We start from the raw sequence: 129,350 nt of genomic DNA, 5'->3' as shown, positions 1-129,350 counted from the left end.
CTGTGAGATCATGAATTCTTGTTTTAAGCCTCTAAATTGTGGAATATTGCAAAAGTGATGTCCAATAGATAAAAAGTGATGCAGTAATAGATAACCGTGTGTGATGGTAATGCAGCATGTCATTCCATTTATGTGACATTACAAGGAAGTCAAAATTACTTAATGATTGAAAGCAGAATGTGGTTGCCTCAGCATGGGGATAGGTATTGACTTGGGTTAAAACATTTTTCTTTTTAATTTTTTTTATTGTTGTTTTTAATTTTGAGAGAGAGAGAGAAAGAGAGAGCATGCAGGAGGAGCAGAGAGAGAAGGACAGAGACAGAGAGAGAGGGAGAGAGAGAGAATCCCAGGCAGGCAGTGCAGAACCTGATGTGGGGCTCTAACCCAGGAACTGTGAGATCATGACCTGAGCTGAAACCAAGAGGTGGACACCCAACTGACAGAGACACCCAGGCACCCCCCAAAAAAATGTTCTATATCTTGATTTGAGTGATGGTAACACCAGTATATATATACATTTGTCAAGACTTATGGAAGTGTCCATTTGAGGTCTATGAATTGTACTCTATGTAAATTGTACCCCAAAAAAGAAAAATAAAAGGTTCCAGAAGCATCATGTTTGACCATTTGGGTGAGGTAAATTGGGACCTACTCAGGTATATAGATCAATCACATAGTTGGATCAAATGGGAAGGAAAAAACTTTCGTAGAATTGTATGTTTTCACAAGATGGAAAAGCCAGAGATTCTAAAACCAAATAGGCTTACCCCAGGACAATTATGTTCAAAACAAACAATTTATAACTTTACTTAGAATCTCTAAACAAATGGAGCTAGAATACCCAGGTCATGCTGACTTAAATTTTCGTCTTTTGTTTCCTTTTTATTTGTTTATTTTTTAAAGTCATCTCTATACCCAACATGGGACTTGACCTTACGGCCTTGAGATCAAGAGTCACATGTTCTACTGACTGAAAGAACCAGTCACCCCTTGAATTCTTGTTATTTTTGAAGTGTTCTTCTTCATTTTATTAATATAATACTGTTGTCAAAACAGTCTCTTTCATTTTGCCTCAACAATAGCCAAGTACAAAGATCTACTGTGACCTAAAGACCACTGTTCCCATTTGTTCAAAATTAAAAGAGGGAATGAAGGGGAGGAAAAAACTCGAGGCCTTTGAACAAACTTGGGGAGAGGGGGACCTGGCATAATCCTGGCCAACTGCCATAACACAGTACTTCCTTCTATAAACAGATGAATTTTGAAGACTGTCATGGGAGAGCCTGGTGCAGCAAGGCTCAGGCCACCTTATTCTCAGGGAATCATCTATATGTTTCTGCTATGGCAGAAAACAATATATCCTTTGTCTTTCGTTTTGTCATAAGAACTTGTGTGTGCTTATCAATTACCAGTATCTCTGGAGAGAGAAAGCCTGAATCTCATTGTACCAAATGAGAAAGGAACACGTGAGATTGGGTGACACTGGTGTCAATTATCTTAGAAATATCACAGAAAGGCAGGTCATCGTAAAGGAGAAAAGATGTCCAAGCCATATCCATAGTGCTTGTTCCTCCCCAATTTCTTTTTGTCTACCCATTCTGGATGAGAGGAGTGTGGGAGACAGCGGTCTCCAGGCTCTGCCTAGACTTCGGAACAGTACAGCAGCTGAGGTCAGATAACTCGTCATTAGATGTTGAAAAGCTGTTCCAGATAATATCTGATTGCTACCTAAATGTTCTCTTGAATAGGAAATAAATAAAGTTCTTATGGATGCCTCTGAGTTTGGAATCATTTATTCTGAGACTTGTAAAAAATACTTATTACTTTGAGGGCCTAGCAGGGAGATTTTCGCCAAAGATTCTTGTTTAAAAGGGATATATTATAGTTCAGATTAGACCTTTCTCCAACCACCATATGAATAGAACTTGTAATCTGGCAGAGAGACAGCCAGTTTTATTGAACATGTAAAGAATACTGCAGGGGCACCTGGGTGGCTCAGTGTGCTGACAGCTCAGAGCCTGGAGCCTGCTTTGGATTCTGTATCTCCATCTCTCTCTATCCCTCCTCCTCTCACTCTTTAGCTCTCCCTCTCTCTCAAAAATAAATAGAAAACATTAAGAAAAATTTAAATAAATAAAAATATTAAAAAAATAAGGAACACTGGCAAAGTTAGTAGAAAGTAGGGGGTGCCTGGATGGCTTAGTTGGAAAAGCCTGCGACTCTTGATCTCAGAGTCATGAGCATGAGCCCCACATTGGATGTAGAGATTATATAAACAAACAAACAAACTTAAAAAAAACAAAGTTAGTGGAAAGTGACAACAAAATAGCTTTCCTGATACACGCTCACATACCTACTAGGAATATTACTAGCTCTTCAGTCTTTTTGTTTACATCTTTGTAAATATTCAGGAAAGACCATTGCATTAGAGTTGTTTAGAGGAGTAAGATTCTGGTATAATCTTACATAGATACATGCACGTTAAGACTACAGCTTAGCAGGGGCGCCTGGGTGGCTCAGCTGGCTAAGGGTCCGATGCTTGATCTCAGCTCAGGTCTTGATCTCAGGGTCATGAGTTTGAGGCCCCATGTTGGGCTTCACGCGGAGTGTGGAGCCAACTTAAAAAAACAAAGAAACAAAAACTACGGCTTACCGTTTAGGAAATTGTGCAGCTTATAACATTGAAAGGCAAACAAATAGGACGCTTGAAAGGAACGCAAAGAAAGAACGGGGGCACTGGCTGAACAATTTAGCAAACACTGAATAGCTCATTGGTGGAAAACCTCATCTAGTGACAGAGGGCTTGAGAAACCGGGCAGGCTGAAAAGAAGAGACAAATCAAGAATAATAAATCTTGAGCAAATAAAAATAATGAATGGATCATTGATGATCAATAAAATGAATTAATAACAATAAATCAATACATGTTGAAGAAATAATTTACTGTCCATATAGGGAACTGGTGGGAAAAGCAGTTTTCTAGTTGTGAGCTAGATGATAGGCACTTGAGCTGGGGGATATGCTGCTTCCCCGAGCTGTGGTTGAGGAACCGTCCTCTCAAACGTGTGGGAGAAAAGAAGGCTGATGGGGCAGTGAATCAGAGGATGACGTGGAGATAAATGACACAGGAGATCTGGATGTCAGCCCACTCACACCTGTAAACCTTCGTGCTTGAGCAATGTCCTTTGAACAGACAGATGCGCACAATGAGCTCTTAGGAACATGAGAATGTCCAGGAGAGATGACAGCCTCACCCGCTGGGTGGAGAGTTCCACTCTGAAGTAAAGGGAAGTGAAGAATCATGGGATGATTCCACGATGGATGAGAGGGACTAAAATTTCACCTTGTACCAGCGCTTTGTTACATTGCTTTTATCCGGTTCCTGGAGGGAGTTATTACCCATACAATGGAGTTTTGTTTTCTCAGGGGAAATCACCATTCCTTTCAGCCCAGTGAGAAGTCACTAGAAGACCACTTCCCTGCCTTAAAAAGGCCCATGCGCAGAAGATGTTTGTAAGGGTGTCTCAAGATTTTACTGGGAAAAGATTTGCTGAAACTCTTATAATAGTTCTTGAATCATTAATTAAAAGGAGAGACTGAAAGGACACTTTCTTTCTTTAAATTTTTTTAATGTTTACTTATTTATTTTGAGAGAGAGTGCGAGTGGGGGAGGGGCAGAGAAAGAGGGTGAGGGGGGAGAGAATCCCAAGCAGACCCCACCCTATCAGCATGGTGGAGGTTGACGAAGGGCTCACGCCCTGGAACCGTGAGATTCGACCTGGGCCCAAACCTAGAGTCGGTCATTCAACGGCCTGAGCCACCCAGGCGCTCCTAAAAGGAGCCTCTCTGAGCCTGGCACATTCTGTCTGGATTGGATGATCGTCATGGTGTTACTTATATTGGACAATTCTGAATTTGGGAAATGTACAAAGGTCCAATTTTTGTACGATTGCTGCCAAGGATATAGTGAAAAGCTACACCCCTGTGGATGGGAGTAAGTTTTCTCCTCAAGGGCATGTATAGTCCCTCTGCCAACCACTCTGGGTAGAAATGAATTCTAGAGTGACCTGACACTGACAGACCCAGCATAGAAAAGGTGAAGGGGAAACTTCTCTGCCTGGTGGGCCAGGGTCATTCTGGTCTAGACTTGAGGTTCTCTTAGCTGCTTGGAGAATTTCCATGGGGGAAATGTACTTGCCATGGAAAGACAGGAGAAGAAGGAGGCAGACAGGGATTCTGGGATGGCTCTTTTTCTGGGCAGCAATGCAGTATCATAGTTTTTTGTTTTTGTTTTTGTTTTGTTTTTGTTTTTTTTATGTTATTCTTGACTTCAATTGTCTAGTATCCCCAAGTCTCCAGCAGTCTTTTTAAATGACCAAAAAGTCAAGGCTGTTCTCAGTGGTGTTCTGGGAAATTAGTGGAGAGCCTCTAGACACACATTGGAAAGGTGATACAGGAAAAGCAGTGTCCTCTTCTGGAACCTGAGTAGCAATAGCAGGAGGTGGTTACTCTTGAAGGAAAATGACCACTTGGTTCCCAAGTATGAGGAAGGAGTCTCTCCGAAAGAGCAAGTGGGTATACTAAGGAGAGCTAACTCCCAAAAATAAAGTCTGCAAGGGCTCCCAGCATGTGAGGACACATTTGTACGGTATTCCTCACTGTTGATTCAACAAGTAATTTGCTCAATTACTGTTTATTACTGTGACCATTTATCCTAAGCAGTATTCTAAAAGTGCTTCTGAGCTACTATTCTAAAAGTGCCACATGAACTTGAGTTCATGGCAGAACTCATGTTACGTCTTCAGAAGGACTATTCAAACCAATCTTTCACTTGACTTTAATTCAAGCTTCTTTTCATACACTTCTCTTTCCTTACTAGCAAGTTTGTTCCAAAAATCATACAGTTGCCCTGGTTGTATTTTATAGGCGTGGTTTGAGGAGACCCACATTTGCCATGTCATCGCCCATGCAAGCCACAGAGGTGAGTAGGTGTGTGAGACCAGAGCCTGTTGGCGTTGAGTTGTGCAAGGCAGCCTTGTCAGTGGGCCGGGAGTTAGCTTCCACCTCTCTTCCACTCTTTCTGTGGCCAGAGATCCCTCCTAAGTACAGAGAACTCTTAATAATCTTAGGTTTGCTTTCTACTGAACATTTTCGAATTCACCTGGATTCCTGAAGTTTTGTACTTCAGCCTAAAATCATTTCCCATATTGATCCTTTATTATTGCTGCCCTTACCTTTATTATAGCTACTCAGACTAAGAAAGTAACAAGGGGAAATAATGCTTCTTTCCCATTTTTGTACATTATCCTTTTAGGAGTGACTTCCAACTGATTTGGCAGCTTGGGAAATGAGTATTAAAATAAAGACATTTCAGAATAACTCTTTACGCTTTATGACGTCTCATGGTGATTTAAAGTTGACTTGATTACAGAAGGATCCAGTTCTCACAATGCTCAAACTGAGGTTCATATTGTAAATAGATTTTTAACAAACTCATTTTATATTATAATTTACACAGGAAAAATAAAAGTAATTTTAATTTATCCTCAAGTCACATTTATAATTATAACTGCGTAGGAAGATTCTTCTAAGCTATAAAAATGCATTTTCATTAGAGCGTAGACCAATCTACTCATGATGGGCAAGTACATGCTATAGCAAAACAGGAAATGTCAACACGGTAATTAAAAGTACGTCTGTTATTCGGAATTTGCAATTTAAATCGAAAATATCCCCAATATGCTTTCTTATCATATTTCTGGAAGAGATTCCTATAACTTTTATTTTGTAGGAGCTAAACATGGAAGCTCAGAGTAACTGTTACATAGTCGGTAGGCTTAACAATCGCCTCAATTACCCAGTATGGCTGAAACAAGCAGATAATAGCTATTTTATAGTTTTAGTCATTTGGATGACAGTAATAAATAGGTCAGACTCGCTCTAGTAGATAAAACCGAAATCACTGAAAAGTAAGACTACTTAGAATACAGGAAAACATTTCAAGCCTTTTATTCCCTAGGAAAGCTATATGAAGACATAAACAGGTTATGAAGGAAGGTAATGACTTCATTAACTCACCCAAAGTGATAATTCTGTAACTGTAGTTAGCAACTGTTTTTACAGATTGAGTAGATGATTCTTCCATCTTTTCCAGGATGAAATTCAGCTCCTCAACCTGGTTTCTTATAAGCCTAGCTTTCTAACCTAATTCCCAGTCATTGGACTTCTTCTGAACTCCAGTGGTTCTGAAGAATCTCCCTTCCTGTATTCCTGATGTAGGAAGGTGCTCTTCAGTGCTACACCAGTATTGTTGCCTTTGTCTGGAACATGGTCCTGCCCTCTCCTTTTCTCTGTTGGTTCTTATATCAAGCATTTGTTCTCAGTTCTGAGGGTTGAGGGTTCAAAATTAAGGTGCTGGCCTATTTGACCTCTGATGAGGACTCTCTTTCTGGTTTGTAAACACCCACCTTCTCACTGTGTCCACACACGGAGCAGGGAGAGACAGACAGAGACACAGAAAGACAGAGGAGGGGAGCTCTCTCTGGTGTCTCTTCTCATAAGGACACTAATTCCATCAAATCAGGGCCCCACCATCATAGTGTCATTGATGTCAATTCCTTCCTCATCGGCCCTATCTCCAAATGCAGTCATAGGCAGGTTAGGTCTTCACCATATGAATTTTGAGGGGACACAGTTCAGTCTATGGCATCACCTATGATACAGGAAAGCCATGATTCACTTGTGTTTCTAAAGGCTGTCTAGGGCCAGAGGAATCTTGGAGAGCCTTTTCCTGAGGTCTTGGGTAACATGAAAATGATTGGGGCGGAGAAAAGTTTGGAGAACTTTCTCTGAGACTGGAAGGCTTCTTTCATCCAGAGGCCTCCAGAGGTGAGACAGGATTTCTGATGGGTGCCTTGGATGCCTCAGAGCTGGACTGGAAGTGAATTTAGTGTCTGAATCCTCAGAGCCTGTGAGTTTCAGGGAAGCCCCAGACTTCAGTTAACAAGCCTACTGGATGGGCAGGGTGGCATGAATGAAGGCCACAGCACCTTCCCTGATTAATCTAGACTATCGGAGGGTTCTGACATTGGAACTTGTACATGGACTTTGAGGAACAGCAACGCACCTAAGAAGGAGTGCCTCCTGAATCCGACAAGTGGGGGCTTTGGGGATACAAAATTCCATCGAGAGGGAAATAAAGGAATGTGTCCAGGTGTTGTTAGCTACCTCTCCATTAAAACATTTACCCTGCTGGGCTAGGATGCTAACCTTTATGCCCTCCTAGACTTTGGATTGCTTTGGGCTGCAACTGGGTTTTGAACATTCTCTTTCCTCCAGCCCCTCGCACAATGCCTTGGTGACCTGGGTGACATTTATTGAGTAATATTGAATTTGCAAGCTTCATTTTAGAGTAGAAGCTTTTGGGTGGTAGATTTACTTTCCTTTTACCACAGACTGAAAAATGGCACCTTAGCACACTTACCATGTAATTACTAAATCAATACTTCACATAGAAGAACAAATTCTTTCTTAGAAGGTTCATATAAGGTCACAAAATTGGCGGTAAAGAAGACTTCATGTAATCACTCATATTTTGGACACTTCAAACGGTCAGATATCGGAGTTTCTTCTACTTGGTTTTAATTTCTGGTATACCGAATGCCAGTTTATTCAAGCCACTTGGGATGATCTTCCCTCGGTCGTTTATCTTACCATGTTAGTCAAATTTGTAAAGAATACATAAATGGTTTATTACCCGGGAGACATTGGCCGGCATTCGATCAGGAGCGGAATGAAGGGAGGATGCGCTGATGCAATGACGGAGGTGTTCCTGGCACCCCGGAGCGCCCGTGTTGGGACAGGGATCCCTGCAGGCGGATTTGGGTCCTGCAGCGGGAGCGCGCAGGCGGCGTCCGCCAGGGGGTTCGCTCCGGGAAGGTCTGGGCGGCCCCGGCCACGCGGAGGGAAGGCGGGGCGGACGAGGGGCGTGGGGCGTGGGAAAGGCGGCAGAGGGTGGGCCTGGGACCGCTTTCCCGCGAGAGCCAGCGCCCAGCGCGGCCGCGGGGGAGCGGAGGGGCAGGCTCGGGCAGCTCCCCGGCTGCCCGTGTGATTCGACTTGAGAAATAACCAGGAGGGGCGGCCCGGCGTCTGCCGCGTCCAATCCCGTCTCAGGAGCGAACACGCTCCCGGGCAGGCAAGCCTGACAGATCCAAGGGGACTTGGAGAGGAGCGGCAGCGAGGCACGCCCGCACCGCGCGCGCCGCTGCACCTCCTCCTGCTCCGGTCTCTGGCCTCCCGCCCGGCGCCCGCGGCCCCCTTCCTGCCTCGCGGCCCCTTTCCCGCCCCCCGATGGCCGCCGCCGAGCGTCCGATCCCCCTGCGCGGAGCCCTCTGCGGGCTGCTGCTGACCCTCGTGGTGAGTGGGAGCCGGGATCGGGAAGGGCTGGACCCGCCCTGTCCCGCGGGGAGAGCGGAGCCCGGGCCAAGCGGACCGAGGGCGGACCGCCGCGCCTCCGCTCAGTCCTGCGGGGCAGGACCAGCCAAGTTTGGGCCTGGACGGGTGAGGGCAGAAAACGAGTCTTGGAGGGACGACTCGGGACGGGGTTTTGTGTTTGGGACATCACGGTCGCGCCCCGGCGTGTCTGCGCTCTCCCGGGCGGTCGACGGTGCCTGGGGCTCACGTCCTCCCCCTGGCTCCCCAGGCTAGGGACGAAGGTGGGGGTGTGTGTGTGTGGCACGTCTGTGTGGAGAGCGACGAACTGTACTTGGGCAGGTGTTTCAGGATCCCTGAGTGAGCGAAACACAGGTGTGAGATGGGGTTCAGGAGGCTGCCCCACCCCAGGCTTACCTGGGATGGGGACGTTAGTGACTGGAGGGGCTGGAACGGTGCCTCTGGGTCCCGGCGTGGAGTGAACTCTGAAAACCGGCTTCCAGATTCTGCCTCCGCTAAATGTTATTCGGAGCTCACCCCGGAGTCTCCTGGCCCGAGGCGAAGTGTGCCTGAGGCACGGGGGGCGTGGGAAGGCTGGATCCTGGCTGCAGTTGGGGTCGCGGTTGGTGATGCGGGGGAGGGGGGACTGTCGGGGTGGGCAGAGAGCGTAGAGTCCGGGTGGGTGGAGTGGGGGGATAGGCGTGGGCTTGGGTGGTCCAGTGTCCAGCTCCGGGAAGGACTGCGCAAACCCAGAGTCCACCTTCGGGCCGTACGTGCCCCGGAAACCTGCCACCCAGGACCAGATTCACCTGGATAGGAAGTTAGGGACAATTCTCTGAGAATTCAGGAGACACACGGCGAAGAAGCCGGAACTCTGTCGGCGCGATTACGTGCGGAGATTCAGACTAGACCAGGGTCGCGCTCAGGATGTGCTGTGGAAAGGAGCCGCGCGCGACCCAGCAAACCCGAATCTAAGGATGGGCCTGGGGTCGGATTCGGAGAGAACCTACCTAGCTGGGGAGTAGGTTGGCTGTGGCTACACGGATTCTTGCTGCTCTTCTGCCGTTGGGGCTAGTGGATCAAAGCTTTGTCTTCTCTTTGAATCAGCGAGTTATGAATATTGGGTTGGTATTTAAGATCTAAGTTAATTTATGGACAATGACTTGTACAGATGAGCGCGTCGCCCTGCAAGGCAGCTGTTCCAACAAAATGAGCTGATGAAATGACTCTTTACAAATAGGAACTGGTCTCAAAGTGTGATCTTTTGTAATAAATTTGAGTTTCCCAGTTTTGATGTTTAAAAGCGTGGGTTTAGTGTTGTGTGATTTTTCTGCGAAAGGGACTAGAGAATGGGGAGAGGAAACTGCAAAGGTGCTGTGTTGCCAAGATTTGCCCTGTATTCCCCCAGGGGAGGGTGTGGAATTCAAGGAACTGTTGCCCAGAACGGGAGCGGGGTGGGGGGTGTGCGGGTGTTGGGGTGTGGCAAGGCAAACGAGTGTGCCTTACTCTAAATGGAGATAGCATCAGCTCTAGTATATGACATATTCGTTTAGGATTGCTTTAAAGAAGAATTTCCTAAAGTTTAGACTAAATGAGGAGACTTGAATACTGGAGAGTGTATATAGAATAATTTATTTCATCCAAAATCCCCAGTATACAGATACCTTGGATTTCTTCCCTGATGGGTAAATTAAGGTCTCTACTGACCATCTTCTGTTGTATTTCCTTTTGATTCATCGGACCGTCAACTTTTCAGTATAATATTAAAATCACAACACTTTTCCTTTTATAGATACCTTAACGGATCTCAAAAACAATTCCCTGCTTGAAGGGAGAGCGCTTCAAAGCAAGTCTTTAACACAAAACTGAGACTTTTAACAGGTTAGCCTTTCCACTGAGCTGGCCCATAGGCTGAGGAGTCTTCCCATTTGCACCCTTCTCCATCTTTCACAGCCCTCTGTCCTCAGTACTCTGTAAACTGCCACAAAATACAACTCGGAATGGCCACCTCCACTCCCTCCCCCAGACACAAAGAAAAAGAAAACAAGAAAAAGAAAAAAGGATCAGGGGTGGGGATTGGGGGCTAGAAAATAAATGTATCAGACCATCACTGGACTGTTGAAAGTGTAGTACCGAATGTCTCTTAAAATGTTTCTCCTCTGACTGTAACAAAAATTGAAAATGAGTTTGCATGAGCTCAGCTCTCCTTCTGTCCCATTACAAATAACGGGATCCTTTCAAATATGCGTTTAATATTGTTCATCGCATCAAATCCACTTGGGGAATCGTTACTATTATATATTTTAAATAGTATGGACTTGGGCACAGTTAATCTATCATTTTCCTTCAAAAGGAATTAAAATAGTTTTTTTGTTCTAGCATAGAATACTTTTTCCCCTTGGAATATATGAATTCTGCCTGTAATCTATGCTGACAAATGGGCATTCTAGCTTTTCCGATTTTATAGCGTTAATTAACAAGAATAACGTGACTGCTTTAGTAGACTTTTTGTTGTTCTTCTTGTTGATAACATTTGATGTAGTAATCTTTTAAAAATAAGAGTACAATAATTTCTATTAGCTTTTGCATTAGTGACAAAAAGCCTTAGGCAAATAAAGGAAGTAAATGAAAACTAGTCTATTTTAAAATCATAATCCTAAGAAAGTCAAGTTTTGGTATATATTTAGTGGGTTCATTATCAGGTATCTTTTTTTTTTTTTTTTTAGAGAAAGAGAGCAAGCAGGGGAGGGGCAGAGAGAGGGAGAGTGAGAATACTAAGCAGACTCCAGGCCCAGAGCCCAGAGCGGGAGTCCTACACGGGGCTCAATCTCAAGACCATGAGTGAGATCATGACCTGAGCAGGAGTCCGTCACTTCACCAGGTGGGCCACCCAGGCACCCCTCAGCTACCTTTTTGAAAGTAGGTTGTTGATGTTCATATTGAGATACAGCTAGATTCTGAAACACCTGCTGAATCACTAAATACATGTAAGCCTATGCACATTTTTTGGTCCTATTGTAATCCCCTTGGCAGTTTCCATTTCATATATGGAGCCTGTGGTTACCTGTCGTTCATCATGCTTTTTATTTAACTAGAACTCTTGTCTTACAAAGAGTTTGGTTAGAAAGAAATTTAATGGCATGACCTAAGTACCGAGAGTTAGTTACAGAGAGGTCAGTCTTAACGATTTACCTTTGAGCTGGTGAGAATTTGAAAGTAGTATTTCCATTTTGCAGAAGGTAAATGCCTAGAGGAGAAATAACAGATGTAAAATTTCATAACTATTATGCTCAACTAAGAAGATCCCATTTACTTTTTGGACTTTCCATAAATTTCCATTCTTTGGCTTCTTTTTCCTCTGTTGAAAAATGATGTCATTTTAGAAAGCCTCCCTGTGAATTCACGGTAAAACTGTCCACAGGAAAAGTAAAACAATCTCAGATAACCCCTCTCATTTTCACTCTCCTTTTGGCGTTAATTTTCTTATCAAGATTTATTATTAGTATGATAGCTTTCTATCATAAAATTAATAAAATTTGGATGATACTGTAAAATGAAACAAAGTAATTATTTTTCCCAGACTACATAGAGGATACTTTATATTATCTTTTTTAAAAACTCCATTTGCTACATTTTAATTTAAAGTTGTGCAGCTCTCAGCTTTATAAATGAGATATTTAAAGTTGATCTGGAGAATTTTCCATTAAAAGAGATTTTTTTGAACTCAAATAGTCAATCCATAATTTGTTAATCTTTTTTTTAAAGCTATTTATTTTGAGAGAGACTGACAGAGTGTGAGGGGAGAGGGACAGAGAGAGAGGAAAGAGAGAATCCCTCTGCGAGGTCAGTGCGTAGAGCCCAAAGCAGGGCTGGAACTCACAAAACCATGAGATCATGACCTGAGCCAATTCAAGTGTCCGACACTTAACTGACTGAGCCACCTAAGCACCCCAATAACTCATTAATCTTAAAATTATTTTTGGATGTTGCATTTTGTAATTGGGCATTCTTCCATACAAAATTTATTTTTAAATTAACTTTAAAGGTCATTAATTCATCATTGAAAATCCAATGGTGCCTTTACATTTTTAATTTTACATTTAATAATATGTCCAATCTCCACAAATATAGTATCAAATTATTTTATAGTTTTAAGAAGCATGACATAACTTAAATTTATATATGAATATTATCCCTTTCAAAAATTATATTAATGAATTAATTGTGCATTATTTCTAATGATGTCCTATATAGCAATGAAAATGAATGAACCTCTCTGTATGTTCAGCATGGATAAATTTCACAAACATAATTTGAGCAATGAAATCAAGTAGCATATAATTAGCATATGGCTGCATATACGTAAAAGCTAAAAATTGGCAAAATAAAACTGTATCTTCTTTAAAGACACATATACATAGAGGCGCCTGGGTGGCTCAGTCGGTTGAGCGGTCGACTTCGGCTCAGGTCATGATCTGGCGGTTTGTGAATTCAAAGCCCCGCCCGGCTCTGTGCTGACAGCTCGGAGCCCAGGGCCTGCTTCAGATTCTGTGTCTCCCTCTCTCTGACCCTCCCCCATTCATGCTCTGTCTCTTTCTGTCTCAAAAATAAATAAACTTTAAAAAAAAATTTTAAAAAAAGACACATATACATGGGATAAAATTAAGCAGAGGCAGGAAAGTAAATGATTAACACAAAAATCATCCATTAGTGATGACCTGAGTTTTAGGGGGTGTGGGAGGGAAGAAAATGCTACTGAGGAGCGATATATAGAAACATTGAAAATAATAGTAATATTTTATTTCTTAACTTTGAAGGTGAGTGCCCTAGTGTTCATCTTATTGTTTCTTAAAACACACATGTATGCTATATGTGTATGTAAGTGTGTGTGTGTGTGTGTGTGTGTGTGTGTGTGTGTATAGTCTTTTGTATGTATACTCTGTCTTACAAAGAACATTAAAAAAAGAAACCAGCAATAGAAATCAACAAAACCAAAAGCTATTCTTTGAAAGTAAACACAAATGCTACTATGATTGGGCAAGTAAACAATAGAGAAGACACAGATAAAGCAATATTAGGAATAAAAGGAGGTACAGTCATGGAGAAGACAGATGTTTTAGACAAACAGTAATATTAATGTATTATTTCAATTAATTTGAAAATACAGACAAAATGAGCAATTTCCTACAAAATACAAATTACCAACATTGGCTCAAAGAGGTATACAAAACTTAAATAGACTTAAAACCATTAAAGATATTGAATTAAAAGCTAAATGTCTTCACACACAGACACCTTCACATATTCATCAAGTCCAGGCTTGTGGTAGGTGAATTCTTCCATAATTATATGGAATGGATAATCTCCATCTTATGTAAATTGTTTCAAAGGACAGAAAAAAGTGGAACTGTCTTTAACGCATTTAGTAAGGATTTATGATATTGAAAAATAGTAGCCTGATCTCACTTGTGAACACATATTTGAAGTACTAAAATAGATACCAACAAACCAAACCAATAACATATTTAAAAAGTTAGCATGTCCATGCAAGATTTGTCTCAGGAATGGAAAAATGGTTTCACATTAGAAAATCTATTATTGTATTTTAAGATAGTAATATATTCAGAGAGAAAAATTATTATGTTTCAAACTAAGTAAGAAATTATTTTTATTGCTATAAAATATTCTTAGTAGACTAGGAGTGTAGGGGAATGTATTTTTTTAACATACTGAAGCATACCTAACAATACTTAATGATTGAAAAAAAGAGAAAGGAAGAAAGAAAAAATGGAAAAGAGAACAGGATAGGAAAGGAAAGGAAAGGACAGGAAAGGAGGAAGGAGGAGGGAGGGAGGGAGGAAGGCAGGAAGGAAGGAAACTCATAATGAATGGTGAAATGGTAAATGTGTTATCTTTAAAGTTAGAAACAAATCCACAATGGTCACTATAGCTGTCCCTATTCAGCAGCTACGGGAGGTCCTAACGAGGACATACATGAGATAAAATATGTAACAGCAATAGGAAAAGAGGTTAAGGATTTAAGGAAAAGAAATCTGCCATTTTGCCAGCTATAGGATTAGCTACATGTGAAATCCTACACTTCTTCAACAAACTACTGAGAAGTAGTAAAAGTAAGCAAGGACTAGTAAAAGCAAGCAAGCAAACCCTAGAAAGGGTTTTCATGGACTTGGTCAGCTGGTCATAAGAATTTTTTGAAAGAGTAGAAGGCTAAAAAAAACAAACAAACAACAAACATAATTTAAAGGAAGATAATAAGGATTGGGTCACCAAAACAAATACTGCAATCTATAATAAAGCTATGTTAATTAAAACTATATAGTGTTGGTGTAGAGATAAACTCTGATGAAATAATGCGGAGTCCTGAAATAGATTCTATAATTGGGGTCCATGCATATGATATATGCAGCAGTATCATTATTAGTTAAGAAGGAAAGAACTACTCAATGATGGTTCTAGATAGTTGGCTATCCATATGGCAAAGGACAAGATTAGATATCTACAGTGCATCACACACAAAATAATTCCAGATGAGTAAAAGATTTAAAAGTTGGAAGTAACTTTAAAATTTTTGTAAAGAAGTATCAGATAGTGTGTTTATGACAGGGCAGAGGGGAGATATTAATATACAAAAGTATAAACTGGAGGAAAGTTTTAATGAAACTACTTTAAAAAACTAAAGGAAACACTTAATAAATTTGACTACTTTCAAAGTAAAGCACTGATTATCAAAAGATACCACTAAAAGATTACAAAAGCAAACCACCTAAGCCTACAAGTAAAATATGATTTAAAAAAGACAAGCAATACAAAAATGACTAAATGAGAGCAACGGACAATTTACAGGAGGTAAATGACAAATTAACACAAGAAGTGATGTTCAATCTCACTAGAAATTAAGAAAATGCACATTAAAGCATCAGCTGTAAGATTGGCAAGTTAGAAAAGTCAAGTATAATGAACTGGGGTAGAGGATATGAGAAATAGAGGGATCTAATACTCTGGGGGACATGAAATAAATTTATGTTCACTCTGGACAACAAGTTGGCAGTAATTATTGGAATTGGAGATCCTCATATGTCTCCATCGCAGGTATGCATCTTAATATCTTGCACCTGTAAGGCTTTACTGTAGTGTCATTTGTAATAGAGAAAGTAGGAAACAAGAATATAATCTAAATGACCATCATAGGAGAATGAGAAAAATAAACTGTGGTATATTCACAGAAAAATCTTAAATGTATTGTTGAGTGAAAAATACAAGTTGTAAAAGGACGCATGAAGACACAAGCTGTGCACAGTATCAGCTTATACTTTATAGGCACATGCGTATATAATAAAAGTACAAAAGCCTACAAGGGAAGTATAAATGCCAACTTAGAAGAAACTATTCCTTGAAGAAGAGGAAGGAAATGGAATAGAGCATAGCCACATCTGTACATTTTAATTAAAAAAATGAAATGAAGGAGGGCCTGGCTGGCTCAGTTAGAAGAACATGAGACTCTTGACCTTGGATTGTGAGTTTAAGCCCCATGTTGGGCGTAGAGGTTATTAAAACAAAATAAATAAACTTATAAAAAGTGAAGCAAAAATTGCAAAATATTAATTTAAAAATCTGAAAATGTACATGCATATTTATTTTAGTATGTTCTATTTGATTTAAACATTTCATATTTAAATTCAAATATTTTTTTTAAACAGTTGTGATTAAAATGTATTGAACATGGCTTTCTATTGATATTCAGAAATACCAACTATAGAGCTAAAACTTATTTGGACCAATGGGCGCATTATTAAATAAAACCATTTTTCACCCATGGCGACAACTATATTCTTAGAGACAATTCAGTTGAGCATATATAATACGGTTGAATTGTTTTTAAGAACAAGTAACTGATTATTGTAACAGCAATATGATTATGACTTTCTGAAAATGACTTTTTTGATTACTATATTTAAAATAAACAATACTATTACATATTGACTCTATTTTTGAGTTGTTTTCCTCAAGTAGATAAATGTAGATAGATCTATCATTGATAGATCTTACATTGCAGTAATATTTAGAGCACATATTAGCATAAGATTTGATTATGCATATATGTATATGTGTATACAGTTTGTTACCACCGTGTTTTAAAATCTTTTAATTTTATGAAGGAACTTGTTTTATATTTGATTATATCAGAAATGCAATACATTTTTGTGGTTATTATCCAGTTTTGTTTTGCTGAAGTTACATGAATTTGTAAATTTGGGACACTGCTCACTGCCGATTTGTAGAGGTGGGCGTGGAAAGAGTGATTTTTATGGTTTTTCAAAACTGCTTTTTCAAGATAATAATGTATATTCCATAAAACTCACCTTTGCTGTGTGCAGCTCAGTACAATTTAGCAAACTTAAAGAATGCACAATCATTACCACAATCTAATTTTAGAACATTTCTATCATCTCAAAAAGAAGTCTCATACTCATTTATAGCCACTCCCCAATCCTACCCCCAGTCCTAGGCAACTAACTAGTCTGTTTCTGTATATTTGCCTCTTTTGGACGTTTTTATAAGTGAAATCATACAGTATGTGCTCCTTTGTGTCATTTCTTTCACTGAGCATAATGTTTTTTTAGGTTTATCCATGTTGGTATTGTAGCATTACACCAGCTCCTTGTCTCTTTTTATGGCTGAATGGTATTCCATTTGAATGTATCACATTTTGTCTATTCATTCATAACCTAATGGACATGTGGGTTGTTTCCACTTTTTTTTTTGTTATTGTAAGTGATGTTGCTGTGAATATTCATGTACAAGTTTTTCCATGGGCATAGGTTTTTATTTCTTAAGGGTAGGAGTGAAATTGCTGGATTATATGTTGTATATGATTAACTTTTTAAGAAACTGCCAAACTGTGTTCCAAATTTGCCACACCATTTTATGTTTCCACCAGCAATGCATGAGGGTTCCGGTTTTTCTACATCCTTGGCAACACTTGTAATTTTCTGTCTTGTTTATTTTAGCCATCCTCATGGGTATCTCACTGTGGTTTGCATGACTGTAGTGCCTAAGGATGTTGGGCATCTTTTCATTCGCTCATTGGCTGTTTATACATCTTTGGATAAGATCTGTTCAAATCCTTTGCCCATTTTTCGTGTTGTTTGCCTTTTTATTATTGAGTTGTAAAAGTTTTTTTTTTTTATATTTTTTGATATAAGTCCTTTATTGCTATGTGATTAGAAAATATTTTCTCCCATTCTCTAGGTTGTAATTTCACTTTCTATATGGTATCTTTTGAGAAGCAAAAGTTTTACATTTGATTAAGTCCTATTAATTGCTCTTTTATCATTTGTGCTTTTGGTGTTATAAGACATCATTGCCTAACCTAAGATCATTAAGATTTGTTTTTTAGTTTTCTTCAACAGTTTTAGTTCTTTAGGTCTGTGATCCACTTTGAATTAATTTTACACATGGTATGAGGTAGGGGTTCAAATTCATTTTTTTAATGAGGATATTTAATGATCTCAACACCATTTGTTGAAAAGACTGCTTCTTTCCCTTGAACTTACTGAAACCTTTGCCAAAAATTGGCTAACCACAAAGGTACAGGCTAAGTTATGGGATTTCAGTTGTGTCCTATTTGTCTCTACACTTACCTTTATGCCAGTACCACTCTGTCTTGATGATTGTATCTTTGTAGTAAATTTTGAAAATGAGAAATGTGAGTCCTACAACTTTGTTGTTTTCAAATTTATTTGGGTCTTTGGGTCCCTTGCGTTTCTACAGGGATTAATTTTTAATTTTTGGAGAAATACTTTTGAGATTTTAATAAGGATTGCATTGAATCTGTTTGGTGAATTGTGGAAATATATCTTCTGATCCATGAAGATGGAACACCTGTTGTGAAAGGAAGTGGTTGCTTACTTCTGTTTCCGGAGTTTTATATTGCTGGTGTATAGGAATGTAATTGACTTCTGTATGTTGATCTTGTATCTTGCAATCTTACTGAGCTCATTTATGATTTTTGATAGTTTTTTTTAGTGGATTCTTTGGGATTTTCTATGTACAAGATCACATCATCTGCAAATAGAGACTATTTTTCTTCTTCCTTCCCAATCGAGATGCCTTTAATTTATGTGTGCATGTGCACATGTGCAATTACCCTGTCTAGAAGTTTCCATATAATGTTGAATAGCAGTGGTGAGAAAGGACATCATTGTCTTGTTCCTGATGTCAACGGAAAGCATCCAGTCTTTTTTATTAAGTATGATATTGGTTCTAAGTTTTCCATAGACGCCCTTTATCATGCTGAGCAAATTTCTTTTTAGTCCTAGTTTGTTGAGGACTCTTAATGGTAAACAGAAGTTGGGTTTTGTCAGTTGCTTGCATCTATTGAGATAATCATGTGCTTTTATTCTTTTTTTGTACACAACTTTATTGAGTTAAGATTGACATACAAAAAGCTGTACAGATTTACATATACAATTTGATGAGTTTGGAGATAAGTATACATCTGTCACATCATCACCACAGCCTTTGGCATAAATATATCCATCATTTCTAAAAGTTTCCTCTCACCCTCTTTATTTCTATTATTTTTTTATGACAGAGCTCTGAACATAAAACCTATTCTTTTAGCAAAAATTTTAAGTACATAATATGATACAGTTAACTATGATACAGTTACAGTTAACAGTGGATCTCTAGGACTTATTTTTCTTGTTTGTTTGAAAGCTTATTCTTTATTCTACACTGTATTAATGTGACTTTTTTTTTTTAATTCTAGGTCTTCAGTTTTGCCTGTGAAGCCTGCAAAAAGGTGACATTTAATATACCGTCCAAACTAGAGGCAGACAAAATAGTTGGCAGAGGTGAGACATTTCAAAACAGGTGGTTTTAAAACAGAAATTTAGTTTCCTTATGCTGAAAAGAGCATGTTATCCAACCTTTGCCTTTTGGATTTAGCCTGAATCTATTTATATTTAGATACAATTCAAGATGGTGTGAAATATATATTCTGTTTTTTATAATTCCATGGAATTCTGTGGTTGATTCTAGTGCAAATGTTCTAATCCATGTTTTTGTAGTAATTTATGTTTTAACAGTTTAGAGATTACACGAAGAGTTAAATGTAGAATGTAGCCCTTTCATTACCCTAGGATTCTAAGCACTGGAGAAGTATTGATAAGTAGCTGAGAAAATCAGAGCAGTATTTTTATCAATGCTAGAGCTGCCTGGAGGCACACCCCAAGATGAGCCACTCCTTTCAAAACTGAACTTCATCAGCCATTTTCACATGGAGAATTTGGGGAACCTCAAACTTTCCCAACAGCTGGGAAGCTCTGCCCAGGTGGGCTTGCCATGTGGTATAGGAATATTAGAAGAAAGCATCATGGTTGTTGTTTTGTTTGTTTTTGTTTTTGTTTTTGTGGTTTTTTTAGAGCTATAGCTTGTCCCAAAGATACCAAATTTACTTTTCCAGCAAAGTGTCTCATTTATGGTTAAGTGCCTCATTTAATTTTTATTAAGCAAATGTCACTTTCATTCCTAAGAAAAGGAAGAAGAAAAAGGATGTATAAGAGAGGTCAGGGGTGTTCCTTTGAGGGGATAGACCAGAAGTTACTTTGCCAAAAATGTGAAGAGAGAAATATGTCATCATTACTAAAGATGTTCACTTCTTTTTGATTACGTGTTTCCATCTGTGACAGATTTGGATTAAAGTGAAAACACTTTACATGAGTAACATAGGAATCCTATGAGAAGTTATTCCTTAAGTGAACATTAATGTATCAGTTTGGTTGTTGTTAAACCGGATAGTTGAAGAATGAGATGGATTTGATATTTCTGACCGAAGTTTTAAACCACTTACATTGATATTTATATTTTATTACTTTTTTACCTGGGAAAACTCCCAGGGAGAGGAGACTTGCATGCGGGGTTTCAGTGGGGAGCCCTGGAAAGCTCGGAATAGGAACACGAAGAGAACTAAGGGCGGAAGGGGAGCTGATGGCTTGGGGGAGGCATGTAACAAAAAAGTGCCGGTGGGAAGAATTCAAAGAGACTTTTCTGGGGCTCCTGGCTAGCTCAGTTGGTGAAGCATGCGACTCTTGATCTTGGGGTGGGGGTTCGAGCTCCATGTTGGGTGTAGAGATTACTTAAAAATAAAATCTTAAAAAAAACAAAGATAGACTTTTCTTACTTGACTATTTGCTAAATTCATACTGTCTATTACTCTTTGGGCTCATGTGCACAACTTCTGGCTGAAGACAGGTGTATCTTAAAAGACTCAGACTGTGGTGTTGAGGAAAACTTTTCTGTTTGTTTATTCAGCTGTGTGTGTTGATTCAGCTGTGTGTGGGGGCATTATATCTCGGCTTCTTCATGATTGCCACACACACTCCTCTTTAATAGATCATTTTTATAAGTCTTTTAGAAGCACATAAAGGTTGAAAAACACTTTCATGCCTGTATACAATTGAGTTATTTTTTAATTAAAATTTTTTTCCTAACTTTTAATTATTTTTGGGAGACAGAGAGAGACAAAGCATGAATGAGGGAGGAGCAGAGAGGGGGGAGACATAGAATCCAAACAGGCTCCAGGCTCTAAGCTGTCGGCACAGAGCCTGCTGCAGGGCTTGAACCCCTGAACTGTGAGATCATGACCTGAGCTGAAGTCGGATGCCCAACCAACTGAGCCACCCAGGTGCCCAAGAATTCCTTTTTAACTGAAAGAAAAGTATCATTTTTTATACATGTGAAGAAAACTAGTTAAGATATTTGGTAAATGCAGAGTGATTGATTTATTTCATTCTACTTCATGATTTTGAAGAAAATGTATACATTATCTTAACATGTCTTTTTTTTTTTTCTTTTGGATGTGTTTCTACTTTACAACTTGGAAACTTTTGCTTGCAGTTAATTTGAAAGAGTGCCTCAGGTCTGCAGACCTCATCCGGTCAGGTGACCCTGATTTCAGAGTTCTAGATGATGGATCAGTATACACAACTAGCACCGTGGTGTTGTCTGATGAGAAAAGATCATTCACCATATGGCTTTCTGACTCCAGGACACAGGCACAGAAAGAGATTAAGGTGCTCCTGGAACATCAGAAGAAGGTATTCAAAACACGTTGATATTTTCAGGCATGCTTTTCTTTTCATTTAAATATTTCATTAAAAATTGCAAAGAGGACAAAAAGATAGTTGGGTTTTTAAGCCTCCTCTTCTCCTTTCCCTTCAGTTTGCTTTCTCTCCCTCCCTCTCTTTCTTCCCCCCTTTTCCCCACCAACACAGGCTGGACATTGGCTTTGGGTTTGGCCTTGTGAAATCTACATGGCATCATCTCCATTGGGAAGGCTTCTTCCACTTCTAACGTCCAACTAATTGCTTTCATGTGTCCATGTCTGTCAGTTTGGTTGCCCCTCTTTTATAAGCATTTGGAATTTTTTATTTGTGTAAACAATTTGTCTGTAGTTGTTGAGGGCACAAACTGATTCTTTTTCTGCTTATGGTCTCAGTAATACCTAATTCCCGAGTCAGTAGGTGTATGTTAAATTCATGTTAGGCGCAGAGGTTCCCCGTGAATCAGAGGTTGATTTCAAGTGTCACAGTGATTCTGGTGTTAAAATAGGATGGAAATCCTGAAGTGTGTAGGTATGAATAAAAGTATACGTGGCATGGTATTGGCAGTTCTAGATTCGACATCATGAGAAACGCCATTGTGAAAGCAGTCACAAAAAAGATTAAAGGTGTAGAGTGGATTACAATGAATCCGTCTTAAGTATATTAATGATAAAATTAATTTAAATGACTCTAGCACATCAATAAATGTTTAACAAAATTATTTATGTATTAATTCTCAGGAAATAAATTTCTTCCTCGCAACACCATGAAATGAAATAGAAATCACTAAAAAGTCCCATCCAACTTTTTGCAGTGATGGAAATGTTCCGTGATCGGCATGGCCTGATATAGTAGCCCAATATTAATGGCTCCTGAGCACTCGGCATGTGGCTAGTGCCACTGAAGGATGGGATTTTACATTTTATTTAATTATAATCAATTTAAATTTAAATACAGTAAAACCGTGGTTTGTGAATATAATTCGTTCCAGAAACACGCTTGTAATCCAAAGCATTTGTATATCAAAGGAAATTTCAAGAACCATTGGCTCAGTTATGATCATGTGACGTTCGATGTCACATACTACTTGTATTGCGAGACATCGCTCATTTATCAAATTAAAATTTATTAGAAATGTGTGCTCGTCTTGCAACCCTCTCGGAACAAGTTACTTACTTGCAATCCAAGGTCTTGCTGTAGTCAGCGTATGGCTACAGCTACCATATTGGAGAGTGCAGATGGGAGTGATAAGGCAACGAAGAGCATGCATTTTCGTGCTCTGGTTCTTCTGAGACTGTGAGGTTTTAGCAGAAAGAACAGGTAAGGGCCATCTATAGATTGTTATAAAGAGAATGTGTTCACTATGTGTATTTGGGAAAGAAGGAAAACTAAGAGTGCACTGATGATTTTCCTAACCTTGAAAGTATGGTCAGTGTTAGAAAGATAGACAAAATGAAATTCTTCAGTTTATGAAACCTTTAAAATGTGGATGCATTCTTTCTTGCCCACCTAATGCAAAAAAGCCTTAAAAAATACTTTAAAAAACTCCTGAGACTGAGCCTCCAGGGAGGCATTAGGTTTAGGGACCGGCTACTCATTTGTAACAACGTCGTCATTGGCTGTGGTACTTTTATTTATCTAATTTCCTTTCTCTAAATTCAGGTGCTGAGGAAAAGACATGCTAAAGAAGCCGTTCTCAGGCGTTCCAAGAGGAGATGGGCCCCTATTCCCTGTTCAATGCAAGAGAATTCACTGGGCCCCTTCCCTTTGTTTCTTCAACAAGTAGGTTTTACATTCTTTCTGATTGGGAAGGTTTTGATTCCAGAGCCTGTTTTGTTCAGGCTTCACAACTCTTTAAACATTTAAATAAGCAGATTTGATTGAAGATTTTCATGAAGTATAATAAAAGTGAGTAAAATGAGAAAATCACTAAAAAACTGAGAATAATATGAGAGAGAATGCAGCCAGTAAAAGATCTTTATTAGTTTTTTCATTCGTTTAGCAGCTACTTATTGAGCACCTACTATGTCCCATGGAAGGTACTGCTGTAAGTACGACACTAGAAATAAATTTAGTCATACCCTTGCTCTCCTGTAGGCTATTCTAGTGAGGAAGAAGGGTAGGCAGGTGGTTACGATACTGAGTGATAGGTGCTGTGGTAAAGATGGTTTGGGTGATCTGAGGATTCATGGGGTCAGCACCGAGTCCTGAGATGAAATGTGGTACAAATCAAGGAAAGACTTAGAGGAGGAGACAGCAGAGGGTGGACCTGAAGGATGAAGACATTGTGCAAGTAAGTAATTGTGGAGAAGGCGAGCCTGTTGGAGGAGTCCTCCTACTTATGATGGGGCTGGAGCAGGGAGATGAGGCAGAGGACGCAGGTAGACATTAAACCATAATGGACCATGTGTGTCCTGTTAGGGAGTTCAACTTTTTCCTAAAAACAAGGAGAAGTTTTTAATCAGGTCAAGTTTACTTTTCATAAAGATCTACATGGAACACATACAACGAAAGCCGTTGCTGAAGTAGGGCTGTGGCCTGGTGCTTGCTTTTTTCTATTATTGTGGCTGATGTTTCATTCCAGCGGTGGGACCTGTGTCCTATTTGTTGATGTTTTTAACTGTCTTTCCAGTGTCTTTCGCACTTTTTCAAAAATTCTGTTCATCGCTAGACCTTATTTTTCCTTTTCAAAAAAAAAATATATGTATATTTAATATTTATTTATTTTTGAGTGAGAAAGAGCACAAGAGGGGTAGAGGGGCAGAGGGAGAGAGAGAATCCCAGGCAGGCTCTGTGCTGTCAGCACAGAGCCCAATGCAGCGCTCAATCCCACGAACCATGAGATCATTATCTGAGCCAAAATCAAGAGTCAGACATTTAACTGATTGAACCACCCAGCCACCCCTCAAATTTTGTATTTTAAGCACTGATGAAGCATATTAAGACATGATTTCTGATTACCAAAGTTATACTTATCATAGCTAATTTTAGCCTTTGCATTGCTAATCTTGTCACCACTTCTCAGTCCTCATTTCCTTGACATGTGTACATTTGCCATAGCTGACCCTTCCCTCTTCCTCCAAATACTTTATTCACTTGGCTTCTAGAACACCACTCATCTGGTTGTCCATTTACCTCCCTGGCCACTCTTTCATACTATGTTTTGCTAGTTTTTCCTCATTCCCATGTTTCCTCTTCTGTAAACTTTGGAGAGCTCCAGGCTCGACCCACGAACCTTGTCTCTTGTTTCTTTATATTCACTGCCTTGATAATCTCATCCAGTCTTGTAGCTTTGAGTACTGTTATCTATTGGAGACTTAAGACTTCATATTTCTAGGACAGACTGCCTAATTGCTATTTCTACTTGAAAGCTTAACGGATATTTCAAACTTAACATATGCAGAAAACAAAAAAATTGTGTTTTCTCCTAAAAACATCCAACCGTCTCAGTTAATGACATCTCATTCTTTCAGTTGTTAGGGCATCAGAGTCGGTTTGGTAAGGTTTTAGTTGTAGAGAACATACGTCCCTCTAAGTAGTTAACAGAGAGTGATTTATTACAGCACATAAGCCATTTATAGAATTGTGGCGGGGACTGAAGAAACAAACTTTAGGTTGAACTTTCAGGAATGAGTCTCCAAGCTACACTGAAGAATCCACAACCAAGGGACATGCTGTTTCCTCCATGATGGGGTAGCAAATAATTCAGGAACCAAAATGTCACTAAGTGGCTTATGCATGACAGATTTATTTATTTTATGTGAAAGTATGATCTGGTAGAGATATTTAATATAAAAAAATCACCAGGGACCTAGACTTTTTTTTTTTTTTTTTTTTTAGTTTGACCATCTCTGCAGGTTCAAGAGAGAGCATCATTCTGTGTCCACATGGGGGGACCCATTCCTTCACTTTCTAGGCACAGTCTAGATCTTGCATATATAATTTTTGGTTATATCTCATTGACATGATCTTTTCATGTGGCCATACCTAATTGTAAGGGAGCCTGGGAAGTGTCTTTCTTTTGGGCAATCTTGCACTCAGCTATAAATTCTCATACAAAGGAACATGGGCAGAATAGATATTAGGGGATGTCAGCACCCTCTGACATAGTGTCATCTTCACGCTACACGTCCAACCCATCGACAAATCCTGTTGGCTGTACCTTCAAATTATATACAGAATCTAAGCACTTCTCACCATCTCTGCTGCTACATGCTGTCTAACAAACCATCATTACTCCCATGAATTCTTACAGTAACCAAGTGGTCTTCCTGCTTCTTTGCTTACCTACCCACCCACCCCCATTTAGTCCTAAAAAAACACCAAGTATTATCTTTTTAAAATATAACTTACACAATATCACTCTTGTCTAAAGTCTCCAATGGCTTTCCACCTGTTTGTAGGGAAGAGTCAACAGCATTGAAATCCCTGATATGATGTGGCCTTATCTCTTACTTCTTGCTGACTACTGGCTTTCCCTGCTGCAATCACAGTGGCCTCTTTGCTGCACCTTGAACATTCCAGACACAACCCTCACCTTTGTTATTCATGTTTCCTCTGCCAGGAAGAGTCTTCCTTGTATAGGTTATGGTTTATTGTTTTTAATTAGATTTTCTTTGGTTACTCTTTATGTTGAACATTATTTTCATTAAATTGAGCAGTTTAAAAAATCTTTTACCAAATGCTTACTGTTTTGTGCATTGATGAAATGATAAATGTGATTATTATTTTCCCAAAGTGTATTTAATATAAAAAGATATAAATGCATAAGCTACATAAAAAAGATAGCATTTTAACAGATTTTGATTTAAAATTTTTACATCTGTGTTTTTTTCCTCTTAGGTTCAATCTGATGCAGCACAGAACTATACCATTTTCTACTCAATAAGTGGGCATGGAGTTGACCAAGAACCTTTAAATTTGTTTTTCATAGAAAGAGACACTGGAAATCTGTATTGTACCCGGCCTGTGGATCGTGAAGAATATGAAGTTTTTGATGTAGGAGTTTTATTGATATGCATGACTTTAAATGATTAAACTGTGTTTCTTCTGATACCCTATAGACTCTTTTCTGTCTTCTTTCATTCTCTTCTTAGAGTCAAAAGAAATAAGTTGTGCAGTGTTTTGGAACATTTGATTTGCTCTTTATCTTAACTTCTGGTAGGTAAGCCTAAAATGAGCAAAGAGGTTTAGTTGTATTTGGATGTATATTCCAGTATATTTCCAAGAGTTGGTTTTGTTTATGAGGTGCTTTCTCTCTCTGGTCATGCTACATTTTCCTCTCTCCAGGACGTGGCCACAGTACATTAGAAGGGTCTTCTTCTCTCCTCCCTCCTCCTCCTCCTCTTCCTCCTCCTCCTCCTTCTTCCTCTTCTTCTTCTTCTTTTTCTTCTTTTAGTTTTCTTTTTTTTCCCTCCTTCCACTTGTGTGATTCTCTGACCGTGTCTGGGAACTAGATAAGGGAGCAAAAGTGGGAGACCAAATCCAAACAAGGTTAATAAGCCAGTCTTCTGATATTGATGAGCTTACAATCAATGGAGAATAACTCAGACAATTTTCAGTGTAATATGGTAAATTCTATGAGGTCATGTGGTTATCCCTGTGGTGCAGGGGGGAATGTTCCTCCACAGGAAAGAGGGATTCTCTTCCTAGAAGAAGGAAGAGATGCTAGTAAGCAAATGTGACTGATGTCCACCACATGACATTTCTTTGCTTTTGGTTAGAAAATTTTTAACTCGGTGTTATAATCACATGCTGAATAGAAATACATTCTATTTGATATTACATTGCCCTTTGATTACTTAGCAATGTGGAAACTGGTAAATGCATTTTGTCAGAAAAACTCTTATAAATATGTGATTTATGAAGTAAAACAATAAAAGGGCTTTGCTAGTTACAAATGGAAAAATCATGGTATTATTTAGATGATGTAGAGTAGGGATTTTTCTGTTTGCAGTGAGTTTAATTGTTGTCCCCAGTATAACTTTCTGATTATGGATAGAATATGGATTATGGATAGAATAAGACTATAATCTGAGTCTAATGGACAGAATTATCTCTGACTTGGCTATACTATGGGGTTTTATTCAACATGTAGCCCTTTCTACTAAATATTGGATGCTTTTTACTGTACTTAAAGTGTTTTTCCATTCGATGCTTGGGTGATTAAAAAAGAATTGAGTAGAAATTTTTAGTGGTTTGTTATCGAAAAGATTTGCAAAGAAGGTAGCAGGTAAATCATAGTGTTCTCTCTTGCTAGAATCTTGTATTAATGGACCATTGATATTGTTTTTTCCTGTTTTACAGTTGATTGCCTATGCCTCAACTGCAGATGGGTATTCAGCAGACATGCCTCTTCCACTGCCCATCAGAGTGGAGGATGAAAATGACAACCACCCTATTTTCACAGAAGCTATTTATAATTTTGAAGTTCCAGAAAGTAGCAGACTTGGTAAGATAACTTTTTTAAATTGAACTTTCTTGCATATGGCTTTTTTTTTGCCATTTGTATTTTTTTCTTTTAGGAACTGTATGTGCATTTCCTTTGCTGTTATGTTCCTTGGTGTTTATCTTGCTCTTAACTGTTTCTTTTTTTAAATCTACCTAAAAATGCTCTTTACATATTAAGGTTATTAACCTATTGTTGCACTGCAAATATTTCCCCATTGTATTGCTGCTTTTCAGTTTTATTAAGTCTGCTTTTTGAGGTACACAGGTTCAGGACTTGCATTTAGTTAAATCAATCCTTATTCCTTTTGGACTTTATGGCAAGAGAACTTTTAAAAGTAAAATGTATTATGCTAAATATCTTTGTGCACATTTTTTTGAGACATTGGGTTTTTTTATACTCAAGACCAGATTATCCCGAGATGATATTGAACCAGTATCTACTTTCCAGAATACATTTAATCCTATCACATCCAAACAGAGTGTAACCTATAGGATATTAGAAGAGTTTGGTGTGGTCTATATGGTACCAATTAATTATAAAAGCGGATAACAGTTATTTAATCTTGGAATCATATTCAATTTATATACTTTATTACACTTGATCATTTTGTGGGTTTATCATCATTCTCTCCTCTAAGACAGGACATATAGGATAGAATTACAATAAAATTAAAATTAATATCAATATTTATATTAGGTTTTATTTAAAGAGGTGTTAAATGACATCTACTGAGAACACAATTTTTTAAAGCTCTAATTTATATTACCTCTTTTCTTAAAACTGCTACTTTACTACTTCCAATTTAGAATGAATATGGGGATAACTCTAGAGAAGCTTACATCACATCACATATTCTAAACACTTGCTCAGACATGGAAAGCCAAAATGTTCAGGTTAGTTGGCCCTGATGTCTTCTGAGACTTGCAACATGGAAAGTAGCCATTCACAATAAAGTTGACAGAATGTGGACTCATTCATAAAGGATGACTTTGCTAAATTGCCTGTTAAAGTTTCTAGTAGTTACTTAGGTCTTCAGTATATTTTTATATCTGCTATACCCCTTTATATTTTACTTGGATAATTTGATGTCATAGATGTTAGCCTCCCTATTACTCATATGGTACAATTAAAAAAATAAAAATTGTTGGTTTGGAATTTAAAAAAACCTAGTTTTTGATTTGGGGTCTGTGATTAATTCACTGTGGGAAATGGTGGAAGTCCCTTTGAGTTCCCTGACCTGTAAAAGGAGTTAATTACATTAGATGACCTATAATATTTTCAGCTTCAGAGTGACTGTGACTCTGGTACAATTTACTTTTCTTTCAAAGAGAGATTATTAGTTTCAAAGTCTTTCTTGAGAATTCTCTTCTTTATGATAGTGATAGATGAGAACCAAGGGCAAGTACTTTGATTCCCAGATGAACCCAGGGTACTTAAAGCAACCCGCACGAGAAGGTTCAGAGCAGTTTGGGCTGTGATACTCTGAACTGCTGGGTGTTCTTTGAGTTTGCCTTAATTCACACACAGATTTTGGGACATGGGGTGCTCAACTAATATTTAAGTATACTGCTCATAAAAAGGGGTTTTGAAGATTTTCGGAGGATTTTCTGTGATAAGTAAAACAGTTTTTAATCCAGAGAATTAACATAGTGTTTGTGTCCTGTCAGTAAAATCTCAGGAAGAAAATATTCTGCCTTAAAAAGATTAGGAACTTTTTTTCTATGCAAACATAGATGAATACCATTTGTTTTCTCATAATAAGATAATTAATTCATGTCTTCATATTGATCCGCTGCAAAAGTCTTGTCACTATTTGTGAATATGTAACTGGACATTCTCTATAATGTTTATCTATCTGTGTGTATGTGTGTGTGTGTATGTATCTGTTCATGTACACACACATATATACAAATTTTAAAGACATATTACAGTGAAAAATATTTAAAACTAATATTTCTGGCATTAATTGGTTTTTATTTCCTTCAAATACTGTATTTCAGCAAACGTGTGTGTGTGTGTGTGTGCGTGTGTGTGTGTGTGTGTGTGTGTGTGTGTGAATATCTGTGTGACTGTATATGTCTGTGTATTTGTTCTTCAGGCCAGCCCTTACTGGGCTATAGGCAAAGTAGATCTATGTATTACATTTCCATGGGCATTGGAACACTGACCTTACACTGGACAATACCACCTGTTTGTACTCTTTGATATGTATAATCCTTTACCTGAGCAATATTCTTACATTCCATACAGATGACAAATATTAATAGCTCCAAATGAAGAAACAATTGACCTAAATTCTCCCTGAAGGATGAATAGTATGAAATCCCTTACCGAGGATTAAGTGGGGCTGAGGGCAGTGCGGTGTGGATGCTAAGCGGGTGAAAGATAATGAAACACGTTAAAGACTGGCACAAAAAAGAAAAAATACTGGAATAGAGACTAGACTGTGAAAGGTCAAGTTGACCACTTATACAGTTATACCCCAAGTCAGTCTTGATTTATCTATTAATCAGAAATTCAATTAAAAAATCTGATTTACTTAGGAAACATGATTTCTCTCTCCAGTTTGGTTTGTTATTGCAGTATGTGGGAATATGTGTTGAAATTATTCTTGATTGCCATTTAAATAAGTTTTTAGTAATTTCTTATCAAATTTTTTTTAACTGTGAGCAAAGTAGAAGTGTGCCTTGATATAGAGTCTCATAGTATTTATATTGTAAATTTGAAGCCCTCTTCATTGGTGCTATTGAAAGATGGAACATGTCTCATAAGAAACCCATTTAAAATTAGATTTCCACTACCATTGTCAAAATTTGAAAAGTGTAGATATTCATAAATATGTTTTGCAGTTCTGCAAATTAAAGACTCTTCTTTTTTCTTTTCTTTTCTTTTCTTTTCTTTTCTTTTCTTTTCCTTTCTTTTCTTTTCTTTCTTTCTTTCTTTTCTTTATTTCTTTTTTTTTTTTTTTTTTTTGTAAAACATGTAGGTACTACAGTGGGAGTGGTTTGTGCCACAGACAAAGATGAACCGGATACGATGCACACACGCCTGAAGTATAGCATTTTGGAGCAGACCCCGAAGTCCCCAGGGATCTTCTCTGTGCATCCGACCACAGGTGTCATCACCACAGTCGCTCATTATTTGGACAGAGAGGTAGCTTTCCACTCCTTAGAATATAATTTTACCAGGGGCTTAGATCCCTACCCCATTTACTGTAGTTTGCTCTTTCGTGAACTTAGGAGTTTCTATTTTCTTTTATTTAGGTGTAAGACAATAAGAATTTCCAGCCATGTTATATGCTTTTTTTAAAAATATGACTTCTGTTTCCTTATGTAAGGAAAGCCATTGGAATAGAAATACAGATCAATTGGTGTTTAGAAGGAGTAGGAAGAAAATACATTTCTTATGAAAGTTGCTGCTGTGGAATATTATTCTGTTCTTATGTGTGACTAATTGGTTTCACCTCAGGAAAGCCTTCAATTCTCATGTAGGACAATTAATTTTGCATGCTGCATGGGTTTAGATCACATGCTGATTCCTATCCAGTTATTGTGGATATGTACTTTTTATTAGGAAGGAATTAGTTGATGTCTTATTATGAAATCTGTAACACTTTTTGGATCATAGTACTAGCACACTATCAGGTATATAGCATTTTATGTTCAAATTCTTTATGCATAATTATATTCGATCTTTATAATTTCGTTTGACTAGATAGGTTGTTACATCCAGTCTATAGAGGACAAACGTGACAGTCAGAAAGATTGATTGACTCACCAGAATCAAGTCATTAAACTCAATCTTCTAATTTTTGTTACTCTTGCTCTATTTTGTCAGCCTGTGTTTAACTCACAGACCTAAATTCCTGACTGAGGCAGATTAATCAATTTCATGTGTACAAAATAGCTCTATTAAAACACTCAGTGGTTCCCACTGCACCCTGAATAACACAAATAGAAGGATCGATATGACTTGGGCAGATAATGTACAGAAGTAATCAGTGGAATTGGTTGCCAAAGAAAAAGGAAGGGATGATGAGAAGCCACGGAAAGGAATCAAAAATAGTACAAAGGTTTTATTTGTCATTATTTTTATTTTTGGGTGGGGTCAGTACATTTTATGTGATAAAGCACGTGATGATAATAACAAATGGGAAGGTTTGAAGGAGAAAGATGAATGTGTTTTTTGTATATGTGGAAGAGGTAGAGCTGATGTAGTGACCAAGTGAAAACAAGCATTTTCCCTCAGTTTTTACACATTGACAGTGAGGCTTAGAAAAATTAAATAATTTAAGGGCACACAGCCTGTAAGATACAGATTTGTGGTCACACCCAGGTCTGCTTTCCTGATCAAAAAAAGTCAACAGAGGGGCGCCTGGGTGGCTCAGTGGGTTGAACATCCTACTTTTGATTTCAGCTCAGATCGTGATCTCACGGGTTTGTGAGTTCAAGCCCCACGTTGGGCTCTATGCTGATAGTGTGGAGCCTGCTTGGGATTCTATGTCCCTATCTCTCTGTCCTTGCCCTGCTTGCTCTCTATCTCCCTCTCAAAATAAATACAAATAAACTTAATTTTTTTTAAAAGTCAACAGGATTTTGGGGGGAACTGCCACAGTGTGTTGTGGGGAACAACACAGGAAATAAAGAAATGAACAAGGGAGATATAAAAACAAAACCAGTGCATTTAGAGGAAGAAGAAGCAGGGTATCAGAGAGTGGAGCCAAAGGAGGAGCATCTCAGGGTGAGAATGTTGGTTTCCAGAAAATGGAGAAAAGTAAAAAAACAAAATGAAACAAAACCAAAAGGAATAGCTAATGAATAGTAAGAGAGAAGAGAAAGTTAACAGGATTGTGTCACAAAGTAATCAATTCATCATCCATCACCACCCCACCATTTGCAAAACTCTGTTCACAGAAAGTTAACAGTGACCTCCCGGTTGCCAAATCCACCTGTTACCTAAAGCCCCTGTCCATTGTTGGCACTTGCTAAAACTCTCTCTTCTCTTGGATTTCTGGTTCTTTTCCTGTTTCTCTGATCTTTCCTTTTTATTGTCCATCGCTTAGTTTTCTTACTTCCCCCATGCTTGACATGCCACTGTTACTTCTATCCTTAGCTCTTCTTATCCTTTAACCTCTTTTCGATAAATCTGATGCCTGCTACAATTTCAGCCACCATCTACATACTAATGGCTCCCAGAGTGGTATTTCTGGCTATGAACTCTCCTGTAAGTAGGGGGCCACACATCTAAGTATCTTCTGAACATTTCTCCTTAGATTTCCCATAGGCACATAAAATTCAGTATATGCCAGGCACAACTCATTCTTTTTGGCCATTTTTACTCACCCTGCTAGTGCTCACTTCCTCAGAGCACAGGCTGTCCTTCTGCATTTGCTATATTGGTTGGTGATACCCCTCTGCTTTATCCAAATAGGACACCTGAGCATAATTCTCAACTCTCTCTTCTCTGAAATTTTATATAGACTCTACCATCACATCCTACTAAATGCTAACTCCCAAGAAGCTTTCCTGTCACCCTTACTCTCTGTCCTCATTGCCACTGCCTCAGATGTGGATCACCTATCTTAGACTATTTCAGGAGCTTTGTAACTGGTTTCCTTTTTTTTTTTAACTTTTAAAAATTTATTTATTTATTTTGAGAGAGAGAGAGACAGCGAGCAGGGGAGGGACAGAGCGAGAGGGAGAGAGAGAGAATCCCTAGCAGGATCTGCACTGTCAACATAGCCTGATGCGGCTCAGTCTCACCAACCGTGGGATCATAACCGGAGCTGAAACCAAGAGTGTCATGCTTAACTGACTCAGCCACTTAGGAGCCTCTAACTGATTTCTTTGACTTTCAGCTCAGTTTACTTCAAATTATGCTGAATCTACATTAAGAATATTCTTTCTGAAACTCCAGTGTTCTTATTTTGTGCTCCCCCTATGACTCCTATAAAACTTTTCCCTATTAGCCAATTAAAATATGTCTAAATTCTTCATATGGCTCTTTGTAATTTAACCTCTGTCTCCCTTTCCAGCTTATCCCTGTCTACCCAATTCTTAAAGTGTCTGCAAATATGGAATCAAATAAAAGCGTGGATTCACACGAATGGAAGACTACACAACTGAAGTTTCATTTATAAGTTGGAGCAAATGTTTTCAAAACTAATTAAGTATTTGCTTTGTTTCCAGACTGTAGATAAGTACTCACTGATAATGAAAGTACAAGACATGGATGGTCAATTATTTGGATTGATGAGTACATCAACTTGCATCATAACAGTTAAAGATTCAAATGACAATGCACCCACTTTCAAACAAAATACTGTAAGTATATAATATCAAAATCTATGTCTACTTGTCAATTGTTATTTGTTATTTAATATAAATTAATAACATGTGTCATGCTTTGAAGTATGTATGTTTATTTTATGAATAAAATTGAAGTTTGAACAGCTGACATATAAATCTCCTTTATTTACTCATAGTAGTATTTTATCCTCTTGTAACATTTGTCTTCATTTATAATGAATTTCTTTCATTTCAAAGATAATCCTTTGAGAGATTCATGGCTTTAAAATACACTAGCTAAAAACTATAAGAACCAATACTTTTGGAGTGGAAGAAATACTTTACTGTCTTTGTAAAACTTCTCTTTATAAAGTAAGTTTTTAATGAGTTCTTTCTGTTTCAGTATGAAGCATCAGTAGAGGAAAATGCATACAATGTGGAGATCTTACGCATACCTATAGAAGATAAGGATTTAATTAACACTGCCAACTGGAGAGCCAATTTTACCATTTTGAAGGGGAATGAGAATGGACATTTCAAAATCAGCACAGACAAAGAGACTAATGAAGGTGTTTTGTACGTTGTAAAGGTACAGTAATAATGGACACTTGACAACTTGGCAAGTTAACAAGTTCTCTTCAACTATTGGTTTAATCAACCAAACAGTTTCAGATCAAAGAATCCACAACATGGAATAGAGCTTCGTCTGTTTAGTCCAACTGTTCCCATTGAATGCTGTCTTTCTTCCATAATTTTGTTTCCAGTCATTAGTCACCTAGCTTATGCTTGAACATTCTCAGTTCTGAGGATCTCCATTGGCAGCTTATTCTGTTTTTGGAGAGCTCTGATTCTCAGAAGTCCTTACAATTACTGTGCTCGAATTATTGTCCTTCTAGCCCATGTCTAGGTTCTGTCTTTAATGGTCTGGCTCTAATCCTATACAGAAGTGTAATTGTTTTGAAAAGGTTGCTATGTCCATTTGAAACGTACTTTCTCTAGGATAAATATTCCTAATTCCTTTAACTATTCCTTACATGATATAATTCAGAAGCCCATAGTCTTCTCACTTACTCTCTTTCTGGAATATATGCCTGGTTGTATCTGATCCTTTAATAGGTGATTTTTTTTTTTTTTTTTAATGTTGTTCCAATGTATTTGAAAATTGTAACAATTTTGCCTAACTTCCTAGAAAATTTTTTTTTTTTAATATGAAATTTATTGACAAATTAGTTTCCATACAACACCCAGTGCTCATCCCAAAAGGTGCCCTCCTCAATACCCATCACCCACCCTCTCCTCCCTCCCACCCCCCATCAACCCTCAGTTTGTTCTCAGTTTTTAAGAGTCTCTTATACTTTGGCTTCTCCCACTCTAACCTGTTTTTTTTTTTTTTTTTCCTTCCCCTCCCCCATGGGTTCCTGTTAAATTCTCAGGGTCCACATAAGAGTGAAACCATATGGTATCTGTCTTTCTCTGTATGGCTTATTTCACTTAGCATCACACTCTCCAGTTCCATCCACGTTGCTACAAAAGGCCATATTTCATTTTTTCTCATTGCCACGTAATATTCCATTGTGTATATAAACCACAATTTCTTTATCCATTCATCAGTTGATGGACATTTAGGCTCTTTCCATAATTTGGCTATTGTTGAGAGTGCTGCTATGAACATTGGGGTACAAGTGGCCCTATGCATCAGTACTCCTGTATCCCTTGGATAAATTCCTAGCAGTGCTATTGCTGGGTCATAGGGTAGGTCTATTTTTAATTTTCTGAGGAACCTCCACACTGCTTTCCAGAGCGGCTGCACCAATTTGCATTCCCACCAACAGTGCAAGAGGGTTCCCGTTTCTCCACATCCTCTCCAGCATCTAGAGTCTCCTGATTTGTTCATTTTGGCCACTCTGACTGGCGTGAGGTGATACCTGAGTGTGGTTTTGATTTGTATTTCCCTGATAAGGAGCGACGCTGAACATCTTTTCATGTGCCTGTTGGCCATCCGGATGTCTTCTTTAGAGAAGTGTCTATTCATGTTTTCTGCCCATTTCTTCACTGGGTTATTTGTTTTTCGGGTGTGGAGTTTGGTGAGCTCTTTATAGATTTTGGATACTAGCCCTTTGTCCGATATGTCATTTGCGAATATCTTTTCCCATTCCGTTGGTTGCCTTTTAGTTTTGTTGGTTGTTTCCTTTGCTGTGCAGAAGCTTTTTATCTTCATAAGGTCCCAGTAATTCACTTTTGCTTTTAATTCCCTTGCCTTTGGGGATGTGTCGAGTAAGAGATTGCTACGGCTGAGGTCAGAGAGGTCTTTTCCTGCTTTCTCCTCTAAGGTTTTGATGGTTTCCTGTCTCACATTTAGGTCCTTTATCCATTTTGAGTTTATTTTTGTGAATGGTGTGAGAAAGTGGTCTAGTTTCAACCTTCTGCATGTTGCTGTCCAGTTCTCCCAGCACCATTTGTTAAAGAGGCTGTCTTTTTTCCATTGGATGTTCTTTCCTGCTTTGTCAAAGATGAGTTGGCCATACGTTTGTGGGTCTAGTTCTGGGGTTTCTATTCTATTCCATTGGTCTATGTGTCTGTTTCTGTGCCAATACCATGCTGTCTTGATGATGACAGCTTTGTAGTAGAGGCTAAAGTCTGGGATTGTGATGCCTCCTGCTTTGGTCTTCTTCTTCAAAATTCCTTTGGCTATTCGGGGCCTTTTGTGGTTCCATATGAATTTTAGGATTGCTTGTTCTAGTTTCAAGAAGAATGCTGGTGCAATTTTGATTGGGATTGCATTGAATGTGTAGATAGCTTTGGGTAGTATTGACATTTTGACAATATTTATTTTTCCAATCCATGAGCAGGGAATGTCTTTCCATTTCTTTAAATCTTCTTCAATTTCCTTCATAAGCTTTCTATAGTTTTCAGCATACAGATCCTTTACATCTTTGGTTAGATTTATTCCTAGGTATTTTATGCTTCTTGGTGCAATTGTGAATGGGATCAGTTTCTTTATTTGTCTTTCTGTTGCTTCATTGTTAGTGTATAAGAATGCAACTGATTTCTGTACATTGATTTTGTATCCTGCAACTTTGCTGAATTCCTGTATCAGTTCTAGTAGACTTTTGGTGGAGTCTATCGGATTTTCCATGTATAATATCATGTCATCTGCAAAAAGCGAAAGCTTGACTTCGTCTTTGCCAATTTTGATGCCTTTGATTTCCTTTTGTTGTCTGATTGCTGATGCTAGAACTTCCAGCACTATGTTAAACAGCAGCGGTGAGAGTGGGCATCCTTGTCGTGTTCCTGATCTCAGGGAAAAAGCTCTCAGTTTTTCCCCGTTGAGGATGATGTTAGCTGTGGGCTTTTCATAGATGGCTTTTATGATCTTTAAGTATGTTCCTTCTATCCCGACTTTCTCAAGGGTTTTTATTAAGAAAGGGTGCTGGATTTTGTCAAAGGCCTTTTCTGCATCGATTGACAGGATCATATGGTTCTTCTCTTTTTTTTTGTTAATGTGATGTATCACGTTGATTGATTTGCGAATGTTGAACCAGCCCTGCATCCCAGGAATGAATCCCACTTGATCATGGTGAATAATTCTTTTTATATGCCGTTGAATTCGATTTGCTAGTATCTTATTGAGAATTTTTGCATCCATATTCATCAGGGATATTGGCCTGTAGTTCTCTTTTTTTACTGGGTCTCTGTCAGGTTTAGGAATCAAAGTAATACTGGCTTCATAGAATGAGTCTGGAAGTTTTCCTTCCCTTTCTATTTCTTGGAATAGCTTGAGAAGGATAGGTATTATCTCTGCTTTAAACGTCTGGTAGAACTCCCCTGGGAAGCCATCTGGTCCTGGACTCTTATTTGTTGGGAGATTTTTGATAACCGATTCAATTTCTTCACTGGTTATGGGTCTGTTCAAGCTTTCTATTTCCTCCTGATTGAGTTTTGGAAGAGTGTGGGTGTTCAGGAATTTGTCCATTTCTTCCAGGTTGTCCAGTTTATTGGCATATAATTTTTCATAGTATTCCCTGATAATTGTTTGTATCTCTGAGGGATTGGTTGTAATAATTCCATTTTCATTCATGATTTTATCTATTTGGGTCATCTCCCTTTTCTTTTTGAGAAGCCTGGCTAGAGGTTTGTCAATTTTGTTTATTTTTTCAAAAAACCAACTCTTGGTTTCGTTGATCTGCTCTACAGTTTTTTTAGATTCTATATTGTTTATTTCTGCTCTGATCTTTATTATTTCTCTTCTTCTGCTGGGTTTAGGCTGCCTTTGCTGTTCTGCTTCTAGTTCCTTTAGGTGTGCTGTTAGATTTTGTATTTGGGATTTTTCTTGTTTCTTGAGATAGGCCTGGATTGCAATGTATTTTCCTCTCAGGACTGCCTTCGCTGCGTCCCAAAGCGTTTGGATTGTTGTATTTTCATTTTCGTTTGTTTCCATATATTTTTTAATTTCTTCTCTAATTGCCTGGTTGACCCACTCATTCGTTAGTAGGGTGTTCTTTAACCTCCATGCCTTTGGAGGTTTTCCAGACTTTTTCCTGTGGTTGATTTCAAGCTTCATAGCATTGTGGTCTGAAAGTATGCATGGTATAATTTCAATTCTTGTAAACTTATGAAGGGCTGTTTTGTGACCCAGTATGTGATCTATCTTGGAGAATGTTCCATGTGCACTCGAGAAGAAAGTATATTCTGTTGCTTTGGGATGCAGCGTTCTAAATATATCTGTCAAGTCCATCTGATCCAATGTCTCATTCAGGGCCCTTGTTTCTTTATTGACCGTGTGTCTAGATGATCTGTCCATTTCTGTAAGTGGGGTGTTAAAGTCCCCTGCAATTACCACATTCTTATCAATAAGATTGCTTATGTTTATGAGTAATTGTTTTATATATTTGGGGGCTCCGGTATTCGGCGCATAGACATTTATAATTGTTAGCTCTTCCTGATGGATAGACCCTGTAACTATTATATAATGTCCTTCTTCATCTCTTGTTACAGCCTTTAATTTAAAGTCTAGTTTGTCTGATATAAGTATGGCTACTCCAGCTTTCTTTTGGCTTCCAGTCGCATGATAAATAGTTCTCCATCCCCTCACTCTCAATCTAAAGGTGTCCTCAGGTCTAAAATGAGTCTCTTGTAGACAGCAAATAGATGGGTCTTGTTTTTTTATCCATTCTGATACCCTGTGTCTTTTGGTTGGTGCATTTAATCCATTTACATTCAGTGTTATTATAGAAAGATACGGGTTGAGAGTCATTGTGATGTCTGTATGATTTATGCTTGTAGTGATGTCTCTGGGACTTTGTCTCACAGGGTCCCCCTTAGGATCTCTTGTAGGGCTGGTTTAGTGGTGACAAATTCCTTCAGTTTTTGTTTGTTTGGGAAAACCTTTATCTCTCCTTCTATTCTAAATGACAGACTTGCTGGGTAAAGGATTCTCGGCTGCATATTTTTTCTGTCTAGCACCCTGAAAATCTCGTGCCAATTCTTTCTGGCCTGCCAAGTTTCAAAAGAGAGATCAGTCACGAGTCTTATAGGTCTCCCTTTATATGTGAGGGCACGTTTACCCCTTGCTGCTTTCAGAATTTTCTCTTTATCCTTGTATTTTGCCAGTTTCACTATGATATGTCGTGCAGAAGATCGATTCAAGTTACGTCTGAAGGGAGTTCTCTGTGCCTCTTGGATTTCAATGCCTTTTTCCTTCCCCAGTTCAGGGAAGTTCTCAGCTATTATTTCTTCAAGTACCCCTTCAGCACCTTTCCCTCTCTCTTCCTCCTCTGGGATACCAATTATGCGTATATTATTTCTTTTTAGTGTATCACTTAGTTCTCTAATTTTCCCCTCATACTCCTGGATTTTTTTATCTCTCTTTTTCTCAGCTTCCTCTTTTTCCATAACTTTATCCTCTAGTTCACCTATTCTCTCCTCTGCCTCTTCAAGCCGAGCTGTGGTGGTTTCCATTTTGTTATGCATTTCGTTTAAAGCGTTTTTCAGCTCCTCGTGACTGTTCCTTAGTCCCTTGATCTCTGTAGCAAGAGATTCTCTGTTGTCCTGTATACTGTTTTCAAGCCCAGCGATTAATTTTATGACTATTATTCTAAATTCACTTTCTGTTAAATTATTTAAATCCTTTTTGATCAGTTCATTAGCTGTTGTTATTTCCTGGAGATTTTTCTGAGGGGAATTCTTCCGCTTGGTCATTTTGGATAGTCCCTGGCGTGGTGAGGACCTGCAGGGCCCTTCCCCTGTGTTGTGGTGTATAACTGGAGTTGGTGGGCGGGGCCGCAGTCAGACCTGATGTCTGCCCCCAGCCCACCGCTGGGGCCACAGTCAGACTGGTGTGTGCCTTCTCTTCCCCTCTCCTAGGGGCGGGATTCACTGTGGGGTGGTGTGGCCCGTCTGGGCTACTTGCACACTGCCAGGCTTGTGATGCTGGGGATCTGGCGTATTAGCTGGGGTGGGTAGGCAAGGTGCACGGGGGTAGGAGGGGCAGGCTTAGATCGCTTCTCCTTAGGTGATCCTCTTCAGGAGGGGCCCTGTGGCAGCGGGAGGGAGTCAGATCCGCTGCCGGAGGTTTGGCTCCGCAGAAGCACAGAGTTGGGTGTTTGCGCGGAGCGAGCAAGTTCCCTGGCAGGAACTGGTTCTCTTTGGGATTTTGGCTGGGGGATGGGCGGGGGAGATGGCGCTGGCGAGCGCCTTTGTTCCCCACCAAGCTGAGCTCTGTCGTCAGGGGGCTCAGCAGCTCTCCCTCCCTTTGTCCTCCAGCCTTCCCGCTTTCCGAGCAGAGCTGTTAACTTATGACCTCCCAGACGCTAAGTCGCGCTTGTTGTGGGAACACAGTCCGTCAGGCCCCTCCACTTTTGCAAGCCAGACTCGGGGGCTCTGCTTGGCCGGCGAGCCGCCCCTCCGCCCCGGCTCCCTCCCGCCAGTCCGTGGAGCGCGCACCGCCACGCCGCCCTTCCTACCCTCTTCCGTGGGCCTCTCGTCTGCGTTTGGCTCCGGCGACTCCGTTCTGCTAATCCTCTGGCGGTTTTCTGGGTTATTTAGGCAGGTGTAGGTGGAATCTAAGTGATCAGCAGGACGCGCGGTGAGCCCAGCGTCCTCCTAAGCCGCCATCTTGCCGCTTCTCTCTAATAGGTGATTTTGAGGGTGAAATACAGTGTTATATCAGACAGCATATATCTTTATTCTATATATTGTGTTTTTGGTTGCCCTGTTTCATTCTAGGGTCCAGGTTATGGGGGCAGAGAAGGCCCTATTTGGGAAGGACCCTTGGTTTTATATTTGTAGCCCCGAACAAGAAAGAAAATTGTCCGATGGGCAGGTAAAGGAGTCATCCATTGAATAAAGCAAACTTTCCTGCCAACAACAATATGGTGTAGACTTTGATACAACAGTATCTATTTGAAGTTATTTCCTCACTAAAAATTTCCACAGATTATGTAATCAACTTTGGCAAGTTCTATCCAGATGTGAATAGTCAAATATATTTGTTCCAGATGACTCTCAGCATCAAACCTCCCTCTATTTCAGTTTTCTATAATATGATCCACTCAAATTGAATACTAAAAGCAGCCACTTAAGAAAAATGAAGTTTTATAATTGATAGTAGTAGGAAAGGAAATAAGCAGGTGGTACTGGTCATATTTTCTTTGTATTGGCCCACCTCAGTCAGTCTTCCTTTGGACTCTCCAGAAAGCAGAACACGAGGCAAGGACCTCAGTGAAGGAAACTATTTAGGAAGTGGATCTTAGAAAGCCAGAGTAAAAATGGAAAATTAAGACAGAAAAGAACGAAAAGCCAATCAAGTCTGCATTATTGACTTAGTCACCTCTGGTGTTCAGTCATGCAATGAACCATGTAGAATGTACTTCAGAATTATCTCCTCAAAAAGTGGTACCCAGGGCATTTGTCCATCAACTCCCATTGTTGATACCCATGCCTCACTGGTTGAAGGTTGCTTCCAGGGAACCTCAGCTCTCCTGCACTTCTGGGCGTGGCTGTGCCTGCCTGAGAGAGAGCTCCTTAGCTTTGGACCAAACTTTGAATCTGAAGAGCTGAATCTTTGTGCACTTGAGGTGTGAATCTATCAGTATAAATGGTGGAGGTGTTCACCAGAGCTGCAGCTTAAGTCAGGTAGGCTGAGGGTCTGTGGTGTGTAATTCTTTTGAAAAAGGCTGCTATGCATCAGTTTCCAAAGCTGGACAAGCATTTGCCTCAAAATTGATGTGATTGGCAACAGATGTTTTGTTAGAGTTTTCTCCCGTACACCTTCCTCTGCATACCCCTCAACCCCACCTTTCCTTCTTTCTAGAAATAAGTCAAAGGAATAGTTTGAGATCCAAGATGGGTAGATTATGCCAACTGCGGTAGCTCAGGTCAAAGACCCATGCTCAGGCCTTTTAGAGTGTTTTGTATCTACTGCTTGGTTAGAAGGCTACTTCTCAGTTCTCTCTATTCAAGGCCATTATTAAAGACCTGTTATTATTATTTTTTAAATCGCAATAATTTTATCTTGGTTCGGGAGGCCAAATCAAGTAATGCTAGGAATTAAATTTTTATTATGAGTTTTTTGACCAATACAAAATGAATTTTAGGAAGCTTTAAAAACAATCATAGTATGTTGGCATATTTGATTTTTTTCATATTCAGAGTGGATTTTTTCTCCTCAAGGAATGTTTATCACAGAGACGTTAAGAAAGATATTTGCACATATTTTCAGAAATAATAGACTGTATTCTAGAATATCTCTTACTCCATGTGACTAATAAACATCTGGTGAAATATTTTATTTCTAGTGAACAGCTTCTGGGTACCATCCCAGGATTCTTTAGGAGAGAGAGCAATTACATGGTGATACTTTACTTTTTTTCACTGGTTCAGTTTAAATTAATTGGACATATGAAGAATATAGAAAATCCACACACCCCTCCCTCTGCAATAAAATTTATATGCATTTAATCCCGTTATCTTTAAACATAAGATAGTTGCACTGATAATTATATCCTAGTTATTTTTTTACATTTTTTAAATGTTTTTATTTATTTTTGAGAGAGAGAGAGAGACAGAGCATGAACAGGGGAGGGGCAGAAAGAGAGGAAGACACAGAATCTGAAGCAGGCTCCAGGCTCTGAGGGGTCAGCCCAGAGCCCGATGCGGGGCTCGAACTCACAGACTGTGAGATCATGACCTGGGCTGAAGTCGGACACTTAACCAACTGAGCCAACCAGTCGCCCTATCCTAGTTCTTATGTCTAGGAAATTCTTTTAGAATTTTAAAAGTAGTTACCAAGTACTGATCACCTTTCATGTCAAGGGAATGATACTAAACACCTTACGTAGGTTTTAACTAGTTGTCATATCCCCTTTAGGATACGATACTATTATTATCCCCGTTTTACAATAAAAAATATAGTTTTCTTAATTTGCACAGTTTCTGTTTAAATCAATATTAGGTATGCTTTATAAAATTAATTTATTTTGCTGCTTTTCCCATGTTTTGAAATTGTAAAGGAAAAAAAAAAAAACCTCCAAAAATATACAGGACTCCAAAGATTTATTTTTAACTTTCATAACAACCCAGTGGTTGTTCCTATCATTCTTCCCATTTTCAGATGAAGAGGCTGAGTCAAAAGAAGTAAAGTCACTTGCCCCCATTCATAGAGATAGAAGGTGACAGATCCAGGATGCAAACTGAGACATTCCTGATGCAGAGCCCTTCGTCAGAGCTACAGTGCTATTCTTCCTGCGTGCTACCCTTGGGGTCATGTTCCCCTTAGCTCTCCTCTTTCCCATACTTGGGTTACATGGCTTGATAAAATCATGACTTCAGTTGCACAAGGAGGTCTTCTCTTTTTGTATCTTCAATAAATTTCTACTTCTATGAGTTTACTCTTTTTTTTTTAATGTTTTTTTATTTATTTTTGAAGGAGAGAGAGAGAGACAGAGCATGAGCAGGGTAGGAGCAGAGAGAGAGGGAGACACAGAATTTGAAGCAGGCTCCAGGCTCTGAGCCATCAGTACAGAGTCTGATGTGGGGCTCGAACCCACAAACTGTGAGATCATGACCCGAGCCGAAGCTGGACGCTCAACCGACTGAGCCACCCAGGCGCCCCATCTGAGTTTCCTCTTTAAATTATCTCTGTCCTCTGTTATTATTAGCTCCTTTGGTAATTTTACCTTCCTTCTTTCTTTAAGCCATTCATAATATTCTCTAACATTTTGGGCAACAAAATTTGCATTCTCTCTGGTATATCTTCCTTTCTATATTTTACGCAACCCCTTAGAAAATCTGAATTCATTACAGAGATCCTTTGGTAACTGCACTGGTCTTTAAAGTTATTGTATCCTTGGAGAGCCTGTGTGGCTCAGTCGGTTAAGTGTCTGACTCTTGATATCAGCTCAGGTCATGATTTTTTGGTCTGTTAGATTGAGCCCTGCGTCAGGCTCTGCATTGATAGCGTGGAGTCTGCTTGGGATTCTCTCTCTCCCTCTCTCTCTGCCTCTCCACCACTTGCTTTCTCTCTGTCTCAAAATAAGTAAACAAATATTTAAAAAATGTAAACGTACCTTATCTTTTACCTTGCTAGAGATTTGTGTTCGTGTACTTAAGTTATATATGTAAGTACTTTGTAACATTGATGAGGTATCTTCTATTTTAAAATCAAACACTGTATAACCAAGGCATTTTGAAATCCATCTTTCTTTCACATAGGCTGTGTACTTAATAATGGATAGGAAGGAACTTTATTCATTCCTCTATACCAAAAAAGAATTAAATAATCAGTAATTCAAGCCAAAGATTGCTCAAATATACTTCGTTATCTGAACAAAGCTTCCAAACATTGTCTTGTTAGTTTGTGTCTCCTATTATGCATCATATTGGATGTTAACAAAAAATACGTCACCTTTTTCTTTCGACTGGCTGCGTGACAGCCGGAGAGATTACTAAAACCTATAGTGTAAAGCACTCGCTGTGGGCTTACAATGTTAAATAAATGTTATTCTTACAACAGTTGTGCAGAGGACGAAACTTAGTGTCAGAGAGATTAAGAAATTTACCCAAAGTGACACAGCTAGGATGCAGTAGGACAGTATTTGAGTGAAGGTCTCTTTGATTCCAAGTACATGCTCTTAAGCCCCATGTTCAATTGTTTTGCATAGCTATGTGATCTTTGAAATTAGCCTCTGTATTATCTATAGAATATAAATAATACTTATCTCTGCCTCCCTAGTAGCTATTCAATTATAATAATGAAAGTGAAAACACTTGGTAAACTGTAGGATATTATTATTCTATTTTTAGAAGCCTTACATGTTCTTGGGTCTTGTGTTATAATTGTCCATGTCGGAGAACTTTCTGGAACTGTAGACCCTGAGCTGATGCAGTCTTCAGCTCAGTCCTGGGTAATCTTTCCATCTCAGCATTTCCTTTCTATTTGAACAGCAGCAGTTGCACATGGGCTTGATGAAGAAGATACTCTACTTGGTCATTCTCAACATAGAGAGTCCGCCATAAAACAGCACTTCATTTTCTAGCGAGATACTAGCATCTCAGTGCAGATATAAGATATTTTTGAACATTTTTTTAGTTGATGAAACAGGTGCCTGGGTGGCTCAGTCGGTTGAGTGTCCAACTTTATTTACTGCAGGTCACGATCTCACGGTTTGTGAGTTCGCGCCCCACGTTGGGCTCACAGCTGCTAGCCTGTCAGTGCAGAGCCCACTTTGGATCCTCTGTCCTCTTCTCTCGGCCCTTCCTCCGCTTGCACTCTCCCCGAAAGAAATAAATATTAAAAATATAAAATAAATTGATGAAACATTAAAGCTACCGTGTGGTGGAAGAGAATTCCTGGTTTTTCATTAATCGCTGATTTCATCCTACTAGATTTCCAATCTTGCAGAGTTTTAAGCCTCTAAACCAATATGCAGTGCAAACCTCGAAAAATTACATAAAGAAATTCTAAGGCTTTAGTAAGTGGCCCTGATCAAATCACTGCACCTCCCCCAGAGCAGCAGCTGTTTCCTGACTTTCTATCCATGCCTCATCTCCAATGAATGCTTTCATTCTCTGCATGATCATATATCCACACATGTAATTTGTGAGAGTGTTCATTAGCAATAGATAAACATATTAATTCTTTTTCCCTTCTTGCCTCTCTGTTTTCTAGAATGTTCATAAAAAATTTTAAAAAAGTTTCACCCATATTTTGTGGTTTCTAAGATTCAGAAATTTTCTTGACTTCTTAGCGGACTTATGATATTAGTATCTCAGCTTGAAAATAGCTAGGTATGGGGAAAGGTTTAAAATAAAAATGTTACTCCTCATTTTTTATTTTGTTCAATGGTCAGCCAGTGATGGTTTTGATAAGCAGAAAGAGAATCAAATAAAAAAAATACTTCAAATTTGCAGTACAATGTAAAATAATGTTATTATGGGTTTGCTTGATTCGCTGTCTAAAAATCAATTATAATCAAAGGATTCACTTAAATATTTTTAGAGGCTGGTGAACCAATTAAGCAGCATAGTGTAGCAGAGGGATTATAGTGTGGTGGTTAAGGAAATGGACATAGTCAATAGGAAGTAGTGAGTCAAACAAAATTGCATTCTCCTGGAGTTAGATGCCCCTTTGGCTGGTCTGTTAGCACTCTAAAGCAGGGTCATAAAAACACTGTCATCTCTCTGCATTGTCTCCAGGTTCAGAGTAATCTTCCTTAGTAAGAATGAACTATGAGAGTATAACTGGAATTGTTTTTCCACAACTCCATAAAACCATCTGTTAGAAACTTTTGGACCACTCTTGCTAAAGGCTTAGTGAAGAATCGCCTCTCTCTTTAGCAAAGGGTAAAAGTCCATATTGATTGAATGGGAGCATAGAATTTATGCACCACTGTTCATATTTGCAGATGTTCACTTGTTATTTGAAATTCCGAAGGTATTTTACACTGATGCTGATATGCATGTGCTTTTTTAAAAAGCCGCTGAATTATGAAGAAAACCACCAAGTGACCCTGGAAATTGGAGTAAGCAATGAAGCTCCATTTACTCGAGATTTTGCACTCAGAACAACCATGAACAGAGCCTTGGTCACAGTTCACGTGAGGGATCAGGATGAAGGACCCGAATGTAGCCCTGCAGCCCAGTATGTACGGATTCAAGAACACTCAGCAGTGGGGTCAAAGGTCAATGGTTATAAGGCATATGACCCTGAAACTAGAAGTGCCAGCGGCATAAGGTAGGAAGAAGTCTGTAACCACATACTAATAATGTATTTGTAATAATTGAGACAGTAATTTATTTTAATATGTTTTATATTGCTGAAGACTTTTTATTTTACATTAATAGGTACAAAAAATTGCATGATCCTAAAGGATGGATCACCATTGATGAGATTTCAGGGTCAATCACAACTTCCAAAATCCTGGACCGGGAGGCCATGACTCCCAGAAATGACTTATATAATATAACAGTCCTGGCAATAGACCAAGGTAAAAAAAAAAGTTAATTTTATTTAATATGGTATCTTAGGAGGAATTGGACAATAAGCTGCAATTATTATTGTGCAGAATTGTTGTGATAGGTATTTTTGAATTGTCAGAAATTACTTTGAAGACGGTTCCTATTTCCCTTAATCATTTAACGAGGTGAACCTTCATAGCAACAAGAAGCCATTTATTTATCTTTATATCCCCAGCATGGTGGGACCTCACATGCTTATAGATCTCTTTGTTGGAGGGCAAAGAGGAAACTTAAGTCTTGGATCGGATGAGACGATCTCACCAGAATCTTCTAAATCTTTTCATGCCATTTTAAATCGAATCTTTGAGTAACTTAGCTGATTATTAGGTGACCCTTTGCTTGAATTCTGTTGCTTAAAACAACTCAGAGTTTCTTAACCCTGGCTTCATATTACAATAACTTGGGGCACTTAAAAAATCATTTTGTAGGGGCACCTGGGTGCCTCAGTCAGTTAAGTATCCCACGTCGGCTCAGGTCATGATCTCACCGTGAGTTCAAGCCCTGCATGGGGCTCTGTGCTGACAGCTCAGAGCCTGAAACCTGCTTCAGATTCTGTGTCTCCCACTCTCTCTGTCCCTCCCATGCTCATGTTCTGTCTCTCTCTCAAAAATAAATAAACATTTAAAAAATTAAAAAAATCATTTTGTAGCATTGACTTAGATGAAATGAATCAGAATATTTGGGGAACCCAAGCATCATATATTTTCAAAATCTTGCTAAGTGGATTAAATGTGTACCAAGATTAGAATAACTTTTTGTAGCCTTTCTAGTGCTCATTAACATCTGTACCAGAGGGTGCCCCTGCGAATACAGAGTTCACACATTGATTTTTCTTGTTTGGTAGTGATCCTGGCAAAAAGTTTATTGGCAGTTGTAACTGATATTATCAATGGCAGTACTCGTTTTAGATGATCTACAGGTTTAATTTATCCTTCTACATTCTTATTTACCATTTTTTCTAATATCAGCTTATTTGAGGAAACATATATCATATATAGAAGGTAATTTATTTTATTAAGAAAATGTTAACGCATAAAACTACACTAAATCTTTTACCTTTCTTCCTAGATGGTAGATCATGTACTGGAACACTTGCAGTTAACATTGAAGATATGAATGATAACCCACCAGAAATACTTCAAAGTTATGTAACAATTTGCAAACCAAAGATGAGGTATACTGACATTTCGGCTGTCGATCCCGATGAACCTATCCATGGCCCTCCATTTTATTTCAGCTTGGCAGACACTTCTCCAGAAATGAACAGAATGTGGACCCTCACCAAAGTTAATGGTATTTAATAAACAGTAACGATTTATATGCTCTAAAATAACTGAGGGTGAATTTGCTTGTTTGCTAAAATATTCTTATTAACATATTTTAGAAGCCTAATTCGACCATTTACAAATATTATGATGGGATCTTTATATTGTATATAAAATGAAAGAAATTATCATTTTTTATGAAGGCAAAATTTACATTTACAACAAAGACAAAAAAGCTTTGCTGAAAATATTGGGCAACTTATCATTAAGACGAATTGTTTCCGGTGTGGTTTTAAAGTGGCTCCAGGGAGGTGAAGAGAGAACAGAGATGGGGCGTTTAAATTTTAGTGTAAGCAAACTCTGGAAATGAGACTGTGGGTATAGGAGGCAAGCACTCTATGGTGTTCTGGAAAGATGTTGGATGGGAGCTGTCAGGACAGCATCCTGTGATAGTGATTTCTGGGGGAGTGTAGTTCTATATTTCAGCCACCATTCACTGCTGTTTTCTTACTATACATTCTCTTCCATACAATTGAATTTTTGTGTGTGCTATCCTTTCTTCCTAGAATACTACCCTTCCCATTTCATAGCTTGGTATTAATTCATGAGGTTCTTACGGAGCCCCTACCATCTACTATGCACCGTTCTGACCCTGGTGATACACGTAGAGATTAACAAGACAGACATGATGGCAATTCAGATGCTCACATCTACGAAGTCTTTCTTGAAGTAGAAGGAGTAGCACCATGACCTTTTGTACCTTTATTATACCTCCTTTTGTGTTGTGTTATCACCTGTTTACCTTTCTTTTCCAATACATGAGTTTCTCAGGATAATTGTGATTCATTTGTGTTTCGCCAGCACCTAGCCCAGTGGTTAGTAGATACTAACTGCTTAATAAGTGATTGTTTAATAAATAATTGGTTAATAAATATGCATAAAGAAGAAAAATGCTAAGGGGATAAATAAACCAGTGTTAGAGTTTAGGTTTTAGCAGGAATGCCCAGAGAGTTGGGGTGGGGGGGAGTGGCGATGGAATCTGGTGATGAAGCACCTTATGTAGTAAGCTGAGGAAACTGACTTTTGTACAGTCAGTGACAGCAGGAATGCACTGGGAGTGTGCCAGTAAGGAATGCTGTGCCCAGATTTGTCTTAACAAGGTGACATTGGTGACAGGACAGTTTGAAGAGGACAGAGTTGAGTGACAAGGACAGCAGAGGTGACTATGGTACAGCTTGTGGTCTTGAGGGAGGAGAGGAATTTGGAGGATTTTACCTTAGCCACAATAGGAGATGGGAAGGTTCCATCTAAACCTTAGCAGTAATTCACTCTCCTCTGGGGAGCTCTACATTTGAGATGCAGGCAGAAATCTTTGAAGTTCTTAACAGCTGCAACAGTGCGTTTAAGAAAGGCTTAGACATTACAGATGACTTCCAGGATGTGCATGGTGCTACTTCTTCATTTCACTTAACTGCAAAACTCAGAAGGTTGTGATTGGCATTGAAAATGCATGGAGCTTTTGATCAGTTGATAATAAAGTCATTACAGTAGGTATCAAGACTATTGGGGAAATATCATAGTTGATAAGAACATATTGTTATGATACAGATAAATCTGTTTTTATGTAAGCCTTATACCCAGCCTGGGTGGCATTAACTAGCTTTGTGGTATTGAGATTACTTCTAGAGGGAAGGCATAATAACAAAGCGTCTATTGTACTTTGAAAAGTTACCTTGCACATAAAGATAATGGACAGATACCAGAAAATAAATGGATAAGAGAATGTTGACTTCGGACATGCTTTGTGTGTAACAATTGTTAATTCTTTATAAGTACCATAAACTGGTACTATAGAAAAATGGTTGAAGTGTGTGTCAAGAGCCAATTAGCATCATTGGTTTGTAAATAAGGATATAGATAAGTAATATTAAATACTGCAGACATGCTACTGGGTCACTCCAATGCCAAGTTATTTCTCTAAGCCTGTCTTCTAGAAAGTTACGATGGGCAACACATACATGGTAATATTAGTGCTGATAAAGGTAGCACTAAGAACAGAATAGAAGATAGAATAATAGAAGGTAGTTGTCTATTTTTATTCCTTTTCATGTGGCAGGTGGTTCCTTGAGAATAGCATGTTTAGAAACAAGTGTGATGAAACAAATGCTAGAAGTAAATGTCCATTAAAAATATAATTCTTTCATTTTCTTTCAGATACAGCTGCCCGTCTTTCATATCAGAAAAATGCTGAATTTCAGGAATACAGTGTTCCTATTACTGTAAAAGATAGAGAAGGTCAATCTGCAACAAAAACCGTGAGAGTTAATCTGTGTGATTGTACTCATCCAAGTCAATGTCTGCTGACCCGAAGGAGCGCAGGAGTAATACTCGGAAAATGGGCGATCCTGGCCATACTGCTGGGCATAGCATTACTATTTTGTAAGTCCTTTTGCCTACTTAAAGTTAAAATATATCACAAAAAGGGGCCCTGGGTGGCTTAGTCGGTTGAGCGTCTGATTTCGGCTCCGGTCATGGTCTTGCAGTCCCTGAGTTCTAGCCCTACATCAAGCTCTGTGCTGACAGCGCAGAGCCTGGAGCCTGCTTCCGATTCTGTGTTTCCCTCACTCTCTGCCCCTCCCCCGCTGGTGCTCTGTCTCTCTGTTTCAAAAATAAACATTAAAAAAGAAACTAAAAAAAATCTCTATCTCTATCTATCTATCTATCTATCTATCTATCTATCTATCTATCTCACAAATGTCTGAGTGCAGGAAAAGGTCTTTAAAAAGTAATCCTGTCCAACTGTCCAGCCGGGGTGAGTCCTCATTACAAATTGCTTTCGTGTTATTATCAGATTTCTGATGGAATATTTTCGGGAAGAAGGAGCAAGATCCTTTTTGTGCTACAAAATTTCATATTTGGACAGGGCTGCTTAAAGTTCCTTAGATTTTTTCCAAATCTGGCAACGTATAGTTTCCATTTCTTGGTCCTAGTACTACCCCTTTTAGGGCAAAATCAACACTCTAAGACTACTGCCGTATGAAAGTCCACTATAAGCCACTGTGATCTCTTGTCATCATTCAGCCACGGACTTAGGGCACTTACTCGGATCACAGCAATACCTCTTCTTCGGTGTATCTTGCCAGTTTTGGATTTTTTTTAACCTCTTGCTTGTCAGTTGTGTCATTCCCAATGGTACCATATTTTATCCTCTTTTTTTTTTTTATTTCCATCCACTCTTCCAGCCTAGATTAGCTGTTGTTCCTTTGTTCTGTGATAGGACTAGTGGTTAAGAGCAAGACCCAGGCACCAAACCATTGAGTTCGTAACCCAGCTCTATCATTTGCAAGCCATGAGACCGGAGGCGAGTTACTTAACTGTGCTTCAGTTTCCTCATCTGTGAAAGGGGGTATTTGTAGCCTCCTTTATGGGGCAGCACTGAGCATTAATTGGGTAACTCATGTGAAAAGCTTCCAACAGTACAATGCTCATTATTTTTCAACAACTCAACAAAATAAATATACATTGAGCACCTACTATAGTCCAGAAATTGTCCAGCTGCTTGGGAGTCATCAGTGAACAAAACAGACAAAACCAAATGCAAACAGTGTGCCTTGTGACAGTAAACTAATAAATAAGTGAAATGCTGTGGAGGAAAAAATAGAGCAAAATAATTAGGAGCTGTAGTGCTGTGGAGTGTGTGTGTGTGTGTGTGTGTGTGTGTGTGTGTGTGGTGTTGGGGGAGGATTAGGGCTAGTGACTCCGGTTTTCAGTGGATGGTTTGGCAGGCCTGACAAGGTTATCTTCAATGATTTTTGTGAAAGGTCAAAGAATCAGCTAAGTACAGTACTTGGGGGAAAGAGTTTTTCAGTCAGAGGTCAGCACAAAGGCCCTGAGGTGAGAGGGTGGCTGGAGAAGTCAAGGCATGACAGGGACACTGGTGTGGCTGGAGTGGAGTGGATCAAGAGAGTGGGGTAGGACACGGAACCAGAAAGTTTAACAAGTGACCACATAGAACAGGCAGAGATTGGTAGCCTTTTTCTGTAAAGGGCTGGATAGTATATATTTTACATTTTGCAGGCCATGGGGTTTCACGTATAACCAGGGAAATCTACCCTGCTAGTAGGAAAGCAGCCATAGGAAATATTTAAGTGATGGGCATGCTTGCGTTCCAAAAGAACTTTATTAATGGATGCTAAACTTTGACTTTCATATAACTTTCACATGTAATGAACTACTATTCTTTTGATTTTAAAAAAACATTTAAAAATGTAAAAACCATAGTTCATGGGCCATTCAAAAACATGTGGTCATCCAAAAAATTCACGGGAAGGGGTTTGGGGCTGCAGTTTGGCCATCCTTGGTGGAGGCGCCTGTGGAACATTGTAAGGAACTGTGATTATTAACCGTTATTATTATTACTGCTAATCTTATTGACACATATTTCAACCTTCCACAGGTATGACATAGAATGAAAATTTGGAATAGACAAAATACGGAGTAGTTTTAATTAAGATACTTGGAGATAAGATATTCTAGAAAAAAAGTATGTTTGTCACACTTTTCATACAGGCAAACCGTTTTTTTGGGAATGAGTAAATCTCTTAAAGTCACTGTCTTAATGTCATTGAATTTTTTGAAAATTTACTATTTAATCCACGATTGTGAATACTTTAACATGCATGATAGATAGAATTTGAACCCTTAAAAGAACTATTATCAAAATATACATATAATTAATGGGGCTGCTGGATGGCCCAGTCGGTTATGTGCCTGACTCTGAGTTTAGGCTCAGGTCACAATATCACGGTTTCATGAGTTTGAGCCCTGCAATGGGGCCTGCTTGGGATTCTCTCTCTCTTCTCTGTCTCTCCCCCTCTCTCTACCCCTTCCCCACTTGTGCTGTCTCTGTGTCTCTCAAAAGAAATAAACTTAAATATATATATATATATATATATATATATATCCACACATATAATTAATTCACATTTTTAAAATCCAAGCTAAATCATGGCCTATTAATTTAGAAAGGCCAAGGTAATTCATGGGACCGTGGTTAGTGGTTTTCCTCCTGTGCACTTGAGGTAATAAAAAATAAAAGATGAGTATTTTATTCTATGTATGTTAAACTTTTTTTTTTTTTTTTTTAAATGCAGCTGTATTGCTAACTTTGGTATGTGGAGTTTTTGGTGCCAAAAAAAGAAAAGGTTTTCCTGAAGATTTAGCACAGCAAAACTTAATCATATCAAACACAGAAGCACCTGGAGATGATAAGGTGGTAAGTGTTTTAAATGAGTATCTCTGAATATCTCCCATAATTTCTTTTACTGATTCTCCTGAAGTTATTTTGAAATTTAGGGGTTAACTTATATTTTTAATTTGGTCAGATTTTGTAGGCATAAGTATTTTATCTGCTGATATTCAGATATTTATGTAGTGGCATTTATTAGAATTCTTAAAACATGTGTTGTTTTGGGGCGCCTGGGTGGCTCAGTCAGTTGTGTCTGACTTCGGTTCAGGTCATGATCCCATGGCTTGTGAGTTCAAGCCCCGCATCGGGCTCTGTGCTGACAGCTCGGAGCCTGGAGCCTGCTTTGGATTCTGTGTTTCTCTCTCATTCTGCCCCTCATTCATTCATGCTCTGTTTCTGTCTCTCTTAAGAATAAATAAAACATTGAAAAAAAATTACAAAAAGATGTGTTGTTTTAATTATCATTTTTCCATCCTCTAGTGCTATGATTTAAAACTTTTTGATGTGGATTTATTATAATAACAGTGTTTCAGCTGCTCTGTACCATGTACATTTCCAGATATCATTTGTTTCTCTCTTTGATCATATATAATGGGGGAAAAACCTACTAAAAGTTCTGATGATAAATTAAGAAAATACCAAAGAGATATATATTTTTATATGGCGGAGGGTAGATTACTTGGAAGATTATTGCCACTTTCTTTCCTTATGTATTTCTTGGGACTGCTGAGGTGCTTAGTACTAGGCTTCTTCTTTGGGGGGGGGGTGCATATATTTCAAGAGTTCTTACAAGGCATATTTTTCCCTCAAAAAGATTTCAATGTACTTGTGAGCAGTTGAATCTACTTCTATGGGAAAAATAAGTAGGAACATTTCAGTAAACATTAGCACCATGACAGAGCACTGTTAGTTCAAAGACACTTGTGATACATAAGTGCATTCGTGTTGTCTGGATCAACCTGAAGGGCCTGGTGAAAGACGTACAGATCACTCTGTAGCTGAAAGAGTAAGAAGGGGTTGAAAGTGGAGAGATTGTGGGAATAGTTAAAGAGGAGGAAAACAGCCTTAAGAATAAAACAGGAGGGGCGCCCGGGTGCCTCAGTTGGTTGAGTCTTGATTTCAGCTCAGGTCATGATCTTGCAGTTAATGAGTTTGAGCCCCGCCTTGGGCTCTGTGCAGCGCAAAGCCTGCTTGGGATTCTCTGTCTCCCCCACTTTCTACCCCTTCCCCCTCACTCTCTCTCTCTCTCAAAAGAAATAAATAAACATGAAATTAAAAAATAAAGAATGAAAAGGGGGATGACAAAGTTTAGGGATTATTCAACAAATAGTAAAGAAGTTGTTTTGAGATGGAAGAAATGGTGTTTTAAGAATAGAAGCTTGAAACTTAGGGTTTTGGGGGAGAGGATGTAAGAGATGGGGCTGTCATATGCCACACTAAGGATTTGGGGTTTATCTTCTTGGAAAGGAAGGGCCAGTGAACGTTTTCCTGCATAGATTGGCATAATGGGAACAGCATGATGCTGAGTCAGTAGGGTGATCAGTGGGAACAGGAAGACACTAAGGATGGGGAAGTTCAAGGATTAGAATCTTGCTATAGTTTAAGCAGGAGATAACTCTAGTAGTCTAATGATAACTGGAAAATTAAAATAAGGATAATCAGTATTTCAAATATGTAAATGATAGCTTATTAACTTTAGAGTAACACAATAAAAAGTGAAGCCAAAGTGACAGAGGCCATAGCCAGGGACAGTGACTTCATATCAAGCCTTTGATATGTCAAAGATACCTTTCTTACTGACTTTCTCTCTTTAACCTCCTCCTACCATCATGCAAAGTCATAGCCCTCCTGTGCTTGACATGCCTCCATGTGGAGCCCTGTAATTATTTTTCCATTCAGAAAACCCATTTAGTCCCTGATAGTCCTTGGCTCAAAGTAAGATCTTATTTTATATCTGAGAATGGAATGATTGAGATGTTCTTCATATTTGTTCTTTACCATTTGATGCTGGAGCTGATGGTATTAATTGGCCATTTCACCATAACATACTCACACCTATTTACCTGTTCTCTGTTAGGAGCACTTCTCAGAAGGACTTGGGATTATTAATTTATACCAGAACATAATTTTAGGCATATTTTTGCAAAATGTAACAGGGGCGCCTGGGTGGCTCAGTCGGTTAAGCATCTGACTTCAGCTCAGGTCAGGATCTCGCAGTTTGTGAGTTCGAGCCCCGTGTCGGACTCTGTGCTGACCGCTTAGAGCCCAGAGCCTGCTTCAGATTCTGTGTCTCCCCCTCTCTCTCTCTGCCCCTCCCCACTCACGCTCTGTCTCTTTCAAAAATAAATAAAACATTAAAAAAAATTTTTTTTTAAAAATGTAACAAAACTTTGTAGTGAATGGGTAAGCTCATTTTAGTACAATGAGCAAAGATGATGACGTTACTTTTAGAGCTAAGTTTAAGTCAGAGGCAGTTCAGATGGGGTTAGGAGCTGGTTGAAAAGTCAGGACTGGAGAAGTTAAATCTGGAAATCATTGACGTGGAAAAGGAGCTGTTGATACCATGTGAGAATAAACTTTGGGCAGAGCACCTGGAGATGGTCAGGAAGGAACAGAGAATAGAATGTGAAACAAGAACTGTGGACTCAGCTTTGGTTTTAGTTTATCTTCAAGTCTCCCGGTATTAGCTTGCGTGATCTCTGAACATGTATTTATAATGACAAAAACTATACCATCAAGGAGATTTGATAATCAGGTTTGTTTGTTTTTTTTTAATAGAATTTCAAGGTAGCAGCAACCTAAGCAAAAAATATAGGGCAGCAGCGCCACCAAATGGCTACTTTTTAGTTCTCCTTTCTGGTATAATTTTCTAAGGCAATGAGATACTATGTATGACATTTATAGATACATTTCAGACTCTGAAATATCTGAAACTCCAAATCATCTGAACTTGAAAATCTTCCAGTTTAGTTAGAGACTCTGCATATTCAATAGAAGAAAAACAAATTGGCAAGAAGATGGCACAACGGAGCCTGATTTTAATGGAGGTCTTGTCTGAAAGTAACGGTTTATAATTAGAACTGACACCCTGAGGTTGCCACAGTAACTCGACTTCTCACCCATGGCCCAGACTTCCAACTGAGGTTCCAGCATTAAGTTACTGTTGAATCAAGTCTTTTTCATCTTCAAACATTCCCTCAACTCTGTCTGCTCTAGTTCCCTCCATGTCTCTTTTTCTTTGAAACTGAACTCTTTGAGAGATTTAATACTCGATTTCTCCATGACATTCGTTCCTGTTCATTCAGCACTTCGTGGAAATTCTTTTGACACAGATCACCAGTGGCCACTCTTTTACTTGAATCTGAGAGGTGATTACTTTACTCGGACCAGTTCTTAAACAGCTTTGATGTTTTCTCCTTACCATAATCCTCTCTGCATGGCTTCAGAGTTTGTCTTTTGGATTCCTTCATTCTCTCAGTTGCTATTTCAGATCAGTTCTGTCTTCTAATTCCTTTACCAACCCCTTAAAACATTTGTTCTTGTGTTCTGTTATTAGCCTTCTTTTTGTTTAGTCTGCCATTTTCCCTGGGTGTTATAATTTATCCCTGTGACTTCAACTACCACCTATATGGTGGTGACTTCTGGAATTATAGCGTCAGCTCAGCTCCCCTACCTGAGCTCCAGACCCCATATTCATATATGCATTGTGACATCCACAGGTTTCTTAAACTTGCCATGCCCCAAATTGAATTGTTCCCCCTCCTCTCACCCACAAGCACATCCTTAATCCCAACTTCAGGGAATTATGCCATCTGGAGTTGCACAAGCAGAGCACATAGGAATAATTCCTTCCATTTGCTGCTTCATCCATCTAACTGCCAGTAAACTTTGTATGGGGTCCAGCCACTGTGAGTCATCTTTGCTTCTACTTTGGCTTAGATCCTTATCATGGTTCACCTAGAATGGTTCAGATGATATCTGTGATATCTCTCTGATATCTGTGACACTCAACTTATTGTCTCCTTATTTGTCTTTTACATTATTTGCCTAGAATGACTTTTTAAAAATATGTGCCTTGCCTGTCTATTAAAACCCTTCTTTGAGTCTCCGTAATCTTCATGATAGTCTATATTTTTTAGCATGGCATATGGATCTTTATATTCTCTGGCCTTTTATAACCTCTCCACTTCCTCTCTTACCCTGAACCTTATGTGGCCGCCACTCTCAACAGGCTGAAGCTGAAGACCCCCAAAGCACCCCGTTGCCTTTCCCTGTAGACCTTCCTGCAGGTGGTGGTTTTTTCCTCCCATTTCTCAGTCGGAGCCCCTACTCTCAGACTTCTCCACTTACTCTCTCTGGATGTGGATTTTAATGTGTTCCTCAGTGTTTCTATAGCATTCTGCATTCACCTGCGTATACATTCTTAAAGTAATCATCTGATTTTTCTGCCTCAACTGGAATAAGAGCTTCTTAGAGCTGGTGAGGGATCATGCCCATCTTTGTATCCCTAGACCGGGCACACAATTAGAAAATACAAATGTCTGTTAATGAACGATGAATCAATAAAACGTTGAATAAACATTCTCTCTCCCTTGCCTTCTTATCACTTGGGATCCATTTCCTCCTGATACAAATGGTCTTATTTTATTTTATTTTATTTTATTTCAGTGTTCTGCCAATGGGTTTATGACCCAGACAGTCAATAACTCTGGCCAAGGCTTTTGCGGTACCATGGGATCAGGAATGAAGAATGGAGGGCAGGAGACCATTGAAATGGTGAAAGGCGGACACCAGACCCTGGAATCGTGCCGGGGGACGGGGCATCATCACACCCTGGATTCCTGCAGGGGAGGACACGTGGAGACGGACAACTGCAGACACACCTACTCCGAGTGGCATAATTTCACCCAGCCCCGCCTTGGTGAGGTGAGTTTCCCTCAGCGTTTCCATTCTAGGGTTTAAATATCCAAGTGTAGAACAAGAGGAAATTGAAATTAGCACACAGTTGCAGAAGTTGCTTTTCCCTATGTATCTTTTCAATGTATCTTTTCTCTTTCATTCTCTGGTCCTTCCCAGCACTGCCCTCCTCCACGCCTCCCCACCCCCATGCCCTTTGATTTTGTTACATTATTTAACATAAAAGAGATTTTATTCCATCTGTCATATTTCTTTTAATTTCTAAAATCTCATGAGATCTGGAAGTTTCTAATATCCAACCTAAAGCCACATGCCACTTCTAGATGTAGTTTACCTCACGAATTATTTTCATATAGAAGAATGTGAAAAAAAAAATCTTACTCCCTACAATCACAAAACTCCCCCAATCAAATCTACATCTCTCTCTGAAAACAAAACATCTGCACACAATTCTAGGATGAACATTAAATAAGATGAGCTGTATAAACTATATTTAATGTAAAAAGCACCATTCATATATAAAACATTTTTTAAAAAATTTTTTTTTTCAACGTTTATTTATTTTTGGGACAGAGAGAGACAGAGCATGAACGGGGGAGGGGCAGAGAGAGAGGGAGACACAGAATCGGAAACAGGCTCCAGGCTCTGAGCCATCAGCCCAGAGCCTGACTCGGGGCTCGAACTCCCGGGCCGCGAGATCGTGACCTGGCTGAAGTCGGACGCTTAACCGACTGCGCCACCCAGGCGCCCCTATAAAACATTTTTATTCAGGGGACAGCAAGGATGTAAAACAAAGGAGGGATTAAATCATGATTTTTGAGTCCGGGACCACATCAAAATCCCCCTGGAGCCTTTACAAGATATTAATGCCTGTGCTCTACCTTGAAGGATTTGGATTTAATTGGTTTGGCTTATTATTATTATTATTATTTTAAATTTGTATTTATTTTTGAGGGTGGGGGAGGGGCAGAGAGAGAGGGAGACACAGAATCTGAAGCAGGCTCCAGGCTCTGAGCTGTCAGCACAGAGTCCAATGTGGGACTGGAACCCATGAGATGGGAGATCATGACCTGAGCCCAAGTCACACACTTAACTGACTAAGCCACCCAGGCGGCCCTAGTATTATTATTTTTAAAACTCCTCAGGCAATTCACATGTGCCACCTGGGTAGAGAACCACTGGATTGAATATTCTTCCTGGTACTAAGTTTTCTTTTTATCAGAGTGTGCCAGTACCATTGTAACACCAACAGTGGACCAGAAGCCCTTAATCCTTTAATGGATTGCAACTAGACACCTTTCTGTGACGCGGCTATAGCTTATCGCATGTCCATAGCATATTTTTTCCCGTCAAATTCAAGTGTTAATCTCTTTTCTGTTTCTAGACAGCCAGTATTCATGTAAGATCAGGCAGGGGAAGGAGTAAAGCTTAAGAAGCACTCCTAGGGGTGTTCTTTAATGTGCACATCACATAATGGGATATGAGGCTGAAGCGGTCATGAAGAAAGACACTTGATAACATAAGCCAAGGAAATAAGCTCTGGGTTAGAGAGGCAGGGGGCACACAGGTGAGGAGGAGGAGCCGGGGGGTTAGACAAGCTGGCCAGTAACAGACTGTGAGGGTGGATGTGGCTGAATGCATAGCCTCTCCAGTGCAAAGGGCTGGTCTTTGCAATCCGGGTTATGTTGAGTATTTTTAATTTCACTAAAATGTCTTCCGCATCTCTCTATTTTGTCATGTTTTGGCTATCTCGGAAAACGTCATTCTGAAACCAATGTGATAATTCTTGCCTACTTTAAAACTGCACGTAGTAGTGGTTTTAGTTAATGTTTTTTGAATATTTACTATGTGCTGGGCGAAGGAAGAGTATTTTTCATGCGCTATTATTTTATCATTATCGTGAGATAGTCACTGTGTATATTCCCATATACACATTCCCACTGTGTATATTCCCATTCTCCATTAAAATTTTTTTTTCAACGTTTTTTATTTATTTTTGGGACAGGGAGAGACAGAGCATGAACGGGGGAGGGGCAGAGAGAGAGGGAGACACAGAATCGGAAACAGGCTCCAGGCTCCGAGCCATCAGCCCAGAGCCTGTCGCGGGGCTCGAACTCACAGACCGTGTGATCGTGACCTGGCTGAAGTCGGACGCTTAACCGACTGCGCCACCCAGGCGCCCCATCCCATTCTCCATTTAAAGAGAGTGAGAAGTGAGACTGAGAGATGTTTAGTGACCTGCTTAAAGTCACATACGTAGCTGGTACAGCCAGAGCTGGGACTCAAAACCCGGACTGTTCCGACATCCAACGTCAAATTCTAGGCCACCACGCATAGTGTCACCGTTTTGTGGACTAGCCTGAACTCCAGATAGAAAGTTTAGAGTTAAGCATTTAATGATAATTTAAATATACATAAATATAACATTTGTATATGTATAATTTTTTTTTGTTTGTATGGATTACTAGAAATGTAAGATATACTGACTTTATGGTATGGTTGTGATATCGACCAATCATGTGCATTTTTTGTATGTAGGACTCCATTAGAGGACACACTGGTTAAAAATTAGACATAAAAGGTAAATAAAATAATAAATTTTATGTTCCTATGTTTAAGAATACTTAAAATAATACAACAATACAATCTTTTTTTTTTGTTTGTTTATTTTACAGAAATTGCATCTGTGTAATCAGAATGAAAACCATGTGCCATCTCAAGATTATGTCCTTACGTATAACTATGAAGGAAAGGGATCTCCAGCTGGTTCTGTAGGGTGCTGCAGCGAAAAACAGGAAGAAGATGGCCTCGACTTTTTAAATAATTTGGGAGCCAAATTTACTACATTAGCAGAAACATGCACAAAGAGATAATGTTAATGTGCTACAATGAGATGTGTTTTTGCCAGACATTCTGGAAGTTTCCAAAAGGGATATTTAAAGTTCAATTTCAATTGCTAATATATACATATATGTATATATATACATACATATATGTATATATTTAGCTAAATATATATTAGAATTTCAATTTCTAATATATATAGATATGTTTTTAACATATATATTAGAAAAATAGATATGAAGTTTTCTAAATTTTTAATTGTACTATTTACCAATTTGTAGTTTTATAGCAATTTGTTGCTTATCTTTTCCAAGAAGTTTGAAATGTTAAAACGTATTTTGCCTTCTTTATTGCAAAATAAATAGACAGCTAGCAAAATCAGGCTGTAACATTGGATTTAAGGTCTATAAAGGATCTGCTATTCTTTATAGATAGCTTTCCAACAAATGTGTTTAGTTAATATCAGTCCAATGATAACTATGCTGTACTTGATTGAATATAGAACAGCTACTGGGCTAGAAATTCTGTTCTTATTCCAGATTTAAGTTAATAGGATTATATCAAACATTATGGTAAACTGTACTGCAATTTTTAGCTCTTTAAAAATTTTGTACCACTGAGTTAGTAGCTCCAAAGACCACTAGAATTCCATTTTCCTTCCGGTTGGCAACTAGATCATGAAGGGCAGTTAGTTCTGTCTGCTTGGTTACCCTAATAAGGTCTTAAAAAATACATAGCCACCATGTTAAACTACAACAGGAAATTGTAGACTGAAAAATTGTGTTGTTTTTATGCTTTTGAGTGTGTGCTTTATGGGTTGGAGAAGGATTATTATGAGGAATATATCTAAGTTTCCTTATTCTCAAGAAAGAGAACTATGTTCACTATACAGAGTTATTGTCAGTATTTGAACAAAAAACACCAAAGATCTTCTGTTGAGATTGTAATCCTAAGTATTAACATCTTTTTCCCTGAGATTCAGGACTACTGAAGATATAGAGAGAGTAGAGAGATAGATAGATACATAGATAGATAGGAGAGAGAGAGAGAGAGAGAGAGAGTGATATCCCCCACTTTTCAAAAGTCCATGTTACGCCACTTCACTTGCATGAAAACCTTGCATTACTACCTGTTTTTGCTCACCTAAAGGTACCTGAAGAGGAATTTTGCTTATATGCAAAAAGAGAGGATAGCATTTAGCGTTTACCTTGCAGTGAGCCTTATAGAGGCAGCGTGTACCCAGAGCAGAGAAGGGGGGCCCGCCAAGCTCCTTCCCCCGGGGAACTTCACTCAGCATCTCAGTATCAAGCTGCCTCAGCTTTGAACTGTGTCTGTGAGCATCTCTGCTTTATCTCCATTTATTTTGTACATCACTTAGTAAGATGTGTCCTAAGGTATCAGAGAAGCCTAAGAGAGGTTAAATTTTGGGACTGGGAACGCTAAAAAAATTTTCCATGTGGATGAATGGTAATTGCTTCTTTGCTTTATGCCATTTCGGTTTATGAAAGTTTTCATAGGAATGCTCTACTTTTGGATAAGGATAAACACACACACACACACACACACACACACACACACACACACACACACTAGTTAATGCAACATTTAAAATAAAATGAAAACCAAAAGGGAAGATGATGATATAAAGCTGAATGTATCTGACAATAGGAACCTAAAGTTCTAAAAAGAGAGAGCCTCTTATACTTAGTTCTTATGTGCTGCATTAACTAAGCATATTAGGAAATTGTTCATGTACATTTGGGTAATTTCTTTAAAATTGTATACAGTTAGGGGCGCCTGGGTGGCTCAGTTGGTTAAGCGTCCAACTCTTGATTTCAGCTCGGGTCATGATCTCATGGTTGGTGAGTTTGAGCCCTGCATCGGGCTCTGGGCTGATAGTGTGGAGCCTGCTTCACATTCTCCATCTGCTTCTCTCTCTGTCCCTTTCCCATGCTCACTCGCTCTCTCTCTCAAAAATAAACTTAAGAACAATTTTTTAAATTGTATACAGCTAATTAAACTTCTCTGGTTTCAGTGGGAAGGGAAGAGGGAACTAGGTGGAACAGTAGCCTTGCTTCACAGTTTCTTTCTGCATGCACAAATGTGGAGCCAGCTGGCAAATGGCTGTTCCAGCTCAGGCTCCCTAACTCCCACCAGCAAGGCTCCAGAGATGAAATGCTTTTCTTGGAGCTAATACTGAACGCTTTTAAAAACCTAATTCTGGTAAAAAGATTCCATCACCGTTTCCTTCCCTTTTCTATTAATCAACGTTTGTAAAATTTAGAGCCGATAAACCCTGCTGTGTTGGTCAGATTTTAAAGGATAAAGGGAGCTGGGAGAGGGGCACAAATCTTACTGAAGGGACTGAGTGGAGCATGACCATCCTAAGATTCAAGACCTCAAACCCATCACCATCTGCTGTGTTCTAATTCAAGCCTGGGAATTGTAAAATGCCACTTCCCCACTCACTCCCCTGTTTTTTTGTTTTGTTTTGTTTGTTTTTGTTTAAAAAATTTTTCTTAAATATTTTATTTATTTTTGAGACAGAGACAGAGCATGAGCAAGGGAAGAGCAGAGAGAGAGGGAGACACACAATCTGAAGCAGGCTCCAGGCTGAGCTGTCAGCACAGAGCCTGACACGGGGCTCAAACCCACAAACCGTGAGATCACCACCTGAGCCGAAGTTGGACGCTTAACTGACTGAGCCACCAGGTGCCCCTCACTGCCCTGTTTTAAACTGATGTTGGTGTGACTCAAAAGAAATCCAGCTCTCCCGTCCATCCCCTTTCTTTAATCTCTCTCCCAATGCGATCAATAACACTTAGGTGGTGAATACTCCAGGCTGTCAATCACCCTGTAGTATGAATTAATTTCTGTGAGCTTGCTTTCTTACAAGGATGTTTTAAGTAATAAAAGAAATAGAAATTTTGAATACAGGAAAGAAAAAGACCCAGTGGTCATTTGGGAACACAGGGAACTTAGGGGGAGTGCAAGTCCACGTGGGGTTTTTGGACAGTCAGCAACATGAAAACCCAGGCCTTCGAGGGCAAGGAGAGAGACCAATAAAGAGACACCGAGTGGTAGTAGAGACAAAATTAGTTGCTACTTAAAGTTTTCTAGGCCAGGCTCCCCCTTTGCCTTCTTTTCTCAGGCCAGTGGTGGCTCCCATTTAAGTTTGGTGAAATATCACCAACCCTTTTTCTATGCCTCACCTTATTTGGAGTGTGGAATCAAGGGAAAAGCCGGCTGCATGTCAAGTCTTCAGGCATTTACAGAACGGGCCCAAACTGGCTGCGCAGAACAAACGGGGCATTCATGAGGAATACATTCTTCCTGATGTAGCCCTCTGGGCCCTGAGGTACAATGTCTTCAATTTCAATTAAATGTGTGTCCGATTCTCAATTTTTATTTGTTGCCACTTTTCCCATTTTCTAATTTCCCCCCCAAATCTAGATTTTACAGACCTAGACTTTGAAAAGGGTACTTTTCTTTCTTCCTTATAAGGGTCTTCTTATGTCTAATGTAAACATTTTTAACATGAGGCATTCTTCTTTCCATATATATGTAAGGGGGAAATTATGCTAGTTTAGTGTAAAAATAACTTTCATTTTTTTCCAGTGAATGTTCTTGAATTTTTAATGTCAATGTACAGATTGTTTTTTCATATTTTTATAAGGAAGCAGTTAACTGTCTAAAATGCAGTGAGGTTTGGTTTGTAGCATTTTTAACAGAATTTTGAAGTTTGCTATTAAAAGGAATTGCTTTGCTTTTAAAGGAACATGGCAGGTTAAAATAAGCAAAAATTGAATGTATAAAGTAATAGTTGCAGATATAGAACGTAATGAAACTGTTAACTTGATAATCTTGTCTTTGCCGTATTTAGAGATAAGATGATTCCAAGGTGATCACGTTGTAAAATTGTGCTTAAGACTGGCATGAAAATAGATCCTCAAGACTGTCTTCATTGTGTTCATTGTATTCATTACTGCGATAATGTTTTAGGGAATGGGTCATTATCAAATTGTCCATATATTTACATATTAAGCTATTTGGGGGGAGAGCACTATTTGGGGCATAGCTTTACAGATGATATCTATCTGTATCTCTCTAGCTGATTTTTCTTGGGTAAAGAAGTATTGGAAGGTGGTTGTAATTGTAGGGTGTTCCAGAAATAAGATGCTGATATAGCATTCTTACCTGGAGCTGTGTAGTCAAGGGGAAGCATCATGAGTTCAAAAAAAAAAAAAAAAAAAAAAGCAAGCAATATTCCGATCTTTGTTCTGTCACTTACAGAGTATATGACCTTCAAGCTTTGTTCACAACCAGATTATGGTGCTGTGTACCTCACAGCAAATCTTTTCCCTAGCCGTGTATGTGTCTGCTTTCCCACAAAGGTAAGACTGACCATTTCAAAAATGGTTGTATCAAAAGCTTTAAATTGTAGTGTAAACTCGAGCCATGATTTCAATTTCAGGAACTTTTATTGCGATTATTATTTTTGTGTCTAAGTATTTGTCTTTAAGAATGCTCATTGAATTTTTTGTTTCTTTTCTTTTCTTTTCTTTTCTTTTTTAAGTTTATTTGTTTATCTTGAGAGAGACAGAGACAGAATGAGCGGGGAAGAGGCAGAGAGAGAGGAGACAGAGAATCCCAAGCAGACTCCATGCTGCCAGCACACAGCCCAACATGGCACTTGAACCCACGAAACCATGAGTCAAAACCAAAAGTCAGTTGCTTAATGCACTGAGCCACCCAGGTGCCCTGAATTTTTGTTTCTGATATCCAAACATTTGGTAAATGCCAAGCATCCAGCAGAATTGATATGGTCAGAGTGGTTGAGAATGGATGCCTCTAGAGTCAGACATTTTGCAGTCTCAGTCTTAGTCTGAGTTTTCTCACCTTTTTAAAAAAATTTTTTTATGTTTATATATTTCTGAGACAGAGAGAGACAGAGCATTAGTGGGGGAGGGGCAGAGAGAGAGGGAGATACAGAATCAGAAGGAGGCTCCAGGCCCTGAGCTGTCAGCACAGAGCCCAACAATCCATGAGATCATGACCTGAGCCGAAGTCGGTCGCTCAACCGACTGAGCCACCCAGGCGCCCCGAGTTTTCTCATCTTTAAAAGCAAGATAACAATACCAACCTCAAGGGGTTAATGGGACGATTGAATGAGTTACTATATTCATAGCATGTAGAACTGAGAAGGGAAGTGGGCAAAAGTGAGAAGGAAATCTGGCAAGGGCAGATAAAAAAAGGAGGTCAACCAGATGTCCGAGACCAGATGCTCCCCTTGAATGGTTTTGATTTTGGTAATCTTGCTTACCTCCTGCACTCCTGATTCTACCAACTGCCCGAGTAGCACCACTGATAAGTGCCCCCTCCCCTTTTTCATTTTTTCCCCTTGAGCCCCTACAATCCCAGCCATAAAAAGAGGCTGATGCCAAGGTTCGGGGCTCAGCCTTTGGAGATGACTCCGCTGGGTCAGCACCGGTGCAGAAGAAACAGTCTTTTCTGATTCCCTGAGTGCGTGTCACTCGTCTCCTCCTGGGCACCGAGTATTTGTGGTAACAGAGCACTGCCTGTACATAGTGAAAGATGTGCAAGTGTTAGGTATACAGGCAATGAATTCATGTTGTTGAATTTACTAAAATATTTAATCTCTTTTTAAGGAAAAGTTTATGCTTCTATGTATAAAAAAAGATCTGAATAGATTCTTTCCAGACAATGGAATTACGGTTGATTTGTATTTTGTGTTCATCTTCTACAACGAACATTGATAATATTTTATTTATTTATTTATTTATTTATTTATTTATTTATTTATTTAAAAGAGTTAATCCCAGCTCTAGACAGCTTCGTTATGACTCTTGCGTTAGTCAGGATTAGGGTTGGCTTGTGGACAGAAAACATGGTGGCAGCGACTTAAGCAAACACTATCCAGATTAAGTTTGTAGGTTTAGCTGTTCTTTTTTTTTTTTTTTTTAAGTTTATTTATTTTGGGAGAGAGTGCATGAGCAGGGGAGGGGTACAGAGAGAAAGGGAGGGAGAGAATCCCAACCAGGCTTCACACTGTCAGTGCAGAGCCTGATGCGGGGCTTGAACTCACCAACCAGGAGATCATGACCTGAGGGGAAACCAAGAGTGGGACGCTTAACCACTGAGCCACACAGGTGCCCTGCAGGTCTAGCTGTTCTGTTTGCTTATTTTGATTTCATTTAATTTGAGCCTCAGAACTTTTGTTTTCCCCGTATTGTTTTTTTTTCTTTTAATTATGGTAAAATTCACATAACATAAAATTCACCTACTTAAGGCATTTTAATGATTTTGTTTTAAAGTAATGCCCCTACTTGAACCATTTTGAAGTGTAGAGTTCAGTGTCATTCGTTCAGAATCTGGTGCAGCCATCGACACTAACGAGTTCCAGAACATGTTCATCCTTCAGTTCCCAGAAAGGAAACCCTTTAAGCTGCCAGTCCCGTTTCCCCATTCTCTCAGCTCCTCGAAGCCACTAATCACCAAGCCCAGTGGTGGTTGCTCTGGGCTGGTGGAGGTGGGGAGGAAATGGGGAGTTGCTGTTTAATGGGGATAGAATTTCAGTCGTGCAAGATGAAAACGCAACCTCGTGCTTATAGTTAACAATGCTATACTGTGCAGGTAAACCTTTGAAGGTAGGTCTCAGCTTGAGTGTTTTTCACCACGTTGGAAAACAACAATGACCACCATAAAAGAAACATACTTCCTTTCAGGATAAACTGGTTTTGCAGTGTTCTTTGGGCGAGGTCGTTTCCATGAATCCTCAAGGTAGGAGAGGCTGGGTGTTCTGCCTTTGCCTCCAGCTCTCAAGGTGTCAAGGCTCCTTTTCAATGATCTGTGAGAGCAGAGGACACACCCTTCAGTCACACCTACCTACCTCAGCTGTGCTCCAGTACAGACCGGAAAGATACCTGGGGCTGCTCAAACCTGTGGGCAGTGCCTGAAAGCACTGTTGTTACTCTACGGGGACCTCAAGAACAGAAGGGTCTTTGGAAGCCAATTGAAAAATGCAAACATGGGCAGAAATACCGGCAATCTATCTGTCTTGTAATTGTTCTTTGTCTCCTGAGTACATTGCAACCATAGCGGGAGGTAAATATGCACCGCGGATATTATAAGCCAGCAGTTTACGTCCGGGGAAAGCTAATAGGTCCAATATGATGCCAGAATAAACTTGAGTATTTGTTACTAACTTCCCACATGATTTGTATTGATTTCACTTTCTTTTCAAAGTACATTAAGCTAAAGATACACTGTGTGAGATTAGTGTATTTACATTTATTTCATTAAAAGATTTACATTCTGACCTTAATAGATTCACTTCCTGTATAGAAGTAAATCTGAGTCTATGGAGTTAAACCGCATTGCTGGTTACAGAGTTCTGCCGAGACTGGCCTTCTGGCTTCATACACTATGCAAGTTTCTCTGACAGGATGCGGCAGGTTCCAAGCTAAAGGGCAATTTCACAGAAAGTCCCAATTTCAATTTCTAATTGAAATTTCTGTGGTTTCTTCCCCCTTAATATGGATCATCACAGACAAGTTAAAGCAAATACGTAATAATATAAGGTTACTTGGGGAAAGGCAGGAAAATGGCTTAAGTATATTAGACATAGGGAGAGAAAAAGAGAGGAAAAAAATGATGTGAATTTTACTGGAATCAAGCTGGGTGGGTTAGTCAACATTTCTGTTTTGTGATTCTAACTTGGTGAAGCTGGATGTATCTGATCGACAAGGAGAATGTGTCCCAGGGCGAAACAGGAATACCTTTTCCAATCCAATTCTCAACACACTGTGTTCTTTACAAGGGACCCTCCCTCCCTCCCACCCTCGTGCTTCAGAAAGATCATACATCATTTTGAAGGAATTCTGTTATATATCTGTTTCCTTGGGCTACAGATAATATCCATGATCACAAATTCAGATGTCCAAAATGTCAGTATTTTGTCATAATTTGTCTTTGTCTTGACACCCCCACCCAACAACCCCTATTAGGGTTCGCCCTCACTCTCGTGTATTCGCAAGTCGTGTCTGAGTTTCAGAGAGTTGATGCTACTTGCAGCAATTGGGAATCAGAGTGAAGGATTTCTGGTCCTGAGATCTTAAGAACCAGAATATCCCCCCACGTTTTTCACTATATTTACTAACTCTCAAAAAACTTGTATGCTCTTATAACCCATCTTTCTGACTGGATTTGCTAAGTAATCTAAGAATCTGAATCCATTCAAATTATTGAATCAAAGTATTAGCTCAGCCAGCCAATTAGTCTAATTTCCTATCTTCAATCTACACACCAACACACATACCAGATATGTAACAATAGAATAAGATTATTATCTTGACAGATGAGGCTAAGACAACATAAGAACAATGCTCAAGGGGCACCTAGGTGGCTTAGTTCGTTAAGCATTCGACTTCAGCTCAGATCATGATTTCATGGTTCATGAGTTCAAGCCGCACCCACGTCAGGCTCTGTGCTGACAACTCGGAACCTGGAGCCTGCTTCGAATTCTGTGTCTCCCTCTCTCTCTGCCCCTCCCTGACTCACGTTCTGTCTCTCTCTCTCTCAAAAAATAAATAAACATTAAAAAAAATTAAAGAAAAACAATACTGTAAGGAGAAGAACAACAAAACAAACCAACACACACACACACACACACACACACACACACGTATACACAAACAAAATAGAACTTTTAAATTTGAATGCAATTTCTGTTGTTCTTTTAAATGGTACAAAAATTGCTGGGCCCAGCTTGGGAAAAGACTTACCATGTAACTTGGATAAGCTTGCTAATCTCTCTGTGCTTCAGTTTATTGTCTAAAGCAAGGCTCTTCATTCATTCATTCATTCAGTCAGTCAATCATTCAATCAGTCAGTCATTGGCAATTATTTCTTGGTCACCTACCATATGCTAAGTCTAAGTCTAGATGCTAAAGGTACAGCAGTGAACAAAATAGCCAAAGTCCGCGTTCTCACAACTGCATCCCAAGAAGATAATAAACAAATATACAAATATGTGCTTAATGTCATGCTGTAATAAATGGTACAAAGAAAAATTAAACAATAAGGAGCAGAGAATAATGGGAGATTTTTATTTTATTAAGAGTTATAGAAAGTCCTTGTGTAGGTGACATTTGAGCAAAAACCTGAAGGGAGAGATTAAGCAAGTCATGTTGTTATAAGGGCAGGGGGTGGGAGAGAACATTCTGAGGAAAGGAAACCACTAACACAAAGGCCCTGAGGTAGGATTCTGCTTGGCATGTTCCACAAAGCTAGTACAGTGGAACTTGAGCGGAAGAGTTGGAAGAGGTGGGATGAGGAGGGCAGTGAGAAACCCAATCATCCAGGGTTCTGTGATTATAATAGTGGTTTGGGATCTTTGACTAGGCGAGAGCCTATCGGGGGCTTGAGTTATAACAATGCCTACACCGTATGTAAAATGAGTTAGCATGTACACGAGATTTTCTTCTTTCTCTTCCTCTTCTTCACCACCTTATTTTCTTTTCTAAATATTCTTTTCCTCCTCAGTTTCTTTCTTCCCTTCTTTTCCTTCTCTTCCTGCTTGACCTCCTCCTCCTCCTTGTCCTCCCCCCCCCCCTTTCCTTTTTGTCTTAGATGCTGCCTGCCAGAATTAGAACTGGGTTTGCATCCTAACTTTGCCACTTGCCAGATCCTCGCATTTGCACATATGGTGGAGGCACCCATGTGAATGACTTGGGAATATCACAGGGAATGCATAAATAGGCATAAACCAGCTGGTCTTTTTGAGAACCTAAGTTGCTAATGTCAGCATTTGGCCTCTTGTTCCTCTTCTAACAATGAGAATCTGACTTGTCTTCTGACATGTCTTTATAGCTATGAGCCTGATCTGATTTCAGATCTGATGTTTGCCTTCTGGCTGGTTTATATGACCCTTGACGCTTTGTCTCCACCCCAAGTCAATCCATTCTGGCTACAATGCTTGAAAAATATCCCTTTTAGGCAGAGCCTGCTTGTCCTCTCTAATCTTTCATCATGACTTGGGCCTTCTATATTCCACTGTCTAGGTTTCTATTCATCTCTGCACCAGCAGCCCTATAATTTTATGTGCTGGTAGGAAGGGTAAAAGACATAAATATTCATGTTCCCAGGAGCCTACCAAATAAATATACTGAACCATCTCCTTGATGAGTAAGCAGATTTTAAACTGCAAAGATCTCAAGGAGATAAAATTTGGCAATATAGCTACATTTATTAAAGATTAAAAATCATCTCCATTGTGTTTACTGACTTTCACTATAAAAAGAGATGACACTTGTGAAATTATTTTGCTAGAGAGCTAATTTTCTCTTTGGGTTTATTTATGTGTCCAAATAATATGTTTTGGATATTTTAGGAAGACATCAATATGACTAGTGTATGATACAATGATTATTAATGCATTTTATCTATTCCTAATTATGTCAGCTGTACCCAAACTCACAGTTAATTCGGTTTTCTTTTTTTTTTTCTTTTCCCTTCTCTATTTAAAACCAAACGCTTTATTTCACACACCATAAAAGCTCAGTGCAATTCATGGGTGGTGGATAGATATTTATAAGTGCTTTCTTCCTGCTGCTGCTGCTTGTACCAAACATGAATCAAATAAATGTACTTGAGATGGTTTCTATGAGAAAATTAATTTATTTTTCATACCTTGCCACCATTAGGTGACAATCCCAGTTTGGGGCTACGGGCTATTTTTCAAAACTTATATTTTAAAATTAATGAGGTTAAGAATTCAGGATGGAGACCAAATATATAAGTGTCTTTTTTCCACTTCTCTTTAATTTCCTACTTAAAATAATACTTGCTAAACCTGCAGCTATCCACGCTTATACCTCTGTTGGCGGGGTGACTTTTTTTTTCTTCCCCAAATCAGGGCAGTTTCAAAAAAATGGGAATTTTTTTCCAGGCAGAGTTGTAGATTTTAGTAATTTCACTATGACCCTTGAGACAGAAATAATGGGCAATGGTACCCAGTGTATTCGTTTATTCTTAATTCAAGGCAGTTTTAACAGACAGATCTCTTTCCATTCTTTAAGAGCACCATTGCATGGCAAGTTGGCATAATTTCTGGACTCTGAAATTTCTCAGAAGAATTTTACAAAGTACTTTTTTGGAAGTGGCATAGACTCATAAATCTCTTGTCAGAGATTTCACTCTGAATAAAGTAAGAGTCCACTGGTGACTTTTAATCAGACGAGAGACGTGAGTTACAATACCAGTCCCCACCTCATTGGATCGCTCTGATTACCTTGGCCAGGACAGTACTTAGAATATTGCCTGGCCCGGAGTGAGCATTCAGCAAATGTGAGCATTTGTTTGGTTGCTCAGTTTTACTAGATCTAGAATCAGAACTGGGTTTGAAGTCCCAGCTTCATCACTTCCTAGAATCCTTCACCTATGATATTGTGGAGGCTCTCACAGTGACTTGAATGACCGTAATATCATGACCCAATGAAAAATACAGTGAGGGTCATATACTAGCGGGTTACATTTAGAACCTTCACCCTCAGCAATTATTTGGCATCTTATCCCTAGTGATCCAAGAACCTAAACAGACAAAAAAACCTATTGGATGCTTAATCACCTGAATGTCTTGGCACAAGGGTTAAGATGCTATGCGTTAAGTAACAATGTTATACCTTACAGTGATCCTTGATCAAATTCTTTCTGTTAACCTAAAACATCCCTGCCCCTTTCAATGCAATTCATACTTCTTCTCTCTGGGAAGAGTAAATCCCATTAACATGAAATAAAATGTAATTTATTAAGTTAGCTTATTGAGGAGTTTCCTGGGAAAGAGAGGGCACAATCACATCCCCACCTGAAGATCCCCTCCCTCTCTTCAGCTTCTTACAATTAGGGTGCATCCATGCTATGCTTTCTATAATCCTGCATGGTTTGCAAATATCTATAAACTAACCTGAGTCCTTGATGGTAACTAGTCACCCCACATCCCATACAATATTTGAAAACAAGTTCTAAAGCTTTGGCACGTTAGCATGAGCTCTTTCAAAGAATGTGTTTTTATTGATACTTTCTGAGATTTTTCTCCACTCACTTTTCAACTCACTGCTTCTTTATTCCTCAGAAGGTTTCTGATTTCAGCTGATTTTACTTGTCCTTGCATGCATTTTGTTGCCTGAGAATTACTTTTGTACATTCATTTTCTATTGTTGTGCAACAAATTAGCATGCATTGAGTGGCTTCAAACAGCACACATTTGTTCTCTCCACCCCATGGGGCAAGAGCTTGAGCACCGCTTAGTTACGCCCTGTGCGCAGGGTCTCATGAGGTTGTAACTAAGATGTTTGCTGGGCTATGGGCTCATCTGGAGGCTTGCTATGGAAGAATCGCTTCCAAGCTCTTTTAGGTTTTTGGCAGAACTCATTTCCTTGCAGCTGTAGAATTGAAGGTCCCCCACTTTGGGGCTGACTATTGTCCTTATCGGTTGCAGGTCCTTCAGGACGAGCAAGTGTTCAAAGCCACTCTATTTCCTTGTCCTGTGGATTTCCTCAACACATCTTCTTGCTTGTCTCTCCCTCCAGTCTGCTAAGCCACCTATTTACATAATGCAACCTAATCATGGCAGTGACATCCATGATCTTTGCCATATTCTATTGACCAGATGCAAACGACAAGTCTAATCTGCGTGCAGAGGGAAGGATGACACAAAGGCATGGACACCAGCAAACCATAGGAGGTCACTTCTGGGTCTGTTACCACAGCCTGTCTCCTGGTCTCACTGAAAATGGAACTTCAGGGTTTTATGTCTATTCTGCTCTCTCTCTCTCTCTCTCTCTCTCTTTTTTTTTTTTAAGCTTATTCACTAATTTTGAGAGAGACAGAGACACTGTGAATCGGGGAAAGACAGAGAGAGAGAGGAGAGAGAAAGAATCCCAAGCAGGCTCTGCACTGTCAGCAGGGCTCAAACTGAGGAAACTGTGAGATCATGACCTGAGCTGAAACCAAGGGTCCAGACGCTCAACCAATTGCGCCCCTATTCTGCTTTGCTTTTAATGTTTCTTACTGCTGTCTTATGAATTCCCATAGGAAAGGTAGAAAAACACTGACTTGGAGCTCTTTGTTAATTCTGAAAGCCCACTGATAGAAATTTTAATGATTGATTGAGGGCTCCCATTTCTTTAGGCCATATTATAGTTTTGGATATGTAATGTCTTGTATCTGTGTCGTAAACCCATCGCATTTTCTGTGGTAGCTGTTCTATCTAGATGCAATTAAGATTATAATGTGCATCTGTAACGTTTAGGATGATTGGGAAGAGGAAAGGAAGAAAGAAAACTAGTATCACTGAGTACATGTTGGATGTAGAATTTAATTCTGACATGTTACTGTACTTACCTAGGGTGTATTACCATTTTAACAATATTATGCCTTCTGATCCACAAAGATGAATTTTTCATTTATTATGATATTTCTTTCAACAGTATTTTTCAGTTTTCACAGTACAAGTTTTACATTTCTTTTGTTCAATTTATTCCTGGTATTTTTTTTTTTTATGTTATTGTGAATGGAATTGTCTTCTTAAAGTCATTTCTGGATTTGTTGCAACAATAGAATTGTTTTGTGTATACTGATTTTGTATTTTCTGTTTGTGTCGCTTTGTTTTAGGTTCATCTCTCATATACTTACATATTCTCAAAGTGGAGAATTTTGTTTTGTCTCTTTTTTTCCAATCTAGAGCTGTTTTTCTTTTGGTAAGCGTATTAAGGCTTGTTACGCTTGTGTATATTGAAGGAATATTTAGTGGTAATAACATTGGCATGTTACCTCTTCTCTCTTCCCTTACATTTTTTGTACCGCAAAGTTTCAGTCAATAGTATTATCTTCCATCGTGCTTACTTTCGTACTTTTAAATGTGCTGAGATTTCTGTTATTTGAGTCGTCCTGTTCACACAATGTATTTTAAGTGTCAGCTAATGCAGGTAAAGTGACGAGTATACATATTCTAATTCCTTCTTTCTTTCTCTTTTTCACTTACAATTTTTAGCAGATTTATGGTTTTTACATTGTCAGGTCAGGTCATTCCTTTATTACATACTGCTCTGTTACTTTAATTCTCATATCTGCTTCCTCTTAGTTCTTAGTTAATACGTTTGCATATTTAATACATATACATTATAAATGTAAAATGCTTGTTGACGGTCCTTTTTAGCCATAGTTTTTAGCAAGCAACTCTTGGATGATGGAAGTTTGAAACCTATTAGTTTCTAGGTTTGAAATCCAGTACTTTCCTGGCTATTGCTTATTATTGTATATTGAAATAAAATGTCTTACTATTTTTACTTTCATTGATACTTAGTTAGGTTGTTGCAGCTCAACCATTAGGCCTGAGACAAATAGAACAACTGAAGGCATCATTACTGTTTTTTTAAAAATCTTTTATTTTAAGGGCATCAAGTCAGAGAATATTTGAGGGCTCACAGAGAAGGTAAGTGGAAGGTAGTGATCTCAACATTTTGGCATCACTTTTTCCCATAAGCTACTTACCAATTTGCAAATAATTCATATTTAAGACTGTCTTAAATTCTTGGTTTTAACGAAGCTTGATGTCTGGGCTTCCTCAGGGACAGTTTCTGCTGAGTTATTTTGCTTCCCTGAATAATCAATAGTTTCCCATTTCTTTGTCTGCCTCGTGATTTTTTTGTTGAATATTGGGCATTTGATTTTTATAATGTGGCAACTCTGGAAATCAGGTATTTCCCTTCTCCAGGGTTTGCTGGATTTTTAAAAAAGCTATAGCTGTATTTGTTTTGAGACTTTTCCAAACTATGCGGCATGTATTCCTTGTTATGTATGCTCATTGAAGTCTCTGTTCCTTTAGCTCATGTTCAGAAAATGCTTTGATAGAGTTTTTCTCGAATGCCAGCAGCTAAAACTGATAAAAATACACGATCAATCACTCAATAGAAAGAAACAAGGAAGGAAAGAAAGAAGAAAAAGAAAGAGAGAAAAGAGAAACGATGATTCCCAGTCTTTGTGGAGTAGTTTTTTGCCGTGTGTGTTAAGTGGGAATCCTTCGTTGATTTAGCTAGGTTTGCTCCAAGCCTAGGATCAAACCAAAGTTAAGGTTTATGATTTTCTCAGGACTTTTTTGAGCATGCATCTTGCCCAGGCATGCGCATGTGACTTTCTAAAATCCTCTGTATAAGCAGTTGGTTTTGAATGTCCTGATATCACAGTCTCACCCCTAGATTTTCCCCCAGGCCTTAGATGGTCTATTGTATGTCTCTACCCATAATCTTTTACTCCATGTGTTGTGGGTTGTAGCTTTTATGAGGCGTGTTTACCACTGTTTCATGCCTGCATTCCAAGTTATGGGAGACAGAAACTAACAAGTCAGGCCCACAGATATCCTGCAGCTTTATTAGAACAGACAGGCGCAGTCAGGTCCAAGGATTAGGGCAACTTGGTACTGGGTTGTTGCCGCTCAAGACCAGGGAAGAGGTGGGGTGAGGGCAAAGAAAAACACAAACTTCCATGCCATTTTGGAGTCAGCTTTCTTTTGACTGGGCATTTGCTAGGTATGGTTTACTAGCTTCTGGTTGTTTTGTTAAAGTTTTATGTGGGAAGGAGAGTTAGGACCTTCCTAGGTTGCCATTTTGCCGATGTTGGATTCTGTAAGAATTTTTAGCTACCCAAAGATTTCCAATTTTTTTCATGTTTCTCCCTACCTTCTGGCATTTTATATGTGGAAAGATGAGCTAGGGAATAAAAACAAAATCAAAAGATGCATTGTTTACCATGCAACAGATTAGCTTTATTTCTCATTGTGCCACAAGTAAATACTAAGTTCTAATGATTCAGGTTCAATGATAGCATTTGACCATAGAAATTATTTATAAAATGTTTTCTGATTTGTGTAATATTTATGGAAAACATCTTATGATCCTGCCTTTGATTTTCTTGTAGAGTCTGTAAATATCTTTATATTTCAAATGTTTCAATATGCACTTCGAATATCACTTATGTTTTATTTCAAGTCATAAAATTATTTGCTTTCAATTTAAAAGAAGGAATTGCGATTTCTCTTTTATTTTTTAATTTTTTAAAATGTTTATTTATTTTTGAGAGAAAAAGAGACAGAGTGTGAGCAGGGGAGGGGCAGAGAGGGAAGGAGACACAGAATCAGAAGCAGGCTCCAGGCTCTGAGCTGTCAGCAGAGAGCCCAACCCCGGGCTCAAACCCACGAACCATGAGATCATGACCTGAGCCAAAGTTGGACACTTAACCAACTGAGCCACCCAGGAGCCCCACTATTTCTCTTTTTAAAAATACAATTTAAAATATCTAGTAGTATTTCCTTCATGTTTAAAATCCCTTTTCCCCCTTGTTTTTGGAGATTTCTTGTATTTCTCTTTTTAAAGAACAATGTTTCTTTAAAAGTGAAACTATAGTATGTGGACATAGGAATTGTCTTTGTGAAAGTAATTTTCAAAATCGCGTTGATTTAATGAACCCAATCAGTGTTGTAATTATAAGATGTCTTCACAAGTAGTCTTCAAAGTTGGTTTTTGCTTTCAATTACCTTTTCAATTAACTAACTAGTGCTTCATGGATAAAAATTTGTCCAAATAAGACTTTTGAGAATAAAGGGGTCATTTTGACAGAATGACCAACCAAAAACAAAGGATTAAATAAAGAAGCAAGGATAAACATTAGAGAGGGGTGAGTTGTTTTATTATTTTGATGGCCTAGAAGAGTGTGCCAACATGTTTATGCCCCAATGAGTCAATCGCCACTTACTATCATGATAAATATTCTTGTGCATATGCTTGGTAAATATCTCCAATTATCTCCTTATATTTTTTATGCATTGTTATAAATAAAAACAATAACAATTGGTTTATTATTAATGCATTTAAATTTAAATAATGCACTGTTTTAATAAGATAATGCATTGTTTTAAATAATGCATTTAAATAATGCATTGTTATAATAAAATTGATACGTGCTCATTATTAAGAAATGTAAACATTTGGGGCGCCTGGGTGGCGCAGTCGGTTAAGCATCTGACTTCAGCCAGGTCACGATCTCGCGATCCGTGAGTTCGAGCCCCGCGTCAGGCTCTGGGCTGATGGCTTGGAGCCTGGAGCCTGTTTCCGATTCTGTGTCTCCCTCTCTCTCTGCCCCTCGCCCGTTCATGCTCTGTCTCTCTCTGTCCCAAAAATAAATAAACGTTGAAAAAAAAATTTAAGAAATATAAACATTTAAAGAAAAGCATAAATCATAAAATACATACCATCTCCAAATTGTATGAGTCTAAACTATCCTGGTAGGGATCTTTTGTATTGTCATGGCACCAAAATTTCACCCTCTATTCAGCCTAGTGCCCTGATAGATGAAAAGATGTGTGTGACCTTCCTGCCCAAGCTAAGGTCTCAAAGTGAACATGAACTTCCACTTCTGGCAGTTTTCTGCTCTCTGTGGCTTTTCCTTTGTAATTTCTAGGTCTGCTCACTCAAAGTGTTACCCAGTTCATCTCAGAATTGAAGGAGGTTGGTTGGGATACTAAAAAAAAAATTAAAATAACTTCCTTTTATTCCCTTCGTAGTCTGTTTGGGGTAGGGTGGGGTCAGAGGATCTGCTACATTGTAAAACCCACAAATCTTTATTTATTTTGGTGTTACTTTTCAAAGTTTTGGGCATATGATTAAGCTTCATTCCTTGTTTCTCTGCAACTGATGAATTTATTTTAACTGGTTTTATCGTACATGTTAACCCTGTTTGAGAAGAAATCATTATAAATTTATCTAGATGTCATACAGTGTATCAGAATCTTATATCCGAGCTTTGTTTACCAACATCAAAAGTATTTTATCCACAGGGGTGCCTGACTAGCTCAGTTGGTAGAGCATGGGATTCTTGATCTTGGGGTTGTAAGTTTGAGTACCATGTTGGGTATAGAGATTTCTTAAAAATAAAATCTTAAATAAAATTTTATCCACAAACATTCTATTCATATCATGTCAAGAATCCAAGTATTTTCAATAATAGATGTTATAAACTATATTTAGCTTGTGAAAACAATGGTAGTGTTTGAACAAACTGTTGCTTTAGTCAATTTTTAAAATATATCAAAGAAGAATTTACACCAAAACACTTATTTGAGTAAGTCAGCATGTATTTAATTTTTTTTTTTAATTCTTACTTGCTATCTTGCTACAGATGTGCTAGCTGGAAAAAATGCTGAAAATCTTGATATTTCAATAACGGTTCCATATTACAAATGGTTTCTTCCAAAATGGATTGCAAATTTCCATTAGAGAGGTGCCATATGAAATATTTCTAAAATATATTTATAAATATTTAAAGACTGTATTTTAAGATACCTCCTGTACTGTGGGAGTTTTCCTTTCCACAAAGGTATGGATCTTTAATCTCTGTGTGAGATTAGTGAGGAGGGTAAGAATGTTCAAACTGAGAAGAAGAATAATCCTACAAGGGCACAGTTATTTTTCTGATGCTTGGAAGTAAGTGGGATACCAGAATTGCCAGAGTGGAAGGGTGTTTGATGAATAAGATAAATCTACACAAGGTGATAAAGGCAACATTTGAGTATGGGACCAAGAGCTGCAGAAGAAAATAATAGGCTGCTAACAGGAGAAATAATAGACAGATATCCTAAATTGTGACTCTGAAAACCAAAACCAGAGTCAGGAATTTATTAAACAAGCCAGTAAAGGCAGATGTAAAAACAAAATAGCCAAGATCCTTATCCAGAAGAATAGCCTCTGTGCCAGAGTTTCAAGAAAGTAAAAGAAAACTAGAATTCTGGAAGCAAAAGCATTCAAAGAGATAGCATTCACACTGAGGGTTTAAATTATTTTATATTACAGTAGAATCTATAAGAACTAAGGAGAGTTTTACAGAGGCTCGATGGGAAAGAAATTTTCATTAAGAGAGGCAAAAAGAAAAAAAAAATAGGGGAGGGAGGTGGAAATTCCCAGCTATAATTAAAAAAAAAAATGATTTCAGGTAGCTCAACCAGATAACTTAAAACCATGAGTTTGTACTCACGTGTTGATGTGGTTATGTACTCAAAATAGCTGTGTGTGTAGAACCCCAGTGAAAAAAAGTGGGAAGAAGGTGCAGTTGTCATAAAATCAAAGCATGGAAAAAATCTAAAATCCAGTGGCGAGATATTAGAAATTGCTTCTGGTTAAAAAGAGGAAACCGAAATTAATCTAGCCAACAAATCGGATCAGGGTGGGCACTCTGGACTTTATCAGGTAATGCCGATTGATTGTGAATGCTTCTTCAGTTTGTGTCTCAGCTGCTAAAGGACAAATTCTCTATCTTTATATGTGACTACGATCTCTTCTCCAGATCATATGGGTTTTCTCTTTCTTCTTGTAAGCTTGCTAAAAGCAACCACCTTTAACTTAAACAAAACGTGAAAGCTTAAAAACTATTAACCGAAAGCTTACTTGTTACAGCTGAAGGACTGTGTACATTAAGCAGAGATGGATCTCAGTTCGTGTGGTGTCACAATCCCATTTTATACTCCTTTTTCTTACAATCTGCTTTGTAGACATTGATGATCTGGCATCTGCTCCTGGAATGCAAGCAGGAAAGGGATGCCAGAAACTGGTACAATGATGGTGAAGAGACATGTGGCTACAGTCTTTCGTCTGATGGTGCCAAGAATTCCTTTGAGTCATATTCAAAGGCCTGACAAGCTGTCGCTCATATTGACCCAGAACCACTCAAAACATCCTTTCTCTCTGCCTTCTGCTGTACCTTCCTGTAGTGCACAAGCTAGGAAAACAAAAGCTACATTTCTCAGACTTCATCGTATTTTGGGTTTTGGCTACAACTTAGGTTCCATCCATCAGATGGTTTTGCACAGGTGTTGGAAGGTAGAAGATAGGCAGAGGCCTGGTTTTTGTTTCTTCCATGCCTTTCTTCTGAAAATGTCTTTGGAGGTGTCTTATTTTCCTCTGACGGCCTCCTGGTAATTGATGCTTCTTGACTGTGGCTTTTACCTGACAATGGTAATTTCATGAATGTGGCAGTGGTGGCTTACTCCTGGAACTAGCCATTGTAGAAACAGCTCCTATGGTACCTGGGTGGCCCTGTATTATTTCCTACATGTTCAATGTGTTCAGTTAAGTTCAATTCCATTCCATCTGTTTCCTCAGTCTTCACAAGTCTGTAAGAACTTAATTCCCTTATATCTGTTGCTAAAGCTACCTTGAATATATTCTGTTTTCCCTAAACCCTGACCCATACAGTGCCATATCTAATGATGAGTCCAAATATTTAATATTACTGCTGGCTGAATCAGTGTGATTAAATATGGATGAAGTTAAATATTGCCTAGACTTTAGGCGGCTCTGAAACTTCTGGGGCTGGGTGCTGAAATGTGTACCCTGCAGATATCACTAGTGTGCATGGATTGTACATTATCCACTGTATTATCCAATGATGAGACACTTCCTTACTCTTCTTTTGGAATGGAAAACTTAAGAGACGTTTTCTCAGGTCTCGAAGATATGGTTGATGTGTCATGTGGGTCAGAAGGGCAGACTCCAGTCTCTTGTATGATAAATGTGTATAGTAAGCGCTCTTCACGATGACCACTAACTTTATCAAGAAGTTTCATCCCATCTGTGGCAGGAAGACTTCTAGAATGTTTCCCAGTTTCTTAGTATCCACACAGTTGGTTATGAGCGGGACATAGTGACTTGGTTCTAACCAATAGAGTAGAACAATGTTGATGAACTATAACTTCTGTAAGTTGGTTACAAAATGTTGTAGCATCCATCTTGCTTGAAGATTCTGTTGCCTTCTTGCACTTTTTGTAGTTTTTGATGAAGCAAGCCTCCATGTTGGGGATGCCCATACCCAGAAAGGAACGAAGACCCTCATTTCAATTGCCCAGGAGGAACTGAGTCCTGCCTACAACCAGGTGAACTTGGGGGCATATCTTTGCCCACCTGAGCTTTGTGTTGATTAGAACAGAGCTGGCACCATGACGGCAACATATGAGAGATTTGAACACATAGCCAGTTAAGCTGAGCTGGATTTGTTAAGCAAAGAAACTGTGAAAAGATAGTAAATATGTGTTTTTTAAGCCACTGACTTTTGCGATAAGTTTTATTCAGTGATAGATTTTTTTAACTTACTTTTATTTAGTTATGCTGAGTTTTTAGTAGATATGTTGAAAAAGCACCTAACTTTTCTGTTGTCAAGCTGGGACTTCCAAACAGTTTTAAATTCCAAAGATTCACAGCAGAGGGAAAAAAAAATCAATGAAGTAAAAAGGCAACCTACAGAATGGGAGAAAATATTTGGAAACTATATATCTGATCAGGACTTTATCCCGCAAATATATGAGAAATTCCTGCAACTCAGTAAAAACAACAACAACAACAACAACAATAGATAACTAATGACCTGGTATAAAAATGGGCAAAGGACTTGAAGAGACACCTCTTTAAAGAAACCACACAAATGGCCAATAAGTATATGGAAAAAATGCTCAATGTCATTAAACATCAGGGAAATGCAGGCGAAAATCTCAGGGAATATTACTTCACACTTGTCAGGATGATTATTATAAAAAAAAATAATAAGCTGGGATATAGAGAAATTAGAACCCCTTTACACTGTTAGTAAGAATGCAAAAATGGTGCAGCCACTATGGAAAACAGTGTGAAGGCGCCTTAATAAATTAAAAATAGAACTACCATATGATCTAGCAATTCTGCTTGTGGGTATTTATTAAAAAATGAAATCAGGATCTCAAAGGGATATTAACACTCTCATGTTTATTGTAGCACTGTTCATAATAGCTAAGCTGTGGAAACAACCCAAGATTCCATTGACAGATGGATACAGAAAATATAGCATATACATTCAGTGAAATATTTTTGTTTGGACTTAAAAAAAGAAGGAAATTCTGCACTGTGCAACAATATGGATGAACAATGAGGACATTATGCTAAGTGAAATAAGCCAGTCACAGAAAGACAAATCCTGCATAATTCTCCCTATATGAAAGGTCTAAAATAGTCCAATTTAGAGACTCAAAGAGTGTAATGGTGATTGCCAGGGGCTGAGGAAGGGAGAAATGAGGAGTTGCTGTTCAGTGGGTGTAGCATTTCAGTCATGCAAGTTGAAAAAGTTCTAGAGCTCTGCAGTACAACATTGACCCTACAATCAACAATACTGTACTGAACACTTGGAAATTTAAGAGGGCATGTTTCATGTTAAGTGTTCTTACCACAATAAAATCAAATTTTTTTTATTATTAATAACAATAATAGTAACAATATATTGTTACTGAAATATATAATACATTTCTTTTTATTTTTTTTTTTTATGAAATTTATTGACAAATTGGTTTCCATACAACACCCAGTGCTCATCCCAAAAGGTGCCCTCCTCAATACCCATCACCCACCCTCTCCTCCCTCCCACCCCCCATCAACCCTCAGTTTGTTCTCAGTTTTTAAGAGTCTCTTATGCTTTGGCTCTCTCCCACTCTAACATGTTTTTTTTTTTTCCTTCCCCTCCCCCATGGGTTCCTGTTAAGTTTCTCAGGGTCCACATAAGAGTGAAACCATATGGTATCTGTCTTTCTCTGTATGGCTTATTTCACTTAGCATCACACTCTCCAGTTCCATCCACGTTGCTACAAAAGGCCATATTTCATTTTTTCTCATTGCCACGTAATATTCCATTGTGTATATAAACCACAATTTCTTTATTCATTCATCAGTTGATGGACATTTAGGCTCTTTCCATAATTTGGCTATTGTTGAGAGTGCTGCTATGAACATTGGGGTACAAGTGGCTCTATGCATCAGTACTCCTGTATCCCTTGGATAAATTCCTAGCAGTGCTATTGCTGGGTCATAGGGTAGGTCTATTTTTAATTTTCTGAGGAACCTCCACACTGCTTTCCAGAGCGGCTGCACCAATTTGCATTCCCACCAACAGTGCAAGAGGGTTCCCGTTTCTCCACATCCTCTCCAGCATCTATAGTCTCCTGATTTGTTCATTTTGGCCACTCTGACTGGCGTGAGGTGATACCTGAGTGTGGTTTTGATTTGTATTTCCCTGATAAGGAGCGACGCTGAACATCTTTTCATGTGCCTGTTGGCCATGTGGATGTCTTCTTTAGAGAAGTGTCTATTCATGTTTTCTGCCCATTTCTTCACTGGGTTATTTGTTTTTCGGGTGTGGAGTTTGGTGAGCTCTTTATAGATTTTGGATACTAGCCCTTTGTCCGATATGTCATTTGCAATAAAATCAAATTTGAAAAATTCTGAAGACTAAAACTATTTGAAACAAATGGGGACACTTGTATTATTTTACCCATGTTTTGAAAATTGAAACTCTGTCGAGAAGGGACTGGTTAAAAATAATCACTTTGAAAATAAGAGTCTCTTTCTCTCTCTCTTCCATTCGCTCTCTCATTGCACTGCTTCATAGGCCAACTGGCTTAAACTTCAGTTAGTGGTCATATTACCATTGTTTTCTATCATAATTTTATTATGTACCTAACCTTTTTTCCTTTCTTACTTGCTGATTGATGCTTACTTTCCCCCAAGTACTTTTGAACTTCTTTCCAAGTGAAGAAGCTATGAAAACTCTCCTCTTTCTCGCTCTTTTCCTCTACTTTTTCCTACACTCTGGATGTAGTGAAGGAAGATAGTCTATTTTTGAAGGGAGGGTAACTCCCTAGGACAGGATGAATCCATCCAGAGTGGGTCAGCAGCATTTTGAGTGAAACCACTGTCAGCCTTGGGAGATGACCTCAGCCCTTTGTTGTTTATGGGGGGAGACTCCCAGGTGCTAGCTCTGAATAGTGTGAGTGGAGAGGTCGTATAATTATATCCAGAGACCTCAACTGTCAACAGTCCTGTTTCCACGTAACTACAAACATTGCTTGCCCCAAGAAGACTTGCACTCCACATCCAACAGCTGAGTGGGATGACCAGCCCGCCAATGTCTTGGACCAGCCTCACCACAATCCTTGTCATATGAGGATATCTGCTTCATGATGTCCCCATGCCCTCAATTTCCAAGCTGACTTCTGCACACTTGGTACAGTAGGGATGTGGTTGTAAGTGGACTCTCATTTCTGTCCTTTAGGTGTTGGATTGGGTGGTTTAGAATACTTAGGAAAATTGGGGGTAGATACCACTGGAGTGTAACCAAGGCCAAAATTTAATAACATAAAGGGACATAACATAGTTAACACAACTCACTGGAAGAAATACATATTCCAAAAAAGCTGACTTGAAGTAGTCATAATTGACTGCTAAGGAATGGTGATGTGCATTCATTACTAACTGATACTCCTTTTTACACTGAGGCTTTTGAATATGACTTTTGGTCTACTTAGAATTCTCATTCCTTACAAGTCTGATCCCCTTTATTCAAGCTAATTTCTTTTTTTTTATTAAAATTTTTAATGTTTATTTGTGAGAGAGAGAGGAAGAGAGAGAGAGAGAGAGCATGAGCGGGGGGAGGGCAGAGAGAGAGGGAGACACAGTATCCGAAGCAGGATCCAGGCTCCAGGCTCCCAGCTGTCAGCACAGAGCCCACTGTGGGGCTGGAGCTCACAAACTGTGAGATCATGACCTGAGCTGAAGTCCCGGACACTCAACCAACTGAGACGCCCAGGTGCTCCAAGCTAATTTCTATTAATTTTTCAAGAATCATTCTAAATGTTATGGTCTTCCAAACCTTTATTTATTTATTTACTTAAATATTTTATTTATTTTTGAGAGAGACAAAGACAGCATGAGCAGGGGAAGGGCAGTGCGAGAGGGAGACACAGAATCCCAAGCAGGCTCCAGGTTCTGAGCTGTCAGCACAGAGCCCCATGAGGGTATCGAACCCTTGAACTGTGAGATCATGATATGAGCCGAAGTTGGATGCTTAACCGACTGAGCCACCCAGGCGCCCCTTGTCATGGTATTTTGAGAGATCCAGGAGGAAACCAGTAAAGGAAAGGGGGCTATTTCACATTGACTGAGTCCTGTGGTTGACAGTAACACCGTGTTGGGTGGCGGTGGGTGATACACGCTGTGACCAGTAGGGAATATAGGTGGAGAAGAAGCTCCTGGGTACATAAATGGGTGGACGTGTGAAAACCCTTTCTTCCCCAATACACTAAGGAATGGATGGAACTGATTATTAGGTTAAATTCCAATTAAGTACTTTCCATGTATTATCATTCAAAGCTTGTTTCCTCCTGTACATGCCCCATGAGCCAGAGATTGGATATATCCTGGTTACGATTTACTTCTACTTACTAGCATATATTGCACTAGGTAGGTATTTAAAAAGTATTGGCTAAGTAAATGAAATTGTAACTATTTTTAAGGCTGACATTAGGCACATTCCATCACTTGGGGAACCGAACACAAGTTTAATTTTCATTATTTGCAATTAGCTGATATATTATGATTATCATTTCTTCTGAAAGGCAATGTGACAATCACTAACTTGACATGATTGGTAAATTTGTAATTTAAATGTATATGAACAACCATATAGAAATATACGTGAATAGGCAGATCAAAATCAGCCTAATATCCAACCCCTTTGAAACAGTAAACTTCTTTACCCTTAGAGGCATTCAGTATATTTAGAAAGTTGATAAATGAAATAACTTAATAGATTTTTGGAATTAAATTCTCTTAACAATTAAAGAGAATTCTAAGTTCATCCAAGTTCAGTGATGATCTACTCTAAAATTCTATTTCTGGATGTAATTACTGTTACGACACCTTTAAGCCAAATGTCCACTCCATTTCAGTCCAAACTGTGATTTAAGAAATGGCCACAAGATGGCAACATATATTGATAAGTTATTTTTCAAGGTTATGTCCGAGTTATAGTTACACAGTGCACACATTTTACATAAAAATTCATTTTATTTTATTTTTAAAATTTTATTTTAGATAAACTGAATTATTTACATTATTTAAGATATGTAAGAATTTTTATTTCTTTCTTTTTCTTTTTCTTTTTAACTTTTTAAATGTTTATTTGTTTTTTGAGGTGGGGGGGAGGGGCAGAGCGAGAGGGAGACACAGAATCCGAAGCAAGCTCCAGGCTCTGAGCTGTCAGCACAGAGCTCGACGCAGGGCTCGAACTCATGAGCTGCAAGATCACGACCTGAGCTGAAGTCGGACACTCAAAAGACTAAGTCACCCAGACACCCCTGTAAGAATTTTTAAAAACAGGGTTCAAATTGTTGTCTCAGGAATTTTGAAATTTTCAGGGTTAAATATTTTGGGTTGATAACTAAGTGGATTGGATAGGTAGTATTTGTGATGTCACATGCCAGTTTTGAATGTAAGACATATTATGGAACTTGAAATGTAATCTTAATGTTTTGACTTATATATTTTAAATTAGCATTTGTTGGTGCACTTTAATGGCAGGATTTAAAAGCTGGATTTTTAAAAGATAAAATAGTTCTTCTTTGTAGGACTTTTCAGAGATCAAATGTTAGTGTGTATTCCTTTTCTTCAAAAAAGAGGGTATATGTAGAATTCCTTAAATGGAACATCTTCTATGAAGCATTTCCTTACAGAATAATATTTAACACCCGAGGGAAAATGCTGTCCTAAGTGAGGATTTCTAACATGACAACTAACATCATCTGAAGTGATCGTAGGCATGTGCAGAAATAGGAAATACATCTAAAGTAATAAAATATGGAATGTGGGAGTACTAAAAAAATCTAAACTAATTTTTAAAAAGATTACAATTTTTAAACTTTAAAAAGTACCTAAAATTCATGGGCTAATTCATCCAGCTTGAAGATAAATTATATCCAGTTCTGCAGAAAGATAAGGGGAGTGAAAATCCTGTGTTAATGAGCCGAAAGAACGTGATATAATCAGAATGGTTTTTGTACCGTTTAGTTTCTTTTTTATGAGAGGGAAATGGCACCAGAGACGGGAAACTGAGTACTGATTCCTAAAAAGCAAACTGTAAGACTGTCATGGACGGATATTTTACATTTCTTGAAGCTCTGCTATTTCTCACTGCAAATTCGTGTTCACACTGGTGACACCGTGACCCTACAAGATACTACAGCATGAAAGATAGATGCTGTTATGTTTTCCACTGTACTCAATTGAGAAATTACTTGGTGAGGTGTCATTGCAACCACACACGGGTGGACTAAATATCACACACATTTTCTCCGTGAATGAATTTGTTACCAGTTCCATGTGTTAGGCACCAAAAGGAATCCAGTCTGATTAATAACCTCTGGTGGAGGATTTTGAATTAAGTGATCAATTTTGATTTATCGTCCTATGCTGCCATCCGGTGGTTACTTGAGAAATGAATGAAGTGGGGGAAATCTCATGTTTAGAAAAAGGTTTGAGCTATTTGCTTCAGTGGAATCATAGAAATAAGGGACTCAGGCAGACCTGTGCGTCTGTCTCCAGAAGGGATGATATTCAGTGGCTGTCCTTCATTTATTTTCTCTATCTTTCACCCCTCTGAGATAAGACGAGTTTAAAATAGTTGCTGCATAATGTATGAAGGAGAAAAATCCTGAGAGGACTTAACAGTTCTGAGAAATAATTGTCTCTTATTCTTAAATATTTCCATGGAGGGAGGGAGGAAGAACATCTATTTTCACCTTAATTTTCATTTGATCTGGAGAACTCATTCCTTTCTGAACAGTTTGTCTAAACTAGGTTTTGAAAAATATCCATCATATCCATACAGTAATGAAAAAAGCAAAGCCGATCAGCAGAGAGCCGGGCTGATTTATTTTGGAATGCGACTACTTCAGGTTTTATCTTTTTTTATCTTAATGAAACATGGTGCCATTATGCAAGTGGTCTTGCTATTACCTGCAAAATAATCTACCCTGTGATGGAATGAAAGTCTCTTTGAGGCAATTCAAGGTGGAAACGCTTTCATTTATTCACAGCAGATAATGAATTATCTTCTAAAAGAAGGGTAGCCTTTGATCAGCTGTTTCCAATTTAAAACAAATCACTTGCTCTTTCCTTGTTGGATCTAATGAAAAAATAACTTAATAAACATTATATTGAGGATTGATTTTAATAATATTAATTCTTATTATTGTACTAATTGTCAAACCAATGAAAGTCATTAGTCAGTCAGTCTGTACTTACCAAGAACTTTTCTGTTAATTTCTATTTTGCATCAATAGCTATGATGAGGTTTAGGATGTAGATCAAAGCCATAGAAGAAGACAGAAGTGAAAGAAAATTAGAATTCTAAACTATTGATTTAGCTTTATGTTTAATTATTCATTCATATGGCCTTGATATTGCATTTCAGAAAACATTAAGTATTGCAATTTTCTTATTAAATATTTAGTTCTGGCACTTGCGTGTTACAATATTAACAAGCCATGACTTTGCCTAGTCAGAAAAAGAGCCATCATGCTAACTTGCTAAAGTTTATTTTATCCCATTTCTGCCTTCTAGTTGCCTACTAAATAAGGGCATAATTTGTCAGATATCACTGTTGAAAATCTGTTTGTGTAGAATATCACCATCTTTGTAATGCATGCTGAGTTTAGTAAACCTATTACAATGCAGTCACCTTATCAATTATAAGAACATGGTTACATCATCATTTTAAATGGACTTAATTTCCTTCTGTAGGGGAAAAAAACTATATGCATAACAAATCAATATAAAATGGAAAAGGTAAACAACAGCTTGCTAAATAAATAACATAAAGCAATTCTCCATCAAAGCCTCCGTAATTACTGTGTGGAACAGGCTGCCCTTAATACAACAATTAATTAATTTTTCCAAATGAATTATGCAAGCCAACATTTTCTCTTCATTAATGTTTTGTTGAAGTCATTAAGTTTCATTAATGAATAACAAAGAAGCAATTGGGTCTTTATCCTAACTGATATATATTAATGCACTTAACTTGAACTAAATGTGTTTCTCGTATGTAATCAGATTTGAATCAATCAAGTCAATTTACCAGTCAAATGTCCTTTTGGAGCTCCAGCTGCTTCATGTGGATGGCTGTTCACAGAGAACGTGCAGAAAGTGACCCAGAAAGCTCCGCGGTTCCGCCAAATACCTCATCAATTCCTAATTACAATCCACTTGGTTTTCTAGAGGCGGCTACTAGGGCCTCACGTAGAATTCTGATTCTAATTATGATGAATGTGAATAAAAACTTAAAATTAATCAGTGCAAAACAATGACTGTTAGCTAAGATGTCAGTTCCTTTTCCAAAGAAGAGAACAAATTCATCCTAATCTTAGCTCTGCAAGAGTATAAACATAAGCAGGTATTACTGTTCCCTTTTCACAAGATGTATGTCCGAAAAGCAGCAAAGCTCATCTTGTGTTTATGCCATCGCTGTCTATACGAAAATAAAAAAAAAAAATTGATTACTGAATTACCTGATATATGGCATCGTGACCAATAATCTTACTACTGGAACAGAGCCTGACCATATCCCCTAATGCAATCTGTGGAACATCTGAACAAGAGACATTCATCAAGATAGCTGCATTTGGCCATGAGTCTGTCGTTTTTAAAAACCAGGTTTTAGGGGCGCCTGGGTGACTCAGTCAGTTAAGTGTCCAACTTCAGCTCAGGTCATGATCTCGCAGTCTGTGGGTTCGAGCCCTGCATCGGGCTCTGTGCTGACAGCTCAGTCTGGAGCTTGCTTCAGATTCTGTGTCTCCCTCTTTTTCTACCCTTCCCTTGCACTCTGTCTCTCTGTCTCTCTCTCTGTCTCTCAAAAATAAGTAATTGTTAAAAAATTTAAAAACCAGTTTTTAGTAGTAATTAAAATAGCTCCTTACCTTGTATTTTATTTTATTCTAATTTTTTTAACATTTTATTTATTTTTAAGACAGAGAGAGACAGAGCATGAGTGGGGGAAGGGCAGAAATAGAGGGAGACACAGAATCGGAAGCAGGCTCCAGGCTCTGAGCCATCAGCCCAGAACCCTATGCGGGGCTCGAACTCACGGACCGCGAGATCGTGACCTGAGCTGAAGTCGGATGGTTAAATGACTGAGCCACCCAGGCGCCCCTTTACCTAGTATTTTAAAAATAAAATCAAGCAAATCATATAAAAAATTCTAGAAAGGTTCTTTTTGAAGGGGCAGGCATACTTACTCTAAAATTTCTTTGGCAAGGCACAAGCCCAACAATCTCGACAAAGAAAAATAAAGTGGGGAGAATTACTCTACTTGGTGTGGGTATTAAGCCTTACCATACAGTTACAGTAAGACAATGTGGTGTTGGTGGAAGAACAGGCATATAGGTTAATGGACCAGAATAAAAGAGCAGAGATCCATCCACACAAATATACCTGGCTTATTTTTGACAAAGGTATAAAAACCAATTCAATAAAGGAAAAATAGCCTTTTCAATAAATGCTGCCTAAACAATTGAATATGCATGGCAAAAACATTAACAAAAACAAAACAAAAAGACCCTTGACCTAAAATATAAATCTCATATAAAAATTAACTAAAAATAAATCACGGAGTTAAATGTAAGATGTAGAACTATAAAACTTAATTTTTTTTAATGTTCATTCATTTTTGAGACAGAGAGAGAGAGAGAAAGAGAGAGTGTGGACAGGGGAGGGGCAGAGAGAGGGAGACTCAGAGTCCGAAGCAGGCTCCAGGCTCCTAGCTGCCAGCACAGAGCCTGACATGAGGCTGGAACCCACAGACGTGAGATCATGACCTGAGCTGAAGTCGGATGTTTAACTGATTGGGCCACCCAGGTGCCCCTATAAAACATTTTCTTTTAGAAAAAACATAGTAGAAATCTTTGGGAACTAGGGCCAGCAAAAAATTCTAAAATCACAATCTAAATTGATAAATCGGTATTCACTAAAATGTAAACCTTTTCTCTGTGAAAACCCATGTGAGTTGGATGAAAGGAGAAGCAAGACTGGGAGAAAACATGTCCAAATCTCATCTTCAACAAAGGACTAGCATTTAGAGTATATAAAGAACACTCACAGCTCAACAGTATTAAACCAAACAATTGTAATCAGAAAATGAGCAAAAGACATTAATAGACCTTTTAACAAAGAAGATATACAGATGACAAAGAGACATATAAAAGATGTTCAAAATCATTATACACCAAGAGAATGCAAATTAAAACCACAAGATATCACTACACACCTATTAGATTGGTTAAAATAAAAAATGGGATAAAACCATGAAAAATAGTTTGGTACTTTCTCATAAAACCAAACATGCAACTACTGTATGTCTCAGCAATTGTACTCCTGAGCATTTATTCCAGAGAAAATAAAAGAGTGTACAAGGGATCTCTCTGTATCATTTCTTATAACTACTTGTGAATCTATAATTATCTCATTAAAAATTTCAGTAATAATAAAAAAACAGAAGAAGTAATTGAGAGTAAATGGAAGCATATGGTTGAATTTGATATATTTTATTTTAGTCAAAGTAGTAGTTTAGTCAAAAGTTAACATCAAAGTGCACAACAACTTATAATTAAGATAGATATCTCTCACACTTCCAGAGTTCAAGTTATATCACAAAGCTGTAATAATTAAAAAAGCATGGTCCTGGCACAAAAATGGACACATACATCAATAGAACAGAATAGAAACTCCAGAAATAATCCCACAATTATATAGTCAATTAATCTTTGACAAAGCAGGAAAAAATATCCAATGGAAAAAAGACAGTCTCTTCAACAAATGATATTGGAAAAACCGGTCAGCTACATGCAAAAAAATGAAACTGGACCAGTATCTTACACCATGCACAAAATCAAATTCAAAGTGGATAAAGACCTAAAGATGAGACCTGAAACCATAAAAATCTTAGAAAAGAACACAGGCAGTAAGTTTTCTGACATAGGCTGTAGCAATATTTTTCTAGATATGTCTCCTGAAGCAAGGGATACAAGCAAAAGTAAACTATTGGGACTACATCAAAATGAAAAGCTTCTGTATGGTGAAGGGAACAATCAACAAAACTAAAAGGCAACATACTGAATGGGAGAAGATATTTGTAAAGGACATATCTGATAAAGGGTTAGTATTTAAAATAGATAAAGAAGGGGCGCCTGGGTGGCTCAGTCGGTTAAGCGTCCGACTTCAGCTCGGGTCACGATCTCGCGGTCCGTGGGTTCGAGACCCATGTCAGGCTCTGGGCTGATGGCTCGGATCCTGGAGCCTGCTTCTGATTCTGTGTCTCCCTCTCTTTCTGCCCCTCCCCCGTTCATGCTCTGTCTCTCTCTGTCCCAAAAATAAATAAACTTAAAAAAAAATAAAATAGATAAAGAACTTCTACAACTCAACATCCAGGAAACAAATAATCCAATTAAAACAGTGGGCAGAAGACTTGAATAAACATTTCTCCAAAGAAGATATTCAGATGGCCAACAGACGTATGAAAGGATGTTCAACGTTGCTCATCATCAGGGAAATGCAAATCAAAACCACAGTGAGAAATCACCTTATGCATGCCAGAAATAGTACAATCAGTGACACAAGAAACAATAAATATGGGAAGAAATGTGGAGAAAAAGGAACCCTCTCACACTGTTGGTGGGAATGCAAACCGATGTGGCCACTGTAGAAAACAGTGTGGAAGTTCCTCAAAAATTTAAAAATAGAAATACCTTACAATACAGTAATCATGCTACTGGATATTTACCCCCAAAATACAAAACATTAATTTAAAGGTATGCAAGAACTCCTATGTTTAAAGCAGCATTATTTACAATAGCCAACTATAGAAGCAGCCCAAGTGTCCACTGAGAAATGAGTGGATAAATAAGAAGACTAGTATGTGTGTGTGTACATTATATATGTTATATATATATATATATATTATATTATATATATTACAGATGTAATATTATATTTATATATATACAGATGTAATATTATATTACAGATGAGACTAGAGAGTACAATGCTAAGTGAAATAAGTTAGTCAGAGAAAAAATATCATGTGGTTTCACTCATGTGGAATTTAAGAAGCAAAACAAATGGGGAAAAAAAGAGGGAAAAGGAAAAAAACACACACACACAGAGAGAGAGAGAGAGAGAGAGAGAGAGAGAGAGAGAGAGACAAACCAAGAAAGAGACTCTTAACTGTAGAGAACAAACTGATGGTTAGCAGAGGGGAGGTGGGTGGGGGATGGGTGAAACAGGCTATGGGGATTTAGGAGAGCACTTGTTCTGATGAGCCCAGGGTGACGTATGGACTTTTGAATCAGTATACTGTACACTTGAAACTAATATAACATTATATGCCAACTATACTGGAATTAAAGTAAAATAAAAAAGATACATATCTAAGGACATAGACCATTTAATGTTAGTTCCAATATCTGTACTCTAAGTAATTGCTGAAAGCTTTCTTTACATGTAACTAAAGAATATATTTCTATGCTCATCCTCTTTGAACCTTCATCTTTCACCTGACTCTGCACTGCCATGAGTTCTCACTGCTTTCTTGATAACTTACTTTAAAAATTAAAAAAAACAAACAAACTTTTTTTAATGTTTATTCTTTTGAGAGAGAGACAGATAGAACATGAGCTGGGGAGGAGCACAGAGAAAGGGAACCACAGGATCTGAAGCAGGCTCCAGGCTCTAAGGTCAGCACAGAGCCTGACGCAGGGCTTGAACTCACAAGCTGTGACATCACGACCTGAGCTGAAGTCGGACACTTAACCGACTGAGCCACCCAAGCGCCCCACTTTTTAAATTTTTGTACACTCTGATCCAATCTTTTTCTTTTATTAGGCCTAGTAAGTCTAAAGTTTGTTGTAATTACTCCAAGTTCAGAATTAAAAAGAGCAACTCACCATCAAAAATATTACTATAGGGTCACCTGGGTAACTCAGTCAGTTAAGCTTCTGACTTCGGCTCAGGTCATGATCTCATGGTCTGTGAGTTCCAGCCCCACATTGGGCTCTGTGCTGACAGCTCAGAGCCTGAAGCCTGCTTCAGATTCTGTGCCTTCTTCTCTCTGCCCTTCCCCCTCTTGTACTCTGTCTCTCTCTCAAAAGTAAATAAACATTAAAAAAATTAAAGAATATTACTATAGTTCATGCTAGGTAATGAATAGATATATGCAAATACTGGGTATGGGGTTCTATTCTAGGACTTATTCTTTGGAAAAGTTAACTTCGTGTTGGGAGTTGTTGGGGATGCACATGACCATCTCACCTTCTACCCTTCCTCATTTAAATTTTTCTCCTTCCCTCTTTTTTTTTTCCATTATTAATTTCTGATTTTACAAGAAAGAATGGGGAATTTAGGAATAAAGTAAAATAACTCTAAATATTAAATGAAGAACAAACAAAGCAGAAAATCTTTATGGTCGTTTTTTGATTGGTTGCTGTTGGGGTATTATGATGTAAGCATTTCATTCCTATTTGTGTGGGTAACACATGATATGTGTTCCAAATAACTTTGTTGATATGGTTTGACTGCATGCAAATGCGTTTGATCAAATTTCTGTGTTCTTTGTTTACGGTGGTCAGTTGGTGAGTAAGGATAAGTATTAAATGATTAATTAGTTAGGTGGATAGATGCCACAAATCAAATTAGTGAGATTTTCTGAAAATGACTGGTTTACATAACACAAGAATATGTAAGTGTATGAATAATGATATCTACTAGGCAAATAGCTTGATAAATAACCAAAACCCTACTTTGAAAGGAAAGACAGCGAAACTATCAAAGTAGTAGAAAAAGGTGAGTGGGAGACTCTACACGAAGGAAAAATTTGACTCATCAGGAAATTCTTCAAGCAAAAGTTGAATGCTAGCATCTCTATTCTAAGATATCTTGTTCAGGAACAGACCTTGTGAAATAACAAGGCAGCATTATTACTGAACCAGGTTGCTCTAGGCTTTATATACACCCAGCATCCACCACATTCAAACTTTTTGAGGGAAAAAAGTTATTCTGTAGCTTTCCTGTCTTATTATCTGCCTAGTGGGCAGACTTTGTTGCCACAACTTTTTCTTTGCTAAATTCTGCCTTCAGGACTAGGAGTCCGGACCTCCATTCATCTAACTTAGAGCATAAGGTGTTGGATTAACATCAGTTCCTCCGTCCATGGAGGTGACTGCAACCCCAGTGATATTTCTCATTATTCCAGGTTCTTCAGAAAGAAATAAATGTTAAGATTTCTCATCAATACACCTTACTATTTTCTAGTTTATATACCTATAATGAAGCATCGTACGTTTTTAATTATAGGGCATCACACAAAAGATGATAGTACATCAAAATCAACATTACACTTCAGAAAGAGTAATGAGTACTTTGAGGTCCATTTAAAAAGCTTGAGCGGTTCAAGTTTGGTTGTGTTTATGTTATGGCATTTATAATGACAAGCAATCTGGATGAAAAGTAAAGGTTCTGTGAATCAACCAGATGTGTCCAAGTATCTAAATTTTCAGCCTCAAAAGACTGAGTGAATTTTTATCTTAGGATAATTAGCTTCTTGTTTGACTGTAAGATTGGGAGATTATTATACTGCCAATGCTTTGCAGCATTCAGATGACATTTAGCCATCATTTCTTGATTGTAAAGAATTAGCAGAGGGCAGTGTGTAAGAGTGGGGCTTTGGGAGTTAGATAGTACCTGGTAGAAATTTAACCTCTCCCACTTGTCAGCTGGGTGCCCTTGAGAAAATTAAGAAATCTTTCTGTCTTCATCTACACTACAAAAATTTTAATCATGTCTATCTTCTTCTGGAGTTGATGTGAGGGTTATATACGCCTGTCTGACATAAAGTATTAAGTCAATATCAGGTAGTGCTGTTGAAGCATGCTTTATTTCCCCCTCATATTAACATCTTTAATGTCAGGAACTGGTTTAATATCTTCCACAGGGCCTAATATACAGGAAGCACTCAATAGGTATTTAATAAATACATTAGAACAAAATTTTGTTATGTTACATAATTTCCTCCTTTTAATATAGCTTAGGTTTTTAAGTCCTCCAAGTTCTACTTCTGGTAGTGTCCATCAATCGCTTAGTGATGTCTCCTTTGGGCAAGGAGGTCACAGCAGATATAGTCCTTAGGAGGAGGTTAGTTGAGAAAACTAGAAATTTCTTACTACCAAAAATTAAACACTATGTCAAAATAGTACATTTTACTTTCTGTTATTCTGCTCAAAGTCTTTTCACTATAGATGAACACAGTGAAGTTTATAAATTGCTGAAAGTCGGGTACTTCAGCATTTTCTAAGAGAGTAGATCTCACGTTAAGTGCTCTTGCCACACACACAAAAACACACATATACACAAAAAAAATATATGCATAAAAACAAAGGGAAACAAGGCTACTCCGAAAGGTGTTGGATATGTCTATTACATGGATTCATGGGTGTTTGATGATGATATCATGGGTGATGGTATCATGGGTGTTTGCATATGTCTGAATTCATCAAATTGTACAAATTGAATATGTATAGTTCTTTGCATACCATTTATACTTCAAAAAAACTGTTTAAAAAAGAGCAGACACAGAGGGAAAAACACCATGACCCATTTGGCAAACTGCAAACAATTCAGTTTGGCTGCAATGCAGAGGAACACAAGGGAAGGAAAGGTTATGGTAGAAGTGGCTTTGGATGAATAAGCAAGGGACAGATGATGGAGGGCCATGAACGTCTGGCTTTAGTGTTTGTGCTTAATGCTGGAGTCAACATTAGCCATTGAAAGGTTCTAAATCCAGATTTTAAGAAAGCCCATTCTTGTAGGAAGAAGGAAAATTGGAAAGATTGAAGAATGAGACACCAGTTAGGAGACTATTATAATAATCTTGTTGAAGGGTGATTATGGCCTCAATGAGTGGGTTTCAGTGTTGGCTACCTAGGAAAACAACCTAGGGGAATTTTTTCAAAATTACTAAGTCCTGGGCTCCACTCTAATTAAATCAGAATCTCCAGGGGGTATTACTTGGCATGGGTATTAAAAAAAATCTCCAAGTGATTGTAACATGCAGCTAATTTTCAGAACTCATGGTGTGGATTATGACAATAACAGCAGAGATGGAGAGAAGGAGTTGAATCTGAGAGTTTTCAAGGCATGAATTATAGAGCTGTGCCTCTTAAAGAATAAACAGAGGATCTTACAAAAAAAAACCATGCAGATTCTAATTTAGCAGCTCTTGGGTGAGGGCTGAGATTCTGTATTTCTAACAAGCTCTCAGATGATGTCAAATCTTTTAGTCCTTAAACACACTTTGTTGCGCAAGATAATATATATTATTATGGGAGAGAGAGAGAAAAATGTAAGTCAAGATTAGTTTTTTTAGTTCCAACCAGGTTGACTAAGAAAGTCTGATAATAAAAATTGTGAGAAAGATAATAAATTCATTTTTGAACATATTGAGTATAATGTGCCCATGAATGACATGGGAGAACATGCAAATTCTAGAGTCTGGGCTTGATGCTTGGGCAGGAGACAAAGCTGTGTACGTCTTCAGCCTCTTGAGAGTAGTTGAAACCATAGGAGTTGATGAAAATGCCTGGGCAAAGTGTGTTCTGTAAGGATGGCCAAAGACAGCATCTTGAATAAGAAAGGGACCCTAAGGGACAGGTTAACTGCAAAAGGAAAACATAGTAAGATTTTCCAAGATAGAGGAAGATAATTAACAAGATAGCAGTGTCACAAAAGCCAAAGACAGAGAGAGAAATTAAAGAAAGTAGTCAACTCTGTCTGAACCTGCTTGAGTCTGTAAGATTACTGAAAGGGGTTCCTGGGGGTTACCAGTAAGAAGCTCACTGTTAACCTTGCTGAAAGCGGCTTCAAAGTCCCAGTGAGTGGATGGGTGAATTGGAGGCTGAGAAGTAGGACCATATTTCTGAGATGCTGGCTGGGCTGTGGAAGCAAGAGGAAGAAATACGCACTTGGGTAGAGGCAGTCTCAAGGTCCAGAGAAGGAATTTTTTTCTTTTATCAACTTGTTTGCACATTAATTTTGACCATCTCTCTTTCTAAGTTAATTGTCTCTCTTTAACATACGATAAAATACAGTTTTAATTGATTCTGGCCTGAGCCGTCATTTTAGTTGGTACTCTGCTGCCTAGCTTAAGTCACGAAATACCTCCTTGATGTCTTTCTGTTACTAATTCTGGTTTAGTTCTGAGTATCGATGGCCCACAGAGGGTCATAAGTTCTAACACAACAGTCTTCTCGCGTTCCCTGCTTCCAGGCCCCACTGGCTATTCTCAGTGTCCTGCTCCTATGCCATTCAACCGCACATCATCTGGTCTCTGCACTTCCTTTCTCTCTGGGGTACCTAAGCCAGTAATACTGTTCTCGCTCAAGGCTGCTCTTTCGACTCAGAGTGCTACAATCTGACACTTGAGGGTGGATTTTTATCCTTGAATACACATTATAATCACTTTCAGAAATACAGATCCTTGGGCCCCACCCCAGGGCACTTAAATCAGAATCTCTGAGCTACACCCCAGTACCAGCTTGTGATTCCTACATGCAGCTGGGGTTGAGAAGCGCTGCTTTATAGATACCAGTGCCTGTTACTTCTGCGTATTCTATTGGAGAAACCTCTGTTTCTTCTGCACAATTTGAAGATAATTAAAATACCCGTTTGAACAAGGTAACAGGTTTCCTCATGAATGTGAATATTTCCTCATGTTCCTCATGTTCCACGAACATACTGATCTTGGAAAGGTTATTTTAATAATGCCACAAGAACTATTGTTTAAGTTTATTTATTTGTCTGTTTATTTATTTAGAGAGCAAGTGAGAAGGGGAGGGGCAGAGTGAGAGGGAGAGTGAGAATCTCAAGCAGACTCCGTGCCATTAGCACAGAGCCTGATGTGGGGCTTGAACGCATGAACCGTGAGATCTTGACCAGAGCCGATACTAAGAGTCAGACGTTTAACCGACTGAGCCCCCCAGGCACCCCACAATCCCACAAAATTTATTGAAAGAAGAGACACTGATCATAGACAGATAGTTTAGGGCTAAAATAATCTCTGGAAAGAAAATGTGAATTGGGATAGAAGATGGAAATGGAGGAAGTATCTAGAAACATCATCTGAAGACCAAGGAGACTGAAAAAGAAGGTTGGAAAGATTAGAGTCAAACCAGAAAGAGCTGGAAGAGTGACAATGAAATTGGGCCTAGGACAGGGCCCCAAGGGACAGATGGGTGTACGGGACTCTATTTATAATGCAGGAAGAGGTCACGTGCAGCTTGGAGTTGTAGGTGGCTTTTAGGAGAGCAGTTTCTACTTGAAGCCTGAAATTACATCTGATTGACAGACAAAGATAACCTTGCTTTTATGAGGAACTCAAAAAATAGCCTATCCAGGCTGGAGCTAAAACATGTTAGTATGGAAAAAGCAAAGTTTGCCAAATCCTTTATCTTAGTAATTTGCCAGCAATAGCTTCTCATTTCAGGGTTTCAGTGATTTGTATTAATTCTGTGTTTGAGATCTAGGTGGTTTAGGTGAAGTTATACTTAAAATCCTATTTTTGGCTGAGGTTCCCCCCGCCCTCCCCCTCCTCCCTGGGAATAGATCACCCATTAGTTGGTAAATGATCACTGCAATTTAGGCACTGGCACTCATAATTGTATTTAGTAAGTCCCAATGACCATTTAAAACCACCAAATTTAAATGGCCTTTCATGTCTGAACAATTGCTGAGTTCTCTGCAATATAAAAGCCAAAAAAGTATAATCAAGCGGACAAAAAGCTAACTCAGAGCAGAACGAATTGAGTGTAGTTTTATGCACATTGCTATCAGTCATAGTCATTTTCAGACTTTCAAAATTATTGATAGTAAAAATTAGAAAGTGTTCAAATTCATTTTAAGTTCCCTTTATAGCAATGTTATAATATATTAAGGATGGACGTTATTAATCCCTGCACTTAATCCATATTTATCGCAGTAATTATGAACTTGCTGTTGTGCTTATTGTTGCTTTAATTTGATTATGAATGCCAAAATTGGTTTTAATGAAATACTTCTTTGTTGGTAAAGACACACATAGTATGAGGTAGTTCTATTGAAACTTCATAATTTGTTGCATTAATATGTAATCATTATAAAGTGGAAAGTTAATACTCAAAAAAGGAACAACTATCACATATAAGGTATTAGAACTTATTGGGTAGCTAATTATTATTTATACTGACATAAAAAATTTAGCTTAGAAATTGGGGCTCCTGGGTGGCTCAGTCGGTTGAGCGTCCGACTTCGGCTCAGGTCATGATCTCACAGCCTGTGAGTTCGAGCCCCACATCGGGCTCTGTGCTGACAGCTCAGAGCCTGGATCCTGCTTTGGATTCTTTGTCTCCCTCGCACTCTGGCCACCCCCCCTCCCCCCGCCACTCATACTCTGTCTCTATCTCAAAAATAAATAAACATTAAAAACTTTTTTTTTAAATAAAAAATTTAGCTTAGAAATGAAAACTTATTAGTTTAGAGAGATGATTTTACTTCTTAGGCATTTTTTTGACTCTGGAAAAAATACATTCTTATTTGTGAAGGAAACAATGTATTCAATGACTTATGTTTCTCTTCATTTGGTACCTCTAAACTAGTTGGTCCTCTGGAACTGTGCTGTCTAGAGTGAGTGCCACATGTGACTGTTGAGTACTAGAGATGTGGCCAAACTGAACCAAGGAGTGCTGGTCCAGTTTTTGGAAATTTAGTGTGACAAAAGGAATATAAAATATTATCGACATTGTGATATTGATTATATATTGAAATAATAACACTTGGATATGTTGGTAGAAATAAAGAGGTATAAATGAGTAGTAGGACCCTGAGGCTCATGGTAAGTATTTGGGATTTTTTCCCTAATTGCCTAAGAAGACATTGACAGGTTCTGAGATGGCAATAACATGAGGGGTTTTTGAAAAGATCATTTGGCTTCCGTGAGAAGAATGGAAATGAGGGGGTGTAGAAAAGTGGAATTCGAATTCTTGCATTAGTCCAAGTGGCTTAAGTAGAGTGCCAAAGGTAGAGATGGACAAAACTGTTAGCTTTATTTTGAAGCAAGAATAAAACGAACTGAGGAGAGAAGCCATATTCTGGAATGTGCTTGTAAGTTTGTTTGGCCTGCAATGTCCGCATTTCCCCTCTTCAGTGACCTAACTTATTATCAATCTTACAATTCAGAGTCTGGGTAGATAGTTGTGTAAAATATCAGAAATCCGTTTATCTGGGTTTAAGGACAACAAGAGATCTCTCAAAAAAGCCTATGCTCTACATGTCTTGTGAAGGCTGTAAGTCATCACAAAAACTCACTGACCCTGTGTATTTTCCTCCATAGAGAGAGCTGTATTTGACAGGAGTGGAGGTGATTTAGTGTGCTGTGCTATTAATCTTGATGAGCCTAATGGTCACCAAAACTCAACAAGAAGGTAAAACTAATTATCCAAAGACGTTGGGGGAAAGACTTTGTGCGTTCCATGACTTACATATTGTCTGCTTGGAGGCTTCGAATTGAGGCTGAATCTTGGTCGTATGCTTAAAAAAAATGAACACAACGCAGACATTTTCACTTTGAATGCCTCAGTCGCTATTTAACATTCCATCTTCATATACTGTCTACATTGTTAAATTGCCTGAAAGCACAGAGCAGTCAAGCAGTACACAAATTAAGCCACAAAGTAATCGGATTTCAATCACTAAATATTCACAGCTCAATTAAGTTATTTACTGAGATGTTTGTCTTAGCTGTTGAAATCTTTGCATATTTATAGGCACTTCACACTAACCTTTTAAAAATATCCTGATGTGAAAATAAAAAGCCACGTTTGTTTTATAAGGTAGGTTAAAGTTATGGCTCCAGGTATTTAAAAATGAATAAGAAGTCAATTACCTTCGAGTTTTCCAAGAGTATGATTTGGTGTCTATAATAGAAAGCTGACTACAAATTGCCTGATTATGCTTTTGTTTCTGAAAAAGAATATTTAAAAAAAAATGTGATCCAAGTTACAATTTAATCTTCTATTCTTCCCTCCATTTTGCAATATTATAGGTGGATCATCTTTCCCAGATTCAGCACTTCTAGATGCTTCATATTTAACCATAAAATTTCGAGAGTGGCTCTGGATAACTTGGTTCAATTCCCTTTTGAAGTTTCATTTCCTTCACAGCCACGAAGGCATAACAGCCACCGAAGACAAGGTGGTTCCAGGGTTCATCTGACAAGGGTAAAAAAAACCTAGTGAATACAGTGTGTTTATACTGTATGATTATAGTGGCTAATAGTTGTAGCAGGGCCTCGTTAAGAGTCAGACACTGTTTAAAGTGCTTTACAAATGCCTCCTTTAATCTTTTCAAAAATACCCATTTTTGTAATACCCATTTTACAAATGAGAAATATTTAGGCTTGAGGATATTAATTGCTATGCCCAGTAGTACACGACAGGAATGGCGCATTTTAACTAGGCCTGTACGAATTCAAAGCGTAAGCTCTCAAATATTACACTTTATTGATTCTCTTATGCCAAATGATATGACCCATTCTATTAGTTTCCTATGGCAACTGTAACAAATCACTACAAATTTAGTGGATTAAAACAGCACACATTTATTATCTTGTAGTTCGGAGGTCAGAAGTCTGAAACGGGGCCTAAGGGATTAAAATCAATGGCTGAATTCCTTCTGGAGGCTGTGGAAGACAATCCATTCCTTGCCTTTACCAGCTTCTGGAGACTACCTGCATTCCTCTCCAACTGTGTCCCTCCTGCTCTAACTTGACTCTCCTGCCTCCATTGCATAAGGACCTTGTGATTATATTGGTCCCACCTGGATAATCCAGTGAAAGACCCTCAGTTGAATCATGCCTGCAACGTCCCCTTTGCTGTGTAAATTAACATATTCACAGATTCTGAGGAGCAGGATATAGCGTCTTGGGGAGATGGGAGCCTTATTTTGCTATGTTCATATTGAAATAAAATATACATTTTAGGGTGCCTGCGTGGCTCGGTTGGTTAAGCGTCTGACTCTTGACTTCAGCTCAGGTCACGATCTGGGGGTTTGTGAGTTTGAATCCCACAATGGGCTCTGCACTGACAGTGGTGAATCTGCTTGGGATTCACTATCCTCCTCTCTCTCTGCCCCTCCCCGACTTGTGCACACCCTCTCTCTCTCTCAAAAATAAATAAACTTAAAAAATACATTTTAGAACATATCTTGGAAAATGACTATCTTTATGTATGCCAGTAAAGAATCTCATTCATAGAGCGGTATAATTTGATAGGTATTTTTAGGATGAAAGCTTGAGTAAATCTGACTATCGAAACTCTTTTTATATCTGTGGGTTGTAAACTGGCCATTGAGAATATAAAAAGTTAACCAGCAAGGATCCTGCTAGGGGAGAAATGCTTCCATTGAAGCACCATCTGCATGGGGCAACTCCAGATCTGTTAATATTCACCAGGCTTGGAGAAGTTGCATCATAATCAGACATGATAATTACTTCACACCACTTGCCACTTTCTGCACAAACTACTCCTGGTGTAAAGACTATTTTCCTTATCACTAAATTATAGTTGTTCAGGAAAAAAATGTTGGAGGTAAAAGGGTAAGAGAATTGAATATTTTTAAAAGATTTCTTAGAATTAGAAGATATTTAGAATGTTAAGAAAATATTTAGGGGATTAGAAGATACTCATAACATTGAAAAAATCATTAACTTAAGGGTTTTTGTTTTGCTTAAAAATAAATGCAACGTATCCAATATTACTGTTAGAAAGTGATACCTATTAGCTTTTCCATGAATGGCTATAAGGGAAAAAAATGATCAGTATTGGCATTAGTCTTTTAAATCTTAATTTCATAATGGAAATACTTGTCCTTCATCCCTTCCCTTAGTAAAAACCTTTTTGTTATCTTCTTAGACCATAATTCCTGTTTTCTCTCTCCTACGCCCTCTTCCTTCCTTCCTTCCTTCCTTCCTTCCTTCCTTCCTTCCTTCCTTCCTTCTTTCCCTCCCCTCCCCTTCCCTCCCCTCTCCTTCCCTTCCCTCCCCTCCACTTCCCTCTCATTCCCTCCCCTCCCTTTCCCTCAGTTCCCCTTCCCTTCCATCCAGTTCCCTTCCCTCCCTCCCTCTTCCTTCCCTTCCCTCCCCTTCCCTCCTCTTACCTTCCTTCCCCTCCCCCTTCCTTCCTTCCTTCCTTCCTTCCTTCCTTCCTTCCCTTTTTTCTTTCTTCTTTCTTTCTTTCTTTCTTTCTTTCTTTCTTTCTTTCTTTCTTTCTTTCCTTCCCTCCCTTCTTCCTTCCTTCCTTCCTTCCTTCCTTCCTTCCTTCCTTCCTTCCCTTTTTTCTTTCTTCTTTCTTTCTTTCTTTCTTTCTTTCTTTCTTTCTTTCTTTCTTTCTTTCTTTCTTTCTTTCTTCTTCCTGTGACATATATATGAGAAAATTACAGTGTAAAAGAACATAGTTGGAATTTCTATGTGCATCTGCCTAAGTTTAATAGAACATTAACATTTCTCCCAAAATTGAGTATGGGAGGATTTTTTTTCTCATGCTCCCCCTGTAACTGGAGCACGGTACTTGCTTATTCCAATTATGAGTCCCGATACTTCCCAGGTTAAGAAAACTAAGGGAGGAGAGAGCTCCCCTCGACCCAATGCAATTCGCAATTTGAAACAAAGAAAGAAACAGACATTTCCAGCATATTGCACGAAAGACGTGCGACCCGGCAAAGGGTTCTAAAGTCCTTGTCAGCATCAGAGCAAGTGACACTGCTGAAGCAAAGTACTTGGGTCTTTGGCTCTGAGGCTGAGGAGAGGAGAGACCCGGGGCAAGGGGGAGAGAAGGACAGAGAAAGGGTTTAAGAGTCTCAGGGAGGAGAAGGAGGGCATTGCCAAGAGCCCAGGATACTTTAGGCAGGAAAACCAGGCTGCTCACTGGTCTGAGGGACCAGTGGGTGAGCTGCAGATTCCCTGCCTACGAGCACTCTGCGCTTTGCAAGCCCTGGCTGGAGCCTGGCCTCAGGAGCTTTTGTGAAGACCTTTCGAGATCTACCTCACCCGTGCTATGGAGATGCCAAATTGAGATTTTGTTGCTGTTATTATTGTTTTCGTTTTCTCTTTATAGGAAATGAATGTGTTGCCCTGACTTTCTGATGGCAAGTGCATAGTAAATAGGGGCTACACAAGCATTCAACTTATTAGAAATTATATTTCAAAGGAAAAATGCTTTCTTTGTTGGTGAAGGGCTTGGAGCATGATTTGATCTGTCAGTGAAAACAAAAATGCTATTGTCATATTTCCTTCTCTGAGGCTGACTGTAGTGATTACTTCCTATAACACAAGCAAGGTGAGAGCTGAACAGATGCCTGTTTTCTGCATTCAAAACTACTGTCTGAATTGCTGAATCATCTTCCTCTGCTATTAGCCTTATTCTCTCTGAGATAAGATATTTAAAAAGTCTTCCTTTCTTTTCAGGGGAAATGAAAGTTCTTAATGGGAGCTTAGAGCATTATAGAATTCAGGGCAATGTGCGTATGTTTTCAAAACTTTCAATAAAGTGACAACGTAACCTGTTATAATTATTTTCATCTCTCAAATTTTATGCTTTGCTGTAATGAGGCATATTCCTTCACGGGAACAGTGCCTTTACAGTATTTACTTGCCTTATCATTAGACTAACAACTCACTGAGAACAAGGGCTAAGGCTTTAGTCCTGTTACATAAGAGAAACTAAAAAAAAAAATGTTCCTTGATTAAAAATGAAAAATCAGTTCTCTTTTGGGAACTGGAGCTCAGATGGCAAATTCACAGACAGAATCTGCTATGGGTTGAATTGCATCCCCTTCCAAAAATGTATGTTGAAATCCTAAGTCCCAGTACCCTAGTATACTTTAGAGATGGGATGTTGTGAACTTTTCTAAGCCAGTTTGGTGGTTTAGGTATTGTATTTCCTTCTGCTGATATCAGTAGTCTTTAATCATGGGAGGCAGCCGATGGTGTGGGCTCCCACACAACCTCACTACATGGTTGTATATGAAAGCAAGACCACTGACAAATAAAACTTTGCATATTTAAAATCATGTATTAGGAAGCTGTCCCCCAAACTATTATTCATGTAATTCGGTTAAGCTCCATGAGATCCTAACTCTGAGTCTTTGGGCTTCAACCAACTAAGACCGTACCCAGGAGCCCTGAAGGGCAGACTCCTCCGTACATTTTTGAGTTGTGAACATCACAGGCTACTGTGTGTGTTAGGATTTAAAATTTTTTTTAATGTTTATTTATTTATTTTGAGAGAAAGAGAGAGAGAGAGTGCATTAGCAGGGGAGGGTCAGAGAGAGAGGGAGAGAGAGAGAGAGAGAGAGAGAGAGAGAGAGAGAGAGAATCCCAAGTAGGCTCTGTGCTGACAGCGCAGAGCCTGATGTGGGGCTCAAAATCATGAACCATGAGATCCTGACCTGAGCAAAAATCAAGATTTAGGGGTTTAACTGGGGCTCCTGGATGGCTCAGTCACGTTAGCATCCGACTTGGTCTCAGGTCATGATCTTGTGGTTGGTGAATTCCTGCCCCACATCCAGCTCTGTGCTGACAGCTCGGAGCCTGGAGCCTGTTTTGGATTCTGTGTCTCCCTCTCTCTCTGCCCCTCCCCTGCTCACACTCTGTCTCTCTCTCCCTTAAAATAAGTAAACATTAAAAAAATAATTAAAAAAAAGATATAGATGCTTAACTGAATGAACCACCTGGGCACCCCTGGGGGTTCTATGTTCACCAAGAGGCATATGATGTATTTCTAGTCAATCCACGTTTTGTGGATAAAATTCATTCTACCAATTAAATATTTTAAAATCCTTTATGCCAATTCATACCCTTTAAGTGCTTATGATAAAGTAATGATACTTAAAGCTTTTGTAGAAGCTGCCACTGGAATGAGAACTCCTGATAAGAGTGTTTAAAATGCTAACTAACCACTTTAGAATATGTAATCCTGATTAAAATATGGTGCATTTTAGCAAATTGCCCATAGGCTAAACTGTTATACCAACCATCACACTAATTATGCTCAAGTATTTTAAGAAATAAATGTTATAGTATATTAGAGTACACAGACTCATTATTCTGTAAATATTTATTGAACACCCACTATGTGGTAGACACTAGGCTAGAATCCGAAAATACCAAGACATATAAAATATGTCCTTTGCCCTAAGGTTGTTCAAAGTCTAGTGCTGAGAAATCCGTAAGCTACGTGGGCAATTACTTGTGTTTCTGTGTGCCCTTGGGAGTTGGGTCCTCTAAAGCTGGATAATGTATGTATCAGTAATAATTCAGATATGTAATAATTCAGATGTAATAATTCAGATATGCGTCTTTATAGTATGTCTATGCAAATGCGTTCCCAGGATCCTATATTAATAATCTCCTCAAATCTTCCAAACCCCTTTGCAGTAAGTAATCAGACTCCATTGTTTTTGGTATTTATTTAAGCTTAACCCCTCAATTTTCTTCTCCACATCACGCAAATTAGGAAAGTCTGGATTCTTCCTCCTTTGTCACTGGTGGCGAATTCAAAGCACATTAGCTCCTGCCTGCATGTGGGATCCCTCAGACTGGTTTTGACTCCTAAGCGCAATAAAAACTCCCAGTCTGTCTACATTTCTTATTCTCTCACGCCATGTCAGCCTAGCTCGGGAGACCTGCCTACTCTTCCTGAGAGTCTTTTTCTCTCCAAGATTAATAGAATGAATGGTGGTTGTCAGGGGCTGGGGAGATGTTGGTCAAAGGGTACAAACTTCTAGTTGTAAGACGAATCAGTTCTGGGGATCTAATGTACAGTAAGGTGGTTATAGTTAACACTAGTATGTAGTATATTTGGAAGTTGCTAAGAGAGAAAATCTTAATTTCTGAAACACACACACACACACACACACACACACACACATACACACACAATGGTAATTATGTGAAGTCACTAACCCTATCGTGGTGGTCATTTTGCAATATGTAAGTGTATCAAATCAATGTGTTGAACCTCTTAAATTTACACAATGTTTTATGTTAATTATATCTCAAGAAAGCTGGGAAAAAATTAAACACATGTATATAACAAGCAAAGAGAAAATACGCAGAACTACCAGAGCCCTGGTTTCTGTAATTGGTCATGAGGTCCTAGCTGGTATCTGTAGCTTCCACCTTCCACTGCCCATTCCATATTTCTCTTGCCCACAGTCAGAAACCCAGCTGCTCTTGGTTCCTTATTTAGTGGAGTGATCCAATCTTTCTTTCCTGAAGGCTATGGATTCTCGATCACTTTTCTAGTTTCTGCTTTTCTAGTTCCTAATTTTTCATTCACCTTTGTTGTCGGCATGGAGGTAGTAAAAGGCACCTCGGAAACCTCCTGGGTTCCAGATAGAGTCCTTCTTGCTTTCATTGTAGCGGCCACCAACTTCCCCTTGTAATTGGGATCAATCATGACAGCCAACATATTAATCCCCTGTCTTTGGCCTGTTGGTTCAGTGGTATAAGGAGTGCAACAAAGCCAACTGGCAGTCTGGGGTAAGTGAAATTCTGAGATGAGCCCTATGATTTCTTCTGTTTGGTGTATCCACCCCGTATAATCTCCTCTTGAGCATGCTTGAGATTTGTAAATATAATTGGATTATCACCTCCTTTATTATGTTTTATGCCAAAGAGATTTTGCAGGTATAATTACGGTCCCTAAACAGTTGACTATGACCCAAAGGGAGGTTATCCTTGGTAGGTCTGACTTAATCAAGCAAGTCCTTTAAAAGCAGAAGAATTCTCTTGCTGGTCTGGAAGAAACATAGCCATGTTGCAAAAGGAGGGGTCATGTCTGAAAGCAGTCCTCAAGGGACAGCAAGAAAACGGGGACTTCAGTTACACAGCTATAGGGAGTTGGATTCTACTAACAGCCATCTGAGTTGGAAGAGGATTTTGAGCCTCAGTTGATATCATAGACCTATCAATACTTTTAGTCTAGTGACACCGTGAGCAGAGGACTCAGCTAACTTGTACCCAGATCTTTGACCCACAGAAACTGTGAGATAAATAAATTTGTGTTGTTTGAAGCCCAAACCAAACAAACCCCCCACCTCACCCCACCACACACAAAAAAGGAAAAGTTTTCTGGGTGGATCTAACCTAATTAGGGAGCCCTTAAAGAAAAAAAAAATCTTGAGGTCACAGAAAGGGGAAGAAATAACAGCTGTTCTCTTTGGGACCTGAAGAAAGAAAGGGTATATAGAAAGGGTCCCTGGCAGGGAACTTCCAGAAGCTTCTGGGAGTTAAAGGCCTCTGTTCTCCAACCATAGGAACTGAAATTAGTGAATTTGGGAGATGAACGTAGCTTTCAGTGAGGTCCCAACTCTGGTGACACCTTTGAGCAGAGGATTCAGCTAAGTCATGCCTGATCAATGGAAATTGACATAATATATGTGTGTTGTCTTTTAGCAGCTAAATCTGTGGTAATTTGTTACACAGTGTAGAAAATTAATATACATATTTATATGAGCATATTGGCATTTTAGAAAGATTCTTTGAAAGATAGTGAAAAATAATTCAGAGGGATATGTATTAATTTCCTACACTGCCTTAACAAATGACCACAGACCTAATGGCTTAAAGCAACACCAATTTATTATCTTATACCTCTGTAGGTCAGAAGACAGACACAGGACTCACTGGGCTAAAATCACAGTGTTAGCAGGCTGCATTTCTTTCTGGGGGCTGTAGAGAAGAACTTGTTTCCTTGGCTTTTCCAGCTTCTAGAGACAAACTGCATTCCTTGGTTTCTGGTCCCTTTCTCCATCTTCAAAGACAGTAAAGTTACATCTCTCATCTTTTAGACTCTTCTTCTATCATTGCATCTCTCTCTTTGACTACATCCTGGAAGTGTCCTGTCTTTAAGGACTTTTGTGGTTCGATTGGGCATATCTCAAAAATCCAAAATGATCTCTCATTCCAAGGCCTTTGACCTTCGTCACATCTGCAAAATCCCTTCGCCATATGAGGTAACATATCCATAGGTTATAGAGATTAGGTCATGGGCATCTTTGAAGGGTCATGGTTCTACCTACCATGACACATAGTCAGAGGCAGAGACTTTAACTTGGAAGTTAATACAGAATCTTGACAACATTTCTTGAGAATAAATGTTGACAACACAAAGGAAGTTGGAGTGGCTAAAAAAAGAACAACTTGAAGAAATGCTAGCAAGTAGAATGCTAGAGTACATGGAGAGGGAAGGAAAAAGGAGACATAGAAAGCTCTCATATTTAATAACTAGGTGAGAGGCAGCATTGTTTATTGAAACAGGCTCTCATGATGAGAAGATGACATAGGTAGAATATGAAAATGAGATCAGTGCTTCATAGGCTGAATTTAAATTTTTGTGGGATGTTGAGATATAAATGGGCAGCAGATACACCTTCAAAAATAATCACCCTAGACATCTGCTGGTCAAGAAAAGGAAAGCAGAGCATGTAAGGTAATTAGTATGTCGTAGAAGACAGGAAGGTGAAAGTGACCAGCAAAAATGAGAGTCAAAATCACGGAGTGAGATTGTAAGTGAAGGTTGGAAAGAGACATCAGCTGAGGACAGAACTCTGGGAATGACTCAATGTACAGGTAATAAAGAAAAGAGAAGCCAGCCAAGAGGCCTGGACTGTAAGAGATAAAAATGTAAGAGGAGAAACAGCAGAGGGCACAGACAGTGAAACATGAAAGAGATATATTTTTTAAGGAGTGGTCACGGGATGCTGTTGTAAAGGAATCATGTCAGATAAATCACCATCAGACTTTACAATCAGGAAAGTTTACCTGTTTCAGTGGAGGTATTGATAGTGGCTGCTAGCAGGAAGGTGGATTAGGAGAAGGGGTTTTGCTTGAGCCATAGACGTTTATGTCTCTCTCTTTTTTTTTTTAAAGTTTCAGATAACTTTGATAATCATTATGAAAACTTGAATTTTTAAAATCTTTATTTTTGAGAGAGAAAGAGAGTGAGACAGAGTGTGAGTGGAAAAGGAACAGCGAGAGAGGGAGACACAGAATCTGAAACAGGCTCCAGGCTCTGAGCTGTCAGCATAGAGCCTGACGTGGGGCTCAAACCCACAAACAGCGAGTTCATGACCTGAGCTGAAGTCGGAGCTTAACCGACTGAGTTACCCAGGTGTCCCTGAAAATTTGATTTTTAGTTACTGTTTTACATATTGGAATACACTTTTGGTTTTTCACTTTGGAATTCAAAGTAAATGATAGGAATGTTAACAGAAGGTTAAACACATAGTAGTGCTCAAAAGGGAAAAAACGTTGAGCCAATTTTCGGCATCCTTATTAGTATAGCCAAGATGGGTGTTTTAAGTGTAAAATTTTAACTCAAATTTTGCATAAGTGTGAATTGCAATTATTTTCTTACACAAAGGGGTTCCTACTTTGAAGAAATAACTTCTAATTACGTTCAGTTTAATTTGAATGTAAATGTGTTCCTGGCATTAGGACCCTGTTGAATCTAACACCTGCTGTCTCAAAAGGCTAATCATTTGAAGTTGTTGCAGCTTTAAACAGCCTCCTTCATTGCTCCTGTTTCTGAAATGACCATTTTGAAGCTCTCACGTTTGAAATTCTGGTTTTTATGAAAAATTAAAAAAAGGTTTTAAAGAAAAGCTACTCCTATCACCAACAGAATGGTAGTTTAAAAAAAAGAAAGAAAGAAAGGAAAAAAATTATCTCATTGAAAGATGTTAGTTTTAAGTAAAAAAAAAAAAATTCCTTGGTCTTCTGCTAAATGCTAGTGAGGCATAGCCTCTGGGCTGATGAGGCAGATAAATTAGGGTTAACTTTTTCCTTAGTTACTAAGACGGCTATGATATCTGAAAACACATTCTAGTCTCATAGAAGAAAAACATATCTTTCCAGTTAATATAAAGTTGACTTTACAGTTTGTGAATCAACAACCCTGGAATTGTTAGATTAAGAACTGTTGATTCCTTCCAAAGCCTGGTTGAGGTCACAAGAGTCACCTGATTAACAATGAATGGTTTTGTTGAGCCATCTAAGAAGTATGGCATCAGGCCCCAGTTAGAATCTGATTCTAAAACTCTCTTTTAAAAGGAAAGGGTGGTTCTTAACATCCAGCTACAAAATAATGTATGAAAGTTACTTGTTCTCAAGTTTGAGGATTTGACTTCACATCTCAAAGAAGTTTTCCGTTAGGTAGTAATTTTTCTCCTTTTGGTATCAAATCCACATTATTATCATATTTGTTATTTACAGAGAATTTGTATGTGTTAACTATTGTTCTAAAGGCTTTACATATATTCATTTTATTTGGTAGTTATGTAAAATGATACTGCCCTTGGACAGAAATATGTCTTCCTTTTTTTTATGTTTTTATTTATTTTTGAGAGAAAGAGGGACATAAAACATGAGCAAGGGGAGGGGCAGACACAGAGGAAGAAACAGAATCCAAAGGAGGCTCCAAACTCGGCATAGAACCTGACGTGGGGCTAGAACTCACAAACCATGAGACCATGACCTGAGCTGAAGTTGCCTGCTTAACTGACCAAGCCATCCAGGAGCCCTGAAACATGTCTTCTTTTAGAGAAAAGTAAATTTCCACATATAAATCACAACAGCTTAATTATTATTTTTTCAGTTAACGTATAATTGCGGCCTTCCTATATTATGCTGTTGGAGTTAGTGGGGGATTGAGAGTGATAATACAGTGAAAGGCAGTGAATAAGATAATAAATGGGTTAACATTAGACTACTTTCATTTAATTATGTCCTTTAATATAATAAACTATTATGGCTCTAAGGATTTTTTTTAATGTTGTCAAAAAAGAGAAGTGATTTTGACATTCAGTTGATTGACAACCATTCAGTTGTTGATACTCCTAGTTGGATTTGGATTATCTTAAATGGTTGTTAGCTTTGGGCAGGATTTGTCTAGCCTTTAAAATAGGGCTACTTCTTTACAGATTAAACTGTTTCCAAACCTAATTAGAACCTTATTATTTTACAATGTATTTAATATTTTAATTAAAACAGAGTATAACTACTTTGGCATAAAATTAACAAATTCTTCAGTAAGTAACCAATGTAAACCACTGGTTCCTTCCTCCTTCACTGATTGCCTAATATCATCTAGTCTTTTTTCAAGACATAAATGCAAGGAGGAATGAGAGATACCATTAGAAGTCAGATGTAGAGTCAATCAACAGCCCCTTTACACTATTTCTGTGCTGGTTGGAAATAAAGGAAGGCCACTCAAATGAGATCTTGCAGAGACTATTTATCCAGAGTTTGCTCTAGCAAAAGAATCAGCCACTATCACTTGCGCTTGGCAGAGACTCAAAGGTAAGAAAGGAAGAGGGAAAGCTTCTTAGTGGAAAAATGGGAAGGCTTCAGGCACATCTGATTGGAGAAGACAGGGCATAGAGAAGTTGGCAGTCAATGACCAAGTCATGACTGTTCCGATCTGGTTACCGCAGCGATTGTGGCCCCTAATTCTGTTGTCATATATATGGTCTGGCCACTGTCCCTTTGTATATTCAGTCTCTTACTGGAATCTGAAGTTGGGGCAACAAAGGCTCATTTATGTATAAGACACTTAGGCACAAGTCTAGGGCCTGAGAGATTTCAGGAGCCTAAGAACGTATCCTGAACTGGAAAAGAAATGTTGGATGCAAGACATAAAGAGAGAATCTAAACACACAAAATAAATACTGTTTAATTAGATGTCTGCAAAATGCAACACTATGTCATCTTCATAATTTGGAAACAATTTATGGGCTAAATTTTTTCAACAGGCAACACTTATAGAGAAAAATAGCTAATTATAATTAAGTGGTGGGCTCAAAGGCAAATAACTTTAAAAGCAAATTCATGGTACTCCTTGCAAAACTTTTGAGGCAAGTCTAATGTGGTTCACGGGGGCATTTGATGGATTCGATATGATATGGAGTGAGGCCTCTCACAGACAGAGAGTCCTGTGCCTGTGGGGGAATCCACCAGCTCCAGCTTTTGGCCTCAGTGAGACCCTGAAATGGGGGTGCAGTTGATAATAAGGATCATGGTGAAGGGACACTTTCTTGTTGCTGAGACTGATTCACTTAACTCTAGTTAAACTAAAACTTCTGCTATCATTCAAGCATCATTATAATTTAGATTGTGGAGGAGGAGCCTTCTGGGATGCTTTGGATGCACCAGAGTGGCAAAGACATATTGTGCAGTTAATTAACCTCACAGAAAGATGAAAGAAAACTACCCAGCAGCACAAACTTGACTTATGTTTATTTTTGTGTTTGTGCTTTTGTCCTCATTTGGTTTTCTTCTCCCCAGCCCACTGCCATATGCTGCTGGGACTCAGCTGTAATTATCTTACCCATAGACGAAACACAAAGTGAAATAAAGCAAACAGAAACTTCACCATCACAATTCTGGACCCTGCTTTACAGAAAGTGCCTGTGGTTAGCATGAGATGGAACACGTTCTTTTACATGGACAAAGAATATTGAGACTGTTTCATGCAAAGCTATAGATGTGGCCACAACCAACCCATGACTCATACATCTGATCCTGTATTGAAACCCATAAAGATTTTCCAAAAAAAAAAATATTTTCCCCAGCTGCACATTAGAAATATCTGGGTACTTAAAAAAAATCAGCCCCTAGCTCCACCAGGATCAAATAAATCAAGAATTCTGAGGGTAGGATTTAGGCATTGGTGTTTTTGCACCACTGTTCCCCACCCCCCCTCTACCACATGTGGTAAGAGATTCTAACATACAGCCAGATTGAAAGCCATTGAATCATACTCTCTGTCTGTGTGTATTCTCTACGGATCTTCTCATTTGGGATACTTTTGTTGATGAGTAATTAATTAGCAGCCATTCTCTTGTGAAATAGTTAGTAAAGATAAACTATCCAGTTGATTTTCAAGCGTAAACAACTCAGAGCTGCAGAAGTTAAGCACTGTAAAGTGAAATTTCAAAGGCTTTCTTCTTTTTCTCTTTTATATTGCTACAAGAGAGTCCTAGAAGTTGAATTTAATTATCCTGACTGAAGAGATAAATTGACCAAACAGAGGAAATTCTTTCACATTTTTAGTAAAGTGATCGATGTGGTGTTTTTGCAAATCTACTCTTCTTTAAAATAAGCCAGTAGAGGTTACTTAGCAAATAGATTAGGAAGTGATAATTTACAACTATGCAGAGATCCAATCTGGAAGCCAATTACCAGGAATCCTTTTTTTCTTAAGTTCTGATGACAAATACTAATGCATGTTTAATGATCCACTTTTCACATACTTATTTCATATTCAGAGAAACTTTACCAAAATTTGTTGTCTGATAGACAGAGAGTGACTGTATTAAACTTTGGCTAAATACTGGCAGTGACTGTTTCGAAGAAAGGAAGGCACCACCTTAAAGAAAATTGTAAAGAAAAACTCGCTATATACAGTGGCCAAATAAGCATATGAAAACATGTTCCACCTCATATCTTGTCAGAGAAATACAAATTAAAGGAATGAAAAGGTACTAGTACACACCTGTTAAAATGGCCAGGGACTTAAACACTGTCAAAGCCAAATATTGGCGAGGACGTGGCCAGACAGAAACTGTCCTATGTCGCCGTGGGAATACAAAGCAGTACAGCCGCTTTGGAAGGAGGTTTGATAGTTTCTTACAAAACTAAACACTTCTGCTATACATACAATCTAACAGTTGAATTGTGCTCTTGATATTGACCCAAATGAGCTGAAAACTTACGTCCACACAAAAACATGCACAAGAATACCTATAGCAGCTTTATTCATCGTTGCCAACACTTGGAAGCAACCGGGATGTCCTATGGCAAGTACATGGATAAGCAAACTGGTACATCTAGATAGTGGAACATTATTCAGTGTCAAAAAAATATACTCTCAAGCCACGCAAAGACATGGAGTAATTGTATAAGCATATTATTAAGTGAAAGAAACTCACCTGAAAATTCTACATACCATAGGATTCCAACTCTATGACATTCTGAAAAAGGCAAAACTCTGGAAATGATAAAAAAAAGTCAGTGGTTGCTAGGGATGGGGGGAGGGAAAGGATGAATAGGCAGAGCAGAGGAATTTTAGAGCAGTGAAAATACCATGTAGGTTATTATAATGATGGATATATGTTATTGTGCACTTATCCAAACACATAGAACGAACGACACCAAGAATGAGCCCTAAGCTAACCATGGACTTTGGGTGATATAATATGTTGAGGTAGGCTGATTGTTCATGGCAAATATCATTATGGTGAGGATGTTGATAATGGAGGAGGCTATGCATGCATAGGGGCAAGGACAATAGGGGAAATCTCTGTACTGTTCTCTCAAGTTTGAAGTGAGCCTAAAACTTTTCTAAAAAAATGAAGTCTTAAAAAAAAACCCTTATGCTAATTGTGGCACAGACGAGAAGGCTGCTATCCTCTGGCAATTCTTCAAGTATTATTTTTTTTTAAATCAGAAAAGTGGAATCCATTTTCATGTATCTGAAATCTCAACAAATGCAAACAGTTTTACTAGTTTTAAAAATGGGCTTTTTCCACTGTTGGCATAACATTGTTAGCAGCAGTCAAATGAAAAAGATTAGACCTTAAAACGCAGGTCGAAAGCCTTCTTTTAAATTATTTCTTGTGGAATTCTACCTCCTATCTCTGAGATTACAATTTAAAGCAATGAAAGAGTGTATCTAATTTATAAAAGTTCAATTCACATATACTTGCTTAGGAGCATATAACTTCTCTGAAAGTGAGGTATGCCTTTACACCTTGGCCAAAATCATGTGCTTGCTAAAGCTGAAAGGGGCTATCTGCTCTCTAGGATAGAAAAGAAACTTACAGGCAAGACATTTTTTCCACTTAGACAATGCATACCTTTTTCCCCTTTTTTTTCTTTTTTTTTTCTTTTTGCCTGAAAGGCCTTGACATCATCAAGGTATATATTTGATCAAAACCTCTACTATGAGGGCCTTTGTTCTAAGCTAGAGTACTTTTTTTTTTTTTTTTAAAGAAAATGTCCAAAGAGGCTGTATCTCAAAGTCAAAAATAAAGTTGCTCAACTATTTCAGGTTATATGTCAGCTTGGGCTATGAACTAAAAATAAAATAATGATGGGTATCATGACTTCTCTGAAAGAATAAAGATGAAAACTGAAAGCAGAGTGAAAACTTGGTGAGCATTAATGTCATAAAAGGGACATAAAGAATTGACTAGCCTGAAACACAGAAGGCATGTGCTTTGCAATCTTAACAAAAGTGGTTGAGTTGCAAAAAGGGTATACTGAATTGGATGGGGTTATACACTGGAACCCAACTTGCATAGACAGGACTGGCTACATAATTCACAGGGCCCACTACAGAATGAAAATGTGGGCCTTCATGTCAAAACATTATTAAAATTCTAAAACGTTGACATGAGAACGTAAAACTAAGTGCAATGGTGTTTTATATATGGGTCACAGGTTGCATATTGGGGAAGCCAGCTCTGGTCACAAAAGAGCTATGCATAAACAGTTTTGGTTGAATTAGAGTTTTGGTTGCAGAATAAGATAAGTTGTTGGGATGGGTGGCTCAGTCAGTTAAGTGTCCGACTCTTGATTTGGGCTCAGGTTGTGATCTCATGGTTCCTGAGATCAAGCCCCGTGTCAGTCTCTGCGCTGACAGCAGGAGCCTGCTTGGGAGTCTCTCTCTCCTCTCTCTCTGCTCCCCCCCTGCTAGTGCACTCTCTCTATCAAAATAAATAAATAAACATTTTTTTAAAAAAGATAAGTTAGTGGGGAGCAAATAGTCAATGTTGCTGACCTTTGAATCTTGAGAGTTTTTGTAGAATAAGCTACTAACAATTTATCTCCTAGGTTGTAGGCAACTATTGAGGGTTTGGTGGGGTATGAGCAATGACAGAAAGTATTGTTTAAGAGGATGAAATGGACGTTAATGGGACTGTGGGGTGAATTGCAATAGACAAAAGACCGAAGACAGAATAAACAAAAATGAGACTATTTCAATAGTCTAGGAATAAGGTGAAAAAGATTTGAACCTATACCCTGTCAGAGAAAACAAAAGTTATACGTACGATTTGGAGAAATTGAGACCGTCATTGGTTGAAAACGCAAAGTACTACATGAGCATTTCCACATGCTCAACATGACTCAGCAACTCCTCCCCCACTGGTAGGCCCAAGAGAAAGGAAACATATGTTTACATAAACTCCTGCATAAGCATGTTCATAGTAGCATTATTCATAATAGTCAGGAAGTGGAAACAACCCAAATGTCCATCGATTGTTGAATGACAAAGCAAAGTGTGGGATATTACATACAATGCGATATTACACAGTACAAAAAGAAATGAGGTACTGATGTGTGCTTGCCATGCAGATGAGCTTTAAAAACATTCTAAGTGATAGAAACCAAACACCGAGGGCCATGATTCCACTTGTAGGAAATGTCCAGAATAGGTGAACTCATAGAGACAGAAAGTAAATTAGCGTCTGCCAGCGGCTAGGAGGAGCAGGGAACGGAGAGTGACCGCTGATGGGCATGGGATTTCTATTTGTGGTGATCTCATTGTGAAATTAAAAAGTGGTGAGGGTTGCACAACTCTGGCTATACTAAATTGAATCTACTAAACTGAATTGTTAGCTTTGAAGGGTGACTTTCCTTACAGAGCTGTTATAAGAAAAGCATTACGTAAGTCAAAAAATGACCAAATTGTATACTTTAAAAATGTATAATGTATCATCTATCCATTATACCTCAATAAAACTGTTTGAAAAACCTTAAAAAGGTAATGCCCATATAGAAAATGAAAAATAAAAAAAAAATTGAAATACAAAATATTTTCAACTATTTGCAAATATAAACATCCTTATGTGGATATTGAGAGAATTTTGAATGATATAAAGCCGAGATTAAGATTTAGGAGATTATTTTTTTCTTTTTCCCCACTGTAAACTTGTTTTGTTTGGTATTGTGAAAACCTGAAATCAAAGTACTCAGTCACTGAGTGGGTACTAGTCTAGGTAATAAGAAATAAACTTGAGACAGGTTGCTATGTGAACAGAGGAAAAAGTCATTACTAGCAGATGTAAGAGAGGTTCTTTTGCAATTTTATATTATTATTATTATTTAAAATATTTATTTATTTTTGACAGAGAGAGTGCACGCGTATGAGCGGGGAGAGGCAGAGTGAGAGGGAGACAGAGGATCCCAAGCAGACTCTGTGCTGAGAGCAGAGAGCCTGATGCAGGGCTCAAACTCAGAAACCTTGAGATCATGACCTGAACCAAAGTCGGACACTTAACTGACCGAGCCACCCAGGCACCCCTATAATTTTAGATTATTTAGGGCAAGAATCATCTCCCTGTTCATTGCTGAATCTGTAGTATCTACCATAAGGGTAAGTCAACAATGACCCAAAAGTCAAATCCAGTCTGCTGGATATTTATTCAGGATATTTTATTCAGGATACTTTAAAGTTTTTACTTTTACTTTAAAGTATTTACTTTAAAGTTAAATATTTATTCAGGATACTTTAATTTTTTTTTTCAACGTTTATTTATTTTTGGGACAGAGAGAGACAGAGCATGAACGGGGAAGGGGCAGAGAGAGAGGGAGACACAGAATGGGAAACAGGCTCCAGGCTCTGAGCCATCAGCCCAGAGACTGACGCGGGGCTCGAACTCACGGACCGCGAGATTGTGACCTGGCTGAAGTCGGACGCTTAACCGACTGCGCCACCCAGGCGCCCCTATTCAGGATACTTTAAAGTTATATGAAATATAAATAAGAATTTCAGCATTTGTAAGTAGTTTTATCATAACACGGCCATGTTCATATTGTAGTTTTTGTGCTACAATGGCAGACGAGTAGTTGTGACAGAGACATACAGCTTGCAAAGTCAGAAATATTTATTATCTGTATAGGAAATGTTTATTGGTCCCTGATCTAGAAGAAAGCCAGCATGTGGTAGCTATCCACAGATTATTTGTTGAATTAGCCCTGAAGGGAAAAACCGATAGACTATGGAAGATAACACATTCTCGGTGATAGTTAGTTTGAAGGAAGGGGATGGGAGAGAGGCATCGAGGTGGGGGTTAGTCTCTTAGAATGAAAGTTATGGTATCACTAAGAGAAATCACTTTAAGAAAAAAGTAGGGAAGTGGAGGACTAGAAGGTTCCTATTTTATGGACTGGAAAGAGAAGCAAAATAAAGATAAAAGGTAGAAAAGGATCTGTTAGGTAAGGGGAGAAGGCTTGGCAAAATCAGAGAGAAACCCGGAGAAGGAAAGACGCGTTTCACAAAGGTTAGTTTTGTTTAGTGTCAATGCTGCAATTACAAAACTAGGGGTGACCTGGAGAATACAGTAGTTTTACAGAGGAGAAGGCAGCCGTAATGCTTGGAGGAGAATGCCAGCCAAACGGTTTTACTAAACATTATATTGGCTAAAGCACTGAGGGTGTAAATAACCTTTTTTCAAATATGTATTATATAGGAAGCTCTGAAAAAGAAATCATGCTGTGTTCAATCTGTAGAGATATTTTGATCACGCAAGCACAAAGACACACAGGGTGGCAATGCATCATTAAAAATAAATTGTTAGATTAATTCCTTCATAACTCGGGCCAAGAAATCCAACCCAAAACACTTGACCACATGCTTCTTTTGAGCTCAGAATATCCGAGTAAACGTATACGTCTTATGCATTCTTGAAAGGAAAAAGAAAAATACTTTAATTTGAACAACAGACATTTTCCCCATTTAATCTTTGCTATTATTTTATCATTTACAATAAATGGTTCAATAAAAATAAAATATGATTTTTTTGTCATCATGCTGTGGTTTTCTTCTGATGTTCAGTAAGCACTGTGTGGCATACGAGTCATTTAACTTTCCCCTAAGGTCTATTGGCATTAGGTAGAGATCTTGATTGATAACTGTTTATGTGCGACACTAAACCTTCTTGTGTTTTGCTTATTTCTAGTAAATGAAAGCAAGTCCCTCTAGACCTCGAGGCAAAATTTAAATCAGTATTTTACCTCATGCTGCACTATCTTGCCTCTCACTGATCTCATCCTGACACAGCAAATGCTCCTTTCCTATCACAGCCAAAGCGATCGGGCAATTTTAATTGCTTCAAAGTAATACGATTGAATTTATACTTTTATTGGCTAATTTCCAGTTCTAGCAAAACCTGGAAGTCAAAGCACTTGCTACTCAAGTCACTTTCACTCAAGTGCTTACATGCATTCTTTTAGTTTTGTTCTTTAAAGTACACCAAAATCAGCATGTCCTGTTACAGTGCCTCCAAATAAAAGATGTGGAAACGAACATTCTTTAAAGGCTCTTTCATTTACTTTGGTTATATTCTAGCTTACCTTTTTCACTTTAGACCCTCTAGGGGCAGTAGAATACAACTCAAAAGACTGGATTATAAATACGTTGTATCTTTTTTATAAAACAGCTTAATTCAACAATAATTTGTCTGAAAGATGAATACTTTAGAAATGTTTCACTAGAAGTCAATAAGTGCATCAAGCATAATAAATGTAGGAAAGAAAATAGTATTTACCAAAACGAATGTTTATAAAACAGAAGATGAAGAATTTAACATTGGCTTATTACTAATGTAAGATAATCTGTTTTTAATATCAATAGTGTTGAATTTCAGTTTCATTTTATCCATTGTTCCCTCTTTTGAACTACATTGAGCTCCTCCTGTTAGTTTGGTGTGATATTATTTGATATTTACGTACTTGACTGTGAATGCACTCGGTTTGCTGGGTCCAAACTAAGATTTGACAGGGTCCAGCTCCTAAAAGCTGAGATGGCAGGAATTGTAGAACAGTATGCCAAAAGGGAATTCATTTTTTTTTCTTTTTGCCATTTTCCTGGATCTGAGCATTTCTTTCTAACCGTATAGTTGCTGGTGGTTTTCTTCTTTGAATAGCAACTGGGGAAAATGGAAGTGTAAGGTACTTTGAGTTAGAGTTGTGGCTAAAGCTTTGCTTTGAGAGTTTTGAAATCATAGAGGTTGGCTGTAGGGTATAAGAGATACCAAGAACAGGGGCACTTGGGTGGCTTGGTCAGTTGGGCATCCCAGCTCTTGATTTCGGCTCAGGTCATAATCTCCCAGTCCTGGGATTGAGCCCGGTGTCAAGCCCTGCACTGAGCATGGAGCTTGCTTACGATTCTCATTCTATTTTTTTTTTCTCTCTCTCTCTCTCTCTCTCCCTCCCCTTCTGCCCCTCTCCTCCCCTTCAGTCTAAATAAATAATAAATACATAAATAAATAAAGTTAACATTAAAAAAAGTACCAAAAACATTCTTATTTTAAAGTGAAAAGCAGTTTTCTATCTTAGAAGCAAAGTTGTGAATACATTTTAGCAAAAACCCAGTTTTTGTAACGGGCAGACCAATCTATTAAGCCAATCTATTCAACAAGTCCATAAACAGTGTGCATCAAAGGGTTAACCCAGCAGGTCTAGTTGTCTAAATTGCATACTCCAAACGTCTTCAAGACTGGATCTTGGGGCACCTGGCTGGCGCCGTCAGTAGATCATGCACCTCTTGGTCTCAGGGTTGTGAGTTCCAGCCCCACGTTGGGTGCAGAGAGTACTTAAAAATAAAATCTTAAAAAAAGAAAAAAAGACTGGATGTAAACTAGCTCCTGGGAGATTAAACCTCAGAGTCTTCAGGAACATTCAGTCCAATAAGAGCGTCTTTGCATACTTGGCACCTTGGGCTATACCAGATAGTTTAAGCTAATAATGTGATTTACAGTGAATGCCTGGTTTTCTTTGTTTCTGGTCATAGGCTGTGCAATATCAGTTTGGCCTCTGGGGGCGCTGGAGACTGAATAGCTGAATGCAAGGGCTCCATGTGACAGAGCCCCGTGAAAACCTTGGACAAGGAGGCTTAATGAGCTTCCCTGATTGGCAAGACTTTGAATGCTTTGTCATACATGGTACTGGGAGAATTAAGTTTTGTCCATGTGACTCCAAGGAGAGGACAACAGGAAGTTTGGATCTGGCTTCTCCTGGACTTCACCCTATGCACCTTATAATTTTGCTGATTTTAACCTGCATCTTTTTGTGTAATAAATTGTAATCTTGAGTAGAATAGCTTTTCTGAGTTCTGTGACTCCTAGCATGTCATCAAAACTGAGGGTGGTCTTGGGGTCTTGGGGTCTCCACCCCAAGCAGAAATTGAGGTATGTGAGAAGTTGTGACTCCAAGTGGTTAAATTACCTTAGGAAACAATGTATAATATTTTTGTGTTGTAAGCAGAATTTCATCTCTATATTATGTTTCCTCTTGAGAAAAGTATCTTTTTCAAAATAGATTTTAATTATAGTGTGATTGCAAATTGTTGCTTGTTTTTTGGAGATACATATATTTTTGTTTGAGATGCAACTTGGAATTGCCTGTGAGACTTACAAACTGCAGGAGGGATATGAGTTATGTTCTTTATCTTATTTTGAGGGAGAAACCCCCAACTCTCCGGCTTTGTGAGGCTCTAGCAGGATTATAGTGTTGATGATGACGTGAATAATTATTAAAGTTGGATAACACAAATATTAAGAAATGTAAAAGATGACAGAGCTGTCCTTCCTTTTGATAATTCCAAAGAAATATGGTCAAATTAACCCTCTGTTACTGTACCCCTTGTACTAATATTGGCCTATTTCAATTGCATGTTATTTTTTTGCAAGGGCCATAGATTAAAGTCATGGGTAGATGGGGAGGAATCTGCTAAAGGAAGTGTACATTCCAATTTCAATCATGATGGAATGAAACAAGTCCTATGACAGTAAACAAGCCCTGGGGCCATTGCTTTTTCTTTCCTAAGTCTGGACTCTAGAGAGTCTGGATGTGCTTGGAACCATCCTGGATGCTGGGAAAAGACGGTGTACCTCTGTCCCAGGAAAATAAGTTGGGAGCAAGGAAGGAAGATAATCTGCCTGAGGTAGGGAGGCAGGTGTGCAGGCAATCCCCGAAGAGCCAACATTTTCAACCCTGGGAGCCGTGTTGCTAGGAGCAAGTTGCAGGAGATTCTAAGGATATTTTTCCTTGCTGCTATCCTCAAGTGCTTTGTAGAATGTTTTGAATGATATAGCCTGACTTTTCTCTGTGCTGTGGGAAATTAAAGAATTATGCTGGATGTTTTCTGGTTGCCCTCCAGATATACTTTCCATTCTTCCTCTCTGTTGTATGCTCCAGGGAGCACACCTATGGACAGCAGCGGCACTTGCTCACTGGCTTCCACTTGGCTACAGCCATGAGAGACAATATTAGGAGATCAGAGGTTGGGAAGAAATTAAGCCCAAGATTTTTATTACCTTGGCTCCTTCTCTGCTTGGTTGGCACCATCTGTCACGACTCCTTTCAGAGTCTTTCAGAACTGGCTTTCTCCAGGTTCAGGTAATTATTCTCTCCCATTGTTCTTGCACACCCAAGGATTGTAGCAGCTCTGAGTGTTGCTAGTCCTAGCACTCATTATTCCTTATTGATTTCCCTCTACCCTGTCCATAACTTTTTAACAGTCAGTTACCTTCTTGGAGCATGCTGTGTCCTGTCAGGACCCTGAATGGGTTAGCAATGAGCTGTGTAATCTTGAGTATGCTATGAAAAGAAGTATAAATACACCGGGAAAGTATTTGAATTATTATTTCTGCCCAGAATACCTCTCTTAATTCTTCCCATCTTCTTTTTTCTATAATGTTTATTTATTATTTATTTTTTAAAGAAATAGAGATTGGGAGACAGACAGAGAATCTCAAACAGGCTCCGCACTGTCAGTATAGAGCCCGACATGGGGCTCAAATCCACAAACCATGGGATCATGACTTGAGTCGAATGCTTAACCTATTGAGCCACGCAGGCACCCCAAATCTTCCTGTCTTAAGATTAGTTTAGTGATATTTCCAGGCTCAACCTTTCTCCGGAAAGCCATCTCTTGCCCCTTTCTCCACTTTCTATCTTTCTGTCAACCTTTCTTTTCCCACCTTCCAGTTTTGTTTTGATGCTTGTCTACATATACTTTATCATACCTGTATTGTAATTACCTGCTTGTTTGCCTGCTTTTAATAGATAGACTATAAGCCTATGAAGTACTATGCCTTCATCTCTCTTAATTGTTTGAACTTTGGAGAGCTTTTCTTTTGATTTTATTTATTCTTTCTTTTGTTAGACCACTGTTTCACAGAGAGTTATAAATATAATTCAGAAATAAACGACAAGAAATTATATTAGAGTGGTAATTACATAAATGTAGAAAGGAGGATAAAATATAGAATGCTGCAAATGAAAACATGAACATGTGGTAACTTAATGGAAAGATTTGGCAAGTCAATGGAATAGAAGGCAGTTAAAGATATAGGTAAAATGGCAATGTGTATGATTTTTTTCCCTTAAACAAATATATCACTGGCAAGGTATCATTGTGGGTGCAAACAGAAAATCTCTTGTCCAAATTATAGTTACTCTATAATTCCTGAGCTTAATAAGAAATATATTAGTTAAAATAATATTAAGTACAGTTACCATATGAATAAATTACGTTAATAGTATTTATTATGTATGTACACAGTCCTGAGAAGTTGTAAAGCAACGTTAAGACATGATTTCTGATTTTTAGGTGTTACAATCTAGTTTGGAACACAAGAAGCAGGTGAGTAATTATGTTGCCAGACTACAATCAAGTGGATGGATAAAGTGCATTATAATGTTAGAAAAGGGAGCCTACTATGTGCTAGAAAGGATGGAAGGAGAAAAGCAAATGAACTGGGACTTCAGCTCAACTTTGAAGTAAGACATGGATATCTGAAATGGAAGAGAAGGACATTTCAGGTAGGAGAAACCATCTCATGTAGACTAGAAGTAGGAGAGGTGTGATGTGGTTGAATGGCAGGGACCTTACAAGGGGAGGGGTAGAGGCATGGCTTGTGAAGGGTAGTCAGAGATATAAATTGTGATAGTGTGTTGTAACTAAATGCATAGAAGCTGGAATGCTTGACTAAGCAGTTTGGACTTCACCTGCTGGAAAAGAGAACGGTGAGGGCTGAAGTTTTTTGAATGGCCTACTGGAATGAAGGAACTAGTGTTTTAAGAAGAGTTATCTGACTATGACCTACAAAATCAAATAGAAAATTTGAATAGAAGGAAGCTAGAGGCTAACTAGTCAGATAGGAAACTGATGCAGCAATTAGTTGGGAGGTGGTGAGCACCAAATTTGGTTGGTGTCAGTGGAATGAAGATGGAGTCACAGATGTGAGAGATGTGGGGGAAGAAAAAGGAGAGCATTGTTGTAGGTGAGGCTTAATTGGATTTAAATTCTGTCTTTGACTCTTAGAAGTGGTACAAGGTCTTTGGTGAGTAACAACTCTTGAGTTTTAATTTTCTCATCAAAATCATGGTAGCCACTTGAGAGATTCAAGTTGAATGATGACAGTGTTCTGCTTTTGTCATTGAGACACCTCAATATCTTGGAAAAGTACTGGGTGCTCAACCAATAATATTTGTTGGATGAATACATGGATGAATGGATGGTATATATGACTATTTTCACTGCCTTCATTAATAATTATAAATGAGGGCATTTGATGATTGATTGGGTTACATGGATGGCAAGTAAAAGACGATGTTCCCAAAGCCAAGAAATTTGGTGTTTGTGACATCATGTTCATTTATCTGTGATCTCTTTGAATGGTCTTCAGATTTAGGTCAAAACCCTCTACAATAATCTGAAAAGAAAGCACAAGGAATGGAACACGTGGCTAGATGGACATCTTTTCCACTGGGTTCCCATCTCCATAAACTGTTATGCTTTGCTAGAAAGGTATGTGATGTTGAGAGTCTTCACATTGAAAACCAGAGATCTTATTCCTGTCCCATGTCTAACATTTATTAGCCATGTGACCTAAGATAAGGTATCTGGACCTTAACTTCACTATTGGTAAAGCTAGATCAATATAATCTACATCACAAGTGGTAAGTATACTATGAAAATTTGTATTCTATAAGAAAACATAAATAAAAGACACTATCATTACATTTGACGTGGAAACACTATAATTATTATTTCAAGTGGAAAAGGTAAATTGCATCAAATGGGTTAGGGCATAAAATCTGGTTATGCAAAATCAAATACTAGCTTGAAAAGTTGGAAGTGACTTAAAC

The 129,350-nt window shown here is 38.5% G+C and overlaps 1 protein-coding gene and 1 long non-coding RNA gene across 3 annotated transcripts; both read left to right on the top strand.

Annotated features, from left to right (window-relative positions):
* Nucleotides 1–8,071: 8,071 nt before the first annotated feature.
* Nucleotides 8,072–63,744, top strand: DSC3 (desmocollin 3). Of its 2 annotated transcripts, XM_019815113.3 has the most exons (17): nucleotides 8,072–8,415; nucleotides 19,223–19,307; nucleotides 21,352–21,551; nucleotides 23,220–23,339; nucleotides 26,400–26,555; nucleotides 27,864–28,008; nucleotides 30,995–31,161; nucleotides 34,197–34,331; nucleotides 34,699–34,884; nucleotides 47,270–47,526; nucleotides 47,637–47,779; nucleotides 48,879–49,103; nucleotides 51,290–51,514; nucleotides 54,229–54,350; nucleotides 58,992–59,249; nucleotides 61,779–61,821; nucleotides 61,916–62,051. In XM_019815113.3, the coding sequence occupies exons 1-16, from the start codon at nucleotides 8,350–8,352 to the stop codon at nucleotides 61,803–61,805; spliced, it is 2,517 nt and encodes an 838-aa protein (XP_019670672.1). In that variant the 5' UTR covers nucleotides 8,072–8,349; the 3' UTR covers nucleotides 61,806–61,821; nucleotides 61,916–62,051. The 2 variants fall into 2 exon arrangements, with proteins under 2 accessions (XP_019670672.1, XP_006938895.1); XM_006938833.4 differs by lacking the exon at nucleotides 61,779–61,821 and having other exon boundaries at nucleotides 61,916–63,744.
* Nucleotides 34,896–41,464, top strand: LOC109493390. The gene is made up of 2 exons (XR_002147610.1): nucleotides 34,896–35,411; nucleotides 41,430–41,464. It is a non-coding gene; the product is annotated as an uncharacterized LOC109493390 (long non-coding RNA).
* Nucleotides 63,745–129,350: the final 65,606 nt, after the last annotated feature.

This window comes from Felis catus, chromosome D3 (genome assembly GCF_018350175.1).
Source record: "Felis catus isolate Fca126 chromosome D3, F.catus_Fca126_mat1.0, whole genome shotgun sequence".
Lineage (NCBI taxonomy): Eukaryota > Metazoa > Chordata > Mammalia > Carnivora > Felidae > Felis > Felis catus.
This window is presented reverse-complemented; position numbering and strand designations above follow the sequence as displayed.

Bases quoted from the DNA above. Each gene is read 5' to 3' on its own strand.
- DSC3 (XM_006938833.4), top strand. From the start codon at position 8,350: ATGGCCGCCGCCGAGCGTCCGATCCCCCTGCGCGGAGCCCTCTGCGGG. The intron at 23,340-26,399 runs GTAGGTTTTACA...TTTTCCTCTTAG, and splicing joins TCCCTTTGTTTCTTCAACAA to GTTCAATCTGATGCAGCACA. The intron at 59,250-61,915 runs GTGAGTTTCCCT...TTTATTTTACAG, and splicing joins CCCAGCCCCGCCTTGGTGAG to AAATTGCATCTGTGTAATCA.